The sequence below is a fragment of the Colias eurytheme genome, chromosome 25 (assembly GCF_061535395.1).
Source record: "Colias eurytheme isolate Ceu_HAF_F1 chromosome 25, ilColEury1 Martin Lab GWU primary, whole genome shotgun sequence".
NCBI classification, from domain to species: Eukaryota; Metazoa; Arthropoda; class Insecta; order Lepidoptera; family Pieridae; genus Colias; species Colias eurytheme.
Window position 1 is genome coordinate 4,038,913 of NC_143004.1, and position 140,892 is coordinate 4,179,804.

The window sequence follows — 140,892 nt, forward strand, 5'->3', positions numbered from 1 at the left end:
AATTAGAGATAATTTATCAGTTTAAATGATACGATACATAATATATAGCTTTAATGTAGCGTTTCATTTAACCTAAAATCTATACTAATTTTATAAAGCTGAAAAACCTAACCTAAACTTTGTGTGTTTGCTTAAACGCACTAATCTCAGGAACTACTGGTTCGATTTAAAAAATTATTTCAGTGTTAGATAGTTCATTTATCGCGGAAGAAGGAGGAATTATATATCATCACGGTAAGACTAATAGGAGCAAAGCGGGTAAAACCGCAGGACACATCTAGTATTGCTAGTAGTATTACACCTACTGCAGAAAAAGCAAAATATTATTTTTAAAATTATCAAACAAAAAGCGATCTATTTTTAGTTCAAGAATGTTAATAAAACAGTGTTCGTTTCTCTAATTTTACACTCAGTTTAAAATGAAGATTAAAACGTATTCCTAAAGTTAACAAAACTACAAGATAAAAAAACATTTACAAGGCAACGTTTAACAAACTCTCAAACACAAATCAAATCAAAACGCAATTCATAAAAGCACATTTAATTTACATAGCCACAGCAAAACTCGTAACTATGAAAAATTCCCTAACACAATGAACAATTATAACGAACAACAGGTATACTAGCAATTTGTGTTCTCTCAAACTGAATTATGTGCTGACAACAAGTGTTCGCCCACCTCCCTGAAGCGTGGGTAAACTTTCGACTAAACCGTCTCTTGCAAAAACTTAAATAGAACTGTTTTAAACCCAGACTTGGTTTAACTTTAATGCAGGTTTAAACTTGTCCTTGTCTATGGTTTAACATGTTTTGTAATAAAACGATGGTTTTAATACGTTTTAGTTTCGGTTTTTATTACTCCGTGTTTTGTAATAAGACGGTATAACTTACCAAGGGTAACATTATTTTTAACCGATTTCAAAAAGGAGGATTATTTTTATTTAGTTCGTAACATCAGAACTTTCCATCGCGTGAACGGATTTTAACGAATCTTTTTTATTTGATCGCTAATGGCATGGTATCCCATTCAAATTCGTTTTAGTTTGATCATTTGTATTTAAATGGTCACAAATACAAACATAAATGGTTATTAATTATGTTTGTAGTTCTGTGTGTGTTGTTTGGTGTAGTTTTTTTTTTAGTTAAAAAAATATTATTGTAAATTCATAAGTATCGTCTACATTGAAATTAATACTTATTTTTTAAGCTGAATTCGTGTTAAAGGATACAAATTACACAAATGTGTATTACTAGAGAGAACTTATAGAAGGTACTCAAATAATTAATTCGACGAACTGGTTATGAAATGATAAATAATGGACAGACTTTAAATGTAAAAATGATCGGAAAAATAATTCACAACTTTCGTGGAAATGAAAGGTTATTATAATTACTGATATGTGAAAGGTTCTTATAATATCAATATTATTATCTTATATATAAAATTCTCGTGTCACAATGTTAGTCTGCATACTCCTCCGAAACGGGTGGACCGATTCTCATGAAATTTTCTGTGCATATCGGGTAAGTCTGAGAATCGGCCAACATCTATTTTTCATATGTACCACGGGCGAAGCCGGGGCGGGCCGCTAGTATAATATAAAGGTTACAATGTATTTATTTTGCTTTAATATTAATTCGGAGTATATGTCGCAGGCAAATTGTACAATTTCATCTGTTTACAAACGGCGTCTGTCACTTTACAAACGCTAGGCATTTTGTTATATGTCGAGAATTCGTAACCAGAATTTTTTATTGAAATTGATATTTTTGGTTTCATGGCATTCAAATGCTTTATAAATATAAATTTATAAAGAATAGAAAAAATTCGATCACGAATGAAATGAACCCGCATCCTTTCCGCCCCGGAATGGCGCGAAAGGATGCGGGTTCGAGTCCCGCCTCGTGATCGAATTTTTTCTATTCTTTATAAATTTATATTTATACAGAATTTTTTAGTTTGGATAAGGGGGTGGGTTAGGTTAGGTTCTTGTTTTTAAAACTACACAGAAATAGGAACCCCGCGAAGCGAGCGCCCCATCGGTTCGCAACCGCGTGTCTTCTTGAGGACGTTAGAAAAAAGTAAATACACAGCATATTACAAAGCGTTTGTAAACGGCGAGATTATACAATTTGCCTGCGACATACATATTACATATCACTATATTTTTTACTTATTTAAAGGTATCAGCAAAATACCCATTACTTAATACAAATTATGTTACGGAATATTATTGCTTTAAACTGTCTTGTTTTTCTACTATTTTTTGAAACATACTAGATTAAATATTATTATGTAGTTAGAAGTTCATCGATCAATTTTTTTTGTTGGGTTGCCTGGTACAGATCGCTGCTTGCAATAAAGCCGCATTGATAAATATTAATGTATTAAAGTATTTTTCAATGATTCGCTAAATTGATTAACCCAATCAAAAGTAACCAATTCTTAGTAATAACTATTACGTCTAATGATTTCCTCAAAAGCCAAGTCTACACTCTATGTAGTGTCAATTTGCACTCTCTGAAGGCGAGTATATAATTATATTACACAGTGTAGCACATGGCTAATGAACGTGCCATTGAGACTCATGGAACATGGGGTTTATTTTGCATCTAGTTATAGAGAAGATGGGAAAAATGTTTATGAATCGTAATAAAGTTTATTGTTATATCGTTCGTGTGTTAAAAAATATGTTATTAATTTAATTCACTATGTATCCTTTTTTTTATAGTGGGGAAATCTTCCAAAGATACCCACGGCCCCCGGGGAAGGAGCCGTGGGTTATGTCGGATTCTTACCGACTAAAACCCCACTGTGTTCCGTCGAGCCGCTTTAATGATGGGGCCGCGGGTATTTGTTAGAATTCTTCCGCGACCAATTCACTATGTATCCTATTAATACTTAATATTGTATAAACAATGTTTACTATCTTATGAGCAGAACTCCTTTTATTTTAAATCTGCTACAAGATTCTGCAAGAAACACGTAAATATCAAAAACTCCAAAATAACAATTATATTATTAGGTACGGTACATTATAATTTGACCAATTGAATACACTAACATTAAAACAGTATCTAACTTTCGAAACAAAGTTTAATCCATTTCAAAAGAGCATTTCAATCGCTAAACTTCATCACATTGAAATTACCCAGTCGCTAAAATTATTATTTGGGAAATTCCCAGAATATATACCGCTATATTTCAAATCTATAATATCTTTGTAATCATTAACGTTGTCATTAAATTTAATTATTCATTCATTTTACCGCAGTATCTTTTGTTTACAGACGAATTTCTGAATTAAATATTCAAAGCCTTACGCCTCGATTATTATAAGCTGGGTATTTAATCCGAGATACAAAAAGTTTTCTCAGTAAAGATATAACGATATTTAGGAGCTTATTTCGTATTTTCATTAGATTTTCTCCAGCGATTGGAATGTTTCGTTATATATTAGAAAGGGTTGAACTATTACTTTACTAGTTTTATTCCTAACTAACCGTAGCGGCTTCGCCCAGGCCGGAGATGAAAATGAAATTAAATAAAGCTCATTCTAAAATATTGTTCCTTTCTGAAGGTGAAAGAATGTTGAAATTGGTACATACTAGTTTTATAGATCTTTTCGTTACAAACATTAAGAATTAAGTTATTTCTTAGACATAATATCTTACTTATACCTATAATGTAAAATGCAATTCAAGTCAAAGGTAAAAACAAAATCAATCAAAGCATTTACTATCACTACTGATGCTAATTATATGTTTATATGTACATTAATGTGTTAATACTCTACTTATATTATGGGTTAATGACATACACATTTCACTTCAAAAAATACTAATAATTTTAAAAAGCAAATTTTCACTTTGACTTTTAAATAAAATTGGAACTAGTGAATTGTATGCTTCCTAAAAAATCTTACCTATAGGATTCAAAAACTTTAATAATGTTATAAAATCCACGGTTTTATATCCAAAAAAGGTTTCAAATTTAATTTACAAACATTCCTAATTCGTTATTTTCGTTGTTAGCATATTTTCACTAAGTTCCCTTGGTGAAACATTTGACAAACGTTAAACTAGATGTCGTTACTAAACGTTAGAGCCTTTCTACATCTCGCTATCATATTGTCTGAAGCTCCATATATTATAAGCTTCAATATTGCGTGTGTTTACTCCTTGGTTTACTCTATATAAATGTCGTCTATCGGATAACTATCTAGAATTTCTGGTAAAATCTAGAACAAAATTTTTGAGAAGCCTCCTACATTACTTTAGTAGTGTAGAGCTTTATTAATGAAAGCTTAAGTATTGTAAGTACTTATTATTAATTCTACTTATAAAAATTCCATTTTTAAAATGATTTTCCAGTTTTATATACATACATACAAATAGGATAGCAATATGGGGGTCTAATTTGTCGCCTAAATTAAACGGTTATAAGTATTTTTGAGAAGCATCTTACATCACTTTAGTAGTGTAGAGCTTTATTAATGACAGCATAAATAATGTAAGTACTTATTTATAAAGCTGAAAAGTTTGTTTGTTTGTGTGTTTGAACTCGCTAATCTCGGAACTACTGGTCCGATTTGAAAAATTATTTCGGTGTTAGATGGCCAATTATGGACGAAGGCTTATAGGCTAAGACTATCAGAAGCGGAGCAGTGCGGGTGGTGCACAGCTTTATATTATTTATGTGTAGTGTTATTTATTTTGATGTTGTTGAGTCAACAAAATACAACACAACACGCCAAAATACATACGTACGTTCTAGTTTGTAATTTCCGTTCTCCACAATCGTTGACAGAAAAAAGAAATCTTTGCTCTCTTTAATTCGATATACAGTCTACTCTATCTAATTTTCTTTCCATGTTGGTTGAAATAACATCTTACAATACGTGTTTGTATTTTATCCCTTTAAAATGTTTTCTTCTTAACTTTCTAAATGTAATTATGTAGCGCAGATTACTTCAATATTAGTTCGTTTAAAAAACATTACACATTTTAATGACGAAAGTTTCGTCTTAAGTATATTGTATAAATGAATAATCTGACTAAGAAAGGATGATTAGGCCCTTTCTGTTACTGGAACCAAACGACAAGTCTATACAAGTAAGTCGTACCCCATACAACATTATGAACAAATACCACAAATTTTATTGATTATTATTTTCATTACCTTGTGGCGTTGCCACTTTTATACATTTTATATAATCTATGTTTTATCATCTGTGTGTGTATAATCTATGTTTTATCATCCGTTAATTTTCTCGAGGTGATACGCACTTAATACGTAGTTGATACGCAGTTATGACAGTTCATTAAGTCTCGTTAAGGGCCGGTTTTTCAATGCTTGGATAAAACTTATTCGTCGAATAATGTATAAAACTACCATTTTAAAAACGTATTCTAATTGCCCGTATTTGACAGTTTACGTGACATTTTAATATTATCGTGTAATACTTTATTGGACGGATAAGTTTTATCCAAGCATTGAAAAATCGGCCCAGTCGTATGAACTCATTGTGGTGAAACATTGTATAGTATTGTAATAGTGAAAGATTGATTAAAAGTTTAATCTACAAGATTCTTTCATTTTACATGGGGAACAAAACCCCATTACCTTTTGCAGTTTTACTTGACTTCTTTCAATTTTACACAAATTCCAAACGATGTTCTAGTAACGGAAAAGTTTAACTTAATACTACTTTCCTTTGAGCTTTTCTTGTTATTTGCGATGTGATTGAATTTGCAGATCATAGCAATCTTTATTCTATTAGATTATGCTTTTTTTGTTTATAAAATATACATTTAAAAATTGTACACACGAATTATTGTACGTGCTTTTAACTTTTCACCTTTCTTATGTTCACTTTGGTTCCTTTAAATATAATTAAGTACTTATATTTATATTCTAAATATTGAGGAAGAATTTTCAACTTTCCGAATTAATTTGCAATAATAATTTTTCTATCTTATTACTATAATGCACTAAAAATATTTAAATGCTACTGGGTATGAAAAGAAACAAAAAAGTTCATAATATTTAATTTTTATTTTAAAATTTATAACATACAGTTAAGTTTACAAAATAGATAACGAACTAATGTTATAAAATACTAATCTAACTTATAAATAATTCACTAATAATAATATAATAATAAATTCCTTTGTATAGTTTTAAACAATATCACCTATAATAATAAATATACATAAAACACAAAAAAAAAACTACTATCACAGTTTTAGAAGCACTAATTCTATTAGTAAAGCTATGATAATGTGGTAAATGTAGTTTATCAATATTTTCGTTAATACATTGGTCAGAAACATTTATTTCATGCGTTTTGATCACGCAAGCATAATATTGAGATGATAGGCGAGGAGATCTGATTTTCTTTGGATCATTATGGTTTATTGCATACAGGCCAAATGCGACTCTGAAACATAGAAACGTGTTATTGTTAATCTATGTTGGTATTATCTATACTAATATAATAAAGCTGAAGGGTATGTTGTGTTTGTTTGAACGCGCTAATCTCAGAAACTATTGGTCTGATTTGAAAAATTCCTTCAGTTTTCCCATTTATCGATGAAAGCTATAGACGATATATCATCACGCTAAGACCAACAGGAGCTGAGCAATATGGGTAAAACCGCGGAAAAATAAAAAAATCAGACCAGTAGTTCCTGAGATTAGCGCGATCAAACAAACAAACACTTCAGCTTCACTTCATAATATTAGCATTGATATAGATTGAAAGCAATAATACAATTTGGTATACATACGAATACCCGCTGTTCCACTCGAAATTATCCATTAGAGCCCAGTAAGTGTAGCCGATGACATTAACTTTGTCTTCTTTTATAGCCAAGTATACCTTAAACAAAAATATTTAATTAATTAATTTAAGTTTATACTTTTATTAAGTCAAACTAACAGAGCTTCGAACTTATTGTTAAAGATGAATAATACCTAAGGTATAAAAATATAAAGTTACACTTTAAAGACTCTATCACGGTATCTATTACAATTTTCCTGATTGGGATCTAATATATTATATATATATATATATATATATATATATATATATATATATATATATATATATATATTAGGGATGTAACGATACATGATTTTGCCGATACGATACCGATACCGATATTTGTAGTAATGTATCGGCGATACCGATACCGATACCGATATCGATGGCTTGGTAGAAAAATAAATAGTGAATTATGCATAAAAAGTTACCAACATTTAACAGAGACAACTGTTAATCGTATTCAAAAAACAACAAAACCATTTATTTTAGTATTATTATTTTACGAAGTCAGTTAAACTTTAAGTAATACACATACAATCAGTACATAATAAAAGTTTACTATAATTGGTAGAGTTTTTTCAGAAAACAAAGTGCGCACGCGCGGGCGGCCTCCCGCATCGTTCATTGGGCGCGGATTTTTGAATTATTTGATATCAAAAAAATTGGTTGTTTGTAAAGTAGGTTTACGATCGAGATGTTTACGTGATAACATAATGCAGTGGCAGCGCTCGAGATGAAACGGGAGATCGGTCCGTCTCTCTCTCGTTATACCTGCGATCGCGCTCGTGAGGTTTTGGTGTGACACAAGTTTATGAACATGGGTGACATGTTCATAAACTTGACTAAAACGATTTTAAAAACGTTATCACGTTAAAAATTAAAAAAATTCAAAATTATTTATTTCTTTCCTTTACATAAACAAATTTGATTGGATTGGAATTGGATTGGAACACTCCTAGTAAGCAAATAAAATGCTTGTGTCAGGAGGTTCCGCTCTTCCTTAACACTATTACAGAAACAGAAATAAAACAATATGAATGAATAAAAAGCATAAAAGAAAAGAAATAATTTAATAAAAAGATATCGGTATCGGTTGATTTATTATCGGCGATACCGATATATCGGCTTGCCGATATATCGGCCGATATATCGGTATCGGTATCGGTATCGTTACATCCCTAATATATATATATATATATATATATATACTAGCGGTCCGCCCCGGCTTCGCCCGTGGTACATATGAAAAATAGATGTTGGCCGATTCTCAGACTTACCCGATATGCACAGAAAATTTCATGAGAATCGGTCCACCCGTTTCGGAGGAGTATGCAGACTAACATTGTGACACGAGAATTTTATATATAAGAATATATATATATATATTATAAAGGCGAAAGTTTGTAAGGATGTATGGATGTATGGATGTTTGTTACTCTTTCACGTAAAAACTACTGAACCGATTACAATGAAATTTAGCACACATATAGAGGAACTATGCGGGTTTTCCTTTGCAAACGCGGGCGAAGCCGCGGGCGGAAATCTAGTATATAATAAATGTAGCTGAGATATGTACATCCAATGTGATCAGCGATATATTGGCTGCCTTAAGTATCGTACATTCATTCTTTGTTTTCTTATCTGGCTCTATGTCTCTATGATAGTGTTCGTGTCTGTGTCAATGATCAATTTAGTGTAACTAGCAGTGTCTGTCTGTATGTTACATATGTAAAATAAATTCTAATATTGACATGATTTTAAAAGAGCAACTATGCAGTTTCTTTCCAATTCCTCCCGTAAGGACGATGCAAAAGTGCTTTTAGAAGTCTAATAAAATTGAATAAATGAATGTTTGAGTTTGAAATTCTATATATATTATATTTATATCTCTAAATAAATACCTCTGTCAAATGATCCTTAATAAATTTAAGTCGGACATGATCATACATCTGATGCTTCCCCGCATAACCGTTCTCTGTTATCATTATATCAATGTCACCGTAGTTCTTCTTAAGGTATGATAACGTTTGTCTTAGCCCTTTTGGGTATACCTGTTAAAAAATACATAGTTTTAAAAAGTAAAAACGCTTTGATAAAAAACATTCATGAGATTATTGTATTGTTACTGATCCTTGATAAGTGCACAAAGTTTAAATTGAATCTGTTTATTTAAAATGGGGCAAAATCGAGTATAAAGAAGATGTTTACATACAAGCATACTTACCTAACTTACCTACAGTGTTAAAAACTAAAAGCTTTTCTTACTTGTATGATTTTAATTCAATTATGGTAGAGAGTAGAAGGCCGTTAGCAAGCCGTAAGTCTGTCTGTCTTTCTGTCTCTTTATCACGCTTCAGAGTTCAAAGTTTAACTGATTTGGATGAAATTTTATACAGAAATAGTAGTAGAATGCTCAATGACATGTACTAATTGATGATTAGTTAATATTTTGATATGCATTTCTGTTTGTTTTACAATAAACTAAACGTACCGGCATTAAGACACCAGCACTGGGCTCAGCGTACGCCGGTTTCTCCATCATGGCGTCCAATTCGGGTGAACCGGTCAGGAACCAGGACCCCCTTTCGCCCTTATTCGCTGGTCTTATCACGTATGTTGTGTAATAGTTGACAGCATAGAAATCTGCTGAACCTGTGACGAAAGTATTGTTTTAGAAAATGCCATATAAATTATTGTTTTTGAATTATAAACTAGCTCTCTTTTTGTGTGCGCTTGCAATTATTACCTACACGTTAGTTCACGTTCTTTTACAAAAATGATAATAACTTTGCTCCGATACTTTTTACCTGGTTTTAAATGGATAGTTTAAAATTGAATGCCATTATAATGCCAAATATAAGAGCATTAATATTCATCAAATTTAAAACTGAGAGAAAAATCTCTGACTCTATTGTGAACAATTCAAAAGTGCTTCTATAAGAAGTCTTATTGAATAAATAAATGTTTGAGTTTGACAGAATACTTTTATTACCTTTTAATAATTTCTTCTCTTCTTCAGTAAATGAGGGTAATCGAGAATAGTTAAAGCCTTGTTTGAAGCTGTATTCAAGCAATATCTTTTCGACACTTGGAGGCCACCCTCCTTCCTTAGAGAATATGGGATGCGAGTAACGTCCAATCTGTTGGAATTTACAAGTTGTTTACAAGTTGCTGTATGTAATTTTAAGATAAAACAGTTTTCGTTTAAAACTAGGTCAAATATTACTTTATATATGACGTCAATAATTAAGGCACGTATAATATTTTTATCTCACATTGTTTCAACATCAGATTTATATTATATACCAGCAAAAATAATCAAAATTGAACGTAATGGGTGTTTTATTAATAATAATAGACCTAGTATTAACTACATTTTACACTATGTTATGACACGTAAACAAAAACACTACACTACACTCTTTTCCCATTAGATTCTGCTGTAATCCTACTTATATAATATAAGTAGGATTAGAGCAGAATAAGAAATGCGAAAATTTGTCAGGATGGATGTATGTGTATGTATGTATGTTTGTAACTCTTCACACAAATATTACTGAACCGATTACAATGAAATTTAGCACACGTATAGAGGATAACTTGGATTAACATATAGGATAGGTTTTATCCCGGAAATCCCACAGGAACGGGAACTATGCGGGTTTTTCTTTGAAAACGCGGATGAAGTCGTTGGCGGAAAGCTAGTATTATATATAATATAATACTAGCTTATAAGGAGTTATTATTTAAAATAATTACCATAAAATCCAAACCGAGTTTTGCCAACTCTTTATCGCGTGGATATTTGTATGGTTCTATCCAGATGATGTTATTTGCTAAGGAAATTCGACCTGCAAGAAAGAAAACAATAGGTATAAGAACAAATAGCATCCTATTTGTAAATTGTAGGCAAAATATATTTATTATTATATACAATCATGTATTGCTGATTTGTCCGGCATGTCAATCCTAAATCCTTATCCTCCCGGGATAAAACTATTAATGAAATTTTATATATTAAACTCAAAGGTGACTGATATAGTGATCTATCAACGCACAGCCCAAACCACTGGACGTATCGGGCTGAAATTTGCCATGCAGGTAGATGTTAGGACGTAGGCATCCGCTAAGAATCGCATCCCGAAATTCTTGCGAGAACGGGAAAAAACGGGGATGCACGTACAAAGTCATGGGTGGAATAATGGTGGTGGAGTAGTATATCTATACTAATATTATAAAGAGGAAAAGTTTGTAAGTATGTATGTATGTATGTATGTATGGTTTTCACGCAAAAACTACTGGACCGATTTCAAAAATTCTTTCACCATTAGAAAGCTGCATCTTTACTGAGCAACATAGGCTATATTGCATTTTCAAAAAAATTAGAGATCCTTACCAAAAATGCAATAATGTAACCCAAGGTGTAAAAAAATCCTCAATAAAAAATCTGTCATCGAGTGCGCTGCGGAATCTATTGAAGATAGAACAAAAAAATGTTCTACGGTATTATAGAATGGATCAATATCTACAAGAAAGTCCGCGATACCATATGTCCATCTTCAGTAGTTATGTTACTACAACAACTTTTTTACGTTTTCAAAGTAAATAGAAGTGCCGACAGTAATCAAACCATGTTATCGATACACATATATTAATCCTTATCCCATTAAATGATGTTTTATTATAGACTGTTTCAATACCAGCAAAATACTTTTTAAATGAAAAGAATTGGATATTCCATTCAAAAGATATAACGAATTTTTAAAAGTGTCAATCTACAGAAAATAGTAGGTATACTGTTCGAGCAAGCCGTAGTGCGGGGGTCATGGAGGAATTCTACCAATATGCGTCTTGACGGAACACAGTGGGGTTTTGGTCGGTAGGAATCCGACATAACCCACGGCCCCTCCCCCGGAGGCCGTGGGTATCTATGAAAGATTTCCCCACTAAAACAAAAAAAAAAGGCCGTAGTGCGGGACGGGGTAAAGGTGATTATCATGTGATTAAAAATTAAACCTATAGTCCGACCTATAGTAGACTTTTCACTGTAACGATATTGCTATCTATGCGGATGAAACCGCAGGGCATTGCTAGTTATAATATAATCTTCTTCTTATAAAAATTCTCGTGTCACAATGTTAGTCTGCATACTCCTCCGAAACGGGTGGACCGATTCTCATGAAATTTTCTGTGCATATCGGGTAAGTCTGAGAATCGGCCAACATCTATTTTTCATATGTACCACGGGCGAAGCCGGGGCGGGCCGCTAGTAATTATATATAATAATATACAATAATGCGCTCCATATGAATCGCGCACGTATTATGTTTATAATTAGTATTGCAATTTATAATTATAATGCTTATAGGTCAAAGATATAGGTCATGAATATATTCAGTTCATTTTTAATTAACATGACTCCCCTTTATACAGTTTTTATTGTTTCAACGATTTGATCTCTATTTCATACAGATACGCTCTAAACAAACTACACCACGATACCAAAGGTCACATTCAATTTCTTACAACTTAATAATTTATATACTAAAACCTTCCTGTTGTATCACTCTATCTATAAAAACCGCATCAAAATCCGTTGCGTACCTTAAATATTCAAACATACATAGGGACATAGAGACAGAGAAAGCGATTTCGTTTTATACTATGTAGTTAGTGATATATCTTACCATGATATATATCCTTGTACTCCCTTTCATAGATCCTATACGCTTTAGCGTGTGCCAGTAACAAATACTTATTGCAAAGAAAAGGGGCTAATTCCTCCTCTTTAATTCCCGGTGCTAAAGATCCTGTGTTAAACATCATATCACAAAGAACAACTGCTTCATTCATTGTAATCCATGTTTTTACTCTATCAGCGAATAGAGAATACAAAACTTTTGCGTAGTCGGAAAACCAGTCAACTATTAGGGGATTCGTCCAGCCACCTGTAAAAGAGTTATTTATTAGCATAATATTTGAGTATTATATAAATACGAATTTAATACAATACAGGAGAATTAGAATCAATGTGCGTGGTACCTGAATAACCTGGTAGATAAAACTGAAATAGGTTTTTTTTTTGTGTGGTGTTTCTCTATGTTAGCCAGAAGGGCTTCTACATTTTAACGCGGACGCGGGGGTGAACTGAAGGTTCACCCTGGTAGCGACATGCGCAAGGGCGTCCCCCCTTGACGGGGATCTCGAACCTCGGCTTGGGCTGTCGCTTGAGTGGAGGAGGCCGGAAGGGCCCTAGTCGGACGGGATGAAATAGGTGTAGTAGATACTCTGTATACCTAACTTACCATACGACATTCCGAAAAGCGTCGGAAAATGTAGCGTATGTTCCTCAACGGTTCCAAAGATTTTATAAAAACATAATATGGTGTCAAATGCATTTGCTTCATACCCAGCTAATCCTAACACGACGATATGAGTATGATTTATAACTTTTACTGTTTTTCTAGCAGACAAGCTTTTTGCATAAAAATAACTGTATTTTTTTGACTGACCGGTTGGCTTGGTTGGTAGTGGCCCTGCCTACCAAGTCAGAGGTCGTGGGTTCGATTCCCACCCGGGGCAAATATTTGAGTGATGAACGTAGATGTTTGCTCTGTGTCTGGGTGTTAATTATCTAGGTATGTAAGTATTTATTTAAAATTAAATATGTATGTTTATCAGCCATCTGGTTTCCATAACACAAGCGAAAGCTTAGTATGGGATCGAATCGTGCCGTGTGTGAAAATTGTCCTGAATATTTATTTATTATTTTTAGGTTTTCTTAGCTTGTAAAACAACAGTTAATATGTCTGTTAAAGTATTATTGATCAAATTTCACAATATAAATATAAAATGAATGTAATGTATTATTTTAATTAAAAAGCTTTTATTGCGTAATACAATCGTGTGCATAATTAAAGGGATAATGTGTATTCCATTAATTAATTATTATTAAATGTATATGGACAAACGAGAAGTTATTAAAAATCCGCAGTGGTTGAATAATACTGATTTAATTATGTAATATTATATAGCAATTAAAAACGTACCCGTGTATTGTTAATGATTATTATAATATCAAATTAAATGTAAAAATCCTTTTTTCATATAAATACCTTCAATTAGAAATTTTAATGATGTTAACAAAGGATAATATGTGTGGTATGGTATGGTGTGGTACAATATAAATCAGTTATAATATAGAGCAAAGCTTTAATTTGATTTTGAATTAAGTTTATTTTTCTTTTATTTCATATTTACAAACAAAATTCAACGACTTGTGTGATGTGTCATTTGCCAATTCGCATTTCCTATGAGTAAACGCTCATAGGAGGGAAGTCTCCGTGCAATGGAAACATGTTATACCACAGATCACAGAAACTAAAGGGAGATATGGTTAGGGGGCGGGGCCGGTGTCGCAGCAATATGCCCAAAAAAAGAACAAGCTGTAGTGGTGCTGTATACGTACGTCACTTACAATCTAGTGTGCGAACGAATAGTCGCTCTCATATTTTTGTGTGATGACACGCACACAACGCGAAGTATTGTTTTGTTTTTGTTTACTGCAGTTGTGTGCGTAAATTTGTAATGAGACACGGTTTCGTACTCAGCGCAAGCGATTGGCATCTCTCTAGATCTCTATGTGTTATACTTTAGCTGTGCCCCGCGGTTTCACCCACATTGCTCTACTCCTGTTGGTCTTGGCGTGTTGAATTATAGCATATAGCCTTCCTCGATAAATAGGCTATGTAACACCGAAATAATTTTTCAAATCGGACCAGTAGTTCCCGAGATTAAAGCGTTCAAACAAACAAACTCTTTAGCTTTATAATATTACTAGCGACCCGCCCCGGCTTCGCACGGGTGCAATGCTGATACTAAAATATACACTACAGAAAAACAGCTGTGAACGTTGTATATAAAAACTTAGCGACCCGCACCGGGCGGCCGGCCGGTACCGCCGCAAACGCTACGTCCCGCAATTTTGAAATCTGTAATATCTTCGAAAATATTCACTTAAATCATACGGTGCAAAGGGCCATATAGATCTATATTAAATGAACAATGTATTCAAGGTATTTAATTCGTTAAGGAATAATGCTGTATTGGTTAAAATCGCTTCGAAAATTAACCATTATTTGTCGTAAAAAGTAAATGACAAAAAAAAGTTATTGTGGGTTATCCATAAGAGATAGACATATACCATCGCGGATTTTTCTGTAGACCTTTTCAATGTGTATAATACTTAGTACCTACATTATTTTGATAAAACTCGTAGGGTTCAGCCTGCGTTTGCAATGTAAGCGGAAAAAATGTAATTTTTTACGACATCACATTAGAAACCTCAAAAATAACAGTACTTTTCCACTATATTTTAATGGATGTTATTATACATATAAACCTTCCTCTTGAATCACTCTATCTATTAAAAAAACCGCATCAAAATCCGTTGCGTAGTTTCAAAGATTTAAGCGTACAAAGGGACATAGGGATATAGGGACAGGGAAAGCGACTTTGTTTTATACTATGTAGTGATGTAAAGATAATATGGGCTGATGATGATGATGATACATACCCAAGCTTTGTAAAGTTAGAGGCAAGTCAAAATGATACATAGTGACCACAGGTTCAATGCCCTGTCTTAGAAGTTCGTCTATAAGATCTCTATAATACTTCACGCCGGCTTTGCTCACATTATTGGGAAGACCACTTGGCAAGATTCTCGACCAAGATATCGAAAACCTACAAATAATAATTAATACAAGGTTAGATATAAACTTGGAAAATAAAACATAATTAACAGGGTTAGATATTAACTTCGAAAGTTTCGAAGTAAACAAATGGTAGATTTATACATTATTCGACGAATAAGTTTTAACCAAGGATTGAAAAATCAGCCCATAAGGAAATGTACGATCTTTCAAATAAAATAATCATCCAATTGGTTCATGGAATTAATAGAGGTGTGTTTGTTACACATGAAATACAGTAGCATCAAAAACCTGTTTCTTTTTTGAAGTCGGTTGAAACTTGAAATAAAATCTATCAATTAAAAGCAAAAGTTGACTGTATTCGTGTACATTGTTCAATTATAAAGGACTAGCTTTCCGCCCGCGGCATCGCCTGCGTTTTCAAAGAATAACCCGCATAGTTTCCGTTCCCGTGGCATTTCCGGGATAAAACCTATACTATTTGTTAATCCAAGTTAACCTCTATATGTGTACTAAATTTTATGTGATATTAGTATACTAGTAGATAGAAATAAGAATAGGATTCACGGAAACGACAAAAAAATGCGCTCAAGCAGGAATCCATAATATAATTATAATGAGATGATTTCAATTTTAAATATAATCAATCAATGAAACCACTTGATTATAATTAACCTTACATAGCGTATTACATTAATTAGAGATATGAAGTTTTTTATTTTTATTTTTCCTGGATAAATCGTTTCTTTGGTGCATTATTGGTTTGAGAACTAAGCTTACTCTTTCACATTTACTTCCATATCTCAAGAACCGTGATGATAGATATTTGAAAATTTCAGAATATAGGTACGTGTTTCTATTTTCTGTTATATGCAATAATTTAATACAAACAAACATCAATAGTATGCATTTCTATGCACATACCTGGTATAAAATTAGAATGCTGTATTAGTTACACAGCTTGTAACTCCAGAATTGATGGACGGATTTAAATGATTTTTACCCGACTGCCAAAGAAGGAGGGTAATGTTTTTCGAGTGTATGTAAGTATGTATGTATGTCTTTTCCTTTGTGACCACCTGTAGCCTAAACGGCTTGATGGATTTTGATGTATGAGGTATCGTTAGATTTGTCTTGATTACGGGAGTGTCATAGGATACATTTTATCCTAAAAGTCCCACGGGATAAAGACAATAATATTTTTTCTAAATTTCCCTTTAAAAAAATATGTATGCGGTATCATTAGATTCATTTCAATCACTCTTTTTTTAGTGTGCAGTCGGGTATTTTGTTTTTTTAATAATTTACTTGTTAGTTTGTTGGATTTAGTTTTTAGACTGTGCTTATAATAAGACAATAAATATTGAAAACATGAGAAACTTACAAACGCATCAATCAACCATCAAGCGAATCGCTAGTTTTTTGCATTCCGGACAAATCTTTGTTGTTATTGGTATGCTAAACATATAAAATCCGAATTTTCTTTTACAAAATAAAAAAAAGGTTAATATATTTATATTAACAATAAATACCTGTAATGATCCAGTCCCAATTCAGAAGCTATTCTAACATCTTCTCTCCATAAATGATAAGAGTCGGCAGCTACATCACCATTTGTACGGTCTTCAATGGCGTCCTTATGTGTGTGCACGAATTCATCCCAAACGCTTTTGCCTTTGCCTATAAGTGTATATGAATATGACTAGAACCATTATCTTTCTACTGTTATGAGTATAGTTTCTTCATCTTTAATTCAAAATTTCATACCTTTTTTCAAATACTTAGAAAAATACTAAAAATTGTAGGAGAGCCCGTGGGAGATCGTCCTTCACCGATCTGATAACCCTTTTTTTTTTTTTTATAGTGGGGAAATCTTCCAAAGATACCCACGGCCCCCGGGGAAGGAGCCCTGGGTTATGTCGGATTCTTACCGACTAAAACCCCACTGTGTTCCGTCGAGCCGCTTTAATGATGGGGCCGCGGGTATTTGTTAGGATTCTTCCGCGACCCGATCTGATAACCCTTAGATCATTAAGTGATAACCAAATGAGACGTATTTTTATTAAATATTTTTTCTTTAACAAATATATGCCTATAATGGCTTGCCTATCGAAAAGCAAAGCAAAGCAAGTATATGAGAGCTAATAAAGATCGCAATATTAGCTTTTTTTTTTGTTACAATCAAATAGTGTAAACAATTTCCCCTTTTTAGCTTTTATCCGCGACATTCAATGATAAAAAAACACTACATAATATGTACTTAAAAAATTATAAATAATTAAAAATAGACAAGACAGTAAATTTTTCAATGAAAAAGAAAAAGATTAGTTGTCGAGATGTAGTATGGCGATGTTTAAATGTTACCAAGCTATAGTAATATTGAGAAATATCTAATTGAGAAATAATTTAAAAATTCTGTAATATTGAGAAAAAGCTCTAACCATCAGCTTTCCAGCCTCCTTCGATTTGATAAGCTGCAGTGGCAGCTCCGAACTTGAAATTTGGTGGTAGCTTTTGGCAACTACAACCAACCACCATTAATATGCTGCAAAAACAATAATTTCCAATTATTTACTGATAGCTGGACATTTTTTAACACGTTATGTAATTAAAAGCAAGAATAATTTAAAAAAAACAATTTTTGGGTTTTAAAATGAGAGATTTTTATTTTATTTTGTTACTCTTGAATTATAATTGAACTCTTATCTTGAGAAATTGTAGACAACCAAATAACTAAATTATCAAACTTGTCCTAAATATCCAAACAAAAAAACTTACCAATCATTATATAATCTAATGTTTAAATAAATAGTTAAACTTTGTTTAATTCTCATTAACGATATCAATTACTCTGTTCTAATATGAAACATTATGTTTTTTTAACATAATAAAAACATGCCATTAATGTATATAAAGCTACTAGGTTTCCGCCCGCGGCTTCGCCCGCGCAGTCAAAGAAAAACCCGCATAGTTCCCGTTCCCGTGGGATTTCCGGGATTGCGTCATTTTCCCGGGATAAAAAGTAGCTTATGTCCTTTCTCGGGTATCAAAATATCTCCATACCAAATTTCATGAAAATTGGTTCAGTAGTTTAGGCGTGATTGAGTAACAGACAGACAGACAGAGTTACTTTCGTATTTATAATATTAGTATGGATATAGATAGAAGATATAAATAATGCTAATATTAACGCCCAAAAAAGGAGGGTGGGTTTATTTTTTATTACTATAAAATATGGAAATCAAATGAAAAATCGTAAAAATAAATATATAAATAAATTATATACGCATAAAGACTCAAAGTCGATTTTGGACCCTTTTGCAACCATTGCCAAAATCGAAGATTCTGACGTAACCCCGTAAGGGCCGGCGCCCACTGCCGGCACGGCACGGCATGGCACGGCAGAGCATCCCGCGGCGTGCAATGGCATCCCGCGGCATTCAGTGGCATGCCGTAGCATCCTGCTAAAAGCCCAGCCACTCTGGCATCCATCAGTTTTGCTCCGCGCTAATGCTGCATAAGTTTCAACCTTATTTCAACTAGCTAGTAATCATAATTACTCGACCCCAAAGTGACGCATACGCCTCGCGGGATGCAATGGCGCGCCGCGGCATCCCTTGGAATGAAACAGCAAGACACGTCATGCCACCGCATCCCGCAGCGTGCCGCGTCATGCTGCAGCATCCTGCAACACGTCGCGGCATCGTGGCATCGAAATAAAGTAACTTGAATTCTAAACTGATTGAAATAAGATTCAAAATAACTTCATTAGTAATAAAAACCTCTGCCCTGCCATGCCATGCCGTGCCGGCAGTGGGCGCCGGTCCTAAGCTTTCAACCGGTTGGCATTAATAATATTTTTAAAGTTTATTTGTCCATATAACTGTACATATTTTATGCTTATTACTGCTTATCATTTGAATGTCATGTGTAAAAAAAAACTTAGCATTTACACAATACACATAATATGAAAACACTACCATCAAGACATTGTGGTGAACCTAAGCTTTTTTTGATAAATATAATAACTAGGAATTTTATTATAAAAACGAATACATTGTCCACATAAAAACTATATTATTATTAACTTAATTTTATAAAAAAACAAATAAACCCTATAGTCAATCAAATTAAACATCGCTTGAGCATATATCTTTTTAAGGACTACAAAATAATTATTTATTTAACAATTTTATCTACCATTACAAATTTCAAAACATAATATTAAAAGAAAAGGAAAACATGCATAGCACATAATTCAACCACAACAAATAATATATAATGTTTTTGAACACATTTGTGTAACATTTTGTTGCACATTTTTCTCAATATTACAACAGCTATTAAAATTAAAAAGCTTGTAGTACACTATTGAGATATTTTATTTGAAAGTATTACACGATAATATTAAAATGTCACGTAAACTGTCAAATACGGGCAATTATAATACGTTTTTAAAATGGTAGTTTTATACGTTATTCGACGAATAAGTTTTAACCAAGCAATGAAAGTCGGCCCTTAATGTATAAAATAAATATGACCCACATTTCACGAATTCGTCACAAAAAATAAAATTAATTTCACTTCAATTAAAGATTTCATTTTTTTTTGTCACAAAAAATCAACCAATCAAAGCACATTATTCTACTATCAAGTTTAAAACTCCTACTATACCTTAACGCGAGTACGTGAGGTAGCGTCATTGTAACAACTAAAACTGAATGGTCACTCATAAACTTCTTTTATACCAACTCCATTTGAAGCTATTTAAAAAGGATACGTGTAAAATGCATTGCGTCATCAGCAATCATCGTCAATCATCATCAATACTTTATTTAATTTTTGGCTCATAAGTCTAAAAACTGCTCCAATGGCATTATGGTTACTTTGAGGTAAACTTTCTATATAAAATGTCCTTTAAATTATGTCGTAGGTATTATATTTTAACCCGGGACGCAAAAAGAGGGGCGTTATGACCGCTATGTGTGTTTGTGTGTCTGTCTGTGCCACCGCATGGGCAAATTTTATCAAAATCGATTCTACCATTTATTTGATAAAGGGGTAAAAGTGGGAATAAAAAAAATAAATTTTATCAAAATATATACCCAAGTGACATATCAAATGATAGGGCATGACGTATGAAGCATAATTAGGCATATTTAATCTAAATCGGTTCATCCATTTATTATATGTATATAGGGGTAAAAGAGGGAATAACGGATCTTGTCAAATATACCCAAGTGGCATAGCAAATGAAAGCGTGTATGAAGTACATTTAGTCATATTTTTATACTATTCGGTTAAGTTAAGTGAAAAGTGGGAATAAGTAATCGAATGTGGTCAAATAATACTCAAACTGCATATCAAATGAAAGGGCATAACGTGTGAATTACAAGTAGTACGTGTTTACTCATAATTGTGTGTTAACTAGTAACTATAGTACTAGTCACTATTCCACGCGTACGAAGTCGCGGGCACAGCTAGTTTATACATTATAATAACAATTCGGGTCAACATAATATTATAAGCTAAGAGAATATCATCATGCTAAGACCAATAGGAGTAGCAATGCGTGTAAAACCGCGAAGCACAGCTAGTTTGAAATATCATTGAGCAATATAAACTTGTTAGAAACTCAAAACAGTAAACAGTATATATTATCAAGTCAATTTATCAACTCATATTATAGCTTCATCCTACTTAACTAAAGGTAAATTTGAAATGATAAAATATAATGTGTAATTAAAATTAAAATTATAAGAAAATAATATTCAGAAATAAACATAAGATGGACTGTTTAAATATTATTTTATCACATGTATAGTATTTTTGGAGTAATTTAAAACACGCATTTTACATATTTTATGTTTTTAAACTATATATTTTAAGATTAATAATGACTAACTACTTAAATATATTACATATAAATAAGGGAAAGGTATAATTCATGTTAAATATAAATTATGTAGATTTCCCTTCCTTACGTCAACCTAAATACATAAAACAAAAACAGTAAAATCAAATAAATTTACTTTTCGTTACTTTTAATGATCCAATCATTAATTTCTATTTGTAATTATAATATAATATTTGAACTAAAAAATATTTTGTTGATTTGGTGCGCCTCTAATACAGTTTTGAAAAAAATTCTATATAGCCTTCAAAGTTTGCCTCGTGGCTTACAAAGTTCGCCGTATGATATAATTTAATGTTAAATAAAGATGATAGAATATATCGTTTTAATAATAATTTGAAATTACTCAAATTTTTTTTACAAAGAAAACTATATCTTATTTGGTTGGTTGGTTGGTTAGGAATCATATATTATGTACTAGCTTTCCGCCCGCGGCGTCGCCCGCATTTTCAAAGAAAAACCTGTTCCCGTAGGATTTCCGGGATAAAACCTATCCTATGTCCTTTCTCGGGTATCAAAATATCTCTATACAAAATTTCATGCAAATTGGTTCAGTAGTGAAGGCGTGATTGAGTAACAGACAGACAGACAGAGTTACTTTCGCATTTATAATATTAATAATAAAATTTGAAATTACTCTTTTTTTTTACAAAGAAAACTATATCTTATTTGGTTGGTTGGTTGGTTAGGAATCATATATTATGTACTAGCTTTCCGCCCGCGGCTTCGCCCGCATTTTCAAAGAAAAACCTGTTCCCGTAGGATTTCCGGGATAAAACCTATCCTATGTCCTTTCTCGGGTATCAAAATATCTCTATACAAAATTTCATGCAAATTGGTTCAGTAGTTAAGGCGTGATTGAGTAACAGACAGACAGACAGAGTTACTTTCGCATTTATAATATTAATAATACTTATTATAATATTATAGTATGGATTAATAAATTAAAAAACGAAATTACTTATTAAAATACATAATATAATGCAAGTACATAAACCAAATACACATATTAGATTAATATAAAGGTATCATACCTGATTCCTTTTCCATTGAATTATTGAGAGCTTTTGATAGAGTCTCACAGAATTGGATTACTTGAAAGCTTTCAAAGTAAACGATATTTGTATATCATGTGCTTTATTTATCCTAGTGCAAGTTTATACAACCTTTTAGGCAACGAAAGGATCTAGAAGCATTTGTTGAATTCAGTTCGTAATAAACTAATTTATTCAGGTGTTCCGCAGGGATCAATACACGGGACACTTCTTCTTTTACTCTATAATAACAGACTTCTTCTTTTAGAATAATATGTAATTCGATTTTTTTTATTATTAATTTGGGATAAATTTAGAAATTATTATATACCTTCATAAGGCTTAATATAAATTAATGATCTTGATTTGTTGTGCTATTACTTTTTAAAAGGCGTTCATTAAGAAAGGATTGTAGCTTATTTTTTAAATAATTACCGTATTAAGTAATTACTAATTACAATTGTTTAATAGTGCCTGTAAGAGATCACTCTTTAGTGGCTATAAGTTTTAGTTTGAAGTAATTTGTGTAACTAGCATAGTAAAGTGTAATAAATAAATAAATAAAAATAAAATTATATCCATAGGATTAACCAATACTGAAGTTCGTTTAAGTTCCAGTCGTCCTTGACCCGTATGTTTTTTTTTATATCAGAGCAAGCAAAGGGGCCAAAAGATGTTAACTCCAAATAACAACTGGCAGGGTGCTTGTCCAGTACTGCGGCTTGGAGTTGCGTTGAGATACTTCTGCGTATTTTCCACGTGCTTATACCAGTTTTCCGGCGTTGGAGCAGCCATCTTTCAAAATGCGGACTTTTAAATAAATTGGCTAATAAGCTTATAGGCACCTATGTATTATGTATATTGTATAGTGTATATATACGTATCAATATATATACCACAGTAGGGTAGAATTGAAGCATTAGATACTTTTGTTGTTTGTTCGTTTTAATATGTTTATTTGTAACTTCTACCTCTGTATATTTTATAAAAACTATGGAGTTTCTTGCCGGTTCTTCTCCATAGATACTGCTTTCCGAATCGGTGGTAAATGTTAAAAATATGTATTGACGTTTCAAAAGTGCTTCTCGAAGAAGTCTAATTGAATAAATAAATGTTTGAGTTTGAAAAACAAAACTGAGGTTATATTATTTGAATGCTATTAAAATTTACATTGAAGAAATAAATTATATTACTTATGATACAATATACATGAGTTGTTTTTTAGAATTGACCAATTAGATAATCAATCTTCATGATCTATGTTATATCTGATTGAACGACGCCAGGCAATTTATTAGATTTCTTAGCGGCTATTATAACTTCAGAACTAATGAAAAGACCACAGTATAAGCAGGTTTATGACAACACTAATGAGATAATGTCTTCAAGAATATCAAATTCATCCCTCGAAAATATACTGTACTAGTTCTAGTTTTATGATGATACTAGTGGTCCGCCCCGGCTTCGCGCGTGGTACATATTTCGCAATAAAAGGTATCCTATGTCCTTTCTCGGGTATCAAAATATCGCCATACCCAATTTCACGCAAATTGGTTCAGTAGTTTATGCGTGATTGAGTAACAGACAGATAGACAGAGTTACTTTCGCATTTATAATATTAGTAAGGATAGTCGAGCTAAATTTAATCTTTTTAATGTAATGCTATGTGTATCGGTGTTTAAATAATTCCACAAATAGGTTTGATTTTGGTTTGACTGAACTGATCAAGTCAGTTTAATCCTATGGCAGTAGGAATAAATAGGCGCTCCAAAATTATTATGGTTTCTTCATAGCAAATACGCTCAACGTAAAAAAAGGCTGTCACAAGCTTCGACATGATTTCACAAAGAACAATAAACAACGGATTTGGAATTCTATTGCTTCTCTCTTATTGTTCAGCGTCAATAATATTTGCTTTATCGAAATCTCATTATTTACACTTGCTATTAGTCTGATAATTTCCCCATTTGAATAGTTACATAAATTATTTACTCATTATATGATACTTTACTCACACGCACTTTACATTATATCGCAGTCATCTGGCTGAATCTGCTATTTAATTGAGTAACTAGCGTGTTCATTGACTACATTTAATTGAATGACCGCAAGCACAGTTAGTCAGTTATAAATAGCTAATAAATTCCCCACTGTATTTTCCTCAAAAGTCACATTCACAAAATCCATTGGATGCATTAAACAACATCATAAATGAATGAATATTTTTCCCTGTACTGATGAAAGCCGGGAATAACCGGTACGCAGAGCTTTTATGTTATTCACGGAACCTTTGTTGATTATAATTTCGATAAAAGTGTTGTTATTAATAATCTACAATGTGCATAGAACCTTTTAAACTTTTTAAGTCATTAATTGAAGATCACTGCACTTTATTTTCTTTAATTATGATATAAAGTAAGTAATTTAAAAATAAAACAGATAATCCATGTTTAATATAATAAATGCGAAAGTAACTCTGTCTGTCTGTCTGTTACTCAATCACGCCTTAACTACTGAACCAATTTGCTTGAAATTTGGTATAGAGATATTTTAATACTCGAGAAAGGACATAGGATAGGTTTTATCCCGGAAATCCCACGGGAATAGGAACTATGCGGGTTTTTCTTTGACTGCGCAGGCGATGCCGCGGGTGGAAAGCTAGTAAAACAATATATAGTTTTAATATAACAATAATTTTAATAATTATGGATCATAAAGTAAAATATTTTTCTGTTCTCGTCCCGACAATAGTGATCATTTTGCTTGTTTACCTTTTACCGTGGTTGCCTGGAAGAGATCACTATTAAGTGAAAAGGCCGCCAAAATAGTTGTACTCTGTTCTATGTGTAAGTAGTTCTAAGGTTTCCTATCTGTACAACTATTAAAGAGTTAAATAAATAAATAAATATTTTTTCGGACCTGGGCTATGGATAAGTTAAAAAATATCCGCTTTAGAAATATCGAAAACTAGGTGTGCCCCGCGGTTTTACCCGTATTGCTCCGCCCCTGTTGATCTTAGCGTGATGAAAGATAGCCTTCCTCGACAAACTCAGCTTTATAATATTAGTATAGATATAAATAAATAAAATAAATAAATATTTTAGGACATTATTACACAAATCGACCTAGTCCCACAGTAAGCTCAATTAAGGCTTGTGTTGTGGGTACTAGGCGACAATAAATATAATATTTAATAAATACATATATAGATAATAACACCCAGGACCAAGAACAAATAATTGAGTCCATCACACAAATATTTGCGCTGACCGGGGATCGAACCCGGGACCGTCGGCTCAGTAGGCAGTTACTTTACCACTGCGCCAACCGCATCGTCAGATTATATTATGATATACTAATATTATAAAGCTGAAGACCTACCTTTCTTTTGATGTTTTCTAAAAGATCTTACAAGGGATTTATATGTCATAAAGATATCATAAGAGATTATTACAATGTTGCAGTATGTGCAGATTGCAGTCATGAGAATTATCTTGATGCGATAGACTTATACATTTTTCTGAAGAGGCTTGATAAAACTGCAATCTTATGTTAATACCTAACGTTATCGTGACCGAATTTCTTTTGACTAGCTAATATCTATAGAGACTGGCCTAAAGCACATAGATATTACATAGTCATCATCAGCCCATGATGTTCCCACTGCTGGGACATGGGCCTCCAGCCCCCCTAGTCAAGTGGCTTTCTGTTAGCGTAGCGTTCAATAGAATAGACTACGAATGTATGAGATTGACGTAAGCTGTAGATACCGTATCCACCACGCTGACCAAGTGCGGGATGGCAGATGTCACATGTCGTCGAACTACTGTAGTATAAAAGTACTGGTACCTATGTATGTGAAGGTAGTACTAAGTATTATTTTATTTTTTATCGTTATTTAAATTGTCTTTTTTTATTAACATTGGCCTTGAATCTGTAATAAAATTCTCGTTATTTTTAATCCATTGCATTATCCCCTGCAGTAGAATAACTCCTAAAACATTTAAGAATGCAACAATTACTTACTGGCTTTAATTTACTTTTTACAAAAAATATGATATATCTATGCGATGATTTTTTTTAAATTGTATATTTATATACATAACTAGGTATATGTACATTATTTCTAATACATATTTTCAAAACAATCAAAATCTTACATAGTATGTATATAAACACGGATTAAGCACCAAAATGAAAAATTTTCACTCCAAAAAACTGCGTTAAAAATTCTACGAATACAGGGAAATAAATAATCACATCAATAATTTGCATTTTATCCACAAAATATAATTATACATCCCTACATAGTATAAAACAAAGTCGCTTTTTCTGTCCCTATGTCCCTTTGTATGCTTAAATCTTTAAAACTACGCAACTGATTTTGATGCGGTTTTTTTAATAGATAGAGTGATTCTCGTCAAAGGTTTTACTATGTAATTTATAAGGTTTTAGACAAAGCGAGTGAAGCCGCGGGCGGAAAGCTAGTTTACTTATATTTACTTATCTCACTAACACAGGCTTATGTTTTCAGTTGTAAACATGGAGTGGACATATACACTTGTGTTAAGGTAACGTAAATATAATAATATATTAATATTTTATGTGTTTGTGTGTTTATTATTTTGTGTGGATGTGACTACGGTAAGTGTATTTAATTTTATTTTCGTGATTTGCGATTGCAGTTTTTATTGATAGATTAAAGAAAATAATTAAATTTACATAAAAAAAATCCAAAATTAATATATTGTATTCAGTGCATTGTAAAATATTTATTCAAAATTATCGTGAAAATTGTTGCTTTTTTTTAAAGTTCAATTAACTATCAAGAGAAAAAGAAACAGCTACAACTGCATGCACGTTGAAAAAAAATCGCATTCAATGAAAAAGTATATTTTAATTTAAATAAACTATTAAAATTTAAATAAAGTATTGCTCTTATATCGTATTTATTTCAGAATTGGTTCAAAAATACCTTCTAAATAATATAAATATAAAATAATAATTTTACTTATCATAAAAAATGAATGGCGTGTAATTGATAATAAAAAAAAATTCACGCTAAATGTGAAAATTTGTTGTTATGAAAAATATAATTTAATTGGAAAAATCAATCCTACTAATATTATAAATGCGAAAGTTTGTGAGGATGTGTGTATGTGTGTGTATGTGTTTGTTACTCTTTCACGAAAATACTACTGAACCGATTACAATGAAATTTAGCACACATATAGAGGGTAACTTGGATTAACACATAGGATAGGTTTCATGCCGGAAATCCACGGGAACGGGAACTATGCGGGTTTTTTTTTCAAAACGCAAGCGAAGCCGCGGGCGGAAAGCTAGTACTTAATAATTTTCACAGCTCAGTTATGTTTCATTTATTATTTCTTTAAAAGCGATAAAAAGAGTTGTTAACAATACATAATAATTAAAAAATAGACAGTTTTTATCAACTGATATAAAAGCACTTATTTAAAATTGCATACAAATTGGTTACTAAGTGTCAAACAGGCAAACAGACAAACAAAATTACTTCTATAACGTTAACTGCATCGATTGGTAATATTTATTATTAACAAAAAATAATAGTTATTGACAAAAAGGTATTTAATTAGAAGTAAAAATTAGGGATGTAACGATACCGATACCGATACCGATATATCGGCCGATATAATCGGCAAGCCGATATATCGGTATCGCCGATAATAAAACAACCGATACCGATATCAAACAATTCAAAAAACTGCGCCCAATGAACGATGCGGGAGGCCGCCCGCGCGTGCGCACTTTGTTTTCTGAAAAAACTACCAATAGTAAACTTTTATTAGGTACTGATTGTATGTGTAGTACTTAAAGGTTAACTGACTTTGTAAAATAATAATACTAAAATAAATGGTTTTGTTGTTTTTTGATTTGGCATTTTTATTTAAAAGAATACGATTAACAGTTGAGTCTCTGTTAAATGTTGGTAACTTTTTATGCATAATTCACTATTTATTTTTCTACCAAGGCATCGATATCGGTATCGGTATCGGTATCGCCGATACATTACTACAAATATCGGTATCGGTATCGTATCGGCAAAATCATGTATCGTTACATCCCTAGTAAAAATTATTTAATTTGTGAATGTTATTTAAATTAGTTAATTTACTATTGTAATTAGATAAAGCAGTGTTATTGACAAAACGATTCCATTATACACTAATTAGAAATATTTGTTTAATCCGAATTGACCTACAAATCAAGAAATTAGTCATTATTTTTATCATGAGGCATTAGTCTTCACTTATTATTTTTAATCTTATAATGTATTCCTTAAAACGATTTTTTTTAGTCTAATTTATTTTTATTAATAATTTAATTCACGAAAAATATTCTTCTTAGCTTTCCCACGGCTTCGCCCGCGTGTACAACCATAACAAATTATACCTATACATACTAAAACCTTCCTCTTGAATCACTCTTATAAAAGCCGTTGCGTAGTTTTAAAGATTTAAGCATACATATGGACAATCATGCCAACGACTTTGTATATACATATATTTTATTCTGTGTAGTGATGTTTAGTACTATTGTTAGTAGACCAAATTTATGTATTTTTTTTCAGATTTTTTACTGTTATCTATTAATGGCAAATATTTAAAAATTGATGTGCTTTAAACGCAAAATTCTCTTTATAACTTTGGCTAATACCATACATTATTTAACTGAAATAAATAGACACAAAACTTACTTATTTTATTACTGTATTGGCATAGTAAATTTAAAGAATTTCTTCTCTACCTAGAGCCAATATTTACAGCGTGAAACAAGCACAAATTATTTCTTAAACAGATAAATATTAATTTGAAACCGATCATTGTTACATACAATACTGTATTGTGCATGATTATTACTCGAAAAGGACTGAACGGTTTTTGATGGTAGTGGCTTATGAATAAGAATAAATTACAGAAATACTTAACTTCGACCAGTTAAACATAATTAACCCTAAAACTCCTCTCCCGTTGCATTTTAGGCAAAATAAAATCTACTTGAAAATCGAAAAGACTTTATATGTATGTTTGTTACCCTTTCATGCAAGTACTACTAAACTGATTACAATGAAATTTAGCACACATATAGAGGTTAACTTGGATTAACTCATAGGATAGGTTTTATCCTGGAAATCCCACGGGATCGGAAACTATTTCTATATTTCTAAGAAAACGCGGGCAAAAAGTTTATATATTATTATATGTATTCTGTGCATAATTCACTTTTATTTATTGTAGACTAGGTTTCCGCCCGCGGCTTCGCCCGCGCAGTCAAAGAAAAACCCGCATAGTTCCCGTTCCCGTGGGATTTCCGGGATTGCGTCATTTTCCCGGGATAAAAAGTAGCCTATGTCCTTTCTCGGGTATCAAAATATCTCGATACCAAATTTCATGAAAATTGGTTCAGTAGTTTAGGCGTGATTGAGTAACAGACAGACAGACAGAGTTACTTACGCATTTATAATATTAGTATGGATGCTTACGCACTTATGGTTATTTAGTAAGATTTTAATTATCTTCTTATATATAAAATTCTCGTGTCACAATGTTAGTCTGCATACTCCTCCGAAACGGGTGGACCGATTCTCATGAAATTTTCTGTGCATATCGGGTAAGTCTGAGAATCGGCCAACATCTATTTTTCATATGTACCACGGGCGAAGCCGGGGCGGACCGCTAGTACAGCTATAAAAAAGAATTACAACTTGATTTATGGAATTTACAATTTGTAATTTATATTTTTTTACCCAATTTACGTGAAATTAATTCTTATACATGTATAAATATCCAATTAATCTCTCTCAAGCTTTTTTAAGTGCTATTTTGCATAACCATATAGGCCCCAGAGTAAGGCCCCTTTTTAGTAAAAAAATGGAACTGTTTAAAATAAATAAAAGGGGCCGTGGGTTGTGTCGGATTTTTCCGACCAAACTGTGTTCCGTCCAGCCGCTACAATGACGGGAGCCACGGATGTTGGTGGGAATTGTTCATATTATTTCAAGCAGACTTTCTTTTAAAGCTCCTATTGTCACTATGCACTTGTACATCAGTATTAGGCGAGTCTACAGAGCAAGCAGCCTAGCGAAGCAATTGCTGCGCGAAGCAGCTCGGTCAGTGTACACGAGGCTCGGCCGAGGCAAATGATGTCATTTACCTGCATTAGGGTGCTTTTTCACCAATAATGTGCGAAGATGTATAGAGAGATGATTTTTTAAAGAACCAATCACATCGCTTCATTTAGTTTGCAGCGTTTAGCGTTTGAAGCGATACTATTGGTTATTTACAAACACATTCCTTGCTACACATCCTCGTAGATTATATATATATATGATATAGGTGGAAATGCTCCCTTAGCCCATTAGAAAATGTAGTGCGGTTATAACAGAGCGCCTTGACATAATATCACTTCACATAAGACGGGTTCTTAGAAAAAGGATAACATTACTAAGTAAAGGACATATATTATGATGTCCTTTACGCTGAAATAATATTCGGATTCCACCTATATCATTTGGGTCATGGTAATCGTGGCTTTAATTTATATTTATAAAATTATTTTCCTCAAGGAAAGTCATGTCGACGATTTAACGCTCTATAAAATACTAATATAAAAGTCGTTAACATTAAAAAGGACATTCATGCAATTTTTTATCAGTAAATATTTATTATTTACACATCATTAAACATCAATCGATGGATTTGAAACAACGATTTTTCAATGAAATTAATAGATATCAATTAGGAATCTCACTTCTGTGGAAAAAAAGGCCAATTATCTGAAAAGAACTCTCTTTTTAACATGACATACTTACCTAAGGTGTTATGACTGATAATATATTGATTTAACTATATTTTTTATGTTCTATGAAAAGATGTAGAGCTATAATATGTATGAGCTCTATATTTGCTCTATATTCAATACCCATTCATTATCTGAAACTTATGCTTATGTACAATTGCATCAATTACCTAAAATTAAGAAAATGACTTCTTTGGCAAGTCCATAACGATTCAAAAAGAAATAGAAAAGCATTGGTCATAAAATGATTAGCTGTGTGGTTTTACTCGCAGTGCTCCACTCCTGTTGGTCTTAGCGTGATGATATATAGCCTGTAGAACCTCGATAAATGAGCTATTTATATCCGAAAGAATTTTTCAAATCGAACCAGTTGTTCTTGGGATTAGCGCATTCAAACCAACAAACTCTTCAACTTTCTAACATTATTATATAGATTTTCGATTACAAGAACGATCTGGTATGTAATAAGTGTTCTCATTCATTTAGTGTTGGATTTCATTGAATACCAAATGCTTGCTTTATATAGAATTCATGCCAAACAGCTGTATTTACTTTGTAAATTTGAAAAGGATTATTTCTGCATAATTGACTGACTGCCTTACCATCACGTTTTAATTTACATTCTAAAGAAGTATTTCTTGTATTTTTTTATACTAGCGGTCCGCCCCGGCTTCGCCCGTAGTTCACGTTTACGTGTTCTCTCCATAAGAACCATCCTCTTACTTCAAGGAATATTATAAAAAAAAGAGTTAACGAAATCGGTTCAGCCGTTCTCGATAGTTATGCGCTTACCAATACATTTTGCGATTCTTTAACTTAATGTTATTATATATAAATCTCGTGTCACAATGTTTGTCCTCAATGGACTCCTGAACCACTTATCCGATTATAATAAAATTCGCATACCATGTGCAGTTCGATCGAACTTGAGAGATAGGATAGTTTAAACATGTAAATAAATAAATAAATAAATGTAGGTACCACGGGCGAAGCCGGGGCGGACCGCTAGTTATATTACAGAAATGTTTAAGTATGTGTTTCGGTACTGCACGTATGGGTCATTGTCAAATTTTGCGCAGGTAAACGTAACTGCAGATTTCAAAAATATGAAAAAGAAAATATTTTAAAATTGAACTTTTCTTTATGCATATTAGAGATAATTATCATTAATCATTTTCTACTTAAAAACTAAATAAAATGAATCGTTTAATTAATAAAATAAATCTAGGTATATAGCTAGTAAAAATTAAACTTAAACGATACACTCACAAATTGTTTTTGTTAAAATACGAAAAAAATATAGGTTAATACTTACCTTCTGCATAATAAGCTTTGAAACTAGAATTTAAATTATTTTCTTTTAATAACTACCAAATATTGCAAACCATTAATCAAAATATTTCATAATAAACTCCGCTAATGTACCAAGATATAATACCTAAATGTTTATTAGCAATCTTTATTACAATTTATTAGCAGTATTAAAATTTTGAGCTTTCGAGGTCTGTGTAACGGTTCTAACTTTTATATGAAAGCAATTTTGTGAGTTATGAAGAAAGAAGAGGTCATAATATAAAAATAACTAGGTTTCCGCCCGCGGCTTCGCCCGCGCAGTCAAAGAAAAACCCGCATAGTTCCCGTTCCCGTGGGATTTCCGGGATTGCGTCATTTTCCCGGGATAAAAAGTAGCCTATGTCCTTTCTCGGGTATCAAAATATCTCCATACCAAATTTCATGAAAATTGGATCAGTAGTTTAGGCGTGATTGAGTAACAGACAGACAGACAGAGTTACTTTCGCATTTATAATATTAGTTGTATACGTAGTATATTATTATTAGTCTGTGATATTAGTATGGATTTATGATCAATCCCTTATAGTTCCCGTTCCCGTGGGATTTCCGGGTTAAAAACCTATCCTATGTGTCTAATCCTATGTAATCCAATTTACCCTCTATATGTGTGCTAAATTTCATTGTAATTGGTTCAGTAGTTTTTGCGTGAAAGAATAACAAACATACATACATATACACATACATCCATCCAGACAAACTTTCGCATTTATAATATTAGTAGGATACGTATAAAAACAAAACAGCTGTCGCTTTTGTCCGTCCCTGATTTTAACGCGGTTCCAGTGATACTGGAGGAAGCTCTTATATTTAATTTATTACCTAAGTTTTAAAAAATGATTGACCCATAGGGACAAATACATAACTGTCAGACAACTTTTTTTTCTTTGGAAGATCAAAACATGAAATTATGTAGGAATGCTGTAATAATTATTTTATAAATATCATAAAGGACCTTGTACTTGTTAGAAAAGTGTTCATCGTATATCCATAATAATTAGGTTTAGGCCGACGTGAGCTATTAATTCCATGAGACAGATTTATTAATCTTTAGAAAGGTATAAAAGTATGGTCGATGACGTCAATTGCGTTTAATTAAACATTAGCCCTTTTTTTTCTTTTTTTTTTAGTGGGGAAATCTTGCATAGATACCCACGGCCTCCGGGGAAGGGGCCGTGGGTCATGTCGGATTCCTACCGACCAAAACCCCACTGTGTTCCGTCAAGCCGCATCAACGACGGGGGCACGGGTATGGTAGAATTCTTCCGTGACTAAACATTAGCCCTGCGGTTTCACCCGCATGGCTCCGCTCTGTTAGTCTTAGCGTAATTATATAATTATATTCTATAGCCTTCCTCGATAAATGGGCTATCTAACACCGAAAGAATTTTGCAAATCGAACCAGTAGTTCCTGAGATTAGCGCGTTCAAATAAACAGCTTCAGCTTTATAATATTAAGTATAGATAAGCTATCCCAGTGGTTTTACCCGCCAACAAAAACCAAGAATTTTCAAGTATTTCAAGCTGAAAATAAAAAGTAGTCAATGTCTGAGTTCTGATACTGCGTCTTTAACTATTTGACATGATATTTGACTCCTGAAAACATTATTGTCAAAGAATATATTGTACAACGTTAATTAGATACTTAAGGTATTTCATTATAAAAATGTAAATATCTTAGATACAAGATATTTCATTATACTTTTTCAAACCCTATTGTCTCCCACATACACTTTAAAAAAAGGTATTTTTCTTTGTTATGTTTTGTAGGACGTTAAACACAGATTAAAAAAAATATAGGCTGTGAAGTGTGAATCAGAGGTAAAAAATATTACGTCAAGATACTAAGAAAGATACACGTGCCAAAACGGTTTGTACCTTAAACCCTGGTATTTATTTGATTATCATTTTTTTTGTAACTTTATCATCGTCTATTTTACGTTCCGTTTTTTCTAACGAATCAAACTTCCCGTGTCACTTTTTTTTACTCAATAGGCTTATATTTTTTTTTTTCAAATCCAGTTAAATAATACCTACATAAATTATAGTAATTGGGTTTTACGATCGACCTTATTACGTTCGGCATTTCCAAGTGTGAATCATTTTTTCTTACAAAAGCACACGTTTTTAAAGGTCAAAAGACGATACAAAATTGAATTCAGTTCAATGTTTAAACTTATTACATTTGTACCACACATAGGCCGCCATATTTTTAACTTAAATGTGTTTAGAGTTTAGACTTTCCTTTTTGAGCTTTTAATTTGTAATAAGAAAAATATTATAAATTACTTTAGGGATTTACAAATAACTAATGGTTATTTATTTATTTATTTAAATACTTTATTGTACTGCCAACAAAAAAAAATTACAAAAAGAAAACTTATACTAAATATTATTTAATTTATATGCGATGAAAAACACAAATGGTGTAATCATCATCATCATTGTCAGCCTACACTTGTCCACTGCTGTAGCCTGTAGGCCTCAGTCATGGCATGCCACTGAGCCCGGTTGTATGCTCGTTATCGCCAGATGTGTTTTCATAAACTAACTAAAGAAGTAGTAGTTATTTAGTGGTAGGTAGTTTCTTTTTAATCGTAAGCATGTTGCATTGTAGGTATTGATGTTTACCTGAGAAAAAGGTAACTTCCCTACCACTGGTTATTTTAAACTTCAGGGAAGTTCCAAGTCTTGTAACTACACATGGATATGGATGGCTTATATCCATCATGATTTCTATAGATAAAAGCATAGATTATTAATACTAACAGATTATAATTTTATGATTGTTTACGGTAAACAAGTTATAAATATTCTTAGTTAATCATTTTACAATTATTGTATGCAAATAATTTTAAAAGTCGTTTTCTATGGAACACTATAATTTAAACGGACTCTACATTATACAGTTACACGAATCTTTAGCATTTATTTTTTAACGTATGTATCGGAAAATATTTTTAACGAAAGTTCCTAAACGACACGTTCACTGTTCCTAATCACTACATAGTATAAAACAAAGTCGCTATGTCCCTAAGTCGGTGCCAAACACTAAGCACTTAGTATTAAGCCCGTGCACCGACATCAAACCTATTTAATAAATAGCACAGCTAAATAATATGTAGTAATTAATAATATCAAATCTTTTTTATTTTTACTTTTCTGTTTTGAAGTCGGTTGTTTTTAACGCTGTTTTTTTTATTATTTGAAAGCTAGTGCCTTCCGGTTTTGTTCAATTCTGACAATTTGAAGACGATTGAGGCAACTCATAATAATATATGAGCCCTATTCATTGGATTATAGGTAATTACAGAGTACTTTCTTGTGTGGTGAAGTCAAGATAACCAAATCCAATCCATGGTCGTAAGATGCAAATAGCAATGCATCCTTACAATCTAATCTAATCAATGCATAAGATACATAAAGCTGTTGGCATTAAAAGATTACCGTCATATTAATTACTACAATTATATCATGAACTGTATGACGAATAATTATTATGGTCGCATTTCAAATAGATTCCATTGGACAATTATTTACGGATTATGCATTGAGTTACTATGTACTACGTACTAGAGAGGATATCGTATTTGTAACACGAGTTAGAGTCAATCGTCTCAAGCAAATTCTTTTTTTGTTACATTGATTGGTTTTAATTTATAAGTTTATTCATATTTTTTTAAAAGATAAACAATATTTATTTGTTACTTTGATTGGTTTTAATTTATAAGTAATAATACGACAAAGTATACGACTCACAAGCCGCCCCGCGCCGCGGCCGCCACGCTTGTCGTTCAGATTTTGTTCGTGGTGTCCTCTCTATACGTAGTAAATAGTAATAATACTCAATGGAATTATGTTATCTAGTTTACCTTTATATTTATAATTTTACATCAGTAATTGAGATATTTAATATATTTGCATTTTTATATTATGCGACCATAAAGGGCGGCCGGGCCGTCTCTATTTTGTCCATTTATGTTACGATGTAAGAGCGAAAGTGACAAAGTAATAAATAAAGTATTATTTAATTATATGTACTTTTAATGAAGTGTCTTAAATTGGTTCAAATATCTTTACTAAGATTTCCTGTATAAGATATATTAATATTCTCTTCTATTCATAACACTTGATTATTATTGATATTTATAAATTATTCCCTTGAAGAAAATAATTAAAAACCGCGTAACGTATTCGAAATCAATCATAGAAAATGAATAAAACCATAACGTAAACAATTGTATACGCTATGCCTACGAATATTGTCTAAAATACGACAATTTCTTATATTTATTTATGTCTCCATATATTTATTTATGTAGGCATGCTTAATTTTTTAATTAAAAATACTGAAAAACAACCAAAACTTCAATTCCTGAACATAAAAGTATTTAATCTGTTTAAAATTTTAAGTAAGTAGCAGTCCCGTTAGCCGTACTTACTGTCAATTTCATGTAAATTAACAGTTATGTAATCGGTAATATTATAAATGCGAAAGTTTGTAAGGATGGATATATGTGCATGTATGTATGTTATTCTTTCACGCAAATACTACAGAACCGATTACAATGAAATTTAGCACATATACAGAGAGTAACTTGGATTAACACATAGGATAGGTTTTATCTCGGAAATCCCACGGGGACGGGAACGATGCGGGTTTTTTCTTTGAAAACGCGGGCGAAATCGCGGGTGTTGGTAAAAGTAGGTAGAGCACAACAATAATATAAAATACTATCTGTGCCCTGCGGTTTTATCCGCATTGCTCCACACCTGTTGGTCTGAGCGTGATGATATAGCCTATAATATATAGCCTTTCTCGATAAATAGGCTATCGAACACCGAAATAATTTTTAAAATCGGACCAGTAGTTCCTGAGATTAGCGCTTTCAAACAAACAAACTCTTCAGCTTTTTAATATTAAGTGTAGATAATATCGAAAACAATAATAAGTTACTGAATCTTTATCTGCGTAGAAGTTATCTTGCCATTATTAGAAAGAAAGAGAGAAAAATCATTTAATTCATTTACACTTGTATATAGGTAAGTATATCGATTTATTTAAAAAAATAATTATATCTACGCTTATGCACCTCTTTTATCGTATCCTCAGATTTCGCTTATTGTTAATCGATTAAATTTTATTATCTTTAATTGCATTTAATTGTGATTGAGCGACATGTTTTATTAAAAATAATTGCTTCATCGGCCTACAGTTTTATAAAAAGTCTGTGATATATGGAAAAGAGTATGTGTCCCATTTACGAAAGTGATTTCCATTGTCCAATATTTTGGCATTATACAATATGGAAGTCATACCCTCAGGCAAAAAGCCAGCCACTAACCATTGCGAAACGGGTCTTCAAATATAATAATACGATGAGATTGCATTAAATCTAAATAACAAGTCGGATTGGGTTGTACGAGCAATATATTTCGAACTTTTATTCATGCCCATCATGTTTTAAAATATTTCATTTTGAAAAAGTTCTGAAACCCCATTTGAATGGATTAAAAAGAAACATAATTATATGATATAGCACTAAGTAAGGCACTAAGTATACCTTTTTATTTAAGTATTATATTTTTTATGATTTAAGCTACAACACATCTAAAGCTCCTTAAATTAAACACATTAGGTAAGCCCTTTTATGCTACAAAAAAAGCACAAGAAACAATAATTTCTTTGACGCAATCACAAAAAAAATCCGTGTGAAAGTTTCTGATAATAATCACTTTATCACAAGTAAATTAATAATTAAATCTTATTCATATTATATTATATAATTATACCTATTTAATTACGTTGTGCCTTCCCAAGGGTGTTAATACATGCGTAAGTAATTAACACAGTTTCTTTGGTAATGCTAATTAGGCATATTACGTCATATATCAATGATTTTATTTTCCTCGTTTTTTGTTATTTCTGAGTAACACGTGGTGTTCGATTTTTTAAGTTTCAAATAAACTAAAAAATATTTTTTGTCTAATTGTAAGAAAAAATATTATACTAAATTATATCTAACAAAATAACGACGCAAACACAGCAACACAAGTTTTACTTCTTGAAGTCACAGTAACATGTAGTTATTAAATTATCTGTGGTAGCATTAAAAAAAACTTCACTTTTTTTTCAATAGTACCCTTTTGGCCACGAGATGTCACGCCCAGCAGTTTCCCGCCAATTTTCAATTCGGTGCAGCCTCCGCGGCTTACCAGGTGGAGGGGGGTTGGAATGCTGATGGTAAGAATATTACTCATACTAATTACTATATTTTTAAATTAATATTTTCCCTTTTAAAATGGAATCCCGTCACATATTTAAATATCTACGTAAATATGAACACTATGAAAAGCTATGCAACAACACATTCTAGATTTATATAGGCAATTATTTATCTTATGTACTTTTTATCAATTTCACTATCTCAAAGCTCCTATAAAAGATATGTAGATAATTTTATAGAAAATATTAAGTATTTAATTTATTTTAAACGCTGTTTCACTCAGGTAATTAAGATAAGCATTTTGTGTACATTATAATTATGATGTTGTAACTTATAATAATTAAGGTTTGTGGAATGCAAATTTATAGTATAATGAATAATCATGAATAATTTTCATGACGCGTAGGTAGGTAACTAATTTTACGGTGATGGTCAAAAGTCTACTAACCGCTTGCCTCGGCTTCACACTGTTTGAAAAGGGATTTAAAATGGCCTAAGTTTATAGGTAAAATAATAGAAGCTTTCGAATGTTAAAATTTTTACAAATTTTTTTTAGTCAAATTGAAATGTTAGTGAGCAACCCATCACTCCGACTTATTAAGTATCTCCATCTCTATGGCACCCGTTACACGCTCAATCCAGATCACGATCCAAGTCAGGTGACGGATTGACGAATCTTTATGTGGATCGTCGCGACATTAGATGGTCAATCCAGATCATATCAGTCCACTGTTCGACATTGTCAAATGCACACGCATTCACAACCACTATTAAATAGATCTGAATAAGAACAAAGCTTGTGCAGCAATAATTATTGCCTGTTATTTGAAAAAACGCGTGAAGAGGAAACGCTGGCTACGTCGTGGCTACTAAAAAGGAACATCTATACACATTCGAACTTGTTAGATGAAATTTATAGTACGGAAGAGGAAGAGGATTACGCAAATTACTACAGGATGAAGGAGGCATGTTTTGATCATCTGTTAAAAATGGTTACACCTGTGTGTTGTCGTCCCATACCATCGCGCTCCGAACGCAGACTGACGTAATTTGACAGCATGTTACATTACACGATCAATCTGGATCTCGATCAAAGGATCGAGATCGTTGATTTCTAAAAATCTAGATATTTTCTGATCAGATTTTACGATCCGTCAATCAAATACATTACACAGTCAATCTGGATTGAGATCAATGATCATGATCAAGGATCACATTCTAGATTGAGCGTGTAACGGGTGCCTATGACTCCATAGCAACTCCATAAGCATTTTGAATGAATTGCCACACATGACACAAGTTTTAACCTAAAGAACAGAATAAAATAATAATAATAGTTTAAAACAACTAAAAAACACGCTTTTAATTCGGTTTTCTATAAAACGCGTGTTTTTTATTCTTTTTTAACTATTATTTATTTTATCAAATTAGTGTATTGTCATCGGTCCTTAATAAATCTACAAAGTTTGAACGAAATCTGGCCGTTTAAAGTGGGTCAAAATCGCGCCCAAAGAAGTCGGTTACAAACTTACAAACATACAGGTGAAGCTAATATAAAGCGTGTAAAAAATACATGTGTCACTCGAGGACTGCCGCGGTAAAGCTATTGCATAGCATCGCATCGCTGTGCCGGTTGGAGTAGGGGGCGTTAGGTTTTTTCGTTACGGAATTTTTACATTTGGTCGCCGCGCTCAAAGTCTGAGATAAAAGCTATGCAATAGCTTAAAAAACATATGAGAAAAAAAAGGATGTATGTGGCAAAAGCTTCAGACTCAGCTATGTTGTTTGATTGCAACTTTGCTGATTTTCAGCCTGTCCTTCATTTCCCTTACAAATCTTAATCCACAATTCTAAGTAACAAATCCCATTCAGGTAAAGGAGAAAGCATCTGGGATAGATTAGTACACACTAAAAAGGATGCAATAGCGGACGGTGCTACGGGAGATATTGCTGCTGATTCCTATCATTTTTGGCGGGAAGACGTACAAATGGCGGCCCAGTTGGGGCTTGATTTTTATAGGTACGAATTTATTCATGATTGTGCACTTAGAAATTAAAGATTTTAACGGATTTTAAACGCGTTTTATTCATTATATTATTATCCAAACGTTTCTCACACTTTATAGCGAGTATCGTGACGAGGAGACATAATGAAAAAGTCTCGTTTAAAATCCGAATCATTAATAATTTTTAAATGTAACTATAATACCTACTTATTTAAAATCACATGTAAAATCAACTCATAAGAAAATATGATTATGGACTTCTTTCGGTAAGGGTTTTGAATCGCTATAATGCTTAGATATTTCATCATACATAGACTGTTTGAAAAGTAGTACCTATAGAGCCCGCAAAAACTCTACAGCGGCTCTTCAACTACATTAGTGTATTTAAATTTTAAATGCTTTTTCGACTAAATTATTTTTCAATTATGGATAATTTTTGTGTTTTTATTTGATTGTGTCATGTTATCATGTGCAATAAAGAATTATCTATCTATCTATCTATGTATCAAATAAATAATTTAAATCTTGGTTATTATGCTACATGAATCAATGATTTATCATGCATTTATCCGTAGCATTAGAGACACCTTTCGTTACTACTAATGTATGAACTGATATTATCTACCTTAATAACAACACAAAAAAAATTGGTAGGTATAAAAATATCTTTAAACGATCCATGTGAAGCAGCTCTACATTAAACCCAGACCACAGTATTACAATATTATCCCAGACTTTGTTTTAAAATATTAGGTACCTTTAATACAATATAATAAAAATATTTTATAGTAAAATATTTTTTACAGATTCTCAATATCCTGGCCTCGTATTCTGCCCAGTGGTCTAGCAAACAACATCAGTGCAGCCGGCGTGACATATTACAATAACTTGATTGACGAATTACTCTTACACGGCATAAAACCTGTGGTCACCATGTACCATTGGGACTTGCCGATGAAACTACAGGATTTGGGTAATTATTACTTAGGGCCGATTTTTCAATGCTTGGATAAAACTTTTTCGTCGAATAATGTATAAAACTACCATTTTAAAAACGTATTCTAAATGGCCGTATTTGACAGTTTACGTGACATTTTAATATTATCGTGTAATACTATATCGGACGGATAAGTTTTATCCAAGCATTGAAAAACCGGCCCTTAGTCTTATATGAAGTCAATCTCTCGTAAAACTTAATAGTGTGCCTACTCTTCATAATCTAATCGTAATGGTTTCACTCGTTTATAATATATAAGTAGATACGTGAAAGTTTGCAAGAATGTATCGAAATATGTTCGTCATTCTTTCACGTGAAAACCACTGAACAGATTTTGATGATACCTACTTACTTGGTAGCTTATGTACCAGAATACCAGAAACCGTGGAGCACAGATAATAAAAATTAAATGCAGATCGTAAAAATAAATGCATATGCCTAATAAAGAAGTAAAAGCCTTATGTAAGGTAATCCATTTTATGTCAATAAACAATAAGTTAGGCAATAAACACAATAAAAATAAAACATAATATAGTACCTACCTTTTGAAGTGAATCTTCCGTGTAACAACAATATTGCATTATAAAAACTAATACAATATCCATAAAATATTTCTACTGCAATTATAAAACAAAGTCTGAAAAAGTAAGGTTTTATTGACACACCCTAATTCTTTTAAATGAAATAAAGTACCATTTAAAACGATTAAGAGCATTTTATTATCAAACCATAAACAGCACTGCATTGTATGAGATTATAATCATTATCAAGGATCTTTTCAACTGCAACATACATTTTGCTAAATTACTTCCCAGATAAACACATGATAACATAAAAAAAATATTTGGATAGGCCCAGTAGTTTTTATTTTATGAGCATTTTTGTCTATACTCGATGACTTAATTGAAATGTAGCAAGTAACTTTGATTCACTTCTGGATAGCGATGAAACATTATCATCACATAAAGCTGATTTGATGATGGAATCGGAAGGTGGCGATTGGAACTCACTACTCAGTAATATACAGGGTGTAATCGTTAAGTGTGCACAGGCGATTTTTCCGTAAGTATTACAGATAACAAAAAACTTTAAACTGATACCTATCGAAAGTACTTAACCTAATGAGTAAAATGGCCGTAATAAATTTTTAATAATAAATCGAGAAATATCAAAAAAATTATCATTAAACCCTCCCATACATTAAGTATGAAATATGAATATCCCATATATGTACTAAATAATATGAAAGATTTTAGCTTTCTTTTTCTTTTTTTGGTTTTCTGCTTTAATTACTTCGCAAATTTGAAGTGGCATTTTCCACGCTTTTTCCGGACATTTTCACGCATTTTCCGGATATTTTCCGGGAATATTCCGGGCATTTTCCGGACATTTCCCAGGCATTCTCCGGTGATTTTCCAGGCATTTTCCACGCTTTTCCCGGACATTTTCACGCATTTTCCGGATATTTTCTACGCTTTTTCCGGACATTTTCACGCATTTTCCGGATATTTTCCGGGGATTTTCCAGACATTTTCCACGATTTTTCCGGGGATTCCCCAAGCATTTCCCAGGCATTTTCCGGATATTTTCCAGGCATTTCCAGTCATTTTCCGGACATTTCCCTGGCATTTTCCACGCTTTTCCCGGACATTTTCACGCATTTTCCGGATATTTTCCGGGCATTTTCCACGCTTTTTCCGGACATTTTCGGGGAATTTTCCGGGGATTTTCCAGGCGCTTTCCACGCTTTCCCGGACATTTCCACGCATTTTCCGGATATTTCCAGACATTTTCCGGGGATTTTCCGGATATTTTCCGGAAATTTTCCGGATATTTTCCGGAAATTTTCCGGGCATTTCTGGACATTTCCCTGTCATTTTCCGGGGATTTTCCAGGCATTTTCCACGCTCTTCCCGGATATTTTCCAGACATTTTCCAGGCATTTCCCAGGCATTCTCCGGGTATTTTCCAGGCATTTCCAGTCATTTTCCGGACATTTCCCTGGCATTTTCCACGCTTTTCCCGGACATTTTCACGCATTTTCCGGATATTTTCCGGGCATTTTCCACGCTTTTTCCGGACATTTTCGGGGAATTTTCCGGGGATTTTCCAGGCGCTTTCCACGCTTTCCCGGACATTTCCACGCATTTTCCGGATATTTCCAGACATTTTCCGGGGATTTTCCGGATATTTTCCGGAAATTTTCCGGATATTTTCCGGAAATTTTCCGGGCATTTCTGGACATTTCCCTGTCATTTTCCGGGGATTTTCCAGGCATTTTCCACGCTCTTCCCGGATATTTTCCAGACATTTTCCAGGCATTTCCCAGGCATTCTCCGGGGATTTTCCAGGCATTTTCCACGCTTTTTCCGGACGTTTTTACGCATTTTCCGGATTTTTTCCAGATATTATCCAGACATTTTCCGGGGATTTTCCACGCATTTTCCGAATATTTTACAGGCATTTTCCGGATATCGCCGGAAAATGCCCCGGATTTGCGGAAAATATCCGGAAAATGCGTAAAAATGTCCGGGAAGAGCGTGGAAAATGCCTGGAAAATCCCCGGAAAATGCCCGGACATGCCCGGAAAATATCCAGAAAATGCGTGAAAATGTCCGGAAAAAGCGTGGAAAATGCCACTTCACATTTGCGAAGTAATTAAAGCAGAAAACCAAAAAAAGAAAAAGAAAGCTAAAATCTTTCATATTAAGTGTATATGGGATATGCATATTAATTCATACTTAATGTATGGGAGGGTTTTAAGATAATTTTTTTGATATTTCTCGATTTATTTTTAAAAATTTATTACGGCCATTTTGCTCATTAGGTTAAGTAATTTCGATATCAGTTTAAAGTTTTTTGTTATCTGTAATACTTACGGAAAAATCGCCTGTGCACACTTAACGATTACACCCTGTATTGACACAATTTTATCGAGATTGGGCTCGTTTGATTCGTGTTGAAAAATACACTAAAAACTATTAAATTAAAATAACTGCGTTAAAAACTGCGTTTTTGAAGTCGGTTGTTTTTAACGCAGTTATTTTTATTATAGAAAAATTCGAACTCTCGTATTTTTGCTATACCAGGGCAACTCCTAGACTCTCGACCTCCCTTGTATCTGCCTCAGCAATCGAATCTTCTACTCTTTCTGTTTTATGTGCTTAAGAGTGCCGTTATCGATTTTTTCTATTAAATAACTCATAATTTGAGTGCTATAAAACTAAATAAACATGTGATAAGATATTTCAATAATCCGCTCCTTAAAACACTAATTACGGTTAAATAAATAAAACTAACATACATGCATTTTGCTAATTATATCTTGTTAATTGCTTTTAAACGTTTCTTTTACTTTAATAATCACAATATCTTCGGTCACCTTTAAGATCAAGGCCTGTTAAATATTGAAAAAGTCAGGGTCAGCTCTTGAGTGGCAACAGGCTCTACATGCCGAAACTTCAAACGTAAAAAACGTTGCTTTTGTTAATATTTTAATAATTAAAATATTATTTGTATACTTCAGAATTCATGCAAGTAGACTGTATACAACTAAGTAAAATCATTAATAGAAATCACCAACGGATGTTAAAATAAAAAAAAATAAATAAATCATTTATTTGCAAGTAAACATGGTATACATAGGTGTTAAGAATAAGATACATTATTTCAGCATGTTTAGCTGTTATTCAACGACATGCAAATACATTTTTCATTAGATATACATTTTATATTATGTCTTCTTAATTTTATTTTATTAAAATCAATTTATTTGTTATTCATTCACATTATTATAATTAATATTTCACAATTCATTCATATTCATTTCAAAAATTACATACATTATTACAAAATATGTTTCTTACACTTATACGTAAAAACAGAGAGATAGATTTAGATATTATATTCTAGATTAGCTACCTTACTTACTTATCATAGGCTATTTTTTATCTGGATATATAAAGAGTGTGAAGTCACGATCTAAAAGCAGTTTAATTTAGTATTGATTGTATGAACTTAATCAACAGGTGGCTGGACGAACCCCCTAATATCCGACTGGTTCGAATCCTACGCAGCAGTTCTATACTCTTTATACGCTGATAGAGTAAAAACTTGGATCACAATAAACGAGCCTATAGTAGTTTGTGACTTTAATTATAATGGTGGGAACTATGCACCAGGTATTAAGGAACCAGAATTAGCACCATATTTATGTAATAAGCATTTGATGATAGCTCATGCGAAGGCGTATAGACTGTATGAAAGGGAATATAAGCATAAGTATGATGGTGAGTTGCTTTAATTGTATTTTATAAATTCAGAAAAAATCATGTTATTATGTATTGTTTTTGTTATGTGTAATTGGTTATTTCTGAAAGTGATATTAGTAAAGATGAATCTTGATTCATGGACTGGAATAAAACTAATTTAGTTTTTTTTAATCAAATACGCTTAAATATGTAACTATTTGAGTTGGTTATTTATGTCTAATTGTGACTTAACCATAATTCTTAAATTTTTATTAAGCTATTGCATAGCTTCTATCGCGGGCCTTGAGCGCGGGGACCGAATCGAGAAATTCCGTAACGAAAAAAACCTCACGCTCCCCACTCCGACGGGCACGGAGGTGTGGCTTGAAGGCATGCTATGCAATAGCTTTACCGCAGCAGTCCCCGAGTGACACACGCCTTTTTTTAACTATAAATTTATCGTTTTACCTGTTAGATTTTTTTATAAAGATCAGTATTAAAATTCAATGAAACTAAACTGAGGATTCTTCTAATTAATCGATATATTCTTCTAAAGTGCTTCTAATAAATTTCTACAGGTCGTATTTCGTTAGCGAACAATGTCCTCTGGATAGAACCATTTAAAGTACCCAGAGACATAGAGCTGGCAGAACTCGGGATGGAACATATGGTAAATATTAAAAAATAGTATCTTATTTTGGTTATAATAATGGCACTAATCTTAATAAAAAGCATTATTTAACTTTGTAATTTTGGGTTGAATTGCTGTAAGAATTTACAGTTAAATGTTGTTTTTCAACTAAAATTTGCAAAAAACGGTGAGACATAATTCGCAATTAAGTTGATATTTTTAATCAATTTATGTCATTAATTCTACCATATCACAACTTTAATTTATACTTTATGGTTTATAATAATAATAAATCTACTCTAGGGATTAATTTAATTGTTAATTAAACGGCGATTAATCACGAGCTCTTTGTCAACATATTTAATTTTTTTTATTCATTTTATTCAACTCGATGTTCTTAAAAATACATATCAATTATTTTCAGATCGGTCGTTATGCTCATCCAGTATTTTCTAAAGAGGGTGGGTGGCCTGAAAAGATTGAGAAACACATGTTGGAACTAAGCTTGAAACAAGGCTATAATAGTTCCCGACTACCCCCATTTACAGAGGAGGAGAAGAAGTTTGTACAAGGTTAGTCGATATGAGAATGGAATTGAAGTCTCTTGTCTTATTCTATATTGATGTCTTCTATCTATACTAATATTATAAAGAGGAAAGGTTTGTGTGTATGTATGTATGGTTTTCACGCATAAACTACTGGACCGATTTTGATGAAATTTGGCACACATAATCTTTAGACCCTGTGAAAGAACATAGGCTACCTTTTATTGCGAAATATGTACCACGGGCGAAGCCGGGGCGGACCGCTAGTATTTTATACCGTCTGAGATTATAATAGTAAAACATAGATCGCTCGTGGTGCTAAAACTGACTTTGAATTTATATTGATTTTTTATCCAAGTATGTATACCACAACCACAGTACTATAATATTGGTAAGGGAGCCAGGTGCAAATTTGGTTAACTATTTCCTCTCAAGAGATAATTCGTCAGACGCATGAGAGTATACTATTATAAAGCCTCGTGAACGTCAGCTGGCGCTCGGTTGGGGGGGTGAGCGGTTGTAGCCTCCCACGCACATAGGAAAAAAAATACATTCATTCATTCATTTCCTCTCAGCTAAAAATTTGTCAAATTGTAGCTAACCCAATATCTCAACGAAAAAAAATAGTCAGCTGGTTACAACATGGTGTATTATACGTCAGCTGGTGTCTCGAACATGAAAGTTAAATTTAAAGAAAAATTTATTTTCCGTTATTTCCTCTCAAACAAAAATTTAGCTGATGATAGCTTGTATGTAACTGTGGATAAATATATATGTCAGCTGGCTGTATCTTGGTGGAAAAACCGTCAGCTGATACGGGAGGCTACAACCGCTCTTCCCCCCAACCGAGCTCCAGCTGACGTTCACGAGGCTTCATAATACTATACTTTGATGCATTTTACTAATTACCGCTTGAGAGGAACTTGGTCATAAAATCTGCTGCTGGCTCCCGGACCATATGTATAATATGTTCTATACTAGCACCTGTACTTATTGAAGTGAAAACTTCTTTAGCGGCGTTGGGTATAAAATCTTAAACTCGCGTCAGGACACGTGACCTGATCGAAAAAGCGTGACGGATGGATATCAAACATGTCAAACATGCTCAACGTATAATCAAGTTCTCACTTCTGCCGGCACTCCCGGAGTGCAACCCGTCTTTTTTTCTTCGAAGGACGTTCTGTAGTGAAAAAAGCCCGGGTTTGAAGGTGCTTTCATTAGATGCATCTTATCATCTTATCTTCATCTTATCTTAATAGTTAATTATTGTAAGGTTTGGGTACAAATAATAAAATTGTAAAATTGTAACGCAAATCTCTTCGAAACCTAGAGCTTTGGATATTAAGTATAAAACTATACACATTGTAACTTCTTTAACTGAGAAGTATTTTTTCATATAGTGTAGTGAGATAATTATGGCTTCACTACATAGTATAAAACAAAGTCGCTTTCTCTGTCCCTATGTCCCTTTGTATGCTTAAATCTTTAAAACTACGCAACGGATTTGGATGCGGTTTTTTTTAATATATAGAGTGATTCAAAAGGAAGGTTTTAGTATATAATTTATTGGGTTTTAGACAAAGCGGGCGAAGCCGCGGGCGGTAAGCTAGTATTATAATAATTTATTTATGTAATTCAATACACATCCAGGAACAGCAGATTTCTTCGGCTTCAACTACTACACGGCGCGGCAGATCCGACCCGCGCGTCCGGGCGAAAGTGGCACGTGGTTCATAGACGGGTCGCCGGAACTTGACGCCATGTTGGAAGTGCCGCCGGGAGCTACGTTTGGGGCCACGGATCTTATTGCTGTGAGTGTTTAGAATAGAATAGAATTCATTTATTCGTGGTAAAACAAGAAATACATACAAAACAAAAAAATAATACAGATAAAAAAATAAAAATCACCACGAAAAGGGTATGGATTCAGCATATGGAGAAAACAATGACCAAAAGGCCACTTCTTTCACCGCTGTTTTTCAGCCATAACCTGTTGTGGCCACAAATGTCATACGACAAAAAAAACATGTACGTTTGTGGCCCGTGGCCACAAACGTACATGTTTTTAGTAAGTACATCTTATTTTTTGAGTTATTCTGCTTATATTTTGGTGAAAAATGTGTCCTTCTTGCCAAGAAGGCAGAACATACCTAATGTATTGTGGGTTGTATAGAGATTATAATTTGAAGTTTATTGCTGTGAATGTATGCGCGGAACGGCGGAAGTGTGAAAGTGAGTGATGAGATGAAGTATAATTCAATAAAGAAATAAAGATATGGGACAGATATTTATATCAGCTTCACTGATCGATTTTCTTTAAAAATTGGTAATCATTCTTTTGTATTCTGCAAGACTTTTTTTTGCCTCCAAAGAAACTGTAAATACTGTACAAATTGATTATTTATATTGTTATTATTTACACGCATTTATTGTTTATCAACACATTACCTATGTTATTTCAATTTGAAAGCATACGTATAGTTTCGTAGCGCTTCCAAAACTTCTATAAAAATCCTATTTTATACCTACATGAAAATGCAGAAGTTTAAAACGGCAATTTGTAACATCCACAGATACTTCCAAGAGGCTTACGTGAAATGCTTCAGTATTTGAAGAAAACGTATGGCGATCACGAGTACCTGATCACTGAAAATGGATATCCAGGATGGAAGGATATGGAAGATCACGTCAGAATCGACTTCATTAGAGACCATTTGGAACAGGTAAATTATAATTATGTATACTCGCTTTCCGCCCACTGACCGCTCTATCTAAAACTTAAAAACTATATAGATAGGTAACTATATAGATATCGCTTCTTAGTGATAAGGCTGCCTGTTTGTATCGCTCTATATTACTTTGTTTGTATTTTTCTTTGATTGTGTTTTGTTTTGTGTGTGCAATAAACTGTTTATTATTATAGGTAGTAAAACCTTCCTCGATTACTACTTTATGTATAAAGAAACCACATAAAAATTTATTTTGTTTATAAAATCGTTTCATACATAGAGACACAGCGAGAAGCTATATTATTAGTAGAATATAATATATTTTTAAAAAATGCCTTAAACTTTTAACCCCTTTTTCATTTCTGAAAGTAGAGACTATAACAATAATATAGACTCTACTTTTAGAAGAAGTTAATATTAATTTTATTGTGTGTAGTTCAAATTTTAGCCCCAGATAGTTGGTTTTTAAAAAAAAATATCAATTTTGCAGTTGCTCATAGCGATAGACGAAGACAACGTGACTGTAAGCGGTTACACGTATTGGTCACTTTTGGACAACTTCGAATGGGTCGGCGGTTACGGGTTAGTATTCAATAGTTAATATTTTTAATGCTTAAAATAATTTCTAGGTTGTTATTGAGTTAAATCGTAATTGATGTGTTAAAAAAATGAATTTAATTAAAATGTTTTTTTTTTTATACAAAAAAGGTAAGTAAGTATACAGCGGTTTCTCGTTTACAAAATGATGTCAAGACAAAAAAAAATTAACACATACTATATTTATGAAAAAATATAGGCTGTCGCCTGTCCTACCGTCAGTGTACTAAGCTCAATGAAACTTATAGCTGTTTATTACCTAAAAAATTCTTATAGGATCTAGACACATTTTTTTTTCGATTAGATAATTTCTTAAACTCTACGTGATTTGCCTTACCTACTAATAAATATGGGGCAGCCTCTATACATCTGAAATGTAGAAAATATATTCTACAGCTGTTTTCATTGAATTCTTGTTCTGCTCGCTCTACTTACTAAAATGTGCATTTTTTTCACAGAATAAGATTCGGCATCTACGACGTAGATTTCAACGATCCTAAACGCACTAGAACACCGCGATTATCAGCAAAATACTACGCTTGTGTTATCGATAGTAATTCGTATAACGTGTCCCTTGATTGTACTAATAGTCCGAGTACTGCGTTTTCTAGAACACTTACTAATGGGAATGTACGAAATAGCTTTTCGGTTTTAGTTTCAGTGTTTATGGTAGCTTTATTTTTTATGTAATTCAGTATAAGGATAAACAATTAAGTACCTAGTATGTTTGGAAAATGACTACATAATTATATATTACAATAGTTTTGTAATACGATTTATTCCATTATTTATAGGGTGTGTTGATTTATTGAAGTGAAACTTGAAAGTGTATCTTTGAACCTTGCCAAAGAATTTTCACTTCTGACACGTGTGCTCGGCACACACGCTCTTTTTTGTGAAAAGTGGACATGCTTGTAAGTTGTACAGAGGGAAAATTTTAGAATTAACAGAAAATATGAATTACATCTGTAGTTACAGTCTATAATTTGCAAAAAAATACTTTGTAGTAATTAAATTTCTTGTGAGAATTGCTTTTTCAGTGCACTGGTTCCAGTAATGTGTTTTTTGAAGTGAAACTTCTTTATCGGGGTTGGAAAAAAATTTAGTGTAACATTTTTTCGTTACGCGTGTCATTTTTTCCGTTACGCGCAATCTTTTATTCGACGTATTTCTGTAAAGTTGCATATAGTAAATTATTTTTTGAAAAATAAGGTCATAAAGAAGTTTCACTTCTTACGTGTGTACCTACTGCCTACACTAGTACACGCTCACATTTTTTTAATATTATCCGTTTATTATTAAGTGTAGTATAAACCATACCAACTGTTGAAAACTACAGCATATATTATAACTGCCCTACCAAGTAGCACCTAAGTATATTTAAACCATTCTATATTTAATATTCTGTATTTTATGAAACCACTATAATGTACTTATTAATATAATATAATTATCGTATAGTATTTTATTCTTGTTTTGTAATATTTAAAAAAGTGATTATGAATTCACTATTTCGATAAATGTCATATCACAACTCCTGTACACACACCTGTACATTTAACATATCTGTCAGTTAAAAAGACTAAATAGCCCATGCTAATAGCAATAATATATTATTATGTTTTTCAAAGTCCCAAATAGGCTATCAGGGACTTTATCAGCATTTGGTTCCGTTACTTATTATTTGTAACTTAGTAAGTACTATTTGAAAGTGCATGAGAAATAATAGTAAATTAATGTATGTTTGATGTTTCATTATAAGTTTAAGCCAAATAAATTACATTGAACAATAAAATTGTAAAATCGAACCTTTGTTTTTATTATATCACATTTCCTATCCTATCCTATCCTTCCCTTGCTTCGATGCTATCTGTGTCTTTAAACAGAATATTGAAAGATACTTACCATGTAAACTTTTTGGACAAAAAAGCGTTCAGATGCTAAGAAAAAAAACAAGAATGAGCATTTCTTTTCTAACTTTTTGTGCAGTTAGCAAGATAACATGATCATTCAACCATCATTTGGCCCGAAAATTGTCTGAATCAAAACTCTACTCAGGCATCTTTTAGGCAAGATTTCTAATGATCGTATATTCTAATGATTGTGATCATTACTGCGTCGAAATAAGGTGTTAATTTGAATGTTTTATACAATATTATTTGAGAAACTTTTCATATTATGCCATTGTGAGTCTAGTTGCTTAGTATCATGTTCTTGTAGCTACTTCTATATTTACATAGAAGCCGCTTCTTTTATATATAGGATGAAATTCGGTAAATGTAAACTTCGTAACCATACATTCAAAATTATTTTAAATCAAAATTATTTTAAAAATAAATAATGTAAATTAAAACACCGGAATAAAATATAAAAATCATCATTTATTTTTAAATTCCTTTTCTAACTGCAACAGTGACTGATTCTTTCCTTTTCTCTTATTCTTCTTCAATACTCCCGTTTGTAATGCTTTCTTCATAACCTGTAAATTTAATAATTATTTATCTTGGAGTTTAACAAAAATAATAAAGAAAACCTGCCAAATAGTGGTGATGGTGAGATTTGTTTTAACTAAAGATTTGTATTTGAAAGAAAGAAAGATCTTTCTATTTGTGTTTTCTTAATATTTTATAACACAGATGTAAATTAAAAATTTGTATAAAATTATTTAAATTCAAAAGAAAAAATTGTTATGATGATTCAAAAATTCTATTTATTCGATAATCTAATTGAATAAACAAATGTTTGAGTTAAAATGTTAGATTTTGTTAGTCAAATCCAAAAATACAGAAAAAAAAACTATTTTTATTTACAAATAAATATTTACCTGTAACGCATTTTCCTCGCTAACTGGTTCCAAAGCATTAGGGTCGTTCAAAGTGGGATATTTAAAGGAAAATCCCTTTGGGAATATCGGCCTAGACATTAGTGCGTCTAGCTGTTTCTTCTTGGCATTTAGCGCTTTATCTAAGCCGGGATCCATTTTGGTTTGCGGACTGTGTTGTGTTAAGGTTTTATACTGTTTCAAAATGTTTATATTTACAAAAACAAAATATATTTCACTCCTACAACTTCTAAATACGCTAATCAGTTCTAAAAAAGTTACAAAATGTTATCTCCGTCTATTTTCGATCATTAATAATAACTCACCAAAGTGCATTGCAAAATGCATTGTAAATCCTACTTTAACTCATAGGAATAAGGTTGAATTTATTTTAGTGCATATGACTAAACTATAAGATCTGATTTACTTAATTAACTTAAGAGATTGAGGGGATTGTATATCTTTTATATCTATACTAATATTAATAAGTGAATACATTATTTGAACGCGCTAATCTCAGGAACTACTGGTCCGATTTGAAAAATTCTTTCGGTGTTAAATAGCCCATTTATCGGGGAAGTCTATAGGCTATATTACATCACGCTAAGACCAACAGGAACAGAGCCACGCAGGGGAGATCGCAGGGCGAAGCTAGTTATAAATATTTTGTATAATTAATATTAAAAAAATCGTATTATGCTAATAGTTAATTTGTTTTTGACATTTCACACAAAAAAAAATTGGTTGTTTGTAAAGTAGGTTTACGATCGAGATGTTTACGTGATAACATAATGCAGTAGCAGCGCTCGAGATGAGACGGGAGATCGGTCCGTCTCTCTCTCGTTATACCTGCGATCGCGCTCGTGAGGTTTTGGTGTGACACAAGTTTCTGAACATGTCACCCGACTAAGAGCGTTTTCACATTATCCGATCCGATATCGGATATCGGACGCCGATAGCCGATATCCGATATCGGATACAATTTGCCCTTTCACATTGTCCGATAAAATCGTTCCGATATCATCATGAGTGTTGCCAGAAATTTTTAGAGAAAACTAAACTAGATTGCCAGTTGATAAAAAAAAGGTATAATTGAAAAAAAAATCAAATGTTATATCATAGTTGTACATGTACATTAAAAATAACTACGATAAAGAAAACCAACTTCAAAAAAGAAAAGTAAAATGTAAAAAAAGATTTGATATCACAAATTACTGCATATTATTTAGATGTGCTATTTACTAAATAGTTTTGATATAGGTCATTTGTATAACATAATATTATACTTATGTTAACACATTATAAATTAAATAAATTTATATCAATACCTACTACAACCTAGTATTAGTTAATAGTTTTAGTAATACATATTAGTAAATAGTAAATACCTTTCAAAATCTATTAAATGTATTTTTAGCAAGACGTACCTAGTCATTTAGTCATTTTTTCACTTCATACATTAATTATAAAAGTTCATGTAGTACCTATGATAAATTTATTAAGTGATACAATCTTTGTTCACATTTTCTTTTCTTTTTCTTATTACACTGTAATATCCTAAAATAATATTTTCACTCGTTCAAATATATTTGTAATATGATTGTTGTAATTTCCTGTAGGTAAAGATATATAAATTATTTTATTGTCATAAGCAATTATTTTAGAATTAAGAGTTTTCAAACTTTGTATTCTCTGTTGTAAATTCAAAATAAAAATAAAATCGGTGTGAAATCTCCTCCTTTTTTTGAAGTCGGTTAAAAACAAAGCACTCAATGACAACAATACAATAAACAGCACAATCAACATCCGAGTAGGAGGAGGAGCGAGGCAGAATGAGATAAAATAAAGATGATAGACACTTATGTTTTCGAAGATAGTTATTTGAATTTAAGAACGCAATATATTTTTGTTTACTTCAGTTCAGAAAATTGCCGTATATTTTAATACGGCAATTAAAAATACCTGCCGTATAAATCGTATTTTAAATGCCTATAAATACTTAAATGTGTGTTTTCTTAATAAAAAAAGGTTTCTTTTAATAGAAAGGGTTTTGGGTTAAAAGCAAAGAATTTTTTTAAAGATTGAGCGCCCTATAAGACTGAAAATACACAAACTAGTGCTTTTTTGCTGTTGGTATACTGCCTTTTCGAAAATTGAGTTGGCAACACTGAACATTATCGTCCGATAGCCACTGGGAATATCGGTGTCGGCTCCGATATCCGATATCGGACCGGACAATGTGAAAGACAGGTACATATTTCATACATTTTACTTCCCTCCGATATCGGATATCGGCTATCGGCTTCCGATATCCGATATCGGATCGGATAATGTGAAAACGCTCTAAAACGATTTTAAAAACGTTATCACGTTAAAAAGGATACACATCATCATCATCAACAATCATGTCCATCTCATTGGCCACTTTTTCCCGCCACCCGACCGCTGCGCTTATCCTGCGTCTGCGCAACTCTAATGTTTCTATCTCTCGGGCGAGATTGATCATGTCTTTTAGTACTGATATGTGATCGGATGGTACTGGGAATGATGGTATCTCGGATGCTGGAAAACAATATTTTAAGATAAAAAAGGTGACTTAAAAAAAAGTTTTTAAACATGTGCAAAAATCGCATAAGAGTATAATCAAGTTACGACAAATATAATGATGAAAAAAATTGTTAATAATAGAATGTAATCAGAGTGGCTGCCAGGGGAATAGATACCCACAATAAAAGAAACGAATAAATAGTATTAAAAAATCACAAAAATCTGCTAGTCAGCAAAGCAGCAATAATTTTTAAATTTAAAATGTATCCAAACTTCAAATATTTAAGGTCAATTTTATTGTAATTCATAACTTTCAATTACTTAACCAATTTAGATTTCTCTCTAGCTATGATGTTGGAAGATTTTTCACTCAATACAAAATTTTTTAACTTAAAACATTAATTAACAGCATTTTTAAATTCTCCTTCACTAAAACTAAAAAAAATTATGAAAAGCTTGAAAAAACAAACAAAAAAAACTCACTTTTATTCAATGTGCGACATAATTTGGCATAATTATACGCCTCCGCCGGTTCCATCATTAGAATTGTCAAGCCTTCCTTGTTAGCGCGAGCCGTACGTCCGCTACGATGTACGTAATTCTATGAAAAATATATATTTTTTTAATCATTTCATTATAGTTACAAAAATAAAATTATAGATGGCATTTAACCAATTTAAAATATTGTAAATTTTTTTATGTTAAGAACAAAAACGTGAAGATTTTCGAAAAAAAATTAAAAATCGATACCACACGTAGGGAATGGGAATGTCAAAAAACAAAATCTCAACAAATTGGTATTATATGTGATTATATCCTCTCAAATTAAAAATTACCTTATATGGTTATGTCGATACTATTAATCTAGTTTACTTATTACCTTTAGACAGTGCGCGCACGAGCAACTTTGTCTCCGCAACAATTTTGTCTCCGCAACTATTTTGTCTCTCCCACCTATGGGCTAGTATGAAAGTGCGCGCACGTAGCGACGCAACTCCCCATACAAATTGATGGGAGAGACAAAATAGTTGCGGAAACAAAGTTGCTCGTGCGCGCTAGCTCTTAAAAGCGACTTGCTGGTGGTATTTTTAAGTTCAAAAAATAAATATATGTATCATTTAAAGCATTAAAGTATATTATAACTCACCTCAGCAGTTTTAGGCACTTGATAGTGTATAACATGGTCCACGTTGGGTATGTCCAAACCTCTTGCAGCGACATCTGTTGCTATTAAAACTCCTTGAGAGTCGTCGCGGAACCTTTGTAAATTAATATTATTTCATTTTATTTTTCATTTATGTTATAATTAAATATTCTACTCAACAAAAAATAAAGGCAACTTGCCTACATGCGACTTTTCAGAAAATCCCTACTAATATTAATATTATAAATGCGAAAGTAACTCTGTCTGTCTGTCTGTTACGCTTTCCCGCTTAAACCTCTCAACTGATTTTGATGAAATTTGGCACAGATAATCTTTAGACCCTGAGAAAGAAATAGGCTACCTTTATTTGCGAAATATGTACCACGGGCGAAGCCGGGGCGGACCGCTAGTAATTAAATATAAAAGCTATTAATTAAAGTAATAAAAAGCGTGTAAAAACAAACTCTATTAATTCAAGTTTTATGACTAACCTTTCAAGATTTTTCAACCTCTGTCGTTGCTGCATACTCGCGTGAAGTGGCAACGGACGGCATTTCAATAACGTCAGAATTTGGGCTAATCTAGAAAAAGATATTTTGCTTTTAGAAGCTGCCACAGAACAAATTTTTTCTATTAGGTATCTTTTTTGGGTAGGAATAAAATATTTAATGAGTTAGGACCTATTCAAAACATACATAAAAAACCATTTAACCCATTTTGGAGATGTTTATTAATGATCTCAACTGAAAATTTGTTTTGTATTGAATCGAGGTGAATAAGTTTTTCGGAAAACCCTTTTTTTTTTCAACAGCTTGCAGTATGTGTTCTTTATTTTATGAATCTCGTTTTTTTTTTGTATTCTAAAATAACCTTTATCTTTCTCTTGGTAAAACCTCTAATAGAAGTAACTCCATAGACTTACCTTTTAACACTATTAATGGAGTTACAAAACACGATAGTTCTACCGGGATGTCTTTTCAGAATATAGTACACGTATGCGTCTTTTTGATCCAGCGAACATGCTATTCTACATTCTGTTAACGTTTCCGCTGTGCCTGTAGTGAAAAACTTATTTAATACAAGTTTAAATGAGCATAGAAATAATTATTATTACAATAATAAATGAAAAATTGGATAAGTAAATGTTAAGTGTCAAAAGAATATAATATTATGTTTGCGTGCACGCGCGCATTATTATTAAGTGTCCTTTACGGATTTTGATACAATTTATTAAGATGACATTAAATATATTGTATAAACTACGGTGGATATGTTTTATCTAGTAAGTAAATACAATTCAATTTACAATTCTCAATTTCTGTTTGTCTGTATCTCAAATTTTAATTAAAAGAAATTGATACCGAAATAACGTACAATAAAGTGTAAGAGGAAGAAAGAGTTAGAGATTGAGTTTGAGAAGCTTTTACAATCGTTCAGTAAAGAACTTGCAATTAAAAAAAAAACAACTGATATTTATTATTAATAACTGTAATAACTTACCAAAATTCTGTGTAGTGATATCAACAACTTTAGGATCAGACATTCCCACCATAGTGACCAGTCGCTTGATTTTCTGCTGTGACGTCATCTTCTCTACTTTACGGTTTATGATCTTGCCTCGTTTTGTTACCTATAAATGATATAGATAGTTATGTATTTGCAATATGAAAAGCGCATCGTTATATAATTAAAGTTCGTACAAAAAAAATAGAAAAAATGTACAAATACCTTCCATTTACAAAATAAATTTTGTTGCTTATAATAGTTGGAGTTTAAAAGATAAAATCTATATATATAAAACTATATACGTTCTTCAATCTATTTATAAAACTGAATACAAAGCTATTTCTAATCAAATATGTACATACTAATTTATTAACATTTTTAGAACAATACTTGATTAAATTCAGAGCCAAATGTTTAACTAACTGCATTTAATACTCTAACTATCCCTTTTAACAAACAAAAATACAAATAAATTTAAGAAACAAAGCAAAACCTACCTTCTTGCCTTTCATATGTGACGGCAAATCGTGTATCAAAGTGAGTGTAGCGGAAAACACAAAATTCTGTCTCGAGTTCTTATGTACTTCGTCTACATTTAGACGTTCCAATAGAGGTTCTAATTCTTCAAAGTGACCCCGCTCTATCATTCGATCCGTTTCGTCTATGGCTAGGAATCTGGAATTGATATAATTAATTAAATTTTCTTTTCTCTTGTTAATTTGACTTTTTAGCACAGTCACACCCCGGTCACTCCATACAAAATTATCGTTTTGACAGTCACACTGTAGAGACTGCAAATGGGTGTGTTAACGCTTTATGGTTGGCACATTTTTGACTAGCGTAAAAAAAAATTCGCGTTTTTCTGATGAAATACATCCGTAAACAGCACAATATCTAACCATTTTCTACGAAAAACGATAATCACAAATCCAAAATAATAAAATTACTTTAAGTCAATTTGATTAATGTTGTCAATCTTCGTTGCGTATCGTCCTTGCAGAAAAATGTGGCCCATTTTAATCACGATCGTGCGGGGTGAGGTAAGTGTTTAATTTTGGCGGGAGGCGGAGAGTGTCCGTTCTGTAGCGTTTAGCTACTATGTATTATGTATTCTGTGGCACAGTACTAATAAGCGGCACGTAGTTACATTAGGTTACGTACTACAGAGTACAGTTGTAGTAGGAAAATATGTAGGGGATTACTGTGCATGCTTACTGTCGCGTCCGTCACAGACACAGAAACCTTATCTTTGACTTTTGCTCAGGTTCGAGCCAACACTAAAGAAATTTGTCGCTTAAAATAGCTTGTAAAATGTAATAATCGATATCACTTGTAATTATACATATAAAAATGTTATTAATTTTTGAAGGAAAACTCATTTTTCGTTCATTTGATCATGTATAAGACTTACTCATACAATATGATCTTACAACTTCTTTTACAGTAAGAGAAGTTTATTATTACATAGTTATCACAATTTTATATTGAATCAATTAAAAAATTGAACATAATATTATATACTTGAATACATGAAATTAGTGTGAACAAATGCACAAACAAAAAAAATCACTTAATTTACAAAAAATGCGTATTCCTACAATTTTGGCAAAATTTTGTGAAAAAATTAATTGTCTGTAAAGTCGGTTAACTGATAGGTACTAGATCTAATACACTACACATGCATATTATACAATCGATTTAGCAATTATCATTTAAGGTCAAAAAATTCTTTTAGGCTATAAAAACAATTAATAATCAGCCATTTCTTTAACTTATTTTTAAACACATTCAATGTATGGTTTCTTATGCATTTAGGAACATGGTTAAAATTTTTAATAAGCATAATAGGTCCACTTTTAGAGAAAAGCGCAGTTTTACAACGAGGCATAAGTAATTAGTTTGTCAGGATCTCGAGAGGGAACAATACTCACGTCAGCCGCTTTTGTGAAATATTGGGGGTGTTTTTTAACAAAGACACAACACTCCAGTATGTACATAGAGGTCAGTGTCAGAATATTTAATTTTCGGAATAGTGGGCGACAGCTTTCTAGCGGCCCAACCCCGCAAATAGCTCTTATACATTTTTTTTGTGCCAAGAATGCTCTATTCATACTTGTTGAATTGCCCCATAATATAAGTCCGTATCTTAGTATAGATGAGTGATGACACATAGCCATGGTATGCAGTAAGAGCAATTTTTTCTGAACTTATGGTCCTTAAACGGCGTAAGGCGAACACAAATTTGTTTATACGCGAACAGAGATGATTAATATGTGATTTCCAATTACAATTGCTGTCCAATATAATGCCTAAAAATTTTATTTCATCAACTTCTTCCAATATAATGTCTTTATAAATTAAATTAATGTCACATTTTCTTTGTTTGTAATTATGGAACTGCATTACTTTCGTCTTTGCTAAGTTAGCCGTCAAGTTGTTTATTTCTAACCAGTCAATTATTCTATTCAATGTCAATTTTAAATTATGATTACATGTCAAATCCGAAGTTACATTAGGTATAGTCACAGAAATGTCATCAGCATAAAGGGTACATTTGTAGTTAGTTACGTTTGGTAAGTCGTTAATATAGAGCAAGAAGAGAAGCGGTCCAAGCACGCTTCCCTGAGGTACACCTGAACTGTTGAGTCTGGAGGTTGATCGTATAGTTTTTACTTCTGGACCAGCACCACTACATGCAATCTCGACACATTGCATACGATTGATGAGATAGGATTTTATCCAATTTAATGAGGGACCTCTTATTCCATACATATCACACTTATTTAGAAGGATACTATGGTTAACACAATCAAATGCTCTACTCATATCAAAAAATATGACCGTTGCGCTAGTACCACTATCAATATTTTCTAGAACGCTCTGTATAAGCTGGTATGCTGCTAGTGTTGTGGACTTTCCTTTTTGAAAACCGTTTTGTTCATGTTTTAGTATCGAGAATTTATTTAAATAATCTATTAGTCTTTTATGCATTATTTTTTCGAATATTTTAGAAATTATTGGAATAAGTGTTATAGGTCTATAATTATTAATGTCATTTTTATCGCCTTTTTTGTGAATCGGTTTTACAATTGAGTATTTCAGTCTATCCGGAAAAATACCTTCATCAAATGATAGATTAATCAAGTATGTCAATACATTAGCAATAAGATTAATACATAATTTAATAATAAAAACACATATCTCGTCATATCCCACTGAATTTGTATTTTTTAACGAGTTAACTACTTGAATAGTTTCAGTCTCGGTACAGGGGAAAAGAAACATAGTCGCTTCTCTGGGCTCGATGCCTAGTTTGCAGCTTGCTTCTGGGGATACATGCTTAGTGTAGTATTCGTTAAATGAATTTGCAATATGTTCCGGTTTCGTAAGCGTTATAGAGCCAGAGTTAATACATTCTAGGTAATTATGAATTTTTATTTCTTCTACTTTGTCACTTATAATATTCCAAGTAGCTTTGCATATATTGTTCGCTTTACTAAGGTAAGAACAGTTTTGATTCATTTGGGAGTTCTTAATACATTTTTTGAGCAACTTATCATATTTTTTAAAAGCTTCTTTGTTTTTTGTAGAATGTGTTTTGTAGTACGTGTATCTCAGTTTTCTTTTTCTTAACGAGGATACTCTTAACCCTTTCGTTATCCATTTAGGTCCAATGTTTCGATTTTTTATTTTAATGGTATTGATAGGAAAGCATAAGTTATAGAAAAGTATGAAGTAATCATGAAACTTATTGAATGCTTCGTTACAGTTGTTTTGTATGTAGACTTCACTCCATGATAGACTTGATAAACATTTTTGAAATTTTGTTATACACTCACCGGCACGGAATCTTGGCCACTTACAAATTTGCCGATAAAAAAAGTTTGAAGTGTTTTTCACGATTTTTTTGTATGCAGATATGTTAACATATTATTCCTTTAATTTTATGTTAAGAAATCATTATGTTTGAGAATAATCTTTTACCACTTTTTAAGATTTAGTCGAAATTTGTGATTTGTGCGGTTAAGCCAAAGTTCCGAATGGTTCGTTTTAAACTTTTTACGATATCGCTTATGCCGTTTTAAGATATTGTTAGTGTTGTGCTGTAGTCAATGATCATAAAAAGCAATAAAAAATGCCGATAAAATCTGAACAACCTGCACGGGCCATCAAAATGATAGACCAATGACTGCCGCAACATAAAGTACCTAATGTACAGTACGTACCACGTTCAGCGATGCACTATGTATGGAGAATATACCAGGAGACTGGCAGCTATACGTGCAGACCAGGAAATGGACGCATGAGGTGCACATCAGCTCGAAAAGACCGGTTTATTGTTCAAAAGATACTCAGAAATCACTTTCTGACAGTTGTTGAGATACGCCATCGGCTCAAAAAGACCAGGACAATAAATGTGAGTGAGCAATCGGTGAGAAGACTAATGAAGGAAGTTAATTTAAAGGTTTGCAGACCAGCACGCCGTCCAGAACTCCTCAGACATCACAGAGAAGCATGTCTTCGTTTTGCACGAGAACATGAAAACTGGACCCACAGCCAGTGCGCTCGTGTGGTGTTCACAGATGAGTGCCAAGGCACTCTTCGAGCTTCTGATAGCCAAGAGTCAGTATAGAAAAAATGAGAAGAGAGGTTTTCACCCATCAACACAACTCAAACGGCGATTTTTCATGGAGGCTCAATAATGGTATGGGGAGGTGTAAGTTCCGATGCTCGCACGGAGTTAGTTATCGTAGATAATGGCTTTAATTTGATCAGGTACATCGAGGAAATTCTCCAGGAACATGTTCAGCCCTATTACAGGTTTATCATTGAAGAAAATTTGCTACAAATACACTATAACGCACGTCCGCATGTCGTGCGATTCGTTTAAGAGTACCTTCAAGAGGTTATAATTGAAAAATTGTAGTGGCCAGCTCGTATCCCGGATCTTAATCCAATAGAACACATCTGGGACATGCTTAAAAGAAACATAAAGTTTGATTCCAACTCACAACCAATGTTGGATCAGCTTAGAAATACAGCTGGGGCCGTTTGGTACACTATAGCTTAAGTGGACATCAATAATGTCTTCTAGAGTATGCCAGAAAGGATGCAAACAGTGTTTAAGGCAAGAGAAGGAAACACCCAATATTAAAAGGTTAATTTTTTTTTATGGAAACGCTTTTTTCTAATTTTTGTGCATTTTTTAAGAAATCATTTAAATTTCACAGGAAAAGCGTTAATTCTTCTTTAATTCATATCTACGCGGTAGTACTTCTTATAAACTTCAAATTATTACTAAAAGTTTGTAAAAAAATTAAATTAACTAGTTTTGATGAAATTTTTATTGAATTTTGTAGTAGAAAAGAAATAGTGTAATTTTTCGCAGAAATTTGAAGTGGCCAAGATTCCGTGCCGGTGAGTGTATTTTCTTTACAAAAATCACGCCTTCTTATATGTGACACTAAAGGTAAACTTTTTTTTTGAATAGGGCAATGTAAAGTTTGACCTGTCTCATGATCCGAAAGACCAAGTAGATGAACTGCTCCTTTTGCATTTTTTATGTTGCTTATAATTAAATCTAAGCATGAATTTTGTCTCGTTGGTTCATTAATATGTAGGATAAGGTCATAATTTAAGAGAATGTCTTGCAAGCTTTGAGATATATAATTTTCTTTAAGAATATCAATGTTCATATCTCCCGTTAATATAATTCTTTTTTTGTTATTTTTTGTCAGTTTATCCAGCAGTATTACAAATCTGTTTAGAAACTCATTTGGATTGGAATTAGGTATCCTGTAAATGCATATAATGATGATATTCATAGAGCGTATTTCGATACCGCAACATTCAAAGGCCTTTTCCGTAGAAATATCAGTACAATAGGGGACTGGGGTGCAATCTATCAACTTATTTACAAGTATACAAACTCCTCCGCGTTTTTCCTTACTCCTTGAAAAAATACTACCCAACTTAAAATTTTTAAATCGAATATTTGACTCATCTCCCAATCTAACAAATGTTTCGGAGAAACAAATTACATCAATGTACGTATTTTCAGATAATAACTCATTCAGTGTAAGTTCAACTGCTTCCAGTTTGTTCAATAGGCCAGCTATGTTTTGATGAAGTAACGTGAAATGAGACGCATTTAGAGAGCGTTTTGATTTAGCCGAAAAAAAGAAGACGACGATTCAGTGGGTGCAAGCTGTTCTGTCGGGGTTTTATTTTTTTTGCGATTTTTATTATTCATCAAAGAAAATAAGTAAGGTATAGTTCCTTTTTTTAGAATAGGATTTAATTGTTTAGGTTTATTCTGTTGTGAAACTGCGCTTGTTTTTAATTTAAGGTTTTTTAAACATAAAAAGTGGTCGGTTAACTGACGATAGTTGAACGTGACAACGTCCGATTGTGCTTCTTTGTCGCTCGTTCCGCGCTCTCGCTTGCACTTCAAGCCTTACATGGAACGCCTCAGAGCGAGGTAACGCCGCATGAGTCATGTTTTTTCGTGCGTGCAGCTTTATCTATCGAATTATAAGACGTTGTCACGTCAAAACATAAAGCTATAAATAACAAAATAACTCACTTAACAGACGCCAGTTGTTGCAAGTGCGGTTCACCCTGATTCACTAGCTCCCACAACCTGCCAGGGGTCGCTACAACTATCTCTGGGCCTGAACGCAGTACTCTCTCTTGTTTTACGGCCGCCATACCACCTACTATAGTGGCTACTTTTATACCTGTGAATGTGTGGAAATTGTTTGATTAATTTAAATATTTCGTTATAATTCCTTTTTTATTACTTTATCAAAAACTGAAACAAAAAGAAATGAAACTGGGCGACTGACATCAATGTATTTTACGAAATATTTGTACAGTTGCTAGATCTCACTCAATTGAATATTTTTTTTTTTTTATCTTTTTTTTGCTGCGATCTGTCTCCATCATAATTGGGACAATAAGCGGCATGTTGGACAAAAGGCTTCTCAAAGTGAACGTGACGTTTACAGATTTTGTTTCATTCGCCTTCATATGCCAAATATTGAATATAAAAAAAAATCTATTTTCTTTTTTTAGTTACAAAGAGTAATTCAATTCAATTTTTGCGAAGGGTGGCAATTTTGTTTGAGTACAATTCTGCCAATGTCATGTTGGGAAGATAATACACTACACGCTTGAGAAATTAACATTATTAAACTGACGTCAATCAAAACGATATTTACAAAAAGTAAGAAGATCGTTTCTATCCCTGCATGCACAGTTTATAGTTTATACATTGTACTTATGAGTTTTTTAAGGCAATAATGTAGTTCTTCGAGGAAGACAGATTAGGTACCGCTATTTTTTGTCTCAATCTATACATTAAATATTTCCACATACAGTCAGCAAATAGCTCCTCATTTACTATTCGTTTAAACACATAAATTTAAGATTAAAAATACGCAAAAACAATCATACCAGTATACTTAGCGACTGCAATCAAATGCCTGCTGATCTGTATAGCAAGTTCTCGGGTGGGCGTCAAAATCAACGCATACAATGGCTTGCCCGTTTTCACAATTGTCTGACTTGGTATGTTTATGTCATCTAGTACTTTCACACAACCAATTCCTGAAAATTGAATGTGATATTAAAAAATCGAAGAGTAAAATAAATTTAAATTTAACAGTAAAATAAATTTAATCAATAGCAAAATAAATTTAAAAAGTAGTATAAAAATTGTATCTTCTAAATTTAATTAAGAAATAAATATTAACAGATTTTATTTGTATTAACTTGCTTATTTACATACTATTTATTTGCAAAACTTTTGCCATCAGTAGAGTAGTTATTACAGTTTATTTTGGAAGAAAATAAAATATGAATCAAATTATTGACATAACTCAAATTATTGTGAAACATTACCTGTTCTTTCAGCGTCCACTTCATCAACACCATCTTGTTCATCATTACTCAGATGTTCATCATCATCATCATCACCATCACTAGATGCTGTATCATCAGAATCTAGCATTTCCGACAAATGTACATATTCACTGTCACTGTCATTGCCCTCATCTGCAGATTCCTCTTGTTTCCGCAATGGTACATCTATTTCTTCAAGGAAATCGTCATTTGAATCATTATCTGCTTCACTGTCATCATTTTCATCACCACTGCCATCCTCTTCATCTGTAACGTCATTATTTTCATCACCACTGTCATCATCATCATTAGTAACACTACTTTCATTTGGAGGATTATTTTCTGTACTATCTTCATTGCTATCAGGGCCACTGCCATAACCATCTTCAGACGATTCTTTATTTTCCTTTTCCTGTAAATTCTTCTTCTTACTTCTTTTATTCTTCTTAACATTACTCTTGTCTTCAGGTTTGGCTTGTTTTTTCACTGAGGGCTTTCTAAATGGTATATCATATACATCTAGATTTTTTAATGCTGCTTTTTCTTTTAGTTTCAGTATGCCTGTTAATATTGGAAGACCAAATGCTAATGTCTTTCCGCTACCAGTTTCTGCTGCACCTAAGATATCTCTTCTACCTAAAAAATTTTTAATTTTTTACTATTTGATTGAACCAGGGATAGTAAGACATTTACAAGTTATCTATACTAATATTATAAAGCTGAACAGTTTGTTTGTTTGTTTGAAAGTACTAATATCAGGAACTACTGGTCCGATTTGAAAATTTCTTTCGAGTAAGATAGCCCATTTATCGAAGGCTATAGGTTATATCACGCTAAGAGCAACAAGAGTGGAGCACTGCGGGTAAAACCGCAGGGCACAGCTATTACTAGTTAAAATACATTTTTTTTTGTCTGGGGAAATCAAATATGTAAAATATTAATAATAGGGAAGTGATATAACACCCAGAACACTCTTTTTAGAAGTTTTTACTATTATCTGCCAAAATACCAGGAATAAACAAATAAAACTATTATTTCATTATATCAAATTGTACATACCATGAATAGCAGCTGGTAGTGATAACTGTTGTATTTTTGTTGGTTGTTTAAAACCTAACTCCATTAACGCTTTTATTATTTCTTCCGGTAATTTAAACTCAGCCCATGACAACATGTCTTCTGCAGTCAATGTGTTTTTACTTTCATTCTGAGTTTCACCCAATTTAACTTTTTGCTTCTTATTATTATTGTCTTTAGGTTTTATATCGGATTCTTCTTTAGATATATCTTCGGCTCTTTTCTTATTCTTCTTATTTTTCCGTCTTTTGTTCTTTTTCTTGGGCTTTTCAGCTTCATTGGTTAAAGATGGAGTTACAGCTTCACAAGATTCTACTATGAAGCCATTGCTGAGCTTTATTTTCTTATTTGGAACAGCATTCTCCTTTTCTATGTTCTTATTTTCAGAGGCTTTTCTCTTCTTTGAGGGTGTCTTCTGTGAAATATTTATAATTTAATAATATTAAGTTTAAATAGTTTGGAAAATCCAAAAGTGCACGCCTCATATTTTTTTTTTTAATAATTATTTATTAATTATTATTTTTGTTTATTTAATAACAATTAAACCACATCGAATCAGACCCTGAATAATGAAAGTGTTCTATTCCTGAGCATACTCAAGCGTAAGAGAAAAAAAAAGACTCGATTAGTAAAGTATTTCGGTCGCTATCGTGTTAACAAGAAAATCCTCCGCACATACAGACACACGGACGTCCAAGACAGAACTTTTTTAAACTGTTTTTTAACTAGTTTAAATAACAAAAATGACATCAAAAATATCATGAACGTTAAAAATAGTGTTTTTTCTTAATATGTGTGTGTATGTATTATCTTACAAGTGCAATGTATGATACATAAATAAGTTTGAAAAATCAGATGTTTTGCGCGAAGTGACAGTAGTACCCACCTCAACGCTTCGCTTATGAGGCTTGCAAAAGTTATTACCTATAGCTATCTCACCAATTTATTGTTAAAAACACATGTGGCCGAGTCTTTAAATTGGATTAAGTTAGATGTTTGTATTGAGATCCTAATATTTCATACCTACACGTGATTATTGAGGATACAAAAAGTGAACCTTTGCTTGTAGGTTTAATGGTTTACAAAAGGTTTAAATGAAATGTGAAAGAGGGAATCTTGTGCGACCCTTTGCAAACCTTTTTACACATAAAATATTTACCTTTTTAGGTGTTTTATTTCCCTTATCCATACCATAATCGGTGCATTCTTCTAAGCCTACGAATCCCTCGAATTTATCGGAATTAGCAATAGGAAAGCCTTCAAGCGCAACCGATTGCCATTTCATAGTCTTTATTTTCTTCGACATAGTGTTATAAGTTTGTTAAAATAAATTACGTTTACAATTAATAAATATTTTATTAGTTTTGCAAATTTAACCTACAAAATTCAAACGTGATTTTGACAGCTATAAAAAAGTCATAACATTAAATACAGATTATAAAAATTTTAACATGAAACTGGTTGCTATAAATGTTGCTATAAATAAAAATATTGATAATTGATATTAGATTCTATTCACATAGTATTCTTTTAATTCTATAATAAAAAACCTAGTTAATATTATTAATGAATGAGAACTATAAATAATTATTTCAAAAAGAATAAGCCTTGATTAATAGGTAAATAGTAACTCCAGCGATTGATTACAGTGTAAATTACACACAAAATTACAGTTTTGAGTCTCGTATCATTACCGCAGTCCGCAAGGCACAAGTATCTATAGGTTTAAATGAAGACATTAAAGCAAAATAACTATGTACCCGGATCCGGGTGGAATCTGGGTGGCGCATATTTGCATCGCTATTAGCACAAATGTGTAACATTATCAATATATGGCTCGATTAAATTATTATAAATTTTACCAGGATCTGGACAAAATATTATTTCCGTTAGAATTTACTTCACACGGGTAAAGCCACGGGCGGAAACCTATTAATAACATTAATTATATTTCCTATAATTTTTTGACGCTGATATTTTAGTCAATCCAAATACTATAAATTCAGTCCTCATTTCCATCTTGTTTCCATCATATTTAATAATTATAAAATGCAAGTAACCTTTGTAAACCCAACTTTAAATTTTCAAATTAAGCATAGACAATTACCTTAACCTGAACGCACCCGTGAAAAGAAAAAAAAAAATTATCAGCACGCTGCCGCCGTAACCATAGACAAACGGAGGGAGGAAGTTTGTGAGTGATCGATTTTACACCGGTCTTCGCAAAACTTCTCAACGACATTTCTCTTTGTTTGGCCAAACGCGTGTATTTTTAATCAAAACATTAGTAACAAGGCCACCGCGTGTGTCTAAAATGGCGAACACGTTTCGCGGCGTGACGGTATCTGCCGTCAACAATGACGGTGCTCTGGCTCCGCGCTTCAATTTCCCTACAAACGTAAACGTGGATTATGATCCACAAGGGTTGAGTGTAAAAGTGATACGTGCGGATCCTGTGCTAGCTCAGGAAGTGATGGAATTTCCCGTCCACAGTCAGAGCGAGTGCTCGCGAGTTGCCGGCCAGTCGTATATTTTCACAATAGATAATGAAACGTTGTTTTTCAAGTTCGCCTCAGAGGCTGACTGTCAAAATTTCCATTTACTGGTTAGCAAGATTAAAGCTGGCCGAACATCCTCAGTGTTTACCGTACGAACCGAGGATTCATCGGCGATGCAATATTTTCAATTCTATGGTTACTTGAGTCAGCAGCAAAACATGATGCAGGATTACGTGAGAACAAGTACCTATCAACGGGCCATATTATCGAATATTAATGATTTTAAAAATAAGGTTGTTTTGGATGTTGGGGCAGGTTCAGGTATTTTGTCCTTTTTCGCGGCACAAGCTGGAGCGCGGAAGGTGTATGCTGTCGAAGCGAGTAACATGGCGCATCACGCTCAAGCTCTAGTTCGCGCCAATGGTTTACATGATAGAATTACAGTAGTGGCGGGAAAAATAGAAGAAATAGAACTCCCTGAAAGTGTAGATGTTATAATTTCAGAACCTATGGGCTATATGTTGTACAACGAAAGGATGTTAGAAACTTATTTACATGCCAAGAAGTGGCTTAAACCAAATGGAAATATGTATCCTACAAGAGGTGACCTGCATATAGCTCCATTTACTGATGATGCCCTCTTTATGGAGCAATACAACAAGGCAAACTTTTGGTATCAATCATGTTTTCATGGAGTTGATCTTAGCGCTTTGCGCACAGCTGCTATGAAGGAATATTTTAGACAACCAATAGTTGATACATTTGATGTACGCATATGTATGGCGAGATCAGTCAGACATGTGGTGGACTTCCTCAATGCTAATGAAACGGACTTGCATAGAATTGAAGTTCCTTTCCGATTTGAGCTCACACAGTCTGGAACTTGCCATGGCCTAGCATTTTGGTTTGATGTGCTATTTGCAGGAAGCACACAGCATATCTGGCTGTCCACAGCACCAACGGAGCCCTTGACACATTGGTATCAAGTCAGATGTTTGTTAGAAACACCCATTTTTGCTAAACAAGGTCAAGCTTTGACTGGCAGAGTGCTATTGCTTGCGAACAAAAGACAAAGTTATGATGTTACTATGGAGATCAGTCTAGAAGGAACAAACATTTCATCTTCCAATACATTGGACTTGAAGAACCCCTACTTCAGGTACACAGGAGCACCTGCTGCCCCTCCACCTGGTGTGAACACCACATCACCTAGTGAAACATACTGGAACTCAATTGAATCAGCTGGCTCAATAAGCAATGGCCAAGGAGTGATTTTAACAGATGGCACTCAACAATATTGCTCAACCCCAGATCAAACTCTTGCCTATGGAGCTCATCCGAACATGATCAAAACAGTCATGCTTCAAGAGGAGTTCATCAAGAGGATCGGGATAAGTCAGAATGGGGATATATAATCCGCAAAGACGCGCCGCGCGCGGCTCAGGGCCATAAGGAACCGTCGCAATCGGTTGTGAACAATCTTCCGTTCAAACGTTATAGTGTATAAGCGGACTTATTTATTTACGAAACATCACAGTGAACTACTGCAACTGTTAAATCGTGTATTGAATTAGTTGAGGTGCCTCGTCTCGCAAACCTATCTATAGCGATAGTTCTGTATTGATTACACGCAATAATATTCACTGTACTGTGTGTTATATGTTCACACATACGGCGCCTTTTGGTGTATGTTTTGTTTACAGTATACATGACGCTTATTAGTATTAAATTGAACAGTTACGATTAATGATTACTTACGGAAATTTGTTTGTAAATAAATCCTCACCTGACTTTACAGTAGAGACAAAACTGGCCAAAAAGCGTTTACCTGAGCTTGGGCAGCTCGGTTAGAATAAGATACTTAGTTTCAAGTACATCTTAGATTAAGCAATAAGTGCTGATAATGCTTAATGTTAAATACTCATGTATTAAATCATCGACATCAGTTAGAAAAATGCATATACATTTTGAAGTCCATAAAATTATGGTGTTTTGTATGGGGAACTTCTGTCTGCCAAACAAAATATGATTGAGGATTGAGTCATTAATGCTAAAAACTTGTGTAAATAGTTAGAATAGGATAATTTAAGCACATTTTGACAGAATGTAATCAATGCTATTGTGAATTATCAGTATTCTTTTGTGTTCCATATTGTTAAATCAACCATGAATAATTACTAGAAATATCATTTATTTAAATACTGCCTTTATATTTTTGAATGTAATGAGAAGTGAATTAACCCATTTTTTTTTCAATCAACCTACCTATTTTTTTCATTAGTGATCTTAATAAATCATGCACTTATATGCATATTTAAAATATAGTATTGTAAATTTTATAGGTATGACATATTTAACATTGCAATTTAATATTTCGATGTATTCGTAAATCTTGATCGAAAGGACTAGAAAGCAATCTTGTATTTAAGAATATTGTAGATTAAAATTCAAGTTCAGGACACATGGGCTTCATAATTGGACATAAAAAGTGGGATGATTGTTTTATTGTTTTACAATGATCATTATGTACAGAGGTCAAAAAACTTCTGGTGGCTAATGTTATACAGACCCACATCATTAAGCCCATGTATATTTTCGGCAAAAAAGTACTAATAAAATTATATTACTGTTGTATCATAAATTATCATCATTAAAATTGGTGATTGTAATATTCCATACAGCTACCTCATGATTTGGCAGACGGATAAAAATCTAAATAATGTATCAAAAATCAGTTTAATACAAAAAAATCGCTTAGAGTTGCCAATTGTTAGTTTATTGATCTCAAACATTTGGCAATTTTCTCATTGGGGATTGCTCGAAAATATTCGAAAAAGTTTTGTATTTCGTTTGACTTATCAATTAAAATTGTCACAAACATTTCTCTTTTCATTAACCCCATGAAAGGTTCCTTTTAACTTGTTATTTTTAAGTTAGTACTCAATTATTAATTAAAAATACACAATTAGCATTTACTAAAGCCTGATTTATCACTGTTGGTGCCAATACAACTTAACAAATTCGTCTACTTACATAAAAAGAAATAAATAAACCTACCTACTCATAAAAAAATGATTTCAACATAATTTTATCAGTTTAAAAACTAGATCTTATATAATGTTATTTATATTTTTAAAGTATGTAAAATTGTGTAGGTAACTATAAACTATACAGGAAGTAAAAAATTCCGAATAATATGCTGGGTATAACAATAGGAGAATTAATTGGCTTCTATAATTGTGAGAATGCACTGAAGTCTGAACTAACACCACGCAGGTAATATTTTACAATAAACAAAAGCCCATAAATAACCTTACACATAAAGAAAGCCTACCTACCTTAAAATAGGCTTGAATACCAGTATTGAATGTAGTGAAATCTGACGCAATATTATATTCTCTGAGGCAATTCTTTTTTATATTATTGAGTGTGGTTTCAGTGGTATCGTAGAGCAAGTTTAAAAAACAACCACGAAACGTTCGTTCACTTGGAGTTGAATACGACTTTTCTTTAACTTATATTACGGTCCATACGTTTTATTACAGATTTACGTCTTATTAAGTGCACTACCATAATAAAATAACAGTTTTATATACTTTAATAATATTTATTGGCCTTACAACAAAACAATTTCAACTTAATACATCGCTACGAAATAAATAATCACAATTTTTAACGATTCCCGCCAAAACTAACGTCAATGTCAGATGACTAAGCCAATTTTAGCGCTTCCACGACATTTGGTATCGTGTCACTTTTATGTTGGCACAGTAAACGTAAAAGAGCTAGTTTTTTATCTCCCGTATTTGCTGATTGCAACTCGTGTAATGTGCACAGATTAACTAGTAAACTCTCGCTGAGTGCACGTTCTGGGTCTGACTGTATCGCTTTTTGCAGGACTGTGATCGCTTCCTTCAGTCTGCCCATGTAAAGAAGGCATACCGCTATGTTGTTAGCGACCTGGAAATTAATTATTGTGTTGGTTATATTCATAAACAAAAAGATCAAATAAAATAGGTACAGTTGCCTGTTGCCGACACGAAACTTAACTTCGTTTTATTTTAACGTGGTAGGGAAAGATTGGGAATGTAAAAATGTAGGTTCTAAAACTTCATGCCTTAATTCCCGTTACCTGCCGACATTTTAAAAACTTCACTTTAAAATACTGCTACACTATTGTATTTTTTTTCATTGACTGAACTGTCACTATTCTCAAAAAATTGCAATAAAATAAACAACATTCATGAAAACTCACCATTATATTAGTTGGTTCTTGATCAGCAGCTCTAGCGAAATTATTATACGCTTCTTGATATTTTCCATGTGCTATATCTATCAATCCCATATCCACGTATTCTCTTACATCAGGGGTTGGGCATCTACAAGATAAAAAAATAATAATGAATCAATATATTGAAGGAACTGCCTTAATTAAAATATTGACATAAACATGAATTAGGTAGTTAAACTGAATGATTTTTTTTTCCAAATAGATACCATTATTGATAAATATCTAATAATATATTAAGTTTTAAGTGTTGAAAACGCATGAACTTGTTTAATTTTTTAATTTAGTCTTACTAATAAAATGTAAAACAATGGATAAATTTCTACCATTTTCTACCATAGCTGTGTCCTGCTCTTGCTCCCATGAAACGTCAATCATAAAAACAAGACAGGTTATTGCAATAACTAATCCATTGCAAAGCGAATGGGTAACATTTTATTAGTAAGACCGTTAATAACACGCTTTTTTTATTAGCTTCACCTGTATGTTTGTTTGTAACCGACTTCTTTGGGCGCGATTTTGACCCACTTTAAACGGCCAGATTTCGTTCAAACTTTGTAGATTTATTGAGGACCGATGACAATACACTAATTTGATAAAATTATTCCATTTTTCAATTTGCAAAATATTTTCTATTTTTTAGTTTGGTTTTCTATAAAAAGCGTGTTTTTTTAGTTTTTTTTAACTATTATTTATTTTTACAAGAATATTATACGAAGAAATAATTTATTATTTAATAACTCACACTTAGATGAAGGATTGGTCTCCGCGCGCGCTACGTCTAGATACCGCACCACCTAAAAACAATAGCTCTGCGAGTGCGGCAACTCATTTCTGTAGTGTGTGTTAGGCAATTTGTAAAGACGCTAGTGTGTGTGAAGAATTGGGCTGCCAGCTACATAAATTTTACCTAATAAATGGGAAATCTGGCATCTTGGAAAGAAGTTTGAAAAATATTTTTTTTCATCCTGACCTGGCTGGGAATCGAATCCATGAACATGCGACTCAAATCCACTTGCGACGCTACTATACTATAGTCACAAAGGTTGTTTAAAAGTAAAAAAGCGGAAATAAAAAAAAAACATATTATATGAGTCAGTTAAACATGGTTAAACAGAAATAAATTATTGTTATTATACTTTCTTATACATGTGTTAGTAATAGTAATAGTATTAAAAAAAAAGTTCAAATTATTGCTAAAAGATTTCCTCAACCACGTGTATTTTTTGGATATGCAGTACGGCAACACTGTATGGCGTCGTATTTTCGTAGAAAAAATTTTCGATGTAAAGGAGAAATTTCGATTAATACGAAACTTTAGTGATGGTACGTGATCCTAGTGTCTTTCTTATTTTTTGTTGTATTATTTTTAAATAGTTTTATGACACAAATAGGCATTTTACTTCAGATTTTGTTCAAAATCTTTATAAACTATCGGTTCGCCCTCTCCACACAATGCATGTGACACGACTGGCTTGGGTACGCCGAATTCGGCGTACTATTAGTTGCCGCATTTTTCAAGTACGCCGGCGGTATCTAGTCGTAGCGCGCGCGCGGAGACCAATCCATAATCTAAGAACTCACATATGCAGCCTAGTGACCCTTGCATCATTCAAATGCGTGATAGCAGCTTCAACGTTACCGGCCAACAAGTGCAACCGGCACAACGCACTTGTTATTGCTCTCTGTTGCTGCGCGCTCGTTGCTTGTCGTTGCAGTGTGACTAGCGTGTTCGTTGCTAGTCTGTAGTCCTATGGAAGTTTTCGAAATAAGCATGAATGAATGAATGAAAAATACTTTATTGTACACCAGATATGATACATTTTATAAACTTAACAATAAATTAATCAATGTACAGTAGGCGGCCTTATCGCTGGCAGCGATCTCTACCAGGCAACCCAAAAAAGACGAGGAAAATAGTTAAATTAATCATGGTGGTGCATAATAAATAAGTATCCTTGATTAATTAATACAAGTTGTAGAAATAAGGCTAAGCAATGCTAAAAATAAAGTAAATAGTGTCAAAAGTGTAAACAACGCGCTAGTTATAGCCATCTGTTGATGTGTGCTTTTTACTTGTGGGTAGTTTAATACATTTTTTTCATCACAATATTAATAAACTAGCTGTTGCCCGCGACTTCGTCCGCGATTCGGTCGTTTTTCGTCATTCGTCGTTTAAAAAAAATACGTGACACTTTATTTTTGAATGTTCTTAATTGTCTCTTATAAAATTTAACTACATTAAAATTGAATACTCTGATAAGAAAATCTTAAAATCATCGAAAATCATAGACATCGAATATCTGAGGAAAACATGAATGAATGTGATTTAAATTCTACATTTCTTAGTAATTAAAATAATAATCTAAATTAAATGTAGATTAACAGTTTGAGCGCGCCATTATAGAATATGTACCTAAGTAATAAATTACGTTAGTTTAGATAGTAACTTTACTAAAAACACGATGACTTTCTTTCGCGCTCGGTACCACAAACTAAACATGTTTGTGGTACGTGGCCCGCGTCACTTTACCCCCCACGAGTTCCCCTCCGTTGCTATGCGAAAATACATTCGTCGCCCTACTGTAGGAAAAATTGTAATACTGTGGCCTGGGCGTTATAACACGCTCAGGGAATTCCTGAGTGCTGATAGACTTCCGTCTATCGGCATTTATACCAATTTTATATTAATATCACCATCTTGAGGAAAAGCTTCTAATGTCGATTTAAAACGCATATATACGGATTAACCTGATGAATTAACATGTTCTAAAATTGTGAAATGAGTTCAGTTTTAAATTCGAGAAATATTGATTTCTTGTATTCGATTATTCGTCGTAGTCGAATACAAAATATATTTAAAGAAACTTAGGTTGGCCTTCAGGCAAAAGGGATCCTATCAAATGATAAACTTGACCTTGTATCTTAAAAGTAAGAATGAAAGGAGCATCTGATAATTGTTGAGCACCAAAGGATCATTTAAAACGCAATACTATAAGAGCTAATATTGTCTAAGAACTGTTTAGATTGCACATGTTCCTCTAAAACTTAAAAGTAGTGATTTCAAAGGTTCCGGCGTATCTTCAAACGAAAGCCGACTCCTTACTCCACTTTAAAGCATTACAAAAAGAACATACGTTAATATCGCCTATACAGAAGATGATCTGTAATCAATTGTGAGGTTATAAGCAAACCCACTTTTATATTATTTTGTCGGACCACACCACCGAATTTGTAGATTGATCTTCTATGTTTACCTCTAAGTCATTAAGACTGTGTCGAAATCTGTCTGCAGTAAGACGGGCCTCTCGCTATTCGTCCGTTTAAAGAGACCAATAGTTTCAATTCTTAATCTTTCATTAAACAAACTTATTAATCGTTCTTGTCTCAAATAATGGTAATATTCGCGTCCCTACTCTAGTCATTGCTTATGCTCATGTTCATCTTCGAGAGATCGAATAATATTATGGTGCACCCTATTATTTGTCAAACGGTCTTCATATTGAGTAAAAGTTTCAGAATTCTCGAGATAAAATATGACGATCGTGATCAGCTGTGAGACGTAATTCCCTCTCAGTGAGGGTTTCGGTCTCACGGGATAGTACAATATGCCATTTGCGATCAGCTGTGAGACGTTATATATACCCTCTCAGTGAAGGTTTCGGTCTCACAGGATAGTATATGCCGTTCGCGGTCAGCTGTGAGCCGCAATTCTCGTTGTGAAGCGGTTTCAGGTTCGGCATAACACATGTTGTTTTCGGTCAATAGTAAGCCTCTTATCTCTAACGATCCTTGAGAACTCTTATTTCTCATTTTCTTAACTTTGCTCGAATTTCGATATATAAAGATTTTTTAGGTGGCACTGATGCGGGTGAATAAAAATTAAGTTAAAACGGACTAAGAGTGTTATAATCTCAATCATCATCATCAATACATATAATAAAATTGTGGAAAAGTGATGTCTGTACAATTAAAATATGTAGAAAAAAATTAGCAGGTGTTATTATTATCGAGAAATCGAGAGAAACCATTTTTTTCTCTTAAAAGCTCCCCCCCTCGCACTTCCCGAACTCCGATTGACCGTAATTTATTTTTCCTTACATTTTTATCATATCCTTTTCTAATGGGTTTCATCCTACTGCGATTTTTTTTTGTTTCAAAAATTATCTACCCTGGTGTATAGGTAAATTTTCCACATAAAATGTCCTTTAAATTATGTCGTATTATATTTTTAACCCCCGACCACACCCCGGACACTCCATACAAAATGATCGTTTTGACAGTCACACTGTAGAGACTGCAAATGTGTGTGTTAACGCTTTATGGTTGGCACATTTGTGATTAGCGTAAAAAAAATTCGCGTTTTTCTGATGAAATACATCCGTAAACAGCACAATATCTAACCATTTTCTACGAAAAACGATAATCACAAATCCAAAATAATAAAATGACTTTAAGTCAATTTGATTAATGTTGTCAATCTTCGTTGCGTATCGTCCTTGCAGAAAAATATGGCCCATTTTATGTCTGATCGCGCGGGGGTGAGGTAAGTTTAATTTTGGCGGGAGGCGGAGAGTGTCCGTTCTGTAGCGTTTAGCTACTATTATGTATTCTGTGCCCCGACGCAAAAAGACTGGTGTTATGTGTTTGACCGCTATGTATTTCTGTGTGTGTGTGTGTGTGTCTGTCTATGGCACCGTAGCTGGCTAACAGGTAAACCGAATTAGATGCGGTTTTTTTGTTAGGCAGAATATTTTCCGACGCTGGTTCTTAGATAAAGTGTATCAAAATTGGTTCATCCACTTATTATACCTACATAGGGGTAAAAGTGGGAATGAAAAAAATGAAAGTTATAATTTATTTTTAAAGATCGTCGGGAAGTTTATGAAATTATTTATTCCTTTTTCTATACACTTTTCTTCGTCTCAACGGTTTAGTTACGTGCTCTCTCTCTCTTCAGCCTTTAGTTACGTGCGTGAGACAGGAAAGATCTAATTTGGATTTGTTTCTGGATTTGATAAAAACTGAGTATCGATTAAGCTGATCAGTGGCTACTGGCTACACCATAGATTATTAAAAACATCCGTTTAAGAAAGGAAGGAAATAGAATTTGCTCCTCTCCCCCCCTGGTTCCTAAAAAATAATATGACATAATTTAAAAGAAATTTTATGTAGAATTAGTTAGGCATTTCTTTTTTGATTTTCGATATTATATACTAATCATAATTTTTTATTACAATAAAATGTAGTAACTATTTGGTATAGGTTAGGCATTTCATTTCTTGATTTTCTTTAATAATTTGGTACGTAAGTTTTTTAGCTCAGTTTAGTAAGAAATTTTAATAACAATTCTTTTAATTATTTATGGTAGTACGTATTTACTCAATAATTGTATGTTAAGTAGTAATTCAGCATGGGCGTAGCCACGGTGGGGCTGGGTGGGGCGCTTACCCTGGCTTTGATCTGGTAGGTACTAATTGTGAAGGGGAGTGGGCGTGGGCGTGGGATTAGGACTGAACGTGGCATATGGCGTGGGAGTGCGAGTGGGCGCGGGAGTGGGAGCATGAAAATAAAAATGATTTTTTATTGTTGCCCCACCCTGAGCCCATGGTCATAGGTCCCATAGTCACTATTCCACGCGAACGAAGTCGCGGGGACAGCTAGTAGACAAATATAATCAGAAAGCTTTGAACTCCTAAGCTCAACCATAAAAGATAGACATTTATGATGTCGGGAGATATTTTTTATATAATATGGAGAACATTTCTTTCATACTTGATTTCTGTGTAGCTTTAACCATTAAGATACACGCATTAAGAACGCACACGCGACGAAAGCTTAAAAATGGAGTTGCCGCTCTGCTCACGAATATGAAAAATAATTGTACCAAGTTTCGTTTAAATCCGTCGAGTAGTTTTTGTTTCTATAACGGTTATACAGACAGACAGACGGACAAACATTTTTGACGTCGATGTCGATCTCTAATCACCTCGTGATAGTTATTTAGGAAATATATTTCATGTGCAGAATTGACCTCTACACATTTAATATAAGTAGGTATACATATATTTAGATTCCAATTTCCATGTAACGTTAAATTCGACTATACAATAACTAACAGACAACGCAGGTTAGTCTCGTTTCCGTAAGTTGAGGCGGCTACATATTATTCGGTCCTAATAACATGACTTTTTGTGAACGAAACGACAGCGCGGTTTAATTCGATGGCAACACCATCAGAAAAAAGGAAATATTTTTAACTTTGAAAAAATATTATGATTTACACTATTAATACTATTTTAACATTAACACAAAATATAAGACTGTGAGTGTGTAAAAATAAATCCAGCTAGTTTCACATCACACTTATGTTTATAATTAGGTATACGACATGAAAATATATTAATTACCAAGCAATAATCATATAGATAAATACTGAACAAAAGTATTAACAGTCAAAGTATATTTTTACTAACAACATGTAAATGATGAAGGAATAATAATTATCAACGAACTAACCTTTTTGTATTAGAGTCCCGCCTCGTGATCGAATTATTAAAACACGAAGATTTTTAAAAATGTAACCAATGAACACAATCAATATTAGATTAACTGTAATGGTGTCTAGTTTGACTTAAAATAATATACATCTACCCTCACTTTTAAAAATGTAGTATATTCACACGAATTATAAGCGCACCTTATAGGGAAGGGAAGATTTATTATGGGTTAAAGAGTTAAATAAATAAATAACATAATTATATTTAAATTATTAATTTTTAACATTGTGTTCAGTAGTGATAACATGTAAATTGATTTGATTTTTACGAAATCTCATAGATGGCGCTGAATCAAATTTGTCTTTATAGTACTAAGATTCATTAAACAGTTTCTCTGCCCAAATTACGTAAATGACGTAGTTTTTATAGTGTAAAGCTAGATAATAGCATGGCTTACTCAAAAACAACATTTAAACATGAGTCTTTAGATTGTACGCTGTCGTAGTACACGGAATACGTAAGAAAAGTAAAGGTTCACAGCTCCTCCCCCGGAGGTGATAGCATGATAATATGTTTAAAAAAACCTCACACGACCTGTTAGTAATATTCATGCAAAATTTGAAGTCAATCTATGCAGTACTTTTCGAGATTAGCTCGGACAAACATACAGACAAACAGACAAACAGACAAACAGACAAACAGACAAAAATTCTAAAAACTATATTTTTGGCTTCTATATCGATTATAGATCATGGATTATGTATTCTTTTAAAAAAATATTCAATGTACAGTTTTGACTTTCCTACGATTTTATTATATGTATAGATATATTGCAAATTAATGGGTGAATATGGAATGTGTAATCAAAAGACATAATGCCCGTTTCAACAGGTATTTTAGGGGCATAAAAAATAGTAACGCCTTATTCTCGGGCCTACCAAAAATTCACAAAAATTGACCATCAATATACTTCATACCTATAAACAATTTTTTTTTATAATAAACTTACCTTTAACGCAATAGCACAATTGACTATAGAGTGCATAACCCGAACCCGCCTGCCGGACCATAGTCTAATCGACTCTATTTTATCTTCCTCCGTTATTGTCTCTGAGCCATCTTCAGTTTTATTGTCATTCAGATTTGCTAGCATCTAAAAAATTTTATAAAATTAAGCCTATTTCACATAATTTGTCGTATCTTTTCATTAATCGACATTGTAACTGATAAATGAGATAAACAACATATCCAGAAGTTGTGAATTGGCTATTAAATATAATGTGTATTTATGTAATATTATATAGAAGAAAATTGAAATTCAAAAACTAATTGCATAATTTCTACAAAGCTACAATATTCCTAAGCTTTTTTATTATTCCTTATCAAAGAGAGCGATCAGCAACTTTATAGTTCACTAGCTTACCACCCGCGGCTTTGCCCGCTTTGACTTAAACCTAATAAATTATATACTAAAACCTTCCTCTTGAATCACTCTATCTATTAAAAAAAGCGCATCAAAATCCGTCGCGTAGTTTTAAAGATTTAAGCATACAAAGGGACATAGAGACAGAGAAAGCGACTTTGTTTTATACTATGTAGTGATATTGAAGCCATTTAAATGCAAACATAGTAAAATTCTTTTAATACATTATTTCATAACCAAACTATTATTACTTGTTAACACATACCTTCTGTATAACATCCAACATGATGTACAATCTGTCCATAGCTTCCTCCGACTTGCCGACATGGCCGGGTAATTCAGCCACTAGAAGCCTTAAGGAAAATGGCACTAGAGACCCACTTCTGTTCTCGTATAGATCTGGGTAGAACTGTGAAATAATTAAATGAAACATTTAGGAAGATATCTACGCATGCTGAAGTGAGACATCTATACTAATATTATAAAGAGGAATGGTTTGTAATTATGTATGTATGTATGGTTTTCACGCATAAACTACTGGACCGATTTTGATGAAATTTGGCACAGACAATTTTTAGACCCTTAGAAAGAACAAAGGCTACCTTTTATTGCGAAATATGTACCACGGGCAAAGCCGGGGCGGACCGCTAGAATATAAATAAATCTTTTTATTAAAGTATGTACCTAGTTATCAAATTGCAAATCACATAATATTATCGTCATATGTGGAAAGAATATTTAAGGCTAAAAGTTGGGCGGTCGTTTTATGCAACATCCAAAACAAAAACTTTCCAAATTTTCTATTATGAAAATTAGACCGATGATTCATAAATTACATATTGATATTTCTCAATAATAATACCTCTGCAATATACATGTATAACATTAAACATACACACATCACCTACACACTGTAATAACTCAGCCCCCGGAATCACAGACACAATAGAAAATCTATTGTGTCGTGGACCGATCGGGCCGTTCGGGGCTCAATGGGATAATATGACAAGTTTTCAGACAGTAAAAATTATCTTTAAATAATTTCATACACCAATCTTTATTTTAAAAATCATCTTAAATATTAGAAAAACGAATCTTATATATAAAAATGAATCGCAAAATGTGTTGGTAAGCGCATAACTCGAGAACGGCTGAACCGATTTCGATAATTCTTTTTTTATTATATTCCTTGAAGTACGAGGATGGTTTTTATGTAGAGAAAACGTAAACATATACCACGGGCGAAGCCGGGGCGGACCGCTAGTTCACTATACAGGGTGTCCCACTATTGGTATACTAAGCGCGAAGAGACTTGTAGTTTTGCATACACTGATCACGTAAAAAATACTTAAACAACAAAATTGCGTCAAAAATTTTTTGCTAAATTTTTCCTGAAAATCCATGTTTTCTTCTCTAGCTTCGCGCAGCCGGCATATACCGCTTCTCTTATGTGAGCATTTTGTCTATGAAAACATAATATTAAACGATAGCTCATGTGCTGGTGACAAAGTTGGGCGGGTTGCTTGTTATGGGTGTACACATAGAGTTTTAAGAATTCATCTACTTGAAAAAAAAATGCGTCTGGAATTTTTTAAGTATTTTTTACGTACTTAGCGTATGCAAATCTATAACCTCCTTTGGGCTTAGTATACCAACAGTGGGACACCCTGTATAATATTGAACGTACCTGATAAAACATGTCGGGCTTGCTGAAATCGCCAAACGGTTCGGCCTCCTTCAACAACGGCTCGTGTAATCTAATCCTTAGCATTACTGCGAATCTCGTCAGCCAGAGCTGGAGGCTTCGAGGTGTATGTTTTGTTGGTCTGTGCATACGACCAGGCCCTGAGGTAAAAAAAATTCAGGCAATGAAAGCTTGAATTTGTAAACGTCGGATTTTTTCAAATCGTGAATTTTAAGGTGTGCTATATAAAACGAGCGATAAAATAATAGTCTCATAGTGATATTATATCGTATTCATTTTTTATAAACTTTATCAATATAAATAAAGAAAAAATATTTATTGCTTATGAAAATTATTATTCAACATTCAAAACCGGGATAGTCACAGCTAAATGCTAACTTAGTATTGTATCACCCGGATTTTTTTTTACAAATAAAACAAATACACTACGATTTGGGATCTTTCCTCGTTTTAGAAACGCCACATTGAAGGTATTACATTTTCTAATACTTAATTAATATTTTAGAATATAATAGTACACATTCGTGAAATTCAGTTATTTCAATACACATAAATCACATGACTTGCTCGAAAAGAAATTCAATATCAACGTGTTTATAGCAATTATTTAAAACATCTTCTTTTTCTAGAATACCAATTGAATGATTACATAAAAAACGAAAGCAGTAACTATCAGAATAAAAACATTATTTATGCAATCAATGTCAAAATGAAATACGTATTGTCATTTGTTTAATTTCAATCTACCCACATCTTGCGTTTATTCGAAGAACGCAGAATGTGGGTAGATTGAAATTTTTTCGAGTCTGCATCGCGCTATCGATATTTTTTTCATTTTGTATGAAAGGATTATATTGTTATTCACTAATTACGATACACTGTTGTTTTCTTTTTCTTGTAAGGGTTACAATTAGTCGATGAATTGTAGCCTGCAGAATATAGCTGGTATGTACAATTGTACAATTCGAAAAAACTATAATATTTTGTAAGGATTGGAAATAAAAATCGCGTATTGCGCGGTATCTATGGTTTAGCTACACTTTTAATAAAATTATTTAAATTTTAAACAAAAACAACTATACACAACATAATATTTGGAACTCGCGGAAATCATTAATAAAATGTACCAAATTGTGTTTGTTCTCAAATGGAATATTTTTGTGTGCTTTATTAGAGGAATTCAGGAATGGTTTATAATTGAACAGGAGCGAAAACTCAGGCAAAATCTAGTATTATACCATACCTTGTCCGGCCGCAGTAATAAGAGTAGCAGTGAGATTCACAGCAGCCCTCAAATATCCAGTTCTTAGCAGTTCCCGGAGACCAGCTTCATCCCGACTCACATGGTCAGCTCGCACCACCCCCCGGCTGCCAGCTGAACTTACACCCAGGTATTTTACTGCTACCTCTTGGAGTGCGTCTGCCTATAGGATTGTAGGGATAATTTAATTGTTCATGAGTAAGTTGAATTAAGAAGTAGTGATTTTTTTAATGAGGTAATTAAAAATGTTACTTTAGTTTTCTATACAATTTGATTTAAGCTGTGCCAGATTCATAATGAAGATCAGTATAGACCAAGCCTTAGAAAAGTATTTCAATAGGCCTAGAATAACTTATAACTAATAAAAACAAAATATTTACTATTTCTTAAACTCAATATTTCACTGTGATAAGTAATTACGGACACATTAATATAGTACTGTATGGGTGAAGATTTTATTTGCCAAGAAATTCTAATATCTACATAAACTTAAATTTTGAAATCATACTAATATTATAAAGAGGAAAGGCTTGTAATTATGTATGTATGTATGTATGGTTTTCACGCATAAACTACTGGACCGATTTTGATGAAATTTGGCACAGACAATCCTTAGACCCTGAGAAAGAACATAGGCTACCTTTTATTGCGAAATATGTACCACGGGCGAAGCCGGGGCGGACCGCTAGTAGCTAAATAAAATAATTATAAATTATAATAGTAAAATGAAGTTTAACTTACCAATTCCTCCTCTAAGACTATTCCAGGCATAGTTAGTACTTCTCTTTCAGGGAAGAAAGATCCTTTTGGTGATGATTGTGCCTAAAAAGCATAATAATTATGGTGTTTTTACCTAACTTTATAGTATCTTACTCAAATCATAGATACAAAGTGAAAAAAATATCTTTGTTAGTAAATCTTTTTTTATTGTTACAAATTGTGTTTTGAGAAATGCTAAAATTATTTGCGACAAAAAATATTTTACATTTAAATTCATTAAAATACAATTCAAGTATGTATTGTAAGATAATAAAGTAGTATTTAAAACTTTAAAATGACTAAGTAAAATTTATACGAAATATTAATTTTATGTGTTCAGTAATAGAACATTGAAGTAACTCATAAATTAAATGTGAACCTTTAATAAAGTTTTCTTTGCTTCCTCATTGGGTATCCAGGCATCCCTTCTTCTATCAGCTATCTTGTCCACTGGTTGATTCTGTTAATCAAACAATATATTATAGCAATAGAACATTACATACTTAATTCATTTTGAAAAAAAAAATATATATGATTAATTTACATATAATTAAAGATACCTGAATATTCTTATATTTAATGAAATGAATAAAGTTTGTACCAAAACTTCTCTTACATGTATAATTGTGAAATCTTTAAGCGTAAAAGAAAGTCAAGCAGTTTTCATTATTGCTTTTGCTACAGTCAAGCTACAGTACATAAAATTCAGAGCAAATACAAACTGCTAAAAACCAAATACTTATACTGTAAGTGTATTTTATTTTTAAAGTATAAAACAGTAATCATAATACATACCTTAATACTTAATCCATCCAAAGCTTCAGTTATTATAGCAGTTGATACAGGATTACTTTTTACAGGCCCAATTTGCGGCTCAGGTCCAATAGTATCAAAGAAAGTAGAAGGATCAGGAAGACTCGTCACGGGAATAGCTGTAGAGCCACTCACAGTCGGGAGGAGATTCGTAGAAGGAACCTCCTGCATGAGCTTATGTTGGCTAAACGAAGCACTCATATTTGGTCCGAGAATGCCAGTTGATGCTGGAATACCTAACATATCAATTATAAAAGTAACACATTACATACTTCAAGGGAATAATGTAACTTTTCCGTTTTATTATTTACCTTCGTTATCACCCAAATAAACACTCTGTATCATTTCAGATGGTGACGTCCCGATTTCATCGAAAAATTGTGAAGCTGGCGGCACTTCTGAAGCACCGAAGTATTGACTTAGATTAGGTTTGTTGTCCATTTTACATTTATTTTATCAATTTATCAAAGACCAAAACATTTGTATCTTAATTGATATTCAATTGTCAACGTCAAATTGACATTATGGAGATACGCAATAGTAATAACCACAGTAACGCAATAGTAATAACACAATTATATTATAACTGTTGAGTAATAATAATGTGACCATTTAAATTACGAATGCACGCCGTGTAAAAGGTGTAAAACGAGAGCCACCCACCGACTTTACGATTTTATAGAAACGTTAATTTTTTGACTGACATGACACATTTTCGAAGTAAAAATTGCTTATATTTTTAAATAAAGAGCAGCCGCTATTTATTATTTAAATACATACTTCTTTTTTCTTGTTTCAATCCTGCTTTTCTCGATTGAAATTCTCTATTGATAGACAGTTTGTAAAATTGTAATCACAAGTCACAACTTGTAATACAGGCTACAAGGTTTTGTTTTCTGGGTCCTCTGGGATGTCGTCCTAAAAATCTTGTAATTCCAGCTGTGAATGGACAGCTTTTAGAGACTCCTAATCACCTCCTAATTGTCAATTGTCAAATGTCAATGTCAATTAGTCGTCAAACAAGTAAATTACACCCACCGAACTCGATCAATTTACCAATTTATTTTGAAAATATCTACAAATCGACCGAAAATTTTCGATATTTACAACATTTATCGAAACCAGGTTAGTACTTCGAATAATATATCTCGAAATACAAATGATTAAACACCTTATTAATATTTATTTTGTCACATATTCGCTCTGCATAACAGATATCCTGTTTTTTGTTGAATTCTCATTAATAATTAGAATTATATACAGGCGGAGATGACGAACCAAACTTCGCCAGTTGAGGAGCAGGAGAAGCTTCTTGAAGAAGCTTTGAATGTTGTAAAAGTACAGGTATTTACAATTCATGTTTTGTTTTCCTTATATCGATTTTGATGGTTAAATTTCTGAAGAAAAATTGACGGGTTTAGTGCGTAAATAAATATACATAATGCATTTAATTCATGGAAAATATGTATGATTTTTAAACAAATTTCAGGCATTTCAAATGAAAAGATGCTTGGACAAATCAAAGCTGATGGATGCATTGAAGCATGCTTCTACAATGTTAGGAGAGCTACGGACTTCTCTGCTGTCACCTAAAAGCTACTATGAACTGTGTATCCTTTTTATTTACAACAAATTTTAATGTCTTTTTAGTGTAGTGGACTTTGTTATCCTATGATAATTTATAAGGGTTGATTGCTTTATAATTATTTACCTGTTCATATATCTTGTTAAAAGTATGAATACTTATATAAGAATAGAGCAGAAGAATTTTTCCCATTCAAGTATAAACCTAATAGCTTACTCTAGAAAAATTTATAAATTGGTTGAGAATTATTCCAGTTTACTTGTTACAAACTACAAAAAGTAGTCAAAATCAAATTTAAATGTTTATAATAACAGTAGATGAGCTTTATTGCCTCAAAATTAATATACTTATTACCAAATAGTTAAATTGAAATATCCTTAGCTATAAGCAGACATGGCTATAACTGACGAGTTGCGTCACCTCGAACTGTACTTGCTGGAAGAGTTCCAGAAGGGACGTAAAGTCGCCGATCTGTATGAACTTGTTCAATATGCTGGCAATATTGTGCCCAGACTCTATCTGCTGATCACTGTGGGACTGGTGTATATAAAGACTAGCACTAATTTGAGGCGAGATCTGTTGAAGGTAATATAATTTGTTTATTCCTTTTCACATATTTTATATTTTGTAAATTTTTACAAAATCTTACAACATACTGTCTATATGTTTGTGATAAAATCAACTCGAGAAGAGATTTATTGAAGTTACAAATAAGCATTTTAAATGGATATTATTGCAAAGTAAATTAAACACAAATTAAATTGAATCAAATGCTACATTTCGAAACACAAAATTCTTATTTTAGACAGCTGCAGAAACCCATTTCACAGATAAGTATTTATTATTGTCATCTTGTAAGCATATTATCATGAAAATGTGTTTATATGTCGTAAAGCTTCGTGTATATTATTGACAATTTACATGCACATATCGCATTCTTTCTCTGCGCGTAGCACAATACGCTTACGATACGACTATGCTTACGGCTGTTATATGAACAGGGTAAAACGCGAATTTGTTTTACATGAACTTAACATTTAATATTTCAAGGAAATTTGTTCACTTTCTTTCAAAAAATTTTTTCTACAGGATCTTGTAGAGATGTGCCGTGGTGTTCAACATCCGTTGCGTGGCCTTTTCCTAAGGAACTACTTGCTACAGTGCACCAGGAACATTCTACCTGATACAATTGAAGCAGCTAATGAAAATGAAGGCACTGTGAGTTTAGATTTGTTGATTATTATGTAAAATATTAGTAATTTTGTGTTTTTTAATTTTGTTCAACTTAATAACAACCATGAATAGACTACAAGCCCGCATATGAAAAAAATATGGGTCAAATGAACCACCACGGGACATATCTAGTACGAAAGAAGAGCAAAAAATAATAAGATTCATCACTATGCCGTCACTTGTAAGCTGTCCAACTGAGTGCAGATGAGAATTGAAAAGTACAGGTAGACTCGGTAAATTTTGGTCATATATTTTTGTACGGCATTCTTAACCATCGATAGATCCATTAAAAATAATAAGAAACCGCTCAGTGCCGTACAAAAATGTTGGTCCACCAAGTCGGAATTTTTATTTAATTTCCGAGAGTTACCGGGGGTAAATTTGGTCATTTGAACATGTACGGCATCTGTGTCATACTATTGCTATACTGCTTTTAATCCATTATTCCGCAACGCCGTACAAAAATCATGGGGACAAGGGGAAAAAATCGAGAGTTGTAATCCCCTCTCTTTCCCCACTCCAGGGGGTCATTTGACATAACACGAAATAAATTTATTTTTAAAGTATTTTATGCATAGATAATATTTTTTCATGTGCCGTACATTTTCGTTGGTTCAAAGGGGAAAAATCTGAAAAAGAAAAAATCCATATAACGAAATGTTTGCTTTATATTTTGATAATAAAATATAAATATACATTAATATTAAGAAGCTCGAGGTGGTTAATTATCACCTTGGAAAGTCGGAGTCAAGTGGAATGGACTCCGTTAAATTGATGAACTAATAAAAAAGCTATGAACGAAAAGATGTGAATTATATGCAATCAGCCCATGAATACAGGTAAAGTCACAAGCAAATGCTAGTAATATATACATATTCAAAATGTACAAGTAAAGCGCTTTCAAATGATACCAATCACGGCATATTTATCTTAACTTTATTTTTTTACTCTGTATGTTTTGTCCGCTAGAGGGCGCCACATTAGATTTTGTGAAACCCCATATAGCCTTTAGCTAGCTGGTCGCTGGTTATCCAGTGAACAATTCAGACGCTTCTAATGATGTGTCATTTGTCGAATTCTGTTAAGTAGTTTAGAAGTTACGAGGGAATAGATGAACATACATACATGACCTGTCAAAACCATAACCCTCCTTTTGCTTTGCCATAGTTGGGTAAAAATATGTTAATGCCGTACTGTATCAAATGGCCATAAAGCACCCTTAAAATTGTAGCTTTCGTCGCTTTCATCAGCCTAAAAGATGTGGTCTGCACAAAAATGTACGGCATCGTTTTTTCCTAATTTATCTATGTTTATACTATTTAAAACAACGAATAAAGTGTAGAAAACTATTATATTTCATTAATCTACGATGTTTAAACTTTAACAAAATTTCTGGTTTTGCATTTCTCTATAACTTTTTTTAGAACGGTTTCTTTTGAACGGCAATACTATACAACAATTGAATTTTACAATATCATGTTAAAAAAAAAGTTCCCGTACAGGGTCAAATGACCTTACAGCTCTTTATATCAAGAATTCGATGAAATTAAGATGATTATTGGTATACATTTAAAAGAACAATTATTTTTTGACGGCATTGCTTTTAATAGTACTTTTGAGTGCTAGATAATGTTTTGGAACCGAAGCCGTACTTAGTCAAATGACCCCCTGGAGTGGGGAAAGAGAGGGGATTGCAACTCTCGATTTTTTCTCCTTGTCCCCATGATTTTTGTACGGCGTTGCGGAATAATGGATTAAAAGCAGTATAGCAATAGTATGACACAGATGCCGTACATGGTCAAATGACCAAATTTACCCCCGGTAACTCTCGGAAATTAAATAAAAATTCCGACTTGGTGGACCAACATTTTTGTACGGCACTGAGCGGTTTCTTATTATTTTTAATGGATCTATCGATGGTTAAGAATGCCGTACAAAAATATATGACCAAAATTTACCGAGTCTACCTGTACTTTTCAATTCTCATCTGCACTCAGTTGGACAGCTTACAAGTGACGGCATAGTGATGAATCTTATTATTTTTTGCTCTTCTTTCGTTCTAGATATGACCCCTGGTGGTTCATTTGACCCATATTTTTTTCATATGCGGGCTTGTAGTCTAGAAATATAGTTGTAACTTCACAAATTGTAAGAATGTTCGTCAATTGTAACAAAAAACGAGTGTCGATTTGAAACAAAATAAGGATCACTTCTCAACTAATAATTGTAAAATTTATGACAATTTTTCAGTCTTGTCTAACTTGTATCCTTAAAAATACAGTTACAAATTAATAAATATGTAATTTCTATACTCATAAAACAATATTCTTATTCATCTATTGTAGGTTCGCGATGCAATAGATTTTGTGTTAATGAACTTCGCTGAAATGAACAAACTGTGGGTGCGAATGCAACATCAAGGCCATTCAAGGTATTTTCTTAATATGATATTAGGTTTATAATAATTGCAGAATAAAGTTAATGAAAAAAGATTTTTATTCCATTGATGTAAAATAAACTAGACTCACATTCATATTCAAATACTATCTGAAACAAAACTCTGCCTACACGTCTTTTAGGCAGAGTTTCTTAATGATTGATACAACCGGCTTTGAATATTACTACCACGAAATAAAATAGTAACAGCAATGAATGTTTTATACAACGTTGCTCGATATTTTTTGACAATATATTAGTATTTTATGCTCACCATTTTTATAAAATTGTTATAATCTTTGTTAAATATATTGTAAATTCATATACATAGCTACTATTTTACATTTTCACAGGGATAAAGAACGTCGCGAACGCGAACGTTCCGAACTACGCATCCTCGTTGGCACCAATCTAGTGAGATTGTCTCAACTAGAGTCAGTCGGAGTAGAAGATTATAGACGACTAGTGCTACCGGGGATACTGGAGCAAGTAGTCAGCTGTAGAGACGCGATAGCACAGGAGTATCTCATGGAGTGTATTATACAGGTAAGAATCAAGATTTATTCCTTCTAGAACATTCCATTGTTACAAATATAGTGAGATTGTCTCAACTAGAGTCAGTTGGGGTTGAAGATTATAGACGATTAGTGCTACCGAGGATACTGGAGCAAGTAGTCAGCTGTAGAGACGCGATAGCACAGGAGTATCTCATGGAGTGTATTATACAGGTGAGAAGGAAGATTTATTCCTTCTAGAACATTCCGTTGGTACAATGGTTAGATTGTCGCAACTACAGTCGAAAGAGAGAAAAATAAAAATTATTCCAAATACATAAAAAAAACTGTGGCACTCGGGGACTGCCGCGGTAAAGCTATTGCATGCTATGCCTTCAAGCCACACCTCCGCGCCTCGGAGTGGGGAGCGTGAGGTTTTTTCGTTACGGAATTTCTCGATTCGGTCCCCGCGCTCAAGGCCCGCGATAGAAGCTATGCAATAGCTTAAAAATATAAAGCCTATTTGTACCAGTATATGTTGATCAGCAATGTTGCTAGAAACATTTTATTTTAATTTCGAAAAGACGAAATTAACTGTGTAATATAATGTTGACTGTTTGTTGTTAAACAAATGTTTGCTTTGAATAAACAGTGGCATATTCATACTTAATTCGAAGTCAGACAAAATATTGTAGTATTTGTTTAACTGGAATACGAAAAGTACGTAACAGAAAAAAGAAATAGAATGCAATGATTACCCTCTTCAAAACATAACTAAAACAACAAATATCACGCAACTTGTGTCGCGTGTTATGTTATATTATTATAGATTTCATATTTTTTTTAGGTATTCCCTGACGAGTTCCACTTGGCGAATCTTCAACCGTTCCTCAAGTCATGTGCTGAATTACAACCAGGAGTGAATATAAAGAACATCATCATTGCTCTTATTGAACGCTTAGCTGCGTATAGCCAGGTCTGAAATCGGTTATTTACCTATCTCCTTTTAATATAAAACGTAAAGTTAATTATTTTAAAAAAATATTATGGACCTATTAGTTTTCCGGCTGCGGCTTCGCCCGCATAATTCCCGTTACTGTGAAATTTCCAAGATATAACCTGTCCTATATTCTTTCTCAGGTCTCAAGCTATCTCTGTACTAAATTTTGGCCAAATCGGTCCTAGGGTTGAGGCGTGAAGAAGTGACAGATTTACTTTTTCATTTATAATTATTAATTGGTAAGGTTTACTCTGTAAAGCAGAGTAATAATGTATTTTTATCAATAAAATTTATTTTTTTACAGAGAAATGAAGGTAATATAAACTTGAGCGTGGTTTTAGAAGATGGAAAGGAGCAAGAGGTGCAATTGTTTGAAGTATTCTCTGACCAAGTGGCCGCCATTACGCAGGTAAAAGTCATACTGAATTTGATATTTTGGTTTTATGGCATTCAAATGCTTTATAATAATATATTATTTTCTATTCTTCACAAAAAAAAATACTATTAATATAATGGTGAAAGTTTGTGTATGTGTCAAATAGGACCATTCTCACATTAATTTTTTAATAAGAATATAAAATGTATTCATTAATATTATACTAAAGTTAAGTTGTGCAAATTCAATTCATTTCTATTCAAATAAATGTGTTATTGTATAGATGAAATTTAGTGTGAACATTGGCATAATACCGTACTCTACTTATTATCCTGTAATTCATTTAGGGTACTTTTTAATGTTCAATTTTGTTGGATTTATTTTACCTTACCTTACTTAAGTAGTTGGACAAAGAGAATCCAAAATTCTTGTATAACCTTTAACTTTTTTTAATTACCAGAGTCGCACAGACATGCCGCCAGAAGACATGCTGTCATTACAATTGGCTCTACTAAAATTGGCTCAGCGCTGTCATCCGGACAAACTGAGCTATGTGGACCGAGTGTTGGCTCATACTGATAGGATCTGTGCTGATATTCAGCAGAGTAGGTAAGTGTAGGAAAAAATAAGTCAAATTTTAATTGATAATAGTTAACTTTAATCTTCAATAAACTAAAAATGGCCTTTCTTTGAACAATCTGCAGGCAATTAGGCATATTGGATTCAATTTTCCTGAAGCCTGTTTAGAAATAGAAAATAGAAAAAATCTTTATTGAAAAAGTTTTAAAATAATACAGTTATAATTTGAAAATTTAAGCCTTTGTTAGTTCAGAACTGTGTTACAGGCTTTAGAAATCACAATTTTAGTATATTGGTTGCCTTTTTCAACCTAATTAATTTTGCAATTTAATTGAGCTAATAGTTTATAACTTTAATCTTCAACAAACTAAAATTGCCTTTCTCTCTAATACAAGTATTTTTCAATAATCTGTAGGCAATTAGGCATGTTGGATTCAATTTTCCTGAAGCCTGTTCCTTTAAGATAAATATTTTTTTGTCTTATGGATTTCATTTTTTTTAACTTAGTACACATACTATGTAATGTGTGTAATATATAATATGATGCAGGCAAATTGTATTATTTCGCCGTTTACAATGACTTGGCATTTTGTGATATGTCGAGAATCCGTAATCAGAAGTTAAAAATAATACAATTTGACTGCGACATATATACCAAAAAATAATAAACTCTATATAAGTTTTAGCACTTCAAGAAATCCCTAATTTTACTATAATTTTTCAGTGGCAAAACCCACATAGAACACAACACACCAGTATTCAAAGAGCTGATGAAGATCCTCAAGCTCCCTGCAGACCACTATAAGAATATTCTTACTTTGATCAAATTACAGAACTATGGTCCGTTGATAAATAGATTGAACCAACCGGGAAGGCTCATGATTGCAGTGCATTTAGTGTCTGATGTATTGGAAAGTGATACAACTGTGTCTAGTCCGGAGGATGTGAGTCAATTTGTAAAATAATAGTTCTTATATATAAGTGACTAGCGGTCCGCCCCGGCTTCGCCCGTGGTACATATTTCGCAATAAAAAGTAGCCTATGTTCTTTCTCAGGGTCTACAGATTGTCTGTGCCAAATTTCATCAAAATCGGTCCAGTAGTTTATGCGTGAAAACCATACATACATACATAATTACATAATTACAAACCTTTCCTTTTTATAATATTAGTATAGATATAACGATCATGAGGCAGGATTCGGACTTGCGTCTGCTGCCTTAAGGGTGCTTTTCCACCAATAATGTGTGAGGTATGTGTTTGTAAATAGCCAAGAAGCTTATATCTAATACACTGGAGATTGCACTATGACCATTAACTTGTAACAAGAAAATATGACCTTGAATGACGCCTGTATGTTTTTTTATCCCTTTCACACCTAACTTGGCAAGTTGGTGTGAAAGGGCTTCTTGTAAATAGCCAAAAGTATCGCTTCAAACTTCAAATTATCCCCCAATTAACACATTCCTCACTACACATCCTCGCACATTATTGGTGGAAACGCACCCTAACGGGGCAATGCTTCATTTTGACAATGAAGTTTTAGAAGTCATAATATGTGTCACAGCAGTAATCTATACTTCTATACTAATATTATAAAGCTGAAGAGTTTGTTTGTTTGTTTGTTTGAACGCGCTAATCTCAGGAACTACTGGTCCGATTTGAAAAATTTTTTCGGTGTTAGATAGCCCATTTATCAAGGAAGGTTATAGGCTATTTATCATCACACTAAGACCAACAGGAGCGGAGCCACGCGGGTGAAACCGCGGAGCGCAGCTAGTTTTGGATAAAGTATCTCTTATTTAGTGTAGTAATGCTATAAAAACTATAGAAGTATTTATTAAAATGAAATTTTCTTATCTATATAGGTGGATGCAGTATTAACTATGGTCGATGTGTTGGTGAAAGACCAACCTGATCAGCCGGAAGAGTGTGACGCTGAAGATTTCATGGAGGAACAAGGGCTTTTAGCCAGGTAATTAATTATAGTATTTTGGATATAAATTAATATTATTATTTCTTTATTACTCTTCAATAAAACTATACATATAAAACTTATTGCTAATATAAGTATACAAAACTAAAAACAGTATAGTGTAGTATTATTATCAATAGAAAAATATTCGACAGCTGCATGTAACATGTAACAATTTTATTATAATTATAATAATAACTCAGACATTGAACTTTTTCAAGTAAAGTTATTGTAACGGCATAGGCGTAATAATGTAAGCCTTGTATAATTTTTATTTGCATTAATGCAATGTGTAGCTATGTTTGCTCTGCAAAAGGTGGAGAAAAAGCGGTTTTGACTTACGTTATTTAGTTATGGGGACATAACAAAAATCCTAGTTCTCAACTTTGGAGAGAAATAACGCGAGTCGCCATTTTGAATTGAATGCACGTGGTAAAATTAGATTTTTAACGTGATAACGTTTTTAAAATCGTTTTAGTCGGGTGACATGTTTAGAAACTTGTGTCACACCAAAACCTCACGAGCGCGATCGCAGGTATAACGAGAGAGAGAGACGGACCGATCTCCCGTCTCATCTCGAGCGCTGCCACTGTATTATGTTATCACGTAAACATCTCGATCGTAAACCTACTTTACAAACAACCAATTTTTCTTTTCTTTTAATATTGACTCGACAGTTGACTTTGTGATAATAATTTGATAATATTATTATTTTGCTCCTTCAGATTAATACATCACTTCAAGTCGGATTCAGCGGACCAACAATACCAAATACTTAGCGCGGCAAGAAAAGCATTACAAGGCGGTGGAGCGAAACGCATTCAACATACGTTCCCACCGATCGTGTTTCACGCGTACCGACTTGCTTTCGTGTATAAGGACCTTAAGGATCAGGTAATATGGTTCAATTTTGAATAGCTAAACTTGAATAATTACGATCAATATTGTATTTGTGTATATGGACCTTAAGAGCTAGGTAATAAGGTTCAGTTTTGAATAGCTAATATTGAATGTCGTATTCCACGCTTATTGACTCGCTTTCGTGTATAAGGACCTGATCCGAGCGAAACGCATACAACACACGTTCCGACCAATTGTATTTCACGCGTACCGACTTGCTTTCGTGTATAAGGACCTTAAGGAGCAGGTAATAAGGTTCAATTATGAATAGCTCATGTCTAATTGAGCACCATATAGGATTTGTCGATAAAGACCTTAAGAGCTAGGTTATAAGGTTCAATGTTGAATACCTAAAATTTAAAAAAATAATAATGTGTACTGCATAGTCGTGTATAAGGACCTCAAGGATCAAGAAATAAGGTTCAGTTTTGAATAGCTATAATTGAATAATCGAGCACTATTAGGGATTTTCGATGAAGACCTTAGGCACTAAGTAATAAGGTTCAATTTTGAATAGCTAAAATTTAATAAAATAATAATGTGTACATACTGCATAGCATTTGTCTCTATGACTCAAGGATCAGGTAATAATTTTAATTTTGAATTGTAAGTTTTTTTATTGCTATATTGTAGTGATCAACAGGTTCCGGCTGATTGATTAATTTTGTACCTTAAATAATAAGTAATAAGGATCAAATTTGAATAGATTTTAAATTGTTATTATCTTGTAGATTTGAACGCAATGCGGTTTTCGTCCACAAGGATTGTAAGGACCAATTACTAAGGTTCAATTTTATATAAAATTTGCTTCTTTTCAGGATGAAATGTGGGAGAAGAAATGTCAGAAAATATTCCAGTTCTGTCATCAGACTATCAGTATGTTGGTGAAAGCTGAACTCGCTGAATTACCTCTAAGGTGATTAATTTGAACATTTATTCTTTATGTTAATAGTTCGCTTTTTACATATTGTTTTAGTTCTTGATTTTAGGAAATCTGAGCATCAATAAATTGAAGGCTTTTAATTTTGAAAGTATATTTAACAAATGTTGGTATTCACTATTTATAGGTATATAAAAAAGTTTGGATTCATCTCAAGTTTTGGGGTGATTAAAAAAAGAAGCTCTACACAATTTAAAAGAATAGAAAATGATTGTGATTATGACGCGGGATTCATCCTGCGTTTTTTACCTCACCTCGGCGACGCGGACGCCGCAAGATCGAACGATTTCTATTTCTTTATAAAATCTTCAAATATTTATAAAAAACTAGCGGTCCGCCCCGGCTTCACCCGTGGTACCTACATGTTTAAACTATCCTATCGCTCAAGTTGGATCGAACTGCACATGGTGTGCGAATTTTATTATAATCGGTTAAGTGGTGTAGGAGTCCATTGAGGACAAACATTGTAACACGAGATTTATATATATTAAGATTGAATTATACAGAAGACAGATTGACATAACTTAATAAAAATCAATATTTTTCCCCAGATTATACCTACAAGGCGCGCTAGCCATAAGCGAGATTGGTTTTGCCAATCACGAAACGATAGCTTACGAATATCTCTCGCAAGCTTTCTCACTATATGAGGATGAGATATCGGATAGTAAAGCGCAATTGGCAGCCATCACTCTTATTATAGCCACGTTTGAGCAGATTAACTGTTTTGGTGAGTTATTTTTAAGGAAAAATTTTTGGGTGTGTAGTTACTTAGATTTGATATTTCTTTTTATTACGTACTTAAATTTATAAATACTTGGAGATGGGAATATTTTCTGACAGTGTATGTGCGGACAATTTTAAGCTATTGCATAGCTTCTATCGCGGGCCTTGAGCGCGGGGACTGAATCGAGAAATTCCGTAACGAAAAAACCTCACGCTCCCCACTCCGACGGGCGCGGAGGTGTGGTTTGAAGGCATAGCATGCAATAGCTTTACCGCGGCAGTCTCCGAGTGCCACACGTCTTTTTTTTAATTTGTAAGATCATTGTGAGCTTGGTAAGCTTTCAAGTGATCTAACAGCCTTTAGATGCACTAACAGTAAATAGCAAATACGTTTTTACATTTAAAATGTAATAACCATTATAAAATTGGTAATGTATCACTGTAATATTTTTGATACATTTTATAATTGTACGAACACACGCTGCTTATAACATTTTCGATTATTTTTATGTAATAGTTACACCAATTAATTACATTTTTTTGCTCGTACAGGCGCCGAAAATGCTGAACCGATGCGCACGGGCTGCGCTCTAGCAGCAAGCAAGTTGCTCAAGAAACCTGATCAGAGTAGAGCCGTGGCGTTGTGTGCACATCTCTTTTGGAAGGGAGCTAAGGATGGGAAACAGGTGAGAAAAAGAGATTAGAAGAGAGATGAGAGAGAGAGAAAAAGAGATGAGTGTGAGATTATTATTATGTTTGTTTTGCGAATCTTATTTATCTATCTACACATGCGTTAAAAGGTTTTTTTTAATTATTTTTTATTAATTTTAATTAGGTAAAGACTTATTATACTATGTTTTGACCAGTTTACTTCATTAAAATTTCTACATGAATAATTAATAATCGTATTAAAAATCCGTTAAAAGTTTTCAGTTAGTGGAAAATAATCGATCAATTGGCGGGATTCGAACCCGCTTCCTTTGTTTGTTTCTTCTTATTTTTAATTGATGCCCACGATACAGGCCACGAGTCTAGCTGGGCATTTTACTTCATTTTCTATGTGATAAAAAATGCCGATTTTATTTCACTTCAAAATATATTCAAATGGCATTTATAGCTATAAAAAATACAAATATTATTTTTTCCCAGTGGCCACTAAACGAAGCGACGCGAGCGTTAGATTGCCTCAAGAAAGCAGCTAGAGTTGCACAGCAATGTATGGACGGCGGTGTGCAAGCGCAGTTATTGGCTGAACTACTGGGCAGATATGCCCTGCTACGGGAAAGGGGCAATGAGGCACTCACCACTAATCTTATTGAGGCAGTAAGTAGCTAAAAAACAAAAAAAAAACTTTTTTTGAAGTGAAAACTTCTTTAGCGGCGTTGAGCACTTTTTCTGTAATGGGTATAAAATCTTAAACTCGCGTCAGGACACGTGACCTGATCGAAAAAGCGTAAGACGGATACCATTCCAAAATATCAAACATGCTCAACGTTAATAATCAAGTTTTCACTTCTGCCGGCACTCCCGGAGTGCAACCCGTCTTTTTTTACTTACTAGCTGTTCTGGCTGATTTCCTGTCTTCGTGAGAACTTAAACTTGGAATACATAAATAGTCCACAACATTTTTATTGCTTATATCTAATATACGCCGTTATCACTTGTCTAATTTTTACAGTACAAAAAGTTTTTAAATGTTTACGTAGTAAGTAATTAATTCTAGATATCATAATTATAAAAAAATAAATAAACCTCGCTACATGCATACATATTCCATTTTCTCTCGCTATTAATAACTAAGTAAATTGTAATTTTAAATAACTAACAGCCAATAAAATTTCCATAGATAATACAGAAAATCCGCGAAGAGCTAGCGAATCTGGACCAATCCGAGGAAGTGGAACAGATTACTAAACACTTTCACAACACACTACAGCATCTCAAGAACAGAATGGAGTGCCCCGACCCGGACGGACTCGGGTATGAGGGGCTAGTGTTGTCGTAAAAAAAAATTTAAAAAGAGCGTGTTTCAAAAGTGTAACTTCTTTGGCCAGATTCAAAGATACTAAAATCGTCGCCTTACTTCATGACGTGATAGCATTGCCCTGACGCGACCTTGAAATTTTACGCGCCTAAAGAAGTTTCACTCCAAAAAATGTTGTCTATGGTATTTTTTTATAGAGCATAGTGAGGGAAGCGATTGTGCGATTTTTTTGGTGGAGTAATGAATGTAAGTAAATTCAGTATGATTCATTTTGTTTTTAATTTTTTGTAGGTCAATCATATATGGGAGATTAACCAATATATGTAATATTCAAAAGTGCATTATTTTGTTAATTAATTAATATTATGTAGATTCAATTTTGTGAAAAAACATTATTTTCAACAGTATTCTGTTTTATCTTGTTTAGGATATTAATGTTAAATAAGCACAATCGCTGTCTTCTTCATTGTTATTAAGTTATTACTGCATCAATTCAGAGTTTTTTTTATCTGTAACAACAAAAATTGCGGGAAAGTGTATAAATGACAGCTGAATTTGTTTTAAATGTTAAAGTTTTGATTATGTATTTCTTTCGATATTTTATTGAAAAATGAAATCTATTTGTAGCAAAGAATGAATCTAAAATGGCGGTCAATCGTGCTATTTCACTTGCACATTGCATTTCTCGCTTGCACTTATTAATAAACATCTACTTCTGGTGCAAAATATATTATACTAATTGGTTTAATTTCTTGTAGATCATTTGAAATCTCAGATTTAACTATGTATATCATGAAATCGTTTAATTAGAAGGTTGTATAAAAACTCTATTCAATAAACTTATTTTATAAAGTATTTGATGAAATGAAATTATAATGAGATAAAATTATTATTATACTATGCATTGTGTTTGCACACAAATATTTTTAATTCATATGATATTTAGTTTTTTAAGTTCCATTATAGTTATAGATGAAATATATAAAATGTTTTATATTATGAATGTGTTATTTTATTTGTCTTGCACCAAAAAGTAACTTAAGGCTGCAGTCTAGCAAAATTGCGTTTTCAACAAGTTATTTGACAATTTTTTCCCGGCTAATGAAATGATAAACTGAATTTTTTTTTCTTGTTTATCAATAAGTGTTATATACGCAATGCGCGTGAATTTTTTCACATTTATAAAGTTACTTTATGTTACCTTAATCAGGCCTTCAAGATAAGTCTATTTCCCCCAAAGACATTTCGAGCTAAGTTTGTGCACTCACTACGTTGCAACCGATTACAATTTACACAATCTGATCAGCGCATTATTATCCTTATATAGTCGTTATTAAAAACTGCTGAACACAATTGCCGAAAAACTTATGATTTTCTTAATTAGAACGTTATAAATTCATTAAATTTCCCATTTTGTGCCTTACAAAATCTATTGATAAATACTGCTAAAAGTTATTTTTTCCATTAATTTATTCGAGTTGGTTGAAGACCAATGAGTATTAATCCTTTAAAATTTTTTTTTTTTGAATTTTGATAATTCCTTAAATATTAAAAAAATATTTAAAATAATTAGGAAAAATCCTAGCGAATTTCTTTAGTCGCGCTCCTTGGGCCGGAGCGTTCTGACGTGTGCTCTACGCTCGATTTTCCTTCATACCGAAGTGAAAGTTGCTCTACTTCATTAAATTTAATATTTTTGTTAATTGATTATTTGTATCTTAGTTTTGTGCAAATATTCGTATTTTTAAACATTTGATTTCGATATGGAAAATAAACGAAAAAAATACGCGTGTAACTACTAGAAAAAAATTATCTTCGAACATAAAGTTAATGAAACCAAATAGATTGCAAAGGTGATTGGCAACAATTTCTTTATTTTACGGGGTGTCAGTAAAGGGATGTATATTTCTTTAAAACTAAAGTAAGCTCATAAATTTTCTTATAATATAATTTTTTTGAAGTTCCAAAAATTTTTATTATTCGTTTGAGAAATACGAAATATAATATAAACTTGTATTGAGAACTTGAACTTCCCAAGTTCATCCGGGGAAATCCCCATACGGGGAAAATGATTTGTTTACTCCAAAATTGATCCGAGGTGTTTTAATTTTTTCTTCTAGTCATTTTCAACGTAGCGGCATGTTGTTTGATTATTAATTTTGTAACTTAAATACAGGATGTTGGTTTTATATTCTGATCTTACAGACGCGCTGACAAATTTAGTCCGCCATTTCTAGTTTAGTCTACCAACTCCAAGTACCAATATTAAAACGAATGGATTATCATCACATCATCAAAACTCAGATGTAATGGAAGATCACAATAACATAGAAAATTCAGTGGGTGTTGAGAACTAAACAAACAGAAGTAACAGAGACGCGAAGAATAAAAAAAGAGGACGAAAACGATAATTCGTTGATGCTTTCCCTTTTCGACGTATTGTTAGGGTACATCACCAATCTGCAAAAAACAAAACTGATGATTCCCAATTGCTGATTAAAAATGAAAAACAAATAATCGACAACAGTGGTGAAAATTTGCTGATCACAATGAAACATCCTTCAGTGGTAGCAGATTTACTCATTACAAATGTATCGGTGAACAGCGTAAAGGAGAGGAGGACAGGAAAACATTATGAATGTGGATGGTGGATTGTATACAGGTTGTAATCGATAAGTATGTGCAGGCGATTATGACGTTATTAGCAGGTATCAAAAAACTTAAAACTGATATCGAAATTACTTTACCTAATGAGCAAAATGACAATAATAACTTTTTAAAAGTATAACGAGAAATATCTAAAAAATTTACTTTATACACTCCCATATCAAAAAGGGAAAATGGGACTAGTAGAAGTTAAATGTCTAATTCCGGCAAAAGACATGAATGCGGAAGATGCGGTTAAAAAAAATTAAATATTTGAAATACAATGCAAAAAATAACACTTTTGTCATAGATAAGAATCATGACTATTTTTTCTAAATTCAGGGACAACTAAACGTTGCAGAAGCAGAAGTCTGCTTATTTGCTGTTTGGACTGGAGTGAATCATTCGTTAAAAATAGAATATATAAAAAAGTATGTAACGTTTAGGCAAAATAAAATGATGGACCATTATCAAGATTTTACATAAATTGCCTACTGTCAGAATTGATTGATTCGAGACTTCAGCATTCGATGCCCATCAAGGACCCATCCTATATCATTCAAGCGATTGAAAAAAAAGAGATAAATCCAGTGCAACCGATAAAGCATCAGAATGCTAGCAAAAGATTTATTAGGTTTATCAATATAAATCTATATATTACACACAATATAATAAATCTGTAGAAGACGCGAAGACTGACATCCGCGCGGACGGAGTCGCGGGCGGAAGAAATAAATATCTTTTGATTTCATTTAACACAAACATTACATTTTTTTTATTATATACAAAATTTGTTTATCCGTTTTATTAGTTAAACTGAACAACTTTCACTAAGAAACTTAGGTCGAAAAAAATGTATAGAGTTCTGCATTTTGTATGGAAAGCTTATTTTTTTTATATTTCGTCCAAATTTCTTTGTAAAAGTTGATCAGTTATATAAACATGAAGTTGAAGATATCAATAGAAAGTATTCGCAAATTTTGTGTACTGATAAAAAAAAATCACCCGGTGTAATTTTCACGAAAATTATTTCAAATTGTCATTTTTGGTACTTATTACGAATATTAAATTATGCATACGAATGATTTAATTTTTAAAAATTAAGTGGAGCAACTTTCCCTTAGTACATTTGTATTATTTACATATAGGATGACAGGATGCATTTGTTTGCACTACTAGACCAAGCCCTTAATTCAAATAGTCCTAATCCTAACAACTTAACTGTCCCCATACAATACAAAATAACACTACCCCACGTCCATCAGTTTTTTTTTTCTATTAGGGTAAAAAACATTCATATTGTCTTAATAAATTATATTTTATAAAAATAGTTATTGTTTTTATTTATTTTATTCAATTTATATTTATGCCTCATATATGAGCATGAGCGTGGGATAAAAGATTTTTTTTTCCAAGTTCAATGAGTCATATGTGTACACATCAAGTATAGACAATAAAACTTGATTGATGACCCGACGAACCGAATTTGATGAACCCGACGTTATAATAGACTATAATGAAGCAAAAGGTATAGATATTTCGGACCAACTAGCATCCTTTCACTCTCTTTTACGCAAAAGCCTAACTTGGTACAAAAAAATCGCTGTTGATATTTTATTTCAAGTTTCTGTAATAAATGCTAGGTGCATTTACAATGATTTGGCATCAGGATGTCCTAAATTGTCTGTTTTGCAAGTACAAGAACATTTAGTTCGACATTTTCTAGGGCCAGCAGCGAGAACTACAGAAAATAACGTGCCTCAAAGACTTTCGCTCTCTCTGACTCCCAGATCTCCAGTTTCTAGTTCATCTCCTGGCCATAGTCTTCAAGAAATTCCGCGTAATACTACAAACAATAAGTTAGTTCGAAAGATATGTACCGGTTGCTATGAAAAATTAAAAATTCAAGGGCAGTTGGCTCGAAAAGCTAAACAAGTGCACTCAGAGTGCAAAACGTGTAAAACAGCATTCTGTTTATATTGCTACAACGAAAAACATAATAATATGTGTTGATTGGTTCTCCTAATAATACTTACAAACATATTTTTCATAATAAAACGTTTTCCTTTTCACTGTATTTTATGTTTTATTTCGAACAAATAGGATACACACACCTACCTACCTTAGTACCTACCACAGATAATGTATAAAACTTTTGCGAAAATTTATTTCAATTTCTTGAAGGTTTGGGTTTTCGCCACACGTTCACGTAATTATATTTAGAATATCACTCCACGTTCATAACAAAATTATACCCCAAAGATTCTTGAAAAAAGAGTCACCTGTGACTCACGAACTTATAACAAAAGTTCACCATGAGTCATATGTGACTCATTGGACAGTTAAGTTGCTAATACTAGTATAAAGGTGAAAGTTTGTAAGTATGGATGTTTATTACTCTTTCACGTAAAAACTACTGAACCGATTACAATGAAATTTAGCACACATATCGAGGGTAACTTGGATTAACACATAGGATAGGTTTTATCCCGGAAATCCCACGGAAACGGGAACTATGCAAGTTTTTCTTTGAAAACGCGGGCGAAGCCGCGGGCGGAAATCTAGTAGGTAATAAAAAGAGAAGCTAGTTTTAAAATATTTTATTCCCTTGCACATTATTTCTATTATTCAACATAATCTTCTCTTGTCTCTTCTTCTCTTCTTTAAACGCTTCTTTGTTGGCTTTCTTCTCTATTCTTCTTTCTTTTCTGTATTCTTTGAGAAGACGTTTGCGTTCTTTCTTCTCTTCTGGCGTTTCGTCCTTGGGTCTGTAAGTAATATATAAATTTGTTATAACTTTTTGTTGTTATGGCAAATGATAAATCTATGCTTTAAAACTTCAAAAGTGCATCTAAAAGAAGTGCACTTGATTAAATTAATGGTAATTCTTAGGAAAGGAATAATAAAGACCATTTTTGTAAAGAATTCGAAGAAGCTAAAGCTTTGGTTTGAGGTAATTTTTTTAATAAAATTTACTCTTATCTAAAAAAAATCCAAGTCATCAAATTTTGACTTTTGATCCCGAATAACCTTTACATAGATACATACATATATACATATTACATAGAATATAGATGGATATTTAAAAATCTATTTTGTTGTGGTACACCCAGGCTCTTCATCAAAATTTGGCTATCCTGGAATTATTGTTATTTGAACACAACATGTCTTATTTGACCGGGCTATTAAATTGTTTTTTACTACACAATATTAATTAAAATTCCTGTTTAATATTATCAAATCTCACCTAATAGACAATACACTAAGCGTAGATAGCACAGTCTCCGCATTCGTCCGTCCGTCGTCGTCCGAATCGGACGCATGTTCTTGATTCATAGCGTTGAATTTGGCCAACGACTTCATAGTCAGTTTGTTGTCTTTGCCCAGTGTGTCTTCGGGTAGACCGGTCTTGGGATTTATTTTTATTTTTTGTTTCTAGAAAGAATGGATAAATATTAATTTTTCTAATTACTACGACGTCAAAATAAATACTGCTACATTTTGGTTCTGATCCTATTAATTGAAAAATATTTGGAATGAATATCTTTGAAAGTTATTCCAGTTTTTCTATCACAAACATAATTTATATAAACACAATAAATATAAATATAATAATAAATGTCCAAAATTACAATAAATTGACAATATAATCATGATTTATGCTTTTAAGTTTTAACTGATTTTGTAAATAGCATATTAATTGTTAACAAAAATTTTATTGAAAACCAACATTTCTTCAAATATTTTAATAATTAATACGATATTCACTTACTCTAGGCTCTTCAATAAGTTTCGGATGGTTGTATAAATTGGAATACGTAGATAGTATCGTCTCGCAGTCCCACTTCTCTTGCGGCTCCACTTCTACCGTTACTAGATCATCTTCCGACTCTTCTTCGATCTCTTGCAGACGCTTCAATCTGAGAAGAGATTAAATCCTACTAATATTATAAATGCGAAAGTTTGTAAGTATGGATGTTTGTTACTCTTTCACGCAAATACTACTGAACCGATTACAATAAATAACTTGGATTAACACATAGGGTAGGTTTTATCCCGGAAATCCCACGGGAACGGGAACTATGCGGGTTTTCCTTTGAAAACGCGGGCGAAGCCGCGGGCGGAAATCTAGTGTTTCATAAAAAATCTCTAACAACATTATAAACTAGCTGTCCTAGTTTGTTGTATTACCCACATAATATATTTATGAAAAAAATATTTGTTACTTATATTATTATTTCTACAAAGAAAACAAGGTATACCACTACAATCCTAAAGTAAATTACCAATTAATTTGTTGAAACACAGCAAATGGAAACTTTAAAAACCGAGATAATGTATATTATGATATGCTATTTATTATAATCGAAATAACGTATCAGAAGTTTTAAATTGTATTATTTTAATCTGATATGAATCAGTCATTTTTACTGATTCACTAAAAAAAAAGACGTGTGACACTCAGAGACTGCCGCGGTAAAGCTATTGCATGCTATGCCTTCAAGCCACACCTCCGCGCCCGTCGGAGTGGGGAGCGTGAGGTTTTTCGTTACAAAATTTCTGGATTCGGTCCCCGTGCTCAAGGCCCGCGATAGAAGCTATGCAATAGCTTAACAAATCAAACAATAAAATAAAAAAGGACTTAATATATTCATTTTTGACTATTCAAAGTTATAATCAAATGCAATAAACATAGCTTCAATTAAGAGTAAGTACAATATTAAAATTACTATATTCCATTCAAAAATTACCTAGCAATCTCCTTTTCCTTATCAAGATGATATTTCTTCTGGGACTCTTCAAACTCTTTCGCTGCATCCAATAACATATTATGTGTTTCCGGTAAATATCCTTCTATCTCGTCTAAATCTAACGCACCTACTTCTGTATCGTCGTATTCTGCGTACATCTAGAAATGAGGTAATTTTTATTATGTTTTGTTATCCATAATATAAATAGTTGTTGATGACTGTAATAATATTATGAAGTTCATGATAAAAAAATAATTATTATGTATTCTAATATAGTTGTACAGTATAAATTTATAAAGAATAGAAAAAAATCGATCACAAGACGGGACTCAAACCCGCATCCTTTCACGCCAATGCGGGGCGGATGCCTAACCAACTCAGCTACCGGTGATCGCGCTAGAGCGATCGAATTTATTCTATTATTTTCTATAGTTAATTGAATGATCAATTTACACATTCCTCTGACCCCTACAACTTTTTATAAAAATTTATGTCTTCATTTTTATGTTCAATTTAATTACATAAATTTTTAGGTAGCCTATTACCATAGAACATTTGCTGAGAGTAGACACATTTAAAAATACCCGCAACAAACTAAAAATGGTATTTGAACTATAGTTATGGAAAAAATAATACTCACCCTTTCAAATCTATTATCCAATAAAGACAATCCTTGATTTCTACGAATAACACTGGAAGACATGGAATATTGTGAGAAACGCGATTTCGTGTCGTCTTTCGAATCCCATTTTGCCATTTGCGGTTTCCTTTCCTGTAAAAAGAGATTAATGTTAAAAAATACAGTCAAAAATCTCTTTCTTATCGTTTAAAAAAAAGAGCGTGTGTGCCGAGCACACGTATCAGAAGTGAAACTTCTATGGCAAGATTTAAAGATACAAAAATCGTCGCCTTACTCCATGACGTGGTGGTTTTGCCAAGACACAACATTGAAATTTTACTCTACACTTTCACTTCGAAACTATTTATTAATATGATGGATAGAAAAGAAACTTCAAACATATTTGAATAAATAAAATAAACACTACCTGTGAATCCACACTATCGTCATCTGAATCGAAATCAGAGTCAAATGTTTGGTTTGAAGCATTATCTTCCATACTTTCATCTTCTTCATCACCTTCTATATCTTCATCATCACCTGTGAATATAAGTAAATAAATAATATATTAACTCAACTCAAATATTTATTTATCCAATTAGATTTTCGTTTTGAAGTGCTTTTGATTCAAATATATAGAAATATAATAATTTACCACCACTTCGAAAAGCAGTTTCTACAGAGAAGATAATTATTATAAAGATTGTGCTATAGGTATGCTAAAAGTATTTTATCTTTTACTTTTTTCATAGGGTTACGTTTGGACATCTCTAATTTTGTCTCAGGTGAACACCTGTCTATAACATTAATCTATACTAATACTAGCATACCGCGCGCGGCTTCGCCCACTTTGTCTAAAACTTAATAAATTATATACTAAAACCTCCCTCTTAAATCACTCTATCTATTAAAAAAAACCGCATCAAAATCCGTTGCGTAGTCTTAAAGATTTAAGCATACAAAGGGACATAGGGAAATAGGGACAGAGAAAGCGACTATGTTGTGATTATAAAGCTGAAGTTTGTTTGTTTGAATGCGCTAATCTCAGGAACTACTGGTCTGATTTGAAAAATTCTCGGTGTTAGATAGCCCAATAATCGACAAAGGCTATAGTTTATATATCATCACACTAAGACCAACAGGTGCGGAGCCACGCGGGTGAAATCGCGGAGCGCAGCTAGTATTAGATATATTTAGCTGATCTATGTAAATTCATACATATTTTCCTAACTAATGTAATTGTTATGTATAACTATCTTATGCTTACCATCTCCCATAGCAAGTTCAATGAAGTTATCTTCAAGCTGATTGTCGGGATCTTCGAAATCAAAGTCTTCGTCCAACGCTGCAACCACCTCAGGATCCAAATCCAGACATAAACCTGATAATATGGCCATTTTTAATAAAAATCTTGTCTTTTACTTTATAATTAGAAACATTTTCACTGTACATAACAACAAATAGTTATTTATATGTTAAATTTATAAAATAAATATTTATAATCACTTCTCTGATCTTCTTCACATAAGTTAAATGGAGAAAATGTTATATAAAATGACGGTTTAAATAGTTTCCTTCCAAGTAGCATTTATTTATCACTATCACAAATCTGATCAAATATTGATTATAAATATTTCCTATGTTTCATCTACATATGACTGGTTTGCTTGGTTGGTAGTGGCCCTGCCTTCCAAGCCAGAGGTTGTGGGTTCGATTCCCACCCGGGGCAAATATTTGTGTGATGAACATAGATGTTTGCTCTGTGTCTGGGTGTTAATTATCTATATAAGTATTTATTTTAAAAATTATATATATGTATGTTTATCAGCCATCTGGTTTCCATAACACAAGCGAAAGCTTAGTATGGGATCAGATCGTGCCGTGTGTGAAAATTGTCCTGAATATATTTTAATTATTTATTTATTTTAACTATGTAAACATAAGGTTGTTAACATAACACAAGCGAAAGCTTAGTATGAAAAGTGCCGTGTGTGAAAATTGTCCTGAAATATTTATTTATTTATATATGTTAATTCAATAATTAAATACTATTTACCTTGTGAAGCTGCTTTATTCAGCAAGCCTACATTTTCCTCTACTTCAGAAGCGAACACAGAGCTAGGAAATTGTAGTTTTTCTGTAACCTCTATCAAACCATCTTCATCCCCTTCTTCCTTATTAGCCGAGGGTTGTTTTCTTTTGTGTGTCGCTTTCTAAAAATGTAATAACAATAAATTAGGTATTTTTTCATCCTATGTGATGATCATGTTATCATACCACATAAGCATATGTTAAAACACATAAATATTAAACTAATCAGTCAAGAGTTAAAAAAATACCTTGTTCTGTTTTATTTTATATTTTTTAAGTTGGTAGAGTTAGAGATGGAGTATGCAAAGGAGCATGTGAATCGTGATAGGTGAGTCCACCACCCACAGCAATGTAAAATTTCTCTAGTAATAAAATACAAACAACTTACAGGTTGCAGAACCAATGTGACCTCTTTAGTATCTTTAAGATGTTGAAGGTAGTTGTAGTCATCGTCAAAGTAAATTCCATATTTATGCTGCTCCTCTTTCCGTTGTTCTGGAGTGAGATTCTGTGAAAATAGTTATCATAGTGGTAAAAGTTTAATGACATAAAAAAGTTAAAACTAGGTTACAAATACTTACAGGCTCTTTATCTTTTTTTGTGGGTATATTGGCACTAACAGGCACTAGAACACGTTGTGGGGCGGTCTCGTCAGCTGCTAAAGGATCTCTTTGAGATCTATGCACTAAATTGAACGTGACGGCCTTCTTGCGATCTATGAACTTTTTAGTTTTCGGCTGCAATATAAACCAAGTTTATAGTATATGTATATGCAAAAAAATCCAATTCAATACAATACTAAACAAGTGATTACCATTTTGGTTTAAAAAGCGATAAAATTCTAATAAATTAAAGAACACAAAGTGAAAACCAGTGAAAACATGTGTTGTTTTGGCCACAGATAAGTTTTGGCCAAAGAATACTTAAACTCTAAAAAAGAGGTTTTGGCAATTGACACATGAAAAGGATTGTTTTTGGGTGTCAAATAATGAAGTTCTGATCTGCGTTCAGAAACAAAAAGATTATCAATCCTTTTACCCTATTTAAATATTCATTTCACTCAATGAAAAATTCGTGCACGAGTGTCTTCGCGAATCACTGTTAAAAATATTCGCACAGAGTAATATTCGTTAATTCGTAAGTAGTACATTAACTTTGTATAGGTACGCCATTAGCGAATTCGCCTATCACCAGGCGAATAGCATGACTCGCAATTCGCACGGATGCTTATTCAATTAGTTGATCATAATTACGGAATACATTTACAATTTAAAAAAAGAGGTATATTTTCATCAGCCTACACTGAATTTCAAAACGTTTCAGCATGTGTCACATATGACATAAAGTAAAAAAGAAAAACACAAAAAACAAAATAACCTCAAAATGAAGTAAAATCTCCCGCAAAAACAAATAAAATGATTCTAACGAGAAATCTTAACATATTTTATTCTAAGTACATTAAGTTGAGCACAAGGTGGACAAGCATAGGATATAGTCGAACAAAAAGCTCCGCGGAACCTAAGACAAAAACTTATTCACATACTATTTTGTTTCCCAAAACCAAATTTCCGGCGAGATCTAGTCAAAAGGATAAAAATAATATTCCAGAGGTAAAATTGTGTTTAGAATTTTGATTCACATACCTTTAAAAAAATATAATTTCACCTGTTAATTCAATATTTGTATTTATTGTAGATAGCAAAATTTTCGGAATTATATAAATGGCAAAGAGAACAACTTACGGGTCCGGAGTATGTTTTACATGATGGCCCTCCATACGCCAACGGTGACCTACATATGGGACATGCTGTAAATAAGGTACCTATTGGGATATTGAATATCATAATTTTTACTATTAATTTGATGAGATTCAATATATTTTAATGTATGTAAGGTAAGAATATTACATTATATACTCTGCTTATTTAGTCAGTGAAGTATAAATTGTCCAATACATTTAATTTAAAGTTTAACAACTAAAATTTTTCCATTTTAGATAATAAAAGACATCAACAATAGAAGTCAAGTCCTCCAAGGCAACAAGGTACACTACATACCAGGCTGGGACTGCCATGGCTTACCAATCGAGTTTAAAGCGTTACAAAAGGCAAAGAAAACTTCAAACAACAATGAACCTTCCGACCCTGTACATACAAGGCAAATTGCCAGATCCTTTGCGTTGGAAACAGTTGAAAAGCAAAAGGAGGCATTCAGGAGTTGGGGAATTATGGCAGATTGGGATGAACAGTGTTATTTGACACTGGATAAGAAATATGTACAAAATCAACTGAAATTGTTCTATAAGATGTATAGAGATGGTCTGATTTATAGGGCCTTAAAGCCGGTTTATTGGTCTCCTTCATCTAGGTAAGTGAATTAATGTTTTTGGAAGTAACATTTTCAACTTAACAGGAGAGCCTTAGGATGCTTTAATTCCCAAATATGTATGTGTGTGGATGTGTAGCGAGGAATGTGTTTGTATATTTGACGACGCGGTTGGCACAGTGGTAAAGTAACTGCCTACTGAGCCGACGGTCCCGGGTTCGATCCCCGGTCAGGGCAAATATTTGTGTGATGAACTCAATTATTTGTTCTTGGGTCTGGGTGTTATTATCTATATATTATGTATTTATTTTTTTTTTTTTTTTATCTATTCATTGTTAGGTGGCCCCTTATAGATAAAAAAAACTAAAATGTCATATGTATATGTATTAATTATCAGTTGTAAGGTGGAATAAATAAAGCTTATTATTATGTATTTATTAAATATTATATTTATCGTCGCCTAATACCCACAACACAAGCCTTAATTGAGCTTACTGTGGGACTAGGTCGATTTGTGTAATAATGTCCTATAATATTTATTTATTTATTATTTATTTATTTATTTAATGTATAAACCTAGGGATTCCGGTTCCGGTGGTCATACTGTAAACAAGTGCGTCACGAAGCTCCGTAATTAAATATTTAAACCAGTGGTAAAGAGTGATCGAACAGTTGTGCCGAGTCACAAAAGTATCACAGAAAAACAAATAAGCAATATCCGCTAGTGAAAACAGTGCAAAGTTACAAGTTTGGGCAAGAAAATATCAAATTTCATTTGACAACACAACCTAAAAAGTGAGAATCACGATCATATTATCATAGACAAGGGACCATCTGTCAGCAAACTGTCAAACGTCACCGTCACTTGTGGAGTTGCCAGTAACAAATTCCAAAAGCTACCAAAAGTAGTGTTGCCACATCAAGAATTAAAATTACCTCAAAAATGGATGCAAACATAGAACTTTTATTATTGAAAATGGAGGAAAAGATGAAACAACAAACTTTAGAAATAACAACAGCAGTGACGAAAAGCGTTATGGAAGGGATAGATATAAAATTTAAATCCCTAACAGAAGAGAACGAAGTCCTGAAAAGTAAAGTTGCAACTATGGAACAAAAAATTAATTCGCTTGAAAAAGATAAGAGGAAAAACAACCTAGTATTCTATGGAATAGACGAACCAGGCAAAACAGAAAACGAGTTAGTAGATTACTTAAAGGAAATTATAATCGATTCTGGAATACCTATGGACAGCCAAGAGATAAGTAATATATATAGAATAGGCCAAAAGACTAAGAACAAAAACCGCCCGGTCGTTGCTACAGTCACAACTATTTGGAAGAAACATACAATACTTAAGAATAAGTCGAAACTCCCGCCAGGAATTTATGTAAATGAAGACTTTCCTAAGGAGGTACTAGAAATAAGGAAGCAACTGAAGGAACAAGTAAAGGAAGAAAAACAGAAAGGAAATGTTGCCTACATTAACTATGATAAACTGGTAGTGAAGAAACCTTCAGACAAAAACAGAGAAAAAAGAAAGCGAGGAGAGTCAGCCTCCCCAAACACACCAATGCAGAAAAAAGTGACCCTGGAAAGTGAACCAATATTATCACAAGCGGGAAGCTCAGCAAAGGAAACGATAAAACCTAGCATACTCAAATACATTAAGAATGGAAGAACAGCTTCACCTGCAGAAACTCCAAAAAACTAATGATGGGCATAGGCAACCGGAACCAAAATATGTCAAAATGTACAAACATGTCAAAACAAACAAACAAAAATCGCATCCCAATCCGGCCGGTCACCGTGGGAGAAGCAGACCAAAACCCTCCAAATACAAATAGAAACAACAGCATATTATTATACAACTTAAAGACACAAACACAACAGAATACAATCCGAAATGGACCTGTAGTGTCACCAGCCCGACAAACCAAAAGATGCGAAGTATTCAATGTAGCAACCCTAAATGTGAGAACCCTCAGGACACAGGAAAGCTTGATGGAGCTGGAAAAAGCACTAGAAGACATAAGACTAGACATATTAGGTATAAGCGAAATGAGGAGACTAGGCGAAAAAATTGAAGAGCATAATGATTACATCCTATTTCAAAAGGGAGAAACGCCAGGCCAAAGAGGAGTGGGCTTCATAATCAAGAAATCTCTAAAACAATATATACAAGAACTTAATGGTATCTCCGAAAGGCTGGCATTGCTGATCATCAAATTCCCAGGATACAAGAAGCAATGGGCAATAATGCAAGCATACGCACCTACAGAACAAGCGGAAAAATCAGCAATAGATGCCTTTTACGAGGAAATTTCACTAGCAGTAAAAACCAACTCTGACAAACACATAATCTTAATGGGAGATTTCAACGCTCAGGTGGGTGGAAGGCAAAACAGCGAAGAACATGTTCTTGGAAAGTATGGACAAGGAAAGAGAAGTCAAAACGGAGAGAAGCTAATCAACTTTTTAATGGAACACAACTTAACTGTGATTAACTCAATTTTTAAGAAAAAGATAAAAAATAAGTGGACTTGGATCTCTCCGGATGGATCGTACAAAAACGAGATTGACTATGTAATAAGCAGCTACCCAAAGGCATTTACAGATACCACAGTTATATCTAAGCTCAATTTCAACACAAATCATCGAATGGTAAGAAGCTCTCTCAAAAAATACCCAAATAAAACTTCCCGGACGCATATTAAAAATTATGTGACAGAACAGCTCAAAGCTGACTACAGCAGCTTCAACACAAATTACCTAGAAGACATGGAGAACGTTATAATGAGTGGTGCAAATAACGTGAGAGAAAAATATAGTATCCTTGAGAAACAGCTACAGAAATATGTGACCACAAACAGAAACCAAAACCACAACAAATACCAACTTAGTGACAAAACTCTAGAACTAATCAATGAAAGAAAAGAACTAATATCCAACCAAATAGGGAAAGAAAATATAAAATTTATAACAGAACTAAGCAAGAAAATAAGAGAGAACATAAGGAAAGACCGAAAGATGAAAAGATTACAAACCTTAGAATTCCACATATCAAGAACAGGAGGCGTTAAAAAAGCATTAAGTGAATTAAAAGAGACTGGGAAAGAGTGGATACCAAGACTGAAAAAGAGATCGAAGACCACCTCGAAGCGAAAAACTATTAAGGATGCAGCAACAGATTTCTACCAACAGTTATACGCAGAACAAGAACCATCCAAAATTAGTAAATGTTGCAATACAGATGACGAAGAAACCATTCCTAGCATCTTACAGAAAGAAGTGGAGCAGGCCATTACAAGCCAAAAGATGGGCAAAGCACCAGGACCAGATAAAATAACTAACGAACTAATAAAAGGAACAATGGAAGAGCTAGTACCAGTTCTGACCAAAATATTCAACGAGATCTTGACAAGTGGCTATATCCCAGAACAATGGACCAAATCCCATATAATATTATTATACAAAAAAGGAGATAAGGAAGACATTGGTAATTATAGGCCCATAAGCCTAATGTCAAATGTATACAAGGTTTTTGCAAAACTTACTAAATAGAATCACCCCAATGCTTGACGAACAGCAACCGATTGAACAGGCGGGTTTCAGAAAAGGTTTTTCAACTTTAGATCATATCCACACAGTCAAGCAGGTGTTGGAAAAATACAATGAATACAACAAAACCTTATATATAGCCTTTATAGATTATGCCAAGGCCTTCGATAGCATAAAACACGAGTACATATGGGAGACATTAAAACAACAAGGAGTACCGGCAGTATACATTAACATCATAACAAAAATCTACTCAAACAGTAAAGCCAGAATCCAATTAGAGTCTCTAGGTAGAGAATTCAACATAGAGAAAGGGGTGAGACAGGGAGACCCGCTCTCACCCAAACTATTTTCCGCAGTTCTTGAGAATATTTTCAGAAAATTAGACTGGGAAAATTTCGGTCTAAATATAAACGGAAAAAAATTGAACCACCTCAGGTTTGCGGACGACTTAGTCCTTCTCGAGGAAAACCCCAAAAATTTAGAAGTCATGATTCAAGGCCTAAACATTGAAAGTCTGAAAGTCGGATTAAAAATGAACGCCGAAAAAACTAAACTTATGACAAATGACCAAAAAACGAACATAAAAATTGGATATAAACATCTTGAATATGTCGAACAATACACATACCTGGGACAGATTATTTCTACCACGGAACAAAATATAAAAGAGATAAATCTGAGAATAGCTATAGGGTGGAAAAAGTACTGGGCCCTAAAAGAAATAATGAAGTCTAAAGACCTTGGAATGGCGATAAAAACAAAAACTTTTAACACATGCATACTGCCGTGTCTGACTTATGGCTGCGAGACCTGGTCATTGACCAAATCGCTCAGGGAAAAACTAGCAATATGCCAAAGGGCAATGGAGCGAAGTATGACAGGCGCACGAAGACAGGATCGGATTAGAAACACCATTCTAAGATCGAAAACGAAATTGACGGATATACTCAAAAGAATAGACAAACAAAAATGGCGATGGGCAGGGCACATGATGCGTGACAAAAATGAGAAATGGAGCAAGGCTACAACTGAGTGGTACCCAAGAGATGGAAAACGAAATAGAGGAAGGCAAAAAGTAAAATGGGAAGACGATCTGAAACTGACGGCAGGTGCAAAGTGGAGAAGGGTGGCAAATGACAGAAGCCAGTGGAAGTTTTTGGAGGAGGCCTATGCCAACAGGCACACTGAAATTAGAGACATATTGTAAAATAAGCTAAAATTTATTTATGTATAGTGTTAGATTATGTTGAATTGTTTACTGATTTCAGAATAAAGGGCTTTTTTATTTATTTATTTATTTATTTATAAACCTTGGTTACTGTAGCTTAATTTAGTTTGAAGTATGAAGTGCGTAGTGTTTGAAACAACCCTTAAATGCTAGTGATCTCATAATATGTAAGACATGAATTATAATATTTACTTATTATATACTTTTTCAACTGACTCCTCATACATGGTACTGTTATAAGCTCATTACTTTCTTAGAAAAATGAATGTGGATAACAATAGAAATATAAAAAATTTAAACTTTAATTTATGGTAAGATTATAACAAGTAGTATTCATAGCATTATAATAAGCACTTTAAACTATAGAGGCTCATAATATAGGTACATATCTATATCTATACTAATATTATAAAGAGGAAAGGTTTGTATGTATGTATGTATGTATGGTTTTCACGCATAAACTACTGGACCGATTTTGATGAAATTTGGCACAGATAATCTTTAGACCCTGAGAAAGAACATAGGCTACTTTTTATTGCGAAATATGTACCACGGGCGAAGCCGGGTCGGACCGCTAGTTATATATATAAAAAAATATTTTCTTGTTATAAGAAGTGCTTATAAATATATGTTCTTCTTTCAGAACAGCATTAGCTGAAGCTGAATTGGAATATGATCCTCAATTTAAGAGTCAAGAGGTATATGTCGCTTTTCCAATGGTAAATCTACCCGAAATTGTGCAGGAGTCTATTGGTAGGTAAGTGGTTATTTTAATTATTTAAAATTGTACACAAAGACAATTTATTTTTGAGAATATCAAAATGGTTCCTGGTTAAGTGTACCTATAAGTTACCTATAAGCATTAATTTAATGTTTCATTAAAGGCCAGCGCAGACATAGTTTTTTTTTTTTTTTTTTTGCTATAGTGATCTGCAATCAGTCGCAAGACTTTTATCAGATGAGGTGACTTAAGATTATGTAGGCGAAGAGACCAGCGTCTCGTCTGCCTTCTAGAATACATCCTTCCTTTTCAGCCTTTTGGCCGTAGCGGAAGGGTTTACGAGGTCATGGGCCAGGGGATTGGGGTGACACGATAGGCGCTCAGCATATCTCTTTTTAAGTTTCTCGATTTCAGCTTGTACGGTCGGAACATTCAAATATTCATGAAGCGGTTCCCCACAGTGGAGCGCCATAGGTCCAGATAGGCTTCAAGACGGTGTTGTAGATCAGGAGCTTGTTATCCACGGATAGAACAGAGTTTCTTCCCATAAGCCAATACAGGTTACGGAACTTGTGGTTAATTTCATCTCTTTTCTTTTTGATGTGGAAGGCCCAGGTGAGTCTTCGGTCCAGGTTGAATCCTAAGTATTTGACATGTTCACTATCCGTCAGCACATCATCACCAAATTTGACTGGAGGGCAGTTACCTCTCCTTAAGCTAAATGTAATGTGGTGTGACTTCTGAGCACTTGCACGGATGCGCCACTTACTCATCCATTCATAGGTTACATCAAGAATGCGCTGAAGCTTATTACTTGCCGCTATTGGAAGATCATCTCTAGCAAGGTAGGCTACATCATCTGCGTATGTTGCTACAGTTACGTCACTAGCTACAGGTAGATCAGCAGTGAATATGTTGTACAGAACTGGGCCGAGAACAGAGCCCTGCGGAACGCCGGCATTAATTTGGCGAAGTGAAGATCTGTCGTCTCTCTGTTTCACTCGAAAGAGTCTCCCTTCAAGGTAGGACTGGATGATAAGGAAAAGAGAATGGGGAAGTTTATACTTCACTTTGCACATTAAACCCCTGTGCCATACTCTGTCGAACGCTTGTTGGACATCCAGAAATGCCGCCGAGCAGAATTGGTTCCTTTCAAAGCAGCGTCTGATCTCTTGGTGGACTCGGTGCATCTGCTCTATGGTGGAGTGTTGCTTTCGAAAACCAAATTGGTGTGTGGGGACAAGATCACAATTGTCCATATGCTCCTTCAAGCGTACCAGAAATATCTTCTCCCATAGCTTAGAGAGAACCGGTGTCAAGCTTATGGGACGGTAAGAAGCAGCCTCGTGGGGAGATTTTCCAGGTTTGTGGATCATGATAATTTCCGAAACTTTCCATACCTTCGGAAAATATGACAATCTGAAAGTCGCATTGAAGAGGGAAGCAAGAAATGTGATGCACTTGCGAGGTAAGTTTTTTAAAAGTTTAGGAGTGATTAAATCAAATCCAGGAGCCTTGTTTGAATTTAGTCTTCTAATTTCGCAAGCGATTTCTTTAGGTGAAGTGGGTTTAAGTGGTAAGCAGAGCTGAAGATCCTGATTGAGTATATCGTTCACATCAGATTCATCGCCACCATCATTCGGCTTGAAGACATTTTCCAGATGATTTGCGAAAACTTCTGCTTTTTCAGCGCAGACATAGTGGAGCGCGTTTTTCTGTCAAACTATTATTGACGCGCAGCACGCTACCTTATATATATTCGTTCGTTTCAGCCGTGGGACCTTATATATATTATATGGGAATAAATTGATGTTTTTTATTTTAATGAGGACAATGTTAATAATAGTTTGACTATGAAAATGTTCTGCGCTGCGATCCGACATATCTGCGCCGGCCCTTATGATCTTTATACCAACCTTTTTTTATCAAAATTTTAATGTTTCTTTAATTTTATATCAAACTAGCGGTCCGCCCCGGCTTCGCCCATGGTACATATTTACGTTTTCTCTACATAAGAACCATCCTCGTACTTCAAGGAATATAATAAAAAAAGAATTATCGAAATCGGTTCAGCCGTTCTCAAGTTATGTGCTTACTTACCAACACATTTTGGGATTCATTTTTATATATCAAAATAATTATTCGGTACTTTAAATTACATATTATGATATTGCCTGAATTTCATATACTGCAAGAGTAATATAATTTCATTAACACTATCAATTTCACATCTTTTTCGAATTGCACAACAGTATTTTTAGTAAGCATAAAAAAATAAGAAATATATTCATTCATTTAAAATATTTTCGCAGTAAACCAGTCTCAGCATTAATATGGACGACCACACCATGGACGCTACTAGCCAATAAGGCAATAGCATACAGTCCCACTATGACATACTGTGTGGTCACACTCGGTAATAGAAATGGCATGTTCCTAATTGCTAAGGATCAAATAGAAGAATTGAAGAAAGTTCTAGAAACTGAGATTACTGTGGTGGTTGAGTTTGATGGTATGTGTTTCTTGTTTAAATAATGTGTTTAGGCAATTGTAACATTAATTTAGAATATATTTTTTTTAATACAATTATTTTAACATATATTATGTAATGCAGTTGTTTTTTTGCACAGTAAATAATATTATTACATATATTGATTTTTAAGTTTTCATTTAGCTATCACAAACTTATACTCCAAAATGTTAATGTGTAGAATTTTGAAAAAGAGTTTGTTGTAAAAGCAATTTTTCAAACCAACTATAAATGTGTGTGATTTAAAAAATTCATTAAAAATTTAATTTATCTCTATATATATTATATACCTATTTTCCTTTTTCACGGCATCACGCGTAAATGGCTTGACCGATTTTGACAATTTGCGTGAAGACAGGACATTGTCTGTTTGGTCAGCTAGTCAACATATATTATATAACTAGATTTCCGCCTGCGGCTTCGCCCGCGTTTTCAAAGGAAAACCCGCATAGTTCCCGTTCCCTCGGGATTTCCGGGATAAAACCTATCCTATGTGTTATTCTGATGTTTAAGCTATATTGTGGTAAAGTTTCATTTAAATCCATTCAGTAGTTTTTACGTGAAAGAGTAACAAACATCCATACATCCATACTTACAAACTTTCGCCTTTATACATATATATTAAGATAAATCCATTTCTTAAACATTTATTTTTATTATAGGCACAAAACTCCAAAACAGTACATACAAAAGTCCCTTAACCAATGATCTACGTCCATTTTACTCCGCGGATCACGTGACAAAGGGCAAAGGCACGGGATTGGTGCACACCGCGCCTGCGCACGGGCCTGAGGACTTTCTTGTTGCGCTGAACAATAATATGACTGTGGTGAGTTGGCTTATTTTAGTAATTAAAAAGTATTATTGACGACGCGTTGGCGTAGTGGTAAAGTAACTGCCTACTGAGCCGACGGTCCCGGGTTCGATCCCCGGTCAGGGCAAATATTTGTGTGATGAACTCAATTATTTGTTCTTGGGTCTGGGTGTTATTATCTATATATGTATTTATTAAATATTATATTTACCGTCGCCTAGTACCCACAACACAAGCCTTAATTGAGCTTACTGTGGGACTAGGTCGATTTGTGTAGTAATGTCCTATAATATTTATTTATTATTATAGGAGAGGTCTTTTTATAAAAAGTAATTGAAATATTAAAATTGTTGGATTGATTTTAAATATGTCACCAGCAAACAGTACATTCCTGACAAGACAGTTTTTTTTTCATTAAAATGAGTTCCTTGAATTACATTTCAAATTAGAATAAGGTGTTCAAAAATGAACACATCAAAATTATCACATCATATTATCATGTCAAGGATAATCAGCCTTCAATTATTTACATTACGATAATACTCATCATCATTCCAGCCTTTCAGGACGTCCACTGCAGGACATAGATTTCCATAACGAAATTTCCATAATGATGATAATACTCATTTTGTAAACTTTAATAATGATTGTATTCCTAACATTTTTCCTTAAAAATTAATCTCTTCTAGGAATGTAATGTAGACGAGACAGGTTGTTACACGAACCTAGGCCCAGATTTCGACGGTCTGCCTGTACTAACAGAGGGTCAGGAGGTTGTGATGGACAAACTTGCAGAATCTATTATATATAAAGGGACATACATACATTCATATCCATTGGACTGGAGGACGAAGAAACCGGTGATATTGAGAGCTAGCCATCAGTGGTTTATTGATACTGCCGCTTTGAAAGAACGGGCTTTGGTATGTTTCAATATTATAGGAGTAGTTCTTGTATTGACTTGCCATTTTTCGACGCTCCTATTCTCTCGAGAGGAAATAATGTGTTTTTGTTTGTTTTATGGGATATTATAGATCAAGAGCCCAAGACGGCCAGACTTTCCTTTCTTTAGGAAAGTTGAAAGTTTCTCTGTATATGTCTCCGATACAGATAAGAACGACTAGCGACTATCAAGTCTGGGTTGTGGTTACTTTGGCAGGAAACAGGTAGTAAAGGTGTATAAAATTGTACCTAACTTTCATTATACTTTAAAAGCTAAATTTTATATATGTTACTTGGAGACGTATAAAAAGATGTTACCTCAAGAGCCGGACAGTTTTCATGGTTCTTACATCTTGCCAGACACATTTAAAAAATAACTAACATATCATCAAATTAACGTTACTACCTAAAAGTGTATCAAATATGAAATAACCCACTAAAAACATTAGTTTACTATAATTAGTTTACTATAATGATTAAAAAATAATAGTATAATAAGTTATTACTTATCTTTTACGGGGACTTATGTTGATGGAATTTCACGTATCTCGATGACACAATAACAAAGTCATCGAGATACGTAGAATTCCATCAACGTAAGTCCCCGTAAAAGATAAGTAATAACTTTATTACTTATATTATACTATTATTTTTTAGTCATTAATTATAGTAAACTAATGTTTTTAGTGGGTTATTTCATATTTGATACACTTTTAGGTAGTAACGTTAATTTGATGATATGTTAGTTATTTTTTAAATGTGTCTGGCAAGATGTAAGAACCATGAAAACTGTCCGGCTCTTGAGGTAACATCTTTTTATACGTCTCCAAGTAACATATATAAAATTTAGCTTTTAAAGTATAATGAAAGTTAGGTACAATTTTATACACCTTTACTACCTGTTTCCTGCCAAAGTAACCACAACCCAGACTTGATAGTCGCTAGTCGTTCTTATCTGTATCGGAGACATATACAGAGAAACTTTCAACTTTCCTAAAGAAAGGAAAGTCTGGCCGTCGTGGGCTCTTAGATTATTATAGTTGTCACTTTTATAAAATTTACAATGTATTTTTTCTGTTAAGTGCGTTTTCAGAACTAGAAAAATTTGAAGCATTCATTCAATTTTTTATTGTATGAGAAAAATATTCTACTTAGTGATTGTCCTAACAATACTTGGAGGATGTATGGTGAGATTTGGAATAACAAAGGTTATAATAAAATATCCTACATCCTACATATATTATAAATGCAAAAGTTTATGAGGATGGATAGATGGATGGATGGATGTTTATTATTATTATTTATTTATTTATTTATAAATAAACGATGTTTGTTACTTTTTATCCCGGAAATCCCACAGGCACGGGAACTAAGCTGATTTTTCTTTGAAAAGCGGACGAAGAAGGCGGTAATCTAGTCCACAAATAAATTATCATCAATTAAACTATTTATCTTCCAGGCAGCTTTAGATAAAGTGGATTTCCTACCACCATCCTCCGCGGACCAATCACGACAGAGTTTTAAAGCGCAATTGGAAAAGCGGCCATATTGGTGCATTTCGCGCCAAAGAGCCTGGGGTGTGCCTATACCTGTATTGTATAAGGGGAATGATGTTATTATGGATGAGTAAGTTAAGATATTAAAGATTAATCAGCCATTCAATTAAAATCCTAGCCTCTTAATTAATAGGGCTGCATGATATATAGACATTATAATATAAATCTCGAAAATAGCTTCAATTACTTTCATGAAATTTAGAATGTTTATAATATACAAATTGAATATATATAAAAATTTCCTTCTGTCATTTTGAATAAGTGATTTATTATAAATGTTAACAAAGAAATAAGATTTTTGTTTAATTATTTAATTAATATATAATTTCAGGAAAGTAATAGAAAAATTATGCAATTTAATAGAAACTAAAGACGCTGATGTATGGTGGACGTGTGATGTTAAAGATGTCTTACCGAATGACGTTTTAGATAAATATAATACAGATGAACAAGATTTTGTTAAGGGAAAGGTAATATGATATTATAATTAGATGTTTTTTTTTATAGTTAATATTTTAATAATATAATTGGGAGATTTTCAAATTCTGTACTAAATTCTAGTAACACTAGAAAACATTGTGTTCATCTAATATTCATAAGAATTGGGCAATTTTATCAACATGGCGCTAAAAAGTTCACAATTTTTTGAAGTGAAACTTCTTATGGCGCGTTGAGAGTAAAATTTCAAAGTCACGTCACGCAATACCGTCACGTCATGGAGTAAGGCGACGATTTTAGTATCTTATAATCTTGCCAAAGAAGTTTCACTTCTAACACGTTGCTTTTTTTAATTGTATGTACATTTAATATTTTTCTAGGATATAATGGACATCTGGTTAGATTCAGGTCTTTCCTGGCAAACACTAGACGGCAAGAAATCTAGAATATATTCGGAAGGTATAGACCAATTGACTGGTTGGTTTCAAGCTTCCTTATTGACGTCTATAGCTTTGAGAGGAGAGGCTCCTTATGAGTAAGTTTATTTTAGAGTAAAATAGGTATTTTATATACTTATGTCACAGAATACATAATAGTAGCTAAACGCTACAGAAAGGACACTCTCCGCCTCCCGCCAAAATTAAACTTACCTCACCCCCTCGCGATCAGACATAAAATGGGCCATATTTTTCTGCAAGGACGATACGCAACGAAGATTGACAACATTAATCAAATTGACTTAAAGTAATTTTATTATTTTGGATTTGTGATTATCGTTTTTCGTAGAAAATGGTTAGATATTGTGCTGTTTACGGATGTATTTCATCAGAAAAATGCGAATTTTTTTTTACGCTAGTCACAAATGTGCCAACCATAAAGCGTTAACACACACATTTGCAGTCTCTACAGTGTGACTGTCAAAACGATCATTTTGTATGGAGTGTCCGGGGTGTGCTTATGTAATAAAGAATATTTAAAATGTTTATGATACTTTCTGTTTTTTTGTGAAACAGAAAAAAGAATGGGAACTTTAATTTATATAGTCCAATGTGAAATATACTCCATAAAAATTAAAAATAAGTCGTCTAGACAGACGGCCAGACGGTCGTCTTTATGTTTGTTCGCAAAGAACTCAAAAACTACTGCATCGATTTTCATTATGTTTCTACCATTAAAAGCGTGGTTCTACTTTCAGATTTTAGTAAATAATTTCTTAAATTTAATTTATTGTTTATTTTTTTAGGTCAATATTCGTGCACGGTTTTGTAGTAGACGAGAAGAAACGCAAAATGTCCAAATCAGTAGGCAATGTGATAGATCCTGTAACAATTATACATGGGGATAAAACGTGTCCGGCGTATGGGATTGATACTTTGAGGTAATTTACGTAACTTAATAAAATTAATTTATTTAGAGGAACATACAGAACATATGATTTTTTAGTGAATGCGTGAGAAGAGTGTTTGTTTCAATAAATATAATTTTATCAAAATTGAAATATAATTCACTCAATTCAGACTGGGTTTATATCCAATTTCAACAGAATATTACAGTACACATTTTTTTTTAATAAACAAAAAAGGAATATATTTTTTCGATATTATTAATTAAAACAGTAAATGTTATACATATTTAGAATTGTATGAAATCTCATGTGATGGTAGCTCTTTCTATTATATTCTATAAAAAGTACTTAACTTAATTTTATTTCACAGATGGTGGGTAGCAAGTCACGCGACGCAACATTCCCAAATCATAATCAGCAAGAAACTACTCGACGACTGTCAATCAGAAATTATTCGCATACGAAACATCATGAAATATCTTCTAGGCGTCGTAAATGACCTAAAAACGGAAGACTTTAATAAAAATCCACCCTTAAATTTCTTCGACCAGTACATAGTTAACGAATGTCATACATTTTTAAAACAAATAAACGAACATTATGATAATTTTAGGTATAATAGTGTGGCCCAATCGATTCTTCATTTTGTTAGTAATAAAGTGTCTGCTTTGTATTGCCATTGTATAAAAGATAGATTGTATTGTTCAGAAAAAGATTCCGCAGAACGTCTTGCCGCGCAATTAGCAATTCATACGATTATGGCAACACTGTGTAAAACTCTGGGTCCTATTTTACCCCATTTAGTGGAAGAGGCATGGCAACACCACCCCTTATCCAACCAACCGTTTTATTTCACAAAGGAACTGTCACTTTTGCCGCCAAAACCGATTGACGTTACATTAATGGACGCCATCTTGAATTTGAAAAGGGACGTTTGCATTCGTATGAAAAATGAGAGTTTGAAAAAGTTTGATTTGATTTTGCAAGTGAATTCCGATTTATATGCGAAATTTAATAAATTAAATATGTCGGATGGTGTAAATGATAGTGTTTTGTGTGAAATATTAGAAGTATCTAATGTGGAATTGCATGAAACAGAGAAAAATGTGAAAAATTGGAATATTATGGCCACTGTTAGTAAGAAAGGACAATGTTTGAGATGTAGGAAGTTTAATGTGATTGGCGATAGTGATAAATGTGTGCGGTGCGAGAAAGTGTTAGCGACGTTGTAGATTTTAATTTATTAAATATCATGTATTAGAAAATATAATTATAATTAGTACTTATAAGTAATATGTTATCAATTTTAATTAGAATAAAAAAAAATCATCACGAGGCGGGATTCGACGACATTAGGCAGAAGACACGGGTTCAAATCCCGCATTGTGATCGAATATTTTCTATTCTTTAAAAAATCATATTTATAAAGCATTTGAATGCTAAAAAACTTAAATATCAAATTAGGGTATACATGTTATTTATGCTGGTTATAAATACTAAGTCAAACCTCTCTAACTAGCGCTGTTTGTGTAGAGAATTTTATGTGTTAAATTGATCACTGTGTGAAGATGCATGTTTAGCAAAATGTGTAGATTACATAGTTCAGGATAAGTAACGTGATCTTATTTCGACAATTGTAAGTTATTTAAATATATATATATTCTTCGTTGAATAATAAAAATGATAATGCATTTAAATTTTGTTTTTTACTCAAGCTCTTTACGAACACACCCCTCAATTAATTTGGTTAGTTTTGATTGCAATTAACTACAATATGTTAAACGACATACAATTATAAATTACTTGCTTTTAATCCGTGGCCTCACCCGCTTTGTCTAATCTAAAACTTAATAAATTACCTATATAGTAAAACCTTTCTCCAGAATCACTCTATCCCTTAAAAAAGCGCATCAAAATCCGTAGACTTTTCTCAAGAATCACTCTAGTCTCTATCCCTTAAAAAAAAAGCGCATCAAAATCCGTAGATTCAAGCATAGGTACATAGGGATCAGGGACAGAGAAAGCGACTAAGTTCTAAGCTATTTAGTGATATTACATCATTTTACAACCATAAGTCTTTAATTTCTTAAATCCTTTACAATATAACATTTCCTATAAACTACCATATAACTTTCTTAAATCAGAAACAGCACAACCCTATGAAACTACATAATTCGACAAACCTCATAACTGGAAATCCACATATTTCCAAATGTACGATAATATTGTGCCATCCAGGATTCCAGGAACGAAATGAAATACCTTGTGAACAATTTGTTTAATATCCCTGTAAACTATGGACGGCATTCAGTACAGAGATAGTTGTTTTTGTTCTTATTTTAATAATTCTAGTTTGAAATTAACAAAATGCTTTTGATGAAGTAAGCGAGGATTTCTATCATTCCTCCATTGATCACTTTTAAGTTATTCCCAGGAAAGATGTGACTAAAATACTCTTTATATTTTAAGTAATCTTCTACAGTTAGTATAAGTATTTGGCTATTGTAAACCTGAATAGTGAAAATAAGCTTTCTCTAGAATCTTACAAAGTGAAATGTAAGTAGCGGCTAGTAAGCTGTGTATTTTTATGATGAACGTTTTGTTTATCATGTATTTGGAATTTTAAATAATTCTCGATTCCAAATGATTAAGTACCTACCTACTTATTTTTATTAAAATCGGTACAGCCGTTTAATAGGAGCTCAGTGAAAAACACACGCCCAGAAGCACTTTAAATTATTATGTTTATGTACGTGTACGTCAACGAGCTGTATTAGTTTGAGACAACATTACCTACGTGAAATACCCAGAAATAATCATGCTACGAAACCTGTGACTACGAAACATTGCTTCTACGAATCCGTTACTTAACCCGTAAAAGCAGTCTTGCTGCGTGCAATTGAATCCCATTCGCTTGAGCGGATCCAACTAAACACAGCTCGCATAATTAAATTCTCCAACAATATTTGTTTACGTGGTACGGTAAACGCATTAATTATACTACTAAGTCCCGACTAGTCCGCCTGTCTAACTTGTCTAACTACGGCACTGCCACCTGCTTTATTCTACACTGTTTATAGTTCGGCTCTGAAATAACCTGGTTATATATTGGCGTAATATCTCGCATCACAGATTACTGAATAGTTAGTACGTATAATATTCACATTTTCGTAAGGGTCGGGTTTATTTTTGTGGAAAGAAAATAAAGTCTTTTGCCTATTCAAATGTTAAACTTCTTCGACAAAAACTATTTCTTAGTGTTCTGTCTCGAACCTTTCTTTCGAATCGTTTTCATTGTATGTATCCCTTTTCTTTGATCGGATACTTAGAAAAGTGTAATAAATAGTAATAGTTTAATAAATCGAAATCAGATTTGTTTTTATAGTGTGACGTTGCTTAGTTGCTTAGTTAAGGAAAACTAGCGCTTTTTTGAAAAAAAATCACAAAATCGAAGAATTCAAAGTATTTTTGGAACATATTATTTCCAAAATCACGAATATAATAAGATTTCGATATTACAGTGCCTATTATTCTAAAGAGTTTTATGCAGTGCTAAGAAAAGATTCAACTGATATCCTACCATTAATTTTTCCTAGACACCGTTGAAATTTATGGCTTCGGCTTATCCCGTCAAGTGCCTTAAGGTTAGATCCGGGATCCTATGTTCACACCTCCATTTTTTACGTAACAAGCCGATCATGTTATTTAAGAGTTTTGACCATGCCTTAAATTATGGGTAACCCTTTCCTCGCTGTAATACAATAAATCAAGACCACAATAATTAATAGTACGTAAATAGTTGTTTCAAAATTGTAAAATAAAAGTAACGTGAGGCAAGTTTAAAAAAATACAGAAATTCCTTAATGAAATATTAATCAAAATATGCGGAATATCTAATGTTTAATTATTAGCAGTTATCACCAGGTCTGTGATGTTTGCTCATCAGTTCAACGCATTCACAGGTACAAGCAGGTAAGAATCACTTTCTTCAAATCATTGGTCTGCAATTCCAAACAAAATCAATATGAAAGCACTAAGACGAAGATTAAGTAGGTATTATCTCATCACATATTTTACTCCTGAAAAATTTCAAGCATCCCTTCCCATCAAATACAATTTATTTCAAGCTGCTAAGATTAAGATTTCAAAATGCCAAACAATAATAAACTTCATGTTGTCAGTTTAGTTGTTCGTTACAGAGCGTAGACTTTAATTGCTTATGAGTTCAGTTGAGAGACAAGCCCCCGTACCATGATCTTACAGCAATGTTATTTCCAGTGTGGAAAGAGGACAGCGCTATATAGTTCTAGCGCCATCACTTTCCCAAACTGGAAGTAATACTGCTATAAGACATAACGGTAACTCTAAAGAACGTGAAATGTAGGTATAGAAACCCTGAATTTCCCTTTGATTGACGCGATTTGACGGCTCGTGGGGAGTAATTGCATTTTGAGTCTTTGAGCTTTGAATTTGGTGGAGTTGTGATCATTTGTTTCTTTAAAATATTTTTTGCTGAGAGAGAGAGAAGCTCGGATTTGGAAACATTAATGATGTTTGTCTCTAAAGACTTCATATAAACGTACCTTGACTCAAAGATCAACTTCATTTGTTCCTTTTAGTTCCTAACTCTAAAAGTAATAAATAACTTCAGTAAATAGATACTACTATAATAGATATCAGCCCGCGGCTTTGCGCGCGTTTTCAAAGAAAAGCTCGCATAGTTTCCGTTCCTATAGGATTTCCAGGACAAAAAGTAGCCTATATCTTATTCTGGATCTTCAGCTACCTACAATCTACATACCTAATTTCATTGTTATCGATATTGTAATCGGTATAATCTACTTCTTCTTATATATAAAAATGAATCGCAAAATGTGTTGGTAAGCGCATAACTCGAGAACGGCTGAACCGATTTCGATAATTCTTTTTTTATTATATTCCTTGAAGTACGAGGATGGTTCTTATGTAGAGAAAACGTAAACATGTACCACGGGCGAAGCCGGGGCGGACCGCTAGTCTTCTTATATATAAAAATGAATCGCAAAATGTGTTGGTAAGCGCATAACTCGAGAACGGCTGAACCGATTTCGATAATTCTTTTTTTATTATATTCCTTGAAGTACGAGGATGGTTCTTATGTAGAGAAAACGTAAACACGTACCACGGGCGAAGCCGGGGCGGACCGCTAGTATTAAATAAGTTTTACCCAATGCCCGTAAGATCAAAATAATTATCTGCAATCTGTATGATAGTTACTGGAACAAAGACGTCTAATAAATCCAGGTGACATGTTTTAGCGATAACACCTGGCGTTACGTGACGTTAGATGCAAATCACTTGCTCGGAGTTGGGACCTACTTGTTGCACAGACCCACAGTTAGGTATTAGAATAATAGATTTCCTAGGCCGTATATGGATATATTTTTAAAGGAAATTTTATGAGTTTCTCTACTTATGAGTTTCTCTACTTAGTCAAAGAAAAACCTGCATAGTTCCCGTTCCCGTGGGATTTTCGGGTAAAAGTAGCCTATGTGTTATTCTGGGTCTTCAGCTACCTACATATCAAATTTCATTGTTATCGATTCAGTAGTATAATTACATAGCTTGTAAGTTGTAACCATAGCTTGTAACATTTATTTACAAAGCCAGAAGTAGATTTAGACTATATTGGTTTCCTTTAATCTCCATTCTATTTTTTTATCTCTATTACAAAGATTATATGCACAATTTAGAAATGTTTATCGACAATATGGACATTGCGGTTGTGATCGTGTATTTTGCAACATGCTGCACACATTACGGTTACATTAGTAACACCTCATGAAATCTAACTTGCTCTGGGTGAACATACGATTTCTATGTAATCGTCCATTTACAGAGTAGTCTAACGGTAGAGGTTTGCGCAGCATAAGCTTATTGCTTGAAAATGGTTTCAGAGTGCACTATATAGGAAAACGAGCAGAGTATTTTATAGAATAGGTACCTATATACATTATACATATATTATTTTTGTATTGAACACCAAGAGAAAGTATAACATGTAGGCAGATACGTAATACCTTAAAAAGTTTATTCAGAAGTCGAACAATAAGAACCAAGTGGAATCATTATGTAGTGTGTTTTTGAAACTGAAATTTAATATCACATTAAAAGATATTTATTCAAAATCACCCCTTTTTTACTTATGTTTATTATTTAATAATACTAACAATAGGTGGCATCTATAGTAAAACAATCTGTAACATTGAATTAAATCGTATTTCTCTCGTGGTCGGTGGTCGGTCGGCCATCTGAGATTCTATTCAGGTCTCTTGATACAGGGTCTTACCGCAACACGTATAAACATATGTTTCACTTGGCTTGGTGCTTATAAATATTGAGATTTTCAATAGTAAGTGTTCTGTGGTCTAGATACGTATTGCAAGGACCGTGTTTCTAGTTACGTCTTGTAGATTATAGCTATACAAAATGAAAAAAATACATACACTCAATATCTAAATATTGAGTGTATGTATTATTTTGATCGTAATTTTGAGCCATGGTATATCCTGCTTTATGAAGTCTTGTCTTTAATTTCTTGTTTTCATGAACAGCTAACATTCTCTACAGCTACCTAATAGAAAACAAGGAACATAATATTATATATTCAGGTTGTTCAAGTTAAGTGAGATATCATATTACTCATATTATATTATTTTGTCTTCGCCAAGGTCTTCACCTGTGGTCTTCACCGTGTCTTCACCAGTCTTTATTTTTTTTATTTAAATTTTTTAATGAAAGAGGTTTTTGTCGTAAAACCTTTCACGCCTACCAGGTTTCAGGCCTACTTCGACATATCAATATTAAAAAAAATTAGATTGTCAGATAAACTTATACAACATGGTGTAGTAATGTGTCTTTGTATTAATAAAATATAAAAAATAAAATTCAGATCAACAATGATCACACATACATAGTAACTTCATAGTAATAATTCACTAAAAGCTTAAAATTGTTTCGATTTCAAAAAATGGGAAAGTTGCCTTATCTCTACACTGAGTCTGAAGAAACAGAGGACACATCAAGTTCAGTTGAAAATATAAAGAAGAAGAAGAAATTATCGTAAGTGTTATTTCCTAGATAATATAATAATTTAAAGTACTTTTAAGGTTATTTTTTTTTAATTATAGCTTTATTCTGTACGATAAATTTTGTACACATTTTAAGAAAGCAGTTTTTTCTCGTTGTCATAAGGACTATCTATAATACTATTATAAAGGCGAAAGTTTGTATGGATGTATGAATGTTTGTTACTCTTTCACGTAACAACTGAACGTTTTACTGAACCGATTACAATGAAATTTAGCACACATATAGAGGGTGACTTGGATTAACACATGGGATAGGTTTTATCCCGGAAATCCCACGGGAACGGGAACTATGCGGGTTTTCCTTTGAAAACGCGGGCGAAGCCGCGGGCGGAAATCTAGTATCTATATAATTCTTATAAATCCATAGAAAGTAAATGCACTTCATAAAGATTTTAATACGACAACCAACAAAAGTATAGAGCAAATTGTTATATCAACGCAGATTTATAGAAGTCTGAACTTTGAAACCTTTGTTATTCATAAAATCTATTTGGTATAATACAATGTTGTATCCGTGACCTCTATACCATCTTCTTTATACTATGCTATGCTATTTATCTTCTAACTAAGCAGAATCCGTTGTCTCACAATCTCAAGTTATTGATATTTTCATGCTATATTGAGTTAAAAGTTTTGATTGCCACAATGTGGCCGGCACTGTCTCCTAAAATTCCTTAACTTTTATCATTTTTGGCATGTTTTTATTGTTCATTTGATTCAATGACAAACAGGACAATAAAAATGATGAGTTGGAAATTTACTTTCAACTTTATATGTATTTCTTTGGTTAGAATACCATTTATTTATTTATAATACTTTATTGTACAAAACAATGTAAGGAAATCTAGTACAATCTAATTAAGGTAAAATATTTTCCAAAATAGACGGCCTTATTGCTACACAGAAATCTCTGCCAGGCAACCTGGTAGAAAAATAATTTTAACATTAATATTGAATACGAATTCGTATTCTTGCCTACAAACTTTGCTAGTTGTAGATATTGCTAATGTTATGAAACCCGTAAAACCCTTTCATCAGCTTAATCTGCCTCTTATCTTGTTATCCCAACTCCACAAACCTTTTTAAGGGCTATTAGAAGTGAACTAAAGGTATCCGTAACTATATCCACGACTGGCAATAAACAAATCTTTATTATTCCGTTTCAACTAACTTGGAATTTATGAAGGTTCCTGCCCCTTTTTCTGAAACTGTTTTCAGTATTCCTTAGTGATTTCGTGCTTAGAAAGTTGTAATATCTCTTGCATTTTTGGTTAATTCAAAATTATTATATTTATATCGAGAGCTGATAGTAATGCAAACATAATATCTAAAGTAGGCGTATACAAAATCTGAATTAGAGAGTTGCATTTAGATCAAACATGCAATGTTCTAGTACCTACAGAAAAACACTGAATACGAGTTTTCGTTTACACTAAAAGATCACGAAAGAATGCTCTAGCTCTATGTCCGTCTGATTACCCAATACTTTATATATTTTATTTAAAACATCTCTAATTGATTAGCTATCACATCTATATATTTACTAGCAGTTCATTATGAATTAATTTAATGTAAAGTAAAATTTAATATTTAAAGTCTCCTATCACACGATATATTATTATAACTCACTTTTTACCTAACATACTTAATATTTATTTATTTATTATTATACATGCTCGTAATACATAATTATATAATAATTGATAATTTTCAGCATCCTCAAGTACACGGGCGGCAACCTGCGCAAGAAGAAATGCAAGGTCCACAGCAAGTCGGACCCCGATGACAGCGAGCTGCGCAGCCGTAGCCGCAGCAGCCAGCGCATTGGGCAGAAGCTGCGCGGGATCTTGAAGCATACGGAACATGAGTGTATGTATTGAATCATGAGTGTGTGTGTTTAAGCATACGAAACACATGTTTATGTAGTGTTTTATTTTTTTGGAGCGTGGGACATGTGTGTGTGTGTGTGTTTGGTCCGCTATATACGTTAAAGCATACGAGACACGTGTGTATGTAGTGTTTTGTTTTTTTGGAGAGAGAGACATGCGTGCGTGTTTGTGTGTGTGTGGGGGGCTTTTTATTAAAGCACAGGGAACATGAGTGTATGCAGTATTGTTTTGTATGTTGGAGCGTGGGAGTGTGTGATTCTGCATTATAAATTAGATCATAAGCTAGCAGGTAAATTCAATAACTAAAGATAGAGAGCAAGTACTCTCTAAAGCGTAGCAAACCCAAAAACTTTTGAATGTGTTTTGTAACTTCGTCATCATATAATTACTAGCATGAAAGTATACGAAACATTAGTAAATAGCAATCGCAAGTGACATACATATTACATATTATGTCTTAACTGGGATCCCGCTGTCTGACCCGAGTGACATGTATGTGAAACAACTACCCGCATGTAAACGTCAATCAATCATTATTAGGATAAGGATGGCTGCCCAGTGAAAGCGTATCCGATTTCAGATCGAAAAGTTCGGGAAGATCATGTCACAAAATCAAATCGTTTCATAGAGTCAGAACTATTGATATTATTTATTTCATGAAAGTATTCAATAGTTCTAAATATGTAGATCATAGAGACAAGGACATGGAGTTTCAATCAACCGTAATATTATGTATAATCATATTAAAATATGTATTATGAATCTTATAATATTCTCTTTTATAGTTATTTAAATAAAACCATATAGGTTATTAGATATTTTGCTTTTATGGCATTCAAATGCTTTATAAATATAATTTTTTTAAATTTTGGCGAAAGCCGCGAGTTTAGATCCCGCATCGTGATCGATTTTTATCTATTAAAAAATATATATCATATAATTAGCTCAGTTCTAAGATATCTTGATAAAGTCATGGACGACTTTTGACCTTCCAAGCGGCTTGACCCTTAGGTGGGTTGTTGTAAATTGTGATTGAAAGGTAGAGGGCGGAAACATATAAAATTGTAAAAAATACAAGCGAAATGAATTTAAAATGCTAATGCCTTACGGCTGATCTTCAAAGAAAGTGGTACTTGTAGGCTGTAGCACTCGAGAAGGGACGTTAATTTTATTTATTTTCTTTTGTCACGCTTTGTGTAATAATTCATTCCTGTTTTTACAATAAAGGGCTTTAGGTAGGTAATAGCGTTGTAACAAACAAACAAAAGTAGAGTTAAGTTTTGCATTAAATATGTTTGTCTAAGTGAGTTTCTTTCAGGCAATGATAACGAAAGGACGTAACGTTGTCGAGAAATTACATTATTCGTAGTTGGGATATTTCTTGTTAAATACAAAAAATAAATAATAATGATAACAAACTGAGTATGTACAGTATACACGAAAACGTTTGCTAGGAAGCTAAACTAATTTTATAAGATTTGTATCAATTAAAGGGCTTGTCTTTTTACTTCAAGAGGAGCCTACAATTTCATTGAGCCCAGTTGGTAACCATGATTTTACTCAGCAGAAATAAAAGTTCCTATACATTAAACAGAACTGAGACGTTTCTAGAATAAATCTTACAATTACCTCAGACAAAATTATTCAAGCTCTCAAGGTCTTTTGAAGTTGCCGCACTTTGCTTGTTATAAAAATGACATAGGATTGCCTTCTTCATATCTTTATGTAGAAAAAGTAAAATTTCGACGAATTGAGATCGCCTTTTGCAACTTAATCATTTATTTATTTAACTTTGTTTGTTTCTGTTTATTTAATAGGCAGACATTTGATCGCTATCCCTTCGTATGTCAAATTATTTCAGAAGCCCATTTGAAATCATAATAAAGTTCGGATAGCAGTTTCTATGGGGGAAACTCGAACAGAAATTTTTATTTACAATAAAAACATACATTCTGCCACGCTTTTTAATGTCTATTACAATGCACATATTTTATGAGAAATATAGCGATAGATGGGTCATCCGATGTTACTATTAACACTGATAGCATTACAGATGCTTTACTTTCTTTTAATGTCTAAAAATAATAATTCAGGTCTCCTATTTTAGCTACAGCATCAGATGATGACGAAGAGAGTGAATCAAGCCGAATCCTTCATTCCAAGGACCGCTGCTTCGTGGGGCGGGTGCCTCGACCCGCAGGCTCCAAGCCTGGCAGGGGCGGTGGAGTGGCTATCGTTGTTAGGAAGAATGTTAGTGTAAGTATAGGAAATCACTACATAGTATAAAACAAAGTCGCTTTCCGCGTTTGATGCGGTTTTTTTAATAGATAGATTGGTTCAAGAGGAAGGCTAAATATAATTTATTAGGTTTTAGACAAAGCTAAAACTACTAGCTACTAGCATTATGATAGGTAATATTATGAAAGCAACGTTATATGTATAGATACGTATAGATACGTATAGATACGTGAAGGCGACTGTATAATATATTGATTGTAGTTCTTAATTTAGCAGAATAATACCTAGATATTATTAAATTGAATAAATTAGAAATAACATTAATTATATACATTATAACAAATCTAGGCAACCATCGATTTCATAATAATTTTTGACATTATTGTTAGGTACATTCACGGTGATTACAGATACATACTACGTATTTACTAGTCAAATAACTTTTTTTTAAATCTCTCAACATTGCCCAGTTGTTACCGCGACGTCTACATCCAAAACAAACACATTCATGAAATCATATTTACGTTTCAGAACTTACAACCACAACAGTCGACGAGTAGTACAAAAAGAAAGAAGACGAAGCGCCTACTGAGAAAGCAATCGTATTGAAATTACTGTTTCATTGTGAGCTTTGTTGTTTCCATTAAATATTGAATACAGCTACTTGAGTGTTTTATTTTGAGCAAGATATTTATTATAAGGATAAGATTGTAACCTTTAAAATGCGTCAAATTTGAGTAAAAACGAGTATTAAGGCATTGTTCAATGCTGAAATGTGTTTGGGAAAACTGAAATAATATTAGAAACTAATTTTAATTAAGTATTTCTAATGCTTACGACATTTACTTAACCTAACAATTATAATGATAACTTACATTAGGGTTTTAACCTACAATGTAGGCAACTTGTAAGGTATTTTGTGCTGTTATCAAATATAAGGCATCATTGTTGAAATTTATACGCGAATGTAATATTATTTCTACATATAAAATTAGTAGGTACTATCTTTTAGAGATCGTAACTTAGTAATATGTAAATGATATCTCTTAGGTGTCTCAGGTCAAAGGTCATTGAACTTTGAAAATTATATTTGCAAATATATTATTGTATGTAATATAATTTCGTTTGAAGTGACAGAAACATAATTTCATACTCATATCACGCGACACGCCTACATAATATCATTAAATGTAAAAAAATCTAAAAATGAATTTCCGTAGTAACGAGATATTTCACCCTGTTAAAATTAGTCTATGTCTTTAGAGTTTAGACTACTATCTCCAGGTCAAAAATCATATCATAACATGATTACAATGCTACATGAAACAAAGACAAACAAACACACAATCATACTTTCGCATTTATAATATTAGTAAGGATATTTCAAACCCGTGTTTAAAATTCTGAACACTTAAAAGCGCATATTCTATTTAACGCAAGTCAAAAACTCCGCGATCTATTACGATAGATCGCGGCTTGCGCTATCCTTTTACTATGAACAGCATAGGTCCGCAGGAGAGCGCCGAGCAACATGTCCTCTCTCTGGAAAGGCTCGCTGCCGACTGATTTTAATCGGGTCGCGCGCAGTGTTTTATAGTACTTTAAAAAAATTTGTAGAAAAATAATAGAGGTACCTTAGTTGATTTTTTAAATTTTATCTTATAAGTAAGACATTCTTTTATTGCAATATGTATAAATTATATTCAATAAAGTCAAATATCTTGGTGAAAATAATCATTTTGTCGACTATAATTTCTAAAAAAATTCACATTGTTCGGATTTTAATTTCGTAAGTTAGGAGTCCAAAATAAAAAAATCTTTTAACTAACTATTTTAATAAGGATTTTTGCAGTTAGTTAAAAATAATTGTGTGTTAGATCTGTCAGCAATTTCAGATATTTTTAGCTTCGAAATTGACACTAAAAGTGAAATCAAGTAATCATCGGCTCAGTTATCTTGATGGTATTCAGAAATACTGTATTAATTGAAAAAAACTCTTAACTAACTACATAGACAATAAAATTTCCTAAAATTATTAGTAATTCATATGTTTGTAAGATAAGTGGTTGATGGACAATCTGGTTTGAAAAATCACATATTTGAGCCAAACAGCGCACGGACCGCGTAAACCCTCTTAACTATTCTATTACTACCACTACTGCTGACTATTCTATATAACATACTAGCTTTCCACCCTCAGTTTCGCTCGCTTTGTCTAAAACCTAATAAATTATATACTAAAACCTTCCTTTTGAATCACTCTACCTACCTATTAAAACAATCCGCATCAAAATCCGATGCGTAGTTTTGAAGATTTCAGCATACATATGGACATATAGAGACAGAGAATGCGACTTTATTTTATACTATGTAGTGATATATAAAACCAATTAACCAATGCTCATTAATACTTACGTAATAAATAATAATATTATGTACATAATATATTCCTAGTCTTAAGATTGTTAGTATTAGAGATGTAAGCCTCAAGTCAAATACCGAAAACAAACACAAATATTTACGCCGTCTGGAATTCTGAGTTTACGACTTTGCCTATAGTCCTATTCTATTGAATAAATACTTATAAAGTTTAGATAACTAGACTATATTATTTACTTAATACATTGGGAACATTGAAAATTATAATTATTTACTTTTTATGAACAAGGCAACTATTGTGAAAGAATTCAATCATAATGAAAGAATTGTCCTAAGAAATCCTAAGTTGATAGTGTACATGTGTCAGGTTGGTCTTTGCCTAAAGCGCGTCACACACGGTGAAAATGTTTTATATTACAGTATTTTATATTTATTATTATTTTATATTTAATATAAAATATTACAGTATCTTAAGATATCCGGTATCAGCGTTCTGACCATCATTTTTCTTTTTGTCATTGCGTACTAAGACCCCTGTAGAACCGCCATC

General features: G+C 32.9%; 9 protein-coding genes across 10 annotated transcripts; 5 read left to right on the forward strand and 4 right to left on the reverse strand.

Annotated features, from left to right (window-relative positions):
• Positions 1 to 6,176: 6,176 nt before the first annotated feature.
• LOC149897550 (myrosinase 1-like) lies at positions 6,177 to 20,244 on the reverse strand. Its single transcript, XM_090116142.1, has 11 exons — positions 20,216 to 20,244; positions 17,983 to 18,086; positions 17,074 to 17,221; positions 15,406 to 15,572; positions 12,518 to 12,778; positions 10,590 to 10,681; positions 9,823 to 9,970; positions 9,322 to 9,482; positions 8,732 to 8,881; positions 6,793 to 6,884; positions 6,177 to 6,443 (listed from the first exon to the last, which is right to left on the reverse strand). The coding sequence occupies exons 1-11, from the start codon at positions 20,242 to 20,244 to the stop codon at positions 6,194 to 6,196; spliced, it is 1,602 nt and encodes a 533-aa protein (XP_089972268.1). The 3' UTR covers positions 6,177 to 6,193.
• Positions 20,245 to 27,031: 6,787 nt separating this feature from the next.
• LOC149897551 (myrosinase 1-like) lies at positions 27,032 to 51,418 on the forward strand. Its single transcript, XM_090116523.1, has 11 exons — positions 27,032 to 27,060; positions 38,821 to 38,924; positions 40,780 to 40,927; positions 41,720 to 41,886; positions 45,939 to 46,199; positions 46,739 to 46,830; positions 47,216 to 47,363; positions 48,987 to 49,147; positions 49,910 to 50,059; positions 50,556 to 50,647; positions 51,121 to 51,418. Exons 1-11 carry the CDS (start codon positions 27,032 to 27,034, stop codon positions 51,350 to 51,352), a joined length of 1,584 nt encoding a protein of 527 aa, XP_089972649.1. The 3' UTR covers positions 51,353 to 51,418.
• A 1,605-nt stretch (positions 51,419 to 53,023) lies between these two features.
• LOC149897552 (ATP-dependent RNA helicase DDX24) lies at positions 53,024 to 69,071 on the reverse strand. The gene is made up of 14 exons (XM_090116354.1): positions 68,822 to 69,071; positions 67,645 to 68,077; positions 66,586 to 67,221; positions 66,139 to 66,291; positions 65,267 to 65,420; positions 59,178 to 59,355; positions 58,675 to 58,804; positions 58,097 to 58,229; positions 57,666 to 57,755; positions 57,178 to 57,289; positions 56,514 to 56,631; positions 55,868 to 56,045; positions 53,487 to 53,655; positions 53,024 to 53,141 (listed from the first exon to the last, which is right to left on the reverse strand). Exons 1-14 carry the CDS (start codon positions 68,966 to 68,968, stop codon positions 53,040 to 53,042), a joined length of 2,733 nt encoding a protein of 910 aa, XP_089972480.1. The 5' UTR covers positions 68,969 to 69,071; the 3' UTR covers positions 53,024 to 53,039.
• Positions 69,072 to 69,830: 759 nt separating this feature from the next.
• On the forward strand, positions 69,831 to 73,038 carry Art4 (arginine methyltransferase 4). The gene has a single exon (XM_090116099.1). The coding sequence runs from the start codon at positions 69,977 to 69,979 to the stop codon at positions 71,573 to 71,575; it is 1,599 nt and encodes a 532-aa protein (XP_089972225.1). The 5' UTR covers positions 69,831 to 69,976; the 3' UTR covers positions 71,576 to 73,038.
• A 699-nt stretch (positions 73,039 to 73,737) lies between these two features.
• On the reverse strand, positions 73,738 to 87,416 carry LOC149897554 (trafficking protein particle complex subunit 12). 2 transcript variants are annotated; one of them, XM_090116141.1, is made up of 11 exons: positions 87,221 to 87,416; positions 86,892 to 87,136; positions 86,476 to 86,556; positions 86,079 to 86,159; positions 85,320 to 85,500; positions 84,059 to 84,216; positions 82,637 to 82,780; positions 81,958 to 82,101; positions 76,033 to 76,199; positions 74,416 to 74,539; positions 73,738 to 74,120 (listed from the first exon to the last, which is right to left on the reverse strand). In XM_090116141.1, exons 1-11 carry the CDS (start codon positions 87,348 to 87,350, stop codon positions 73,872 to 73,874), a joined length of 1,704 nt encoding a protein of 567 aa, XP_089972267.1. In that variant the 5' UTR covers positions 87,351 to 87,416; the 3' UTR covers positions 73,738 to 73,871. The 2 variants fall into 2 exon arrangements, with proteins under 2 accessions (XP_089972267.1, XP_089972266.1); XM_090116140.1 differs by having other exon boundaries at positions 86,892 to 87,145.
• Positions 87,417 to 87,911: 495 nt separating this feature from the next.
• Vps35 (Vacuolar protein sorting 35) lies at positions 87,912 to 101,172 on the forward strand. The gene is made up of 18 exons (XM_090116200.1): positions 87,912 to 88,034; positions 88,173 to 88,253; positions 88,399 to 88,519; positions 88,886 to 89,079; positions 89,584 to 89,712; positions 92,073 to 92,158; positions 92,517 to 92,709; positions 93,505 to 93,633; positions 93,962 to 94,066; positions 94,494 to 94,642; positions 95,337 to 95,556; positions 96,480 to 96,586; positions 97,312 to 97,480; positions 98,305 to 98,402; positions 98,978 to 99,156; positions 99,705 to 99,838; positions 100,302 to 100,475; positions 100,999 to 101,172. The coding sequence occupies exons 2-18, from the start codon at positions 88,179 to 88,181 to the stop codon at positions 101,155 to 101,157; spliced, it is 2,421 nt and encodes an 806-aa protein (XP_089972326.1). The 5' UTR covers positions 87,912 to 88,034; positions 88,173 to 88,178; the 3' UTR covers positions 101,158 to 101,172.
• Positions 101,173 to 106,367: 5,195 nt separating this feature from the next.
• LTV1 (LTV1 ribosome biogenesis factor) lies at positions 106,368 to 111,995 on the reverse strand (the record flags this gene model as incomplete). The annotated part of the gene is made up of 10 exons (XM_090116412.1): positions 106,368 to 106,550; positions 107,030 to 107,217; positions 107,555 to 107,702; positions 108,534 to 108,691; positions 109,174 to 109,305; positions 109,580 to 109,692; positions 110,420 to 110,533; positions 111,209 to 111,365; positions 111,632 to 111,751; positions 111,825 to 111,995. Coding segments are annotated over 10 exons (1,479 nt in total), but the record flags the coding sequence as incomplete, so codon positions are not given.
• A 617-nt stretch (positions 111,996 to 112,612) lies between these two features.
• IleRS-m (Isoleucyl-tRNA synthetase, mitochondrial) lies at positions 112,613 to 128,384 on the forward strand. Its single transcript, XM_090116348.1, has 12 exons — positions 112,613 to 112,853; positions 112,939 to 113,061; positions 113,240 to 113,610; positions 119,004 to 119,117; positions 121,394 to 121,593; positions 122,274 to 122,440; positions 123,115 to 123,348; positions 124,827 to 124,993; positions 125,255 to 125,393; positions 125,742 to 125,896; positions 126,605 to 126,739; positions 127,077 to 128,384. Exons 1-12 carry the CDS (start codon positions 112,659 to 112,661, stop codon positions 127,936 to 127,938), a joined length of 2,862 nt encoding a protein of 953 aa, XP_089972474.1. The 5' UTR covers positions 112,613 to 112,658; the 3' UTR covers positions 127,939 to 128,384.
• Positions 128,385 to 133,707: 5,323 nt separating this feature from the next.
• On the forward strand, positions 133,708 to 138,623 carry LOC149897558 (uncharacterized). The gene is made up of 4 exons (XM_090116078.1): positions 133,708 to 133,807; positions 135,551 to 135,705; positions 137,833 to 137,981; positions 138,495 to 138,623. Exons 1-4 carry the CDS (start codon positions 133,716 to 133,718, stop codon positions 138,570 to 138,572), a joined length of 474 nt encoding a protein of 157 aa, XP_089972204.1. The 5' UTR covers positions 133,708 to 133,715; the 3' UTR covers positions 138,573 to 138,623.
• Positions 138,624 to 140,892: the final 2,269 nt, after the last annotated feature.

Bases quoted from the DNA above. Each gene is read 5' to 3' on its own strand.
- Vps35 (XM_090116200.1), top strand. From the start codon at position 88,179: ATGACGAACCAAACTTCGCCAGTTGAGGAGCAGGAGAAGCTTCTTGAA. The intron at 89,080-89,583 runs GTAATATAATTT...TTTTTTCTACAG, and splicing joins TGAGGCGAGATCTGTTGAAG to GATCTTGTAGAGATGTGCCG. The intron at 99,157-99,704 runs GTGAGTTATTTT...TTGCTCGTACAG, and splicing joins TGAGCAGATTAACTGTTTTG to GCGCCGAAAATGCTGAACCG.
- LOC149897554 (XM_090116140.1), bottom strand. From the start codon at position 87,350: ATGGACAACAAACCTAATCTAAGTCAATACTTCGGTGCTTCAGAAGTG. The intron at 82,781-84,058 runs GTACGTTCAATA...ATTATTTCACAG, and splicing joins AGCCCGACATGTTTTATCAG to TTCTACCCAGATCTATACGA. The intron at 74,121-74,415 runs GTGAGTTTTCAT...ATTAATTTCCAG, and splicing joins AAGAACCAACTAATATAATG to GTCGCTAACAACATAGCGGT.
- LOC149897551 (XM_090116523.1), top strand. From the start codon at position 27,032: ATGGAGTGGACATATACACTTGTGTTAAG. The intron at 41,887-45,938 runs GTAATTATTACT...CTTAATCAACAG, and splicing joins GATGAAACTACAGGATTTGG to GTGGCTGGACGAACCCCCTA. The intron at 50,060-50,555 runs GTAAATTATAAT...TCAATTTTGCAG, and splicing joins TTAGAGACCATTTGGAACAG to TTGCTCATAGCGATAGACGA.
- Art4 (XM_090116099.1), top strand. From the start codon at position 69,977: ATGGCGAACACGTTTCGCGGCGTGACGGTATCTGCCGTCAACAATGAC.
- LOC149897552 (XM_090116354.1), bottom strand. From the start codon at position 68,968: ATGTCGAAGAAAATAAAGACTATGAAATGGCAATCGGTTGCGCTTGAA. The intron at 58,230-58,674 runs GTAAGTTATTAC...TTTTCACTACAG, and splicing joins TATCACTACACAGAATTTTG to GCACAGCGGAAACGTTAACA. The intron at 57,290-57,665 runs GTTAGTCATAAA...TAATTTACAAAG, and splicing joins AGGTTGAAAAATCTTGAAAG to GTTCCGCGACGACTCTCAAG.
- IleRS-m (XM_090116348.1), top strand. From the start codon at position 112,659: ATGATTCTAACGAGAAATCTTAACATATTTTATTCTAAGTACATTAAG. The intron at 113,611-119,003 runs GTAAGTGAATTA...TTCTTCTTTCAG, and splicing joins TATTGGTCTCCTTCATCTAG to AACAGCATTAGCTGAAGCTG. The intron at 122,441-123,114 runs GTGAGTTGGCTT...AATCTCTTCTAG, and splicing joins TGAACAATAATATGACTGTG to GAATGTAATGTAGACGAGAC.
- LOC149897550 (XM_090116142.1), bottom strand. From the start codon at position 20,244: ATGACGCTACCTCACGTACTCGCGTTAAG. The intron at 18,087-20,215 runs GTATAGTAGGAG...TTGTTTTTGCAG, and splicing joins CCTCACGTACTCGCGTTAAG to CATATTAATGGTGGTTGGTT. The intron at 15,573-17,073 runs GTATTTATTGTT...TATTATTTGTAG, and splicing joins TTGGGACTGGATCATTACAG to GTTTTCGATATCTTGGTCGA.
- LOC149897558 (XM_090116078.1), top strand. From the start codon at position 133,716: ATGGGAAAGTTGCCTTATCTCTACACTGAGTCTGAAGAAACAGAGGAC. The intron at 135,706-137,832 runs GTATGTATTGAA...CTCCTATTTTAG, and splicing joins GAAGCATACGGAACATGAGT to CTACAGCATCAGATGATGAC. The intron at 137,982-138,494 runs GTAAGTATAGGA...TTTACGTTTCAG, and splicing joins TTGTTAGGAAGAATGTTAGT to AACTTACAACCACAACAGTC.